Source organism: Stegodyphus dumicola, chromosome 5 (assembly GCF_044657685.1).
Source record: "Stegodyphus dumicola isolate Sdum_Otavi_A_Nest chromosome 5, ASM4465768v1".
Classification (NCBI taxonomy): Eukaryota; Metazoa; Arthropoda; class Arachnida; order Araneae; family Eresidae; genus Stegodyphus; species Stegodyphus dumicola.
Genome location: NC_140772.1, coordinates 147,733,334 through 147,845,452, shown reverse-complemented (window position 1 = coordinate 147,845,452; position 112,119 = coordinate 147,733,334). Strand labels below are relative to the sequence as shown.

General features: G+C 33.1%; 1 protein-coding gene across 2 annotated transcripts; it reads left to right on the top strand.

The window, feature by feature from the left end:
* The first annotated feature begins 5,222 nt into the window (after positions 1-5,222).
* Positions 5,223-78,176, top strand: LOC118180749 (uncharacterized). 2 transcript variants are annotated; one of them, XM_085816362.1, is made up of 8 exons: positions 5,223-5,382; positions 43,516-43,574; positions 43,862-43,921; positions 48,175-48,204; positions 49,187-49,327; positions 57,944-57,979; positions 62,464-62,768; positions 78,045-78,176. In XM_085816362.1, the coding sequence occupies exons 1-8, from the start codon at positions 5,313-5,315 to the stop codon at positions 78,046-78,048; spliced, it is 705 nt and encodes a 234-aa protein (XP_085672488.1). In that variant the 5' UTR covers positions 5,223-5,312; the 3' UTR covers positions 78,049-78,176. The 2 variants fall into 2 exon arrangements, with proteins under 2 accessions (XP_085672488.1, XP_085672487.1); XM_085816361.1 differs by having other exon boundaries at positions 5,224-5,382; positions 62,464-62,777.
* The last annotated feature ends 33,943 nt before the right edge of the window (positions 78,177-112,119 follow it).

Sequence of the window (112,119 nt, the reverse complement as noted above, 5' to 3'; positions counted from 1 at the left end):
ATTTACTTGGTTCTATCCAGTGAAATCACCAACTACGCAATAAGTTATTTCAAAATTGAAGCAACAACAGACTGTATTTGGGAATCCAGCCAGAATCATATCAGATCGAGGTAGTGCCTTTACATCGAAAGAATTCTCAGCGTATTGTACTGAAGAAGGTATAGAACATGTCAAAATTACTACCGGTATTCCACGAGGGAACGGACAGATTGAGCGAATTCATAGAATTTTGATGCCTGTTTTGTCAAAATCATCACATGAAGATTCAACGAAATGGTTTAAGTATGTTCCAGATGTTCAGAGAATCATCAACAGTACAACTACGAGAACGTTTGAGCTTCTCATAGGCACGAAAATTAAGAATAAAGAAGATCTGAGAATTAGTGAGATATTGAATGAAGAATATTTAAAGCAATTGATGCAAGAACGTGATGAAATGAGATAAGATGCTAAAAACAACATTTTGAAGATACAAGAAGAAAATCGAAAACAATTCAACAAGAAACGTAAGAAACCGAAACTATATAAGATTGGCGACTTGGTAGACATTCAGAGAACTTAATATGGGACTGGCTTGAAACTACGACCAAAGTTTCATGGACCATATAAAATCATAGCTGTAAGATCAAACGACAGATATGAAGAAAAAGTAGGATGACATGAAGGACCGAATTTGACATCTACTGCGGCTGACCATATGAAGCCATGGTCAAATTGATTTGATGTTTGTATCAGCTCAAAACCTAAGGACCTGATACTCTTTTTCTTTTTTTTTATTCTCTTTGCAGGTACATGATAGTGATGTCCATTCAACAGACATCGAGGACGATGCCTCTTCAGGCTGGCCGAAGCTGTGGGAATCATCAACGCCCAATGCTGAATTAGAATTGCCAGCAATGACGTCATCGCAGTACAGCGCAGCGCGAAGCATTCCAGACAGCAGTAGATAGCCTCCAGACTTGGTCGAGAGTGGAGGGTAGAAGCGAGCAGACGGCTCGTATGCCTTCAAGAGTTGAAGAAGACAGACGGTCTTAGATCTTATTTTGGGAGTTTTGATTCTTCTTTTGATGTTTCGCCTTTAGCTGTGATGAATTTAGATGATCATGCTATTTAAAACTAGCTGTGTACTAATGTATTCTATCAACGCCGGAGGAACTCTGTGTGAAAGGACTGTGATTGTGCATCATTCTGTTAATCCTGCATACTGTTAACTTCATCTTTACTTAATTAATCTTTATTATTCTTTATTTCTTATCGTTAAATAAAAGCATATTTAAAATGCCACGATGCTGCTCTGCTACTCTGATTTAAAAGAGAACCCCACATAAATATATTTATATACGTTTGGTGCGGTCGATTGCAACCAAAATACGAGAGGTGCACATCCACATGTATTAGCAGTCCTATATACAAAATTTCAATGTTCTGAGGCTACTAGTTTTTGAGTTATGCGTGATACGTAGGTACGTACGCACGTACATACGTTCGTATAGACGCCACGAAAAATTCTCTTCAGAATTCATTTTAAAGCAGTTTTGTAATTTTTTTGGAGGAAAAGAGTCTTTTATTCTGTCCTTACGTACAGATATCACTCAAAAACATCGTTAAATTTCATTCGATAGATGTCAAAATGGATATTTTCGCTGAGATATGCTGCCTGAAACTTTTTGCGATTACAATACTTCCTTTTTACTTCGTACAAAGAAGTAAAAAACAGTCGCCCTTTAAAAGGGGGAGTATATAAGGTATTTCTCCTGCCTTCCTAGCGTGCCTTAGTGGTGTAGTGGTTCTGCACACTGTGCCGGAATGCCAGAAGTCCGTGGTTTGATTCCCCACGAAGGCGATTGCCCATTTTTTATCTCTCCTGCTTTTCCAATTAACCTACTGTCTCTACAAAACTACGAAGGCATGCTAAGAGGGCGGGAATTATAATGTATATTACCTTATAATATAATATTAGCTACGTAACAACCTTGCGCTTGGAGTAGATCTGCACTAAACAAAAGATTGCTACTAATTCAGAAGTCAAACAACAAAAATCAGCATTATATTTTCAAAATTTTCACAGGACTAGTTTCGATGGTTTTACCGAACCACCCTCCTCAGCTGCAAAACCGCAAATGAACAAGATAGGAAATAAGGATTAGATAAAATAAGAAAGCCTGGACAATAATAAGCAAGTGGCGCTATTGAAACCAGAACTATAACAAAATTTCTTTAAAGGCCGAAGGCAAAGATGGATTGGAATTAGGATCGTTAACTAGAACAGAAAGATTTTTTTGAATGTGAAATGCCTCTAGAAAATCCAGTTCTCCAATGGAAGATGTTTTTTGAATAATTTTAGCAGCAGAAAAATTGAAAGTGTGATTTTCGGACCAACAAGATTGAGCAACAGAAGACTTCTGTGCTTCCTTTTTTCTAGCATATGCCTCATGTTCCTTGACGCGAAATTTTAAGGATGTCTTAGTTTGGCCAATGTAAATTAAACAACACTGGCAAGGAATCCTATAAATACCCCAGGAATTCATATCCGGAATGGGGTCCTTGAGTATGGAACTTGGAATTTTATTGATGGGAGAATAAACGACCCGAAAGTTAAATTTCTGTAAAATATGTGCAACTTTATAGCTAACTGATGGAAAGAAGGGAATGACAACAGAAGTTTTTTTGTAATCTCCTAAAACAAGAGTGTGTCATTTAGTGTGTTGAGATAAGAATTTTTTAACTGCTTGATTAATAATGTTGGGTAAAAAGCCCCTGTCAATAGCTATTGCTTTTAAATAATTTAGTTCTTCATCAAGGGCTAGTTTGGAGGAGCAAACATGAAGAGCACGGAAAACATAGGAATAAAATAAAGCTAACTTTTGTTTAGTCGGATGACATTATTTAAAGTGTGGTGAAAGGCAAACCGATAAAGGTTTACGGTAAACCGTAGTACCGAAGTTGATTGTGTTACGTGTGACCAGAATGTCGAGAAACGGAAGAGAATTGCAAGTCTCAAGTTCAAAAGTGAACTGAATAGCAGGATCAATAGAATTCATTGTTGAAAGAACTTTATTTAAATCATCTTTATTACCTTCAAACAGAGTAAAAATATCGTCTACGTAGCGGAACCATGCCGGGAAGTTTAAAGTTTCAAACAATTTTGATTCATAATAATGCATGTAGATATCAGCCAGGATGGGACTGAGGGTCTTTCCATGGCTAATCCCTCAGTTTGCTTGTAATATTTATTTTGAAAAACAAGACGTGTTTGTTTCAAACAGAGTGAGAGAAATTAGCTCATCAATTTCGATGCAAGAGAAATGAAATTCGAGAATTCTGGTTTCTAGACATCTTAATGCACCTCCACTGGAACACTGGTGAATAATGATTTTACATCAAAAGAAACCATGAGTAAATTTCTAGGAGAAATGTTTTTAACCTTTTTTACAAACTCTATTGAATTTTTATGATGTAAATGTTTTTGTCTAATAGAGTTGAAAATCTAGAAACTAAATATTTAGCTAATGGATACGAGGCAGTACCTACATTTGATATAATACAGCGGAAAGGAATACCACTTTTATGAATTTTGGGAAGAGCATATAATCTGGCACAATTCGCAACAGATGGGATAAGCGAATGTTTTAAGTTGCTTGAAATGATTTGTGAAGATTTGATCGCAGTTTTTATTTTTGACAAGTCCGAAGGTGAAGGATCTTTAGGGATCGGATTATATGGTCCTTCGTTTAAGAGTTTAGTGACACCATCGATGAAAGTGTTCTTATCCATGACGACTATCTGGCCACCTTTGTCGGCCTTTGAAATGATAATATCCGGGTTAGAATGAATTTTGTGCATTGTAGCTCTTTCTCTTGCAGTTAGATTTGGTTTCAAAGGTTTATTATTGAATTTCATATTATGAGCGATAAAATGCCTAACCACTTGCTGATTCTTGTCCAGGCTTTCCCACTTGCTTATTCTTGTCCAAGCTTTCTTATCTTATCTAATCATTATTTCCTATCTTGTCCATTTGCGGTTTTACAGCTGAGGATGGTGGTTCGGTGAAACCATCGAAACTTGTCCTGTGAAAATTTTGAAAATATAACGCTGATTTTTGTTGTTTAACTTCTGAATTAGTATTTATTCGGCGTGTTATTGTGTCTTAAAAGATTGCTACTTTGCTAATTTTATGCTTTACTTTGGCCGTTTTTTTTCTGTCTTTATAATGTTATATTGCAGTAACACTGTTTGACAATAATGTTCGCTTAAACTTTACCAGTTTCAATCATATATACTGAAACAATGAATTATTTTAATATAGCACATAGTTCACCTACACTTTTTCTACTAGATTTTGAAATTTGACAGACAGTTAAATTTATAGCCTAATAATTAAGGCTATTTCCGATCTCGAACCTGCACCATGATGAAGTTTTTCAAGCAGAAAACTATCGTACTGCTTTTTCCTCTATAAATACATGAGGCAAAAATCTCATAAACGCAAACAGCACTTAATGAAGTTTAAAAAAATGGTTTTATTTACGGTAAAAACTGTCCTACAGGTTTTCTTTTTTTGTCGTCATAACCTGATTTAAGCTCATTAAAATCTTCCATTTCAGTATCATTCAGACATTGCATTCAATAGTAATAATTGTATCAATCTTTATTTCATTTTGATTTATAACACACGTTACAGTTTATTATAATGCAACGAAATGAAGTTTTCATGTTGCATTCTCAAATCATGAATTCTCTTTGATTATGAATAGACATGATTTGTTATTTTTTCTGCTAAAGTGTTCATCAACTTGCATTCAAAACATCAAAAAATAAACATTGCAGTATATTTTTCCAGGAATAAGTGCTGTCATATGCTGTTGCGCAGTTCATTAACAGGAAGCCTTTTTTGAAAATTCCCATCAATTCATCAGTTTGCTAATGTTTGGGAACAACTAAGTAAACTACTTAACCGAACATTCTAGGATTTGGCTATTTTGTCTAATGGAACTAATGAAACAAAGAGGGTATTTTGTTTGAATTTGTCCACGAGGTTTGTTCTGTTCCAAACAAAAGAATACTGATACAAAACAGTAAGCAAATTACAACGGAAATGGAGGTATCTGTCTCGCTTTAAATAGAGATAAAAAAGAATTCTTTATGTCAAACTCATGGTCAAGTTTAATAAACAACCTATTCATCGTAATATTTTGCTATAAATAGGGAAACGTATCTAATGCCTAATTTACTGCATGGGATGTCAAAAGCTGAAGAAAGAAAGGCATACTAAACGCATTTCTTATTAAGACTGATATTAACTTTAGATAGCCATGTCGTGGGAATTTCGTATTTTTACATCGGTTACTTTATTAGTTCTTCTCCATACGCCAGAAATACCAGGTCAGTATTCAATTTTTATTCTCTTGTTGCATTCATATTTTGAGTTGTCGCATTCTCAGGAATAAATAAAGCACTTCTGACTTTGGTTAGAAATTTGCGATAATCAACGACCGAACACTGAACCATGAAAGCTCGATTCACTAGAGCTAAATGTTTAAAAAAAAAAAAAGACCAACATGAAACTCTTTTAATTTTGTGTAATGAGTGTTCTAAATCTTGCCTGACAATCTTCTTCGATAAAGCATTTATAAGAAAGATCTTTCTTTTCAGATGCTAAAAAATGTTCTGGTTCTTAAGAAGAGAGCCCTAGAATGCTTTGTCCTAATTATTTATTAGAGCAAGCAATTGAGAGTTCAAAGTTCGTTTGAGGTTCGGATTTTTAGAATAATGTTATATATTTTTATTATATTTGATGATAATTGGGTTTATCAATTTGTCATTTGAACTTTAAAATTTTTGAACATTTTTTGTAAACAAATTACCAGATATTTATTTATAAATCATGTGTTATTATCTTTTAAAGGATTTGCATTTGCGAATTCCTGTACTTGACACTTCATTATTAGCTCTTGCAGTATGTTTTTATGGGGAAGAAAAATTATGCAAATTGTGCACATTATTAATAAATATTTATTTCAAAACTTATGAAAAGGGAGCAGGACAAAATTTAAGAAACAGTAATTTGTCTCTTAGATAAAATGAACTGACGAAGTATTAAATTACACAAAGCTTCTTCTATAAGAGTAGCAGTAGACAAGAGTTATGAAAAATTAGCTGCATGCAAATTCTGATGAAAAGTTAATCTAGTCATTGATGGGTAAAATATTAAGCAAAAGGTTTAAGATATTTGCCATAGTTAAGAAATCTGTTTCGGTTAAATAAAAAATCTGATGTGTACACCGCATGACTTCCTTGTTCCGAATATTAAATTATACGCTCTTTTCGTTGTATTTCATTTAAACTTATTTTCTTAAATTTCATTAGCAATATATTTCTTATTTAATTAATTCTGTTCTCAGGTGTGGCAAGGCAAAAATAAAGAAAACCTCAAAATATCTTCACTAAAAATTGAAAAATGTAGAAAAAAATAGAATACCAAATACAGTTAAGACAATAAAAAAAAATTACAATTAAAATTGTTTCTACTCAAAAACAAGCAATTCCACCAGCGGGCAACAAGGCAGATTTTTCGGTGCACAAAAATGAAAGTTTAGTTTTGGTCCCATACGGCAAAAAGACACTGAAAATGCAGAAACTGAATTCATTATTCTGCTAAATTTCAAATGTAAATAAGTATGGCTTCTATGATAAACAAAAATTAGGTTCAGCCGCACTTTAAAAGCTTTTAAATTGTTGAATTCTACGATTATTGTATGCAGATTAACTAAAAGCATAAAACCCTTAACCGTAAAATAAGAACAACATAGTTCTATCATTTTTAAAGCAAAACATGTGCAATTTATCAACATAAAAGAATAAAAATAATGTTACTCGTCTGAACCGAGTAACAGAGAGGGTATCATATTTATATACTTTTGGTACTGCCGATTGCAGCCAAAAAGGGAGACTCACAACTACATATTATAGCAGTCTTATGTACAAGATTTCAACATTCTGAGGCTGCTAGGTTTTGAGTTAGGCAAGATACATACATTCATACGTACGTACAGAAGACACAAAAAAATCTCTTCTGAAGCCATTTTAAATTAGTTTTATAATTCATTTGGGGGAAAAGGGTCTTTTATTCTGTCCTTACGTATAGATGTCATCCAAAACATCGTTAAATTGCATTCGATAGCGGTCAAAATGCATATTTCCATTAAAATATGATACTCGGAATTTTTCATGATTACAATACTTCCTTTACTTCGTACAAGGAAGTAAAAATAGCAATAAAAATAGTATAAACAGTAACAAAATTTATACGATACATTTTGCAGCAATTTTTAGGTACTTTTGATAAATTAATTTTTATTTTTCTACTAGAAGGAAAGTTATCAATATATTTTTCACAATCTACTTTATTACTCAGTTCTTGTACTGCAGGCAGAATGGGAATATTTAGAACGTTTACTTGATCAAATATATGCCACTTATCTTGCATATTTTTTTACTTCCTTGTTCTAAGTAAAAAGGAAGTATTGTGATCGCAAAGAATTTCGGGTATAATATTCCAACGAAAATATCCATTTTGACTGCTATCGAATGCAATTTAACTATGTTTTTGCTTGATATCTGTACGTAAGGACAGAATAAAAGACTCTTATTCGCTCCAAAAAAGTTAGAATACTGATTTAAAATGGATTCTGAAGAGAATTTTTTCATGGTGTCTGTACGTACCTACGTATGTATGCATCTCGGATAACTCAATAACGAGTAATGTATGCGTCCGGGAAATGTATGCGTTTCTTGCTGGCATGTATGCATGACAGTCTGCGCAAAAGGGTTAAGACTGTGTCAGTCGGGATCTATGAACAATAACTGACATTCATTCTGACAGATTCTAGGCTAAGCCCATGTTGCCATTTGCGTTACACTCGCCGTAGTCATAGACAATTAGCTGGAAGTGTCCGACCATTTCGTTTAACAACAAAAAAAGTTACAATTAGAAGTAACATACGAAAACTTACCTCCAAAAATATTTACGACAACAATCATTTATGACACTAAAAATCAGTAATTACGTCAAACTGTTCTGAGGAGCTTTACAAAGCTTATTTTTAGATTAACTGACAGAAGAATGAAAAACGAAATTTTATACATATTTTCGCACTCTATAAAGTGACGGAATAAGCGGAAAAAACATCCTAAAAATATATACAAACATAGAAAGCAGTGATTCATGGTTAGATCAGCGACCTGCAGGTTGCATATCACCATTCTAATATGCTGATTGGTTGACGAAAATCTTTGAGCTCCACGTGCATGTGATTTTCGACAGTTTCATCGAGTTATTAAATTCTGCAACATATGCTTTTTTAGAAATGCGCTACCCTTAGCATGCAACAATTTTATTTCTTCTCAACATTAATTCTACAAAGAGATACGGTGAGTCTCAAATAGCTTAGTTAAGAGCCGTCTTAACGTACAAGTCCATTAGGTACTACTTGCTCGGAGTCCCTACGAGTGTAGGGAACCCATGTTAATCCATTTATATTTCCTTTTATTGAAGGTTTCGTGGAGTTGACTGCACACTTGCTCAGGGGCCCATATTGCTGTTATGACGGCACTGGGCTATTTCCCAAAAAAGCTTCTCTAAATCCCGCAAGGGAATTGAGAAATAATACACTCATTTATCAACTAACTGGACAAAAACTAATACTGCCTACAAGGAAACTCCTGAAACTACAACCAACTATTCATTTGTATCTTTTAAGGTAACAGCAGATAAAAGACTGTCCCGACTAAGTGACAGGTCGACTATTGTTTATTTGCATGACAAACTGTGAGGTCAGGAGAGCACCGAAAGTATCAGTGCTTGACTTTATGCCCTGAAAATGTTTAACAGAATAGTAATAAAGAGAGCAAATATTTCGGTAGGTTTTGCTGGTTAATATTTGAGCAGGGGAAAAAGAATTGCTTTTGCTCAGGGGGTTGCAAGCGCACTTCCCTGCACTCGTGACGATTGTGGAATAAAATTCTGATAATTCTGTTTGATAAATAATAAATGTATTACTAAAGTCTCAAATCATTATAATGGGTTGTAGTAATGGAGAGAAAATAGGAACTTATAGTGTTAATTAATACTATTAAAAATCTGTGCTCGTCAGTCTGTCTAGTCGTTTGCAACATCATGTCCTCTGAAACGACGAGGAGTTTCGAGAGAGGTAACCTCCGGATTCCAAAAATTCGTGGGAAGCTGTTTCGGCCATTCTCATCTTTGTACAACTTCAGACGAGATATTAATTAAAAACTCTAAAAACACAAATTTTCGCACCCTGCAATTTGCTTCTTTTTTCGCTGAACTTCATTGCTGTTCGCCGTGCTGCGCCGAAGTGCGTACGAGGTGGAATTCTAAAATTGCTATCCGTCTTTTCTAAACAGAAGTACAGTAAAATTTTTTATAGAAGCACGTGGTGCGTTTATTATTATTAAAATATATATAACTTATTTCATTCATACTGAAATGATTTTACACATTTTCTTTTCAGGTGCACATAGAAATTATAAATTTTACTTTGGCCGCAACCCGCTAGTTTATTCTTTACTGACACGTTTCCTAGTTAGATATTTTTTTCAATTGCTTAAATAACTCATGAGATATTTCAAACTGTTTAAGTAGAAATTACGTGTTAAAATGTATACGAACATTTATTATATAATAATACATTAAAATTACTAGATAATGTATACAATAATATTAATACTCCAGAGATGGCAGCACATGCTATGAATATAAAACTGAATAAAGCGTGGGAAAGAAAATGCAGATGGCATTGCGAGTGAATGAAATTCATTAATGCCATAAAGGATTTATAGGGTCGGAGTTGTTGCTATCGCAATGGTCGCTATCGCTGTCATTAATTATTTAAAAAAATAGTGAGCATACAATGTATCTTAAGAAAAATGTGTCTTTATGCAGTGGGCCTCCAAACCAGGTCGAACTATCTCTAATCAGCTGTGTAAACCACTCGATTACTGGCAGAACTTTTTTTTTTTTTTTTTTTACAAATTATGGCTATCAATGATTTTCAGTATCCAAGTCTAATTATGTGTTCAGAAGTGTTGAACGCTTTCTGCAATGGTACTGTGTGGGAAGTTGTCGCAAAGAGAGATGTCACTACATGTTTATTTATAATACGTAAATTAAGCAAAATTAAAATTGAGCAAATGAGAAACATTATTTAATATTAAACTATTATACTAAAATCGAACTGATACAACAATAAAATAGAAATGATTTAACAATTTGTTTTATCTGTGTTCATAGATAAGGTAGGCAGTGGTATAGATCAGTGGTATCCAAGGGGTAAGGGTAGAATAGCGTCTACATCTCAAAACGGCAGCCTATGAGAGAGGCGATTCTATTATTTTCATCGGGGAGTATTGAATTTAGAATGGTTTTCTGAGGAACGCCAGCGGCAGTGCGCGATGTTTGCTTACATTAGGAAGTTCAGAAAATTTCAAAGGTGGATTGCCTTAGTTTCTGCGGTTACTTTCAGGGAAATATTAGGCAGTTTTTTTGGTTTGCTGATAGATGGCAAATAGATAATTTACCTTTATAAATCCGTGTTTATCTATTTAAACTTCAGAAGATTTAAGATCAAGTGAATATATTTAACACAACAGAACCAAGCTTAAGACTTGTAAATCTTTTAAAAAAACAATACATTGATAGTTAAAAATATTATTTATAGTTCATCACTAAAAACTTTTTATAAATGCATAGTTATCATATAATTAACAATTCATCCATGCATTATCTCATTATTTATTATAATTAAAAGAGAAGATAATTTTTACAGTAATGTTTAAAAATTTGCTGTTGTCTTTTAAAAGATTTTCAAGTCTTAAGATTGCGTTCTGTTGTGTTAAATATATTCTCTTCATCTTAAATCTTCTGAAGTTTAAATAGATAAAAGCGGATTATAAAGGAAAATTGTCTACTTGCCCTCTATCAGCAAACCGAAAAAAATTGCCTAATATTTCCCTGTAAGTAACCTTAGAAACTAAGACAATCCACTTTAGCAATTTTTTGAACTTCCAAATGTAAGCAAACATTATAGTCCACTGCCGTTGCATTCCTCAGAAAACCATTCTAACTCTCCTACTCCCCGATGAAAATAATAGAATCGCCTCTCTCATAGGCTGCCGTTTTGGGATGTAGACGCTAGTGGTAAGGGGAGTAATGTACGCGTATCCCAAGGGGTAAGGGAAGTAATACTTGGGCCAACGCCAAAAAAGTAGGCTCACGATTACTTTCGAGTGTATGATCGTATATTACGTCAGTACAAGGTTCTGTCATTGGTCGCTGTGTTTGGTTTCACTACCATCTGGAAAGCTCAACATCATAACTATACTCGCTTTAAAGCGCATCCACTTACATTATGTTATATTTATTTATTTTATATTACACTATACATACGGTTTACAACCTATAATTATTTTCGCAGGATAAATACCTATTCGTGGCCCACGTCTGTAACTCAAACTTCCACACTTGATAATTTTGTATATATTTGAAAATAGTTTGTTTGTATTACATGACAACATCTCCACCTCTTTCCATAATGCTTAACTCTCCTGACCGAATGATGCCGCTCCCCCCTTTGCCACCTCCTATTTACTGTATGTACGTGACGATTGACTTATCGTGATGTCGCCATTGGGGCTAGTTTGATAGAGCCGGATACGCAGTTCACAGGACTGCATTGCCGGCAGTCCTGTAACCTGCCAGTCAGTCAGTCAGTAATTATTTTCGTCTCTTGAGTAGGTTATCAAAAAAGTTAGGAGATCGCTACTTAGGAGATCGTTGTTTCGAAAAGTTAGGAGAAAAAGTTAGGAGATCGTTGTTTCGAATAACGGTAAAACTGGCGGTATTTGTAATATCTTTATTCGAGGAATTCGGAAGCATTTGTTTATAATGGCTTTATCCATTCCTATGATTCTTCCTTTAACTGCGAGAAAATTCATAGAAAATTAATCGCGCTTGCCTTTTTTAGTGCTATTTTACTTTCACCAATAAAATCTTCAAATGCTGTCGCCCTAAATTTTAAGATGAAATTTACAAATTATAGTGTTAATATGGATAACTAACACAGAACAATAAGTAGTCTTTGACTAAGGCTAAAATCTATTTTATTTAAACTGAAATGATAAGTTTTTGATGTAAATGCACGTCTGATTGTTGATTTTGTGTTGAAGACAGAGTGAGAAATTATTCCATTATTTTGCGAGAACTCCTGCATTTGAATTAATTTTTATTTCACCCTTCAAGCTTCCACGCTGATGTAAAAAGGAAGAAAATCTGCCTGAGAGAAAAAGGCTTTCATAAAGGGCTTTCTAGGAGAAATTGATTTGTACACATAGAGAAACATATAACGAAAAAGATGACATCCACGCAGCTACTTAACTCACTAGAATCTGAATACGAATGAAACATCCAGTATTCAGCTATCTTAATTAGTGGGCCATATATTATTCCCTCCAGACGATATTTAGACATCAACTAACATCACTACTGAGAGTTTGGTATACTGTTTATTCATAACATACACTGGTGTGCAAAAATTAAGGACGAGACGGTTTTTTTCAATATAACTTTGTACAAAAGCTTTCCAAATCAACACATTTAATACCGTAAGATCCCCAATACGTAAGGACATGAGTAATGTAAGCAACACTTACTAAAAGAGAAATCAGAGAGATAAAAAGAAGCTTTATTGAAAAAGTAGCATGGAGCGCAATGCGACTGAAGGCCGAAACATCCCTGTGATGGGTGTCCAGCAAGAAACATCCGGTCTTTAATAGGGGATATGATCTTCCCTGACTGCTAGGCAGGTTTCACAGCGTCTGCCCATGCTGAGAATGAGTTGTTGAGGCATTGCTGCCCATTCGTCTTGCAGCGCCAATCGAAGCTACGGAATAGTTACTGGTGGTAAGGTACGAGCTGCCAAGCGTCTGCCTAGAATATCCCATACATGCTCGATGGGATTGAGATCCGGAGATCGTGCCGGCCAATCCATACGTTCAATATCCTCGCTCTCTAAGAGCTGTTCGGCAGCTACTGTGCGATGACACGGTGCATTGTCGTCCATGAAAAGGAACTGTGGACCCATAGCGCCTCTAAAAAGACACACATATGGAAGAAGAATCTCGTTACAATAACGGGTCCCGTTGACTGAACCTGCTTCGAAGATGTGAAGGTCTGTACGACTACCAAGCATGATGCCTCCCCAAACGACAACATCGCCACCTCCATACCTGTCCCTTTCAATGATGTTCGAGTGATGATTGCGGCTTCCCCGCTCTCTCCAGATGAGTATGCGATGTGAATCGCTACTCAGACTGAATCTGCTCTCATCTGTAAAGAGTACTCGTCCCCATTCATTGTCTCTCCAATTCCGGTGTTCCTGGCACCACAGAGAACGCCTTCTCCGATGGGCAGGCGTTAGAGGTACACACCGTACAGGGCGTCGTGCAAACAGACCACCACCGTGCAGTCTTCTGGCCACGGTAAAACGCGATATCGGTCGTCCATTCGCCTGTGTCGTGTGTCTAGCGATTTCTCCCGCTGTCTGCCGCCTGTTTCTTCTGGCCTGTAAGGCAATATACCGGTCATCTGCGGTTGTGGTTCCTCGTGGACGACCACTACTAAACCCCCGGATAGCTGTTCCTGTAGTTTGAAATTGTCTCCAAAGTCGTGAAACGATGCTGTGAGCAATTCCAAACTCTGCAGCCACACTTGTCACACTGCGGCCTTCCTCCAACTTCCCAATGATTCGACCTGAAAGGTAAAAGCATCCAGATGTCGTCTAACAGATTGATTATTCGCCATTTCTCGCTGAGGCAGCAACTCGGTGTGATTTTAACTGCTATACGGCGTGCAATCTCTTTGCCAGAAATACTGATCTTACACCGACAACATGCTTTATACTACTCAGACACTCCCCCATTACGTCTACCTGCATATCTGCGCATGTGCTACCGTACATCACCTTACTTAATCTCCTGATTGGTCTTTCTGTCCGCTCTGCCTCTTCGTTCAGCTGATATGCTAATTTTTCGACTTCGTCCTTAATTTTTGCACACCAGTGTAGAATAATGTATACTTATCGATAAAATATTTATATTTAGTTGACAAAAGTGGACTTTCATTTCCTTTCCCATTCATTACCGTTCACCTCGTGTGTGTTTTCGTCCTTCAATAATAATACCGTACGCAATTCATTTTACATGATCAGCAGCGATAGTAAAAACGAAAGAAGTCAAAATTTTTAGCACGCTTAAAAGTTTAATAGACAAAAGTCTAATACTGTAAGTCCAGACTAAATCTTAGTCAAGGCTTAAATACTTCTCTTTTTGCAGGTTTGTGAGACTTAGATAATATAATAGGGGGACCGGAAAGTAATGTCGCTTTCTTAAATTAAATTCTCACGAATAAATTTTTAACACGTTTTTATTTTTAATCAATAATGTAATCACTCTCGTTATCAACAACCTTTTGCCATCTAGTGTGCAGATTTTCAATCCCCGAACCCATAGAAATCAATTGGTTTTTGAGTAAAATATCTCAAGATGGCATTTTGGACATCATTCAAATTTTCAAATTTTTTGGCACTAAGAACATGTTGTAGGGATCGGAATAAATGGAAATACGAGTGTACGATATCAGGCGAGTATGGTGGGTGATGCAGCACTTCCTATCCCAATTCATTCATTTTTTCCAGTGTCCGTCTTGCACAATGCGGTCTTGCATTGTCGTGTTGCAGAATGATGCCTTTTCTATTGACAATCGCCGGATATTTTTCGATTAAAGATTGGTTCACTCGATCCGACTGTTCACAATGAAGATCTGCATTAACAGTTTGTCCAGGTTTCAGCAATTCAAAATGAACAATTCCCCGAATACTTCACCAAACACACAGAAGCGCCTTTTTGGGATGTAAACCCTTTGTAACCCCCCATTAAAACTGACTTTTGCCTTTTGGATTATCATATAGGACCCATTTTTCGTGTCCAGTAATCAAATGATCAAAAAACGGTTCTGTATGGTGCCGTTGAAGCAATACGTTGCATGTGATGGATCGGTTGGCTTTGTTCTCTTCGGACAGATTAATGGGGGACTGAAACACCTGTTTTGCTTATTTTTCCATTCTGCTTTAAATGTTCTTGGATGGTCGACCAAGGTTGGTTAAGAGTATTTGACATGGATTTGCTTCCACTTCTGCCCTTAGCATGTTGTTGTCGACATGCGCAGAAACGACATTACTTTCCGATCCCCCTATTATAATTATGATAAAAAATAAGTAAATAAGGACAAACAACAAAAAGCTAGAAAAAGTGAAAGAATAAAATTTTGTTTAAGTTCCGAATGGTTACGAATCCATGTAGATTTTATTCTCTTTTTGCAGGTTTGTGAGACTTAGATAATATATAATTATGATAAAATAAGTAAATAAGGACAAACAACACAAAGCAAGAAAAAGTTAAAGAATAAAGTTAACTTCAAAATGGTTAAGAATCCATGTAGGTTTTTAGAACTATTTATAATATAAATAATAGAATAGGAAAATCAATAAAATAATCAGAAGTAATGAATCAAATTTAAATTAATGTAAACTGTTTTGACTTCGGGCTGAAATGATCATGGCACGAATGCTCTTGGGACTTCTATCCGAAAGTAAAAAAAAAAAAAAAAACATGTATATACAAATGTGTTATTGTAACAATAGCATGGTTATTTCTAGAAAATGAGAATTAATGTCATCCACAATATGCGATTGATACCTCTCAACAATATTCTTCATCGACATTCGAACCATAATTATAAAAAAATCACTCATATACAGAAACACCTAAACTGGTTAAATGGACCGTCATACGAAACAAAATGACTCAAAATCGTATGGTTACTATCGAGACAAAATATCGCAAATTTGATGACTGGTACCTTTAGCACGAGCAGCTGAAACCTGGCGGGGACTGAAGAAAATTAATTCAGAAAGGCCACAGACAGAGACTGTGGCGACCAGTTTATTACGCCAACAAATTAAAGGGTTTGATTTTTGAGTCATTTCCAACTCAAATGTTTCTTTTTTTTCTTTCTTTTTTTTTTTTTTTTTTTGTTTAGATTTGTAACAATTTTCCAGCTTTTATTTTCATAAAAGGCAATGGAATGAATAAAACATCCAGAGGCTACTTATGTGAAATACGAAATATGTAGTAAAATTTAGAAGGCGACAGAAAAATATACTATTGAATTATTTGTGTCTTGTTTGAGGTGTTGAATCTCAAAAAATCAAAAACTGTTCGTTGAATAGAATGTTTCGGCTCATTTTTAGCACTGAAAATTTCAGACAGCGTTTAGTTTTCTTATCACCAAGTAACAAATGCACATGAAAAAGGCCTTTCTTAAATTTTCCTCAGATAATTTTTTTTTTTTTTTTTTTTAGATATCAGGTTTCGAAATTTAAGGAATGGAAATCCACAAGCTTATATATATATATATTAGGGCATATCTATTCAAAATTATTTCAAGAAATTATTAAAAAAGCATACTTTACGCAGATGTAGTTATAAAATGCAAGCAGACAGGGCTTAGGAAACGAGTTTTCTCACCGTTAGACTGAAAATATTTGCAAAGATTATAATTTTTTCTCATTGTTAAAGTCAAACTTATTTTAACATTTGTTGTAGTTTTTAGTTTTCAAGAGAATCTAAGTGCGTGTTATAAGTTGGGTAAATAAACCGATAAAATATGTTACTAATCTGAAAGTTATTGGATGAGCTTAGCTTGTGTTAATAAATATTAGCATTTTTAATGGAATACGCTAAGAAGCATTCGCTTTGGAACTTGGGGATATTCATAGATTAAATCAGCCGTACAAATAACTATGCATATAAATTAACTATGTAATTCTCAAAAGCATGATAGTTTATGGTTAAGTTCATGAGGTTAATTCATGAGAATACCAGGATAAGTCATGAGACAGGTTGTTTATGTTAAGTTATTAAATAAAACTTAATAATCAGATTTCATAGTAAAATAAGGTCAGAATTAATGCTCAAATGATCAGCGTCACAGCATAATTTTACAGAGGGAAGTATCTTATAAGCCGAGCTATTGCGTCTTATCATTCCAGTATTTCAGAAAAAGCTAGCTTAGCTTTCTTCTGCTTTTTAGCGAGTAACGCAAACACAGCGGGGAGAAATTTTTTTACGTCCTCAGAACTTCCCAACTCTGAGTACTTTCATTTCCGGCAGGTAATATTGCCCACCGGCTGGCGAAACAGACGGGTTTTTTCTGCCGGAGTAAAAATCCATTTTAATTGCTAACACATCCTGTAAGCACATCCTGTACACCTTGCCCACAGAAGTCCTTATACGGGCTGTATTTTCTCAGTCATTGGACGTAGACATACGCTTGCAAGTACACAAGATGTTTCATATACTATTCATGTTTTGGTATTTTTAAAGGTAAAAAATAAATTTTTACAAAATTACGAAATGTAATATTTTTTATACGGTTACCCGACTTTTTAAGTTACATTTCAGAAAGTTTTATGTTCATTATAAAAAATAAAACAAAAACAGAGTCCCTTTCAACCCAAAACTACGATATATTTAATTTTAAAATTTGAAATTTCTTATCCCAAGTTTTAAATAAAAATTAAATTAAAAATTCATGATCTGCTTAATTCGAGGAGTCAGTTAAAAAATAAATTCGAATAACTCGAGTTTAATTCTTTTCTGTTACATATCATTCAGTGATATTTTGAGATACATTACGTATTACAAAATTCACGTATTTAATTTTGTTGCCTTTGGTATTTCGAAAAAACTTTCAAAGTAATTTTTAAGCAAGTTTAATAAATACTAAAAACTCCGTTGCGTGCATATGGGTTCGTAATAGATTGAATGCTGATAGGTTAATAAAATTAATTTTATTAACAGAAACACTTCAAAATTCTGGAATTTTGATCAGAAATACTCGTACAGGAGTTCACAGTATCATAAAATACAATCCGTAGTTATGACGTAAACTACTAAGAACGTTAAACACAATAGAATGCAAAGAGCCTCTAAAGAAACAGCTAACTCGAGTACCTTAGTTCACGTGGAGCTAACAAATCGCCACAAAAATAACTAAGTAACTGACAGCAGATACACTCTCTCCGGGCTTTTGTAGTTTTCAACCGACTGCCGATATATTTCTAGTACTTTCTGCTTCTGGAAGTAATTGAAAAGCAATATGAGGGTGGAATTATGGTTACAGTTAAGATAGCGAGGAATACATTTATTCAGTTTCAATACATATTACGATGATACTGGGACTGGAGAAAAATGTCGCCAAATGGTCGTCAAATTTGGTGGCAAACTAAGTCGCCAAAACCGTTGTCAGCTTCGTGAGATATCGCCAAATTACCGAAGTACCTATTTACTCAATGTTAAGTGCACTTGCCCTTGCATTCTAAATTTTTCGGCATAGCTTTCTCTTAAAATTTGTCTCGCGGTACATTATATAGAAAAATACAACAATTTACTTATAATTTTGCTAAAATTACCTATTTTCTATGTACAAAATTCGTAACGGTGCCCACTTCCCAAGGACTGCATGACCCGGGCAGCACAATCCCTGGATGGGAAGCCATACTTACAATTAACGCATCAATGCTATAATAAACATTACTATACAATAATAAACAACATAAACAATAATTGCAATAAATAACTTAAAACTAATCAAATACTAAATCAATAAGTGAGTACACAAACTTATAAATTTAGAAAAAAATAGGATCATGATCTTCTGCTGTTTATATTATATACACCACGTACTATGGCTATAATAAAGGACTAATCTGTCGTATTGAATGGCTTTAGGTTTAGAATTCGGTGACTTACGGATCCGAACTACAACATCCTTCAGCCTCTTTAGGACTGTGTAAGGATCATCCCAAGGTGACTGTAATTTCGGTGAGAGTCCTTTTCGTCAAACCGGATTCCACAACCATACCGTCTTCTTCGTTGAATCGATGTCCTGTAGCTCTCGTATCATATCTGGTCTTCATCTCCTCCGTCGCCAAGCTGACTCTCTCTCGTGCAAAACTGTGTATCACTGGGCCTGGAGATTTTGGATGTACTCCTCAGGCGATGAAGGCGATGAATTCATGTCCCAGTCCTGTTGGTATATGGAAACTACCAACGAGAGGTTAATAAGGATGGTTCGATTAAACCTATTTACTATGCCGCCTGACTGGGGATGTAAAGTTGTCGTCTGTGTTTTGTCAATGCCAAGTAGTTTGCAGAGTTCTTTTATTATAGCCGATGCAAAATTTCTTCCTTAATCAGAATATAACTGAAGGGGCACTCCGAACCTGGAAATCCAATGCTGTATCATTACCTCTGCTACCGTGAGAGCCTCTTGATCAGAAATAGGATACGTTTCAGTCCTATTCCTGATTGGTGAAGTAATCTATGACAATGAGGATATATGTATTGTCATCAGTAGTTCGTGTTACACTGTAAAAAAAAAGTTCGCTCTTTACAGGCAAAAGTTTTGTAAAGTTACAGAAATCAAAAAGTTACAGAAGAATTTCCTGTAATGGTAACAGGTTGAAAGCAAACTGTAGCGGCAACAGCTGATTTGCTTGTAACATTACAGATAATGTTTCAGTAGCCGCGCGGAAGAATCACGTGACTGACAGGAAATTAGCCAATCAGGAGAAAAGTGTTTGAAAGTTAGTTGCAGAAAAAAACATGGCTGAATGCATGTTGGTTGTATAGCGCAGGTAAGTAAGAAAATGTTTACAATTACTACTTGAAATATTTTTTGTTCATTTTATGCAGATTATTCTCATGCACTTTGCACTGTTATATGTAGTGAGTAAGTATTTAAACGTTTAAGCTTTGCGATTAATTAATATCAGTGTTCGTAATGTCTAATGAGTTGAAAGAGTGCAAAATATTTATTCCAAATGCAGATCTAATAGTAGTATTTTGTCATTAATAGTATCTAATAGTAGTCATCTAATAGTAGTATTTTATTTATTGTGCATCCGATAAATTACGCCTTAAATTGCCCGTATTATTATTTAAAACTAATTATTCCAAAATTTAATCACTGTTTGTGGTATATAATTGAAATGGTAATGTGGTTGTTGAAAACAAAACTAATCATTTTAGCGTTCTTTTCCAATCGTCTGACCAAAGAACGTTTGACATCTTTTTCCCGGCAGGCCTTGCGAGAAACGTTTATATAAACATTTAGAATTCTGAATGTAATGTATATATTTTTTTGCTTACTAGGTTTAGTTTATTCTTTTTCTAGGATTATCTAATTAGTTATACCTGATTTATAATTCAGTCTAATATGTTTATGTACGAGTGTGTTATGAAGTAAAATTACAAAAACTTGAACAACGCGGTCGAGAATCTCGTTTATTCCTTTAGTGTAATAATATTTTTTTCAGTGGTATTAATTTCTTACGAAAATATTATAACTCCAAAATGAAGTAATTATATTGATTAAAAATATGCCTTATCATACTTTTCGTAATGTTTTGTTTTACTAACTAGATGCAACTTAATTATTCCATATATTTTAATATACCAATATCAACAGGGAAAAAATGGAAATGACCTAAAATATTTTTCTAACAATTCGTTAAACTAATTATAAAACAAAACTAAAATTTTGTGCATTATTTCCAAAAATATCATTTCATTAATATTTTATAAATGACAACATATATTATATTGTATATATAACTACCATTGCATACTTATAAGTTTTTAAACATTTAATGTAGAATTTATGTTGATTTTATTTTGCCCAGTTTTAATACAGTTTTGAAGTATGATAGTCTTGTTACTAGGATAGCATGAATCTGCTAATACAAGTTTAATACATTTCTTGACAAATGTTTCTCTTATTCATGTAATATAATATATAAATCATAAAATAAGTTTTTTTAAAAATAAATTATTATTGTTTATTGGAATTTAAAACAATTCTGTATCTGTATGTTGTATTAAAAATAAAATAATAATGAATTTTTAATGAAGCATTGATTTTAGCATTAACGATGTAAATATATATATATATATATATATACACACACATGAATAAATGGAAATGCAAGCTACTTTTCCTTACAAAACCACCCATGAATATATACTTCCCTTTAGGCTGATAGCCTTTGCATGCTTTGCCATATTCTATCAATCCAAATGATGCAAATATGCAGAAAATTTTACTTTCTTTGAAAGTTAATACCGGAAATAAAATTCAGTACATTTGTAAATTACATTAGTTCTCTTATAGCTTGGCATTTAATTGCCCAATGATTTACTAGTCCAAACTAAGGCAGAATTCAGATATCCTTCAAATAAAAGAAAATTAATAAGGTCTGATTAATGAGTTCTAATTACGAAAGGTCCCATGCTTTAAGGGGTCATTTTTAAAAATACTTAATTAAAAAAAAATTTAACGTAAAACTTCCAAACTTCACACATGTGGAATATTAATTCTATATATTTTATCTCATTCTTATTTTATTAATTAATTTCATAGCATTTTGTGTGACACTAGTAGTAATTATTAATTATATTTTATGCTGTTTCTGATCTATGTTTTGATTTTGTTATTAATTACGTTAGTTTACATAAGATTTAAAATTATGTAAGGTACAAAAACCTTCTGCATCTATTAATATATGCTGAAGTGAATGAAATTATGCCAGTGAAATTTTTTAAAATCAAAAACAAATTTCTGTGGAAAATTAAAGTTATAAATTCTAAATGCAAACAAAGGAGTGAATTTGAAAATTATCAAATAAGCCAAAGTGTTGGTCATTTTTTCAGTTTTGCAGAAGAATTTTTATACTTTGCAGAATGGGAATATGATGTTTGGTTTTGTTAGTATTAATTATTACAACTGAATTATTGCAACTTACATTGCAACACGTAATTTAGCTTAAAATTTTTTTGAACTTAATTTTCTAATTTATTTTTATCATGTATATTTCATGTGTCATAAGTCTTTGAAATGAACTTAATTCTATTTATTTACACAATTTTTTTAAAGAAGAAAAAGTCACATTTGGTTTGCTTAGTTGCACACGAAGATATATATAGAGAGAGAGGGAGAAAGAGGAGTTATGTTTACTTGCAGACTTTTTTCTTCCTTTTTACTAATATTATAGTATGAAAATCAAGGGGGAAATTAAGCAATCAATTTAATTTTGAAGGATGTGATTACAATAAGATCATAACCAATCAAAAATATTCATGAATGAACTACTGGTAACTATCATAGTATTATTATTTAAAAGAAACCTACATTCCAATAAGAACGCTTAGTAACATAACCATTTAAGTTATCTGATAAAAGTAATTTTCATTCCTACTTCCCTATACCTTGAATTTCACTCTTAGTATTGCCCACTGCTACTCCCTAGACCTCAAAGCATTTAATGCATCTGGAACTGCAATTTGTGTCTTCTTCTACAGCATGCAAGTTATCACCGTTTAGTTTGTACTGCCACGAGCAATGATCTTTAGAATTACCGTATTGCGTTGCATATTCCACCCCACCCAGCTTTAGAACCAGATTCTGAAAATTAAAAAAATATTTACATAATTTTCCCCCTTTTAATGCATTCAGAAAATGAATATCCCAAGATTTTAAAATGGATTTATCAACATAATGATTGTTTTCGTCATACTAACAAAGGCAAACTTTTGCACACTTAAGGCCCCCATTGAATCTTTCTCTTCTAACTGTTGAATATTATGTCAGCCTAATACAAACAATGATCTATGATAGTGAAAGCAAATACCAACTGCCATTCACTGTGCAATTTTGCCATATCAGCTGAATGTTCACCCTAGCAAGCATTGGACCACAACCTTCTCTAATTATTTATGTATGATCTGAGGCCTAAGGATTTGCAAGAACAACAATGAGAATGACAGAAGTTCAAATTATAAAGAAGAAATGAGATAACTTATTAGATGTTGCAATTATGTATATTCTTATTGAAATAGAGGTTTCTTTTAAATAAATAATATTGTGATAGTAGTAGTTTATCCATGATTACTTTTCATTTGTTATATTCCTACTGTGACTGTGTCCTTTGGAAATTAAATTATTCGTTTAATTTTTCCCTCTTAATTTTCGGAAGATAAAATTAGTAAAAATAAGTGGGAATATGGCATTAAGAGCATTAGATATCCTCATTTTCTTGAAGCTGTTCACTATTATTATTTCATCTATGATACACCATGCACCCAAAATCCACTAGCAAATCAGTTAGTAAGATGAAAACGACCACTACGCGGACGAAAAATTTAAGGTAACTCGTTTTGTGAGCAGCTTAGAAGACAAACATTACCTGAATCATTAAAACATATTCATAATCCTGTGCTAAAAGAAAGCTAGGGGGAAAATGTTGTCCGAGTCCCAGTGATTCCTTTGGACGAATATGTAATATTGTTTTAGAAATTTAAGGTAATAAATACAATATTTTTCGAATGCTAAAACAGTTCGAGAAATTTATTGAAGTTCTGAATTCTGAATATAAGTATACTGTATATTATATTTAATATCTATGGTGGCTTCATTTATGAAAATATTTGAATATTGGCTGTTTTTGTACAATGAACCTTCTCTAAGCTAGCTATACGTGATTCCTGAAAATTTTGATCTTTAAATGATAGTGGGAATCCTAGAGAAGTTATGTTTACTAATTAGTTATTTTATGAGGAATGCTGGTTAAATTAAAAAAGTGATTGACTGAGATAGCTTGTCGTAATGAGACGGTTCACTGTAATCCAATTTTTTAAAGAATGTAAGCTGTTCTTAATTAATTAAGATATTAAAAAGAAATATGATTAAAAGTGTTATATAAGCACATGTTTAAAACATCTATTAAAATAATTTTTATAAGCTTTTTAAGAGCATGATTATGATTTTAAAAGAAATGTTTTTTTCTTTATTTAGGAGACATGGTTTACAAAGAGGGGAAAAACCATTCATTTTTTCCAAGCAGTCGAAACGAATTTTTATGAAATGCTTATTAAATTATATTATGTTATTTTTTAATTAATTCTTTTTTTCAGGTTTTATGTAAAGTTTATGAATTAAGTAATAAATTATTTTTACTTCTGTATTTTAATTAGCATATTATTTGCTTCGTAGTGTTTCACAATAAAATTATAAATTAAATAATTTTCTTAATTAACATGCTGTAATATTGAGAGGGCATAAAGTTTGTTTTCTGTTGTCACATGTTTATTTCACAATTTTGTATGCGAATCTCGAAATTTATAATAACTAGGAATATTTTTTTAAGTATCACTTTCGAAATGGTAAATATTAAGCTTAGATTTATTACATATTATGTTTGTACAAAATTATAGGTAAAATTAAAATGCATTAAATTTTAAGCTAAACTGAAGTATTAATTTTAGAAATAAATTTCTTAAAGGCATAATTGTATTAAGAATTTTAAGGGAAACAAGGCTTTAAAAATTAAGGTCAGTTGGCAAAATTTTATGCTTATTCAAAAAGCATGACATTATGTTTTTAATGAAAGACTTCTATCTGTTAATTCAAAGGAAATTATTTGAAGGTAAGTAAAAAAGTTATGCATTATTTCAAACAATAGCAGACTGTTGACAAACACTGAGTGCAGATAAGAATAAAAAGATTAGTTAGACGTTGTAATTCAAGCGTATGAACAAAATTCTGAATTCGTTGTAGTAACAAAATGAAGTTCATTGCTATGTTGAATTCTTTAATTTACTGAAAATGTCATTTTTTAGAAGGAGAGAACATATTTTTGAAATATGAAGAACAGCTGTTCTGAGTTCTTCATAGAAATATTTCACAAAATGTCTTTTACTGTAATAATATGATCATATCAACATGCAACACGTTTACTCATATAAGTTAAATCTAAAGCAACATGTGTCTATTTTAGCTAAAATTACTAAAAAGAAAGTTCTAGAACATATCTGACACTAAAACATGCAAATAAAACATACTATTTTTTTCAGCTATTTTACAGGGCAAATATAAGGAGTAACATATCAATTTGAACTTTTAAATTAATCAAAATGATAATATGAAAGGCCTTTCAATAATATCAGACATAAGTTTCTCTTCATAAAACAAAAATACTCTGCAACGGACTAATGTTACTTTTTGAAAAACGAACATTGCTATTGAAAGCACATCTTTTAAATTAATGCTATTCTGAGGTCAAATTGACTAATTTAAAAAGCCAAACTATTATGCTTCACTTGCATATATCTGTATAATGATATACACATGCAGATATTGTTTTACTCAAAACATTTTGATTTCAATATATTTTATTATAATAAGCATCATTTTAGGCAAAAAAATCTATTACTTTTATAGACATATCCTTTAGTATTATCTATGAAAAATATATTCTACACACATAATTACTTAATGGGATATTAGAAGGAAATAATCTGAAATTTTTACAGATACAACCATTGGAATTTTACGTAAGAAAAGTATCTTCTACTCACATAATAACTTGCTATAATAATACAAGAAAATAACCTGTAACGGTTACAGATATATCTGTTGAGATTTTACATGAGAAAAACATGTCCTTTTTACATAATTATTTGCTGTAATATTACACGCAAATAATCTGTAACCATTACAGATATATCGTTTGGGATTTTACATGAGAAAAACATGTTCTTTTTACATAATTATTTGCTGTAATATTACACGCAAATAATCTGTAACCATTACAGATATATCGTTTGGAAATTTACATGAGAAAAATATGTTCTACTTACATAACTATATGCTGTGATATTACAAGAAAAAGATCTGTAACCATTACAGGCAAAACTCTTGTAATGTTACAAAGAAAACACCTGTTTCTGTTACTCAAATAACCCATGGCATCCCAGTTTCCATGAGTTTTCTTAGTAACCTTACAGATTTTTTTTTACAGTGTAGTGGTTCCAGAATGTCAAAGGCGATACGTTCAAAAGGTGCTCCTACATTGTAACGTTGCAGCTCGCCTCGGCTGCCTTTCTTCCCTCCTTTCCGACCCACACATGCATCGCAAGATCGACACCACTCTTGCACGTCCTTCCTTTGCGTTATTTCAGTAGAAGCACTAACTGGAATTCTGTAGGGCTGCTATGTAGTTCTTTAAGGGGGTTTGGGATCCAAAATCTTGGAAGTATCAGCTGCCATGGGAAAGCTTTTCCATCATTGAATCCATTCGAATTTCGGGTACAAGAGGCCATTTCGACTGTCGAGTGAGTTCCAGAGAGCCCATCATTGTTTTGCCATAGGACTATAGATCGAAATTCAGGTTTTCTGTTTGAAGATTCCATTAAGTCAATTATGGGTTTAATGTCGTCGTCTTCCAGCTGGCTTTTCCTGACTTCTTTGTCACTCCATGGTTCTCGATCAGCCGATGCTGATGTTGTAACGTATCATGCAACCGGATTAAGCAGCTCGTATTTCGCTTCGACCCTGGAACAATATCGGCAGCTTTCTGGGCAGGGTCTCCTAGACAGGGGTGTCAGCGTTTTTATGTGATGATTGCTTCCGATGACGGATAGTAATGTCATATTCCTGGAGTCTCTGTATCCATCTGGCTATTTGGCCTTCAAGATGCTTGAAATTTAAATGCCATGTCAATGATGCATGATCCATGCTGACCGGGAATTTTCTACAGTAGAGATAATGATGGAATTGCTCTACGGCTTTACTATGGCAATTCTTTTCTGGTGACAGAATAATTCCTCTCCGGTTTAGATAGGACTTGCCTCCAGTAGGCCACCACACGTTCTTGGAGTTTTATTTCTTGGGACAAAACAGAACCGTCATTGTTCGCATCTGTGTAAAGAATAAATGGTTTGTCGAGCTGAAGATACGCCAGATTGAGAAGATGTTAAAGCTTGTTTCGGGGCTGAATGCTGCAATGCATGTTTTGAGAACACGTATTTGAAAAAATAACATCCATCTCTTCTAGAACAACAAAAGTTCTTGACTAATAATAGCAATAAAATTTCTTTACAATGACTTGATTTTCTGTCTAATGACTTTTGAATGAAAAGTTAATTAAATAATAAACAACAATCTTTTTTATTATTTTCTATATAGGTTGATGTGAAACTAATCTACTGAACCTCCAGAGATTGAATCTTAATTTTTGATTTAAATTCAGTGTTATACAGTATATAATTATAGATTTAGTATTTTACTGTGGCATAACGCTATTTAAAGAAAACTTAGTGTTTGAGTATAGACCTAGATCTCATTATTCATCAGGTATTTTTTCATTTATGTTTAAGAAAACTGATAATAATGTATTATTTTGGTTTAAAATGTGTGTTATCACTACACTTGTTTGAAAACTGGTGTTTATTTGATTACATTTTTGAGTAAATTAATGAAGTAGTAAGTTATATTGTAAGGGATAGAAGAAGAGGAGCATAGTTGGTAAGATCAAAAATTTTTAGCTATCATGCAATGTGACTAGATCTGAATGTCCAATCTGTCGATTTCTAGCTCAGGTGTGAAGATGAACACAGCAGGGAAAGGATGTAAATAGCCCTTTTTATTAAGCGCAATTCCTTAAGAGAAAGGTACAGCGTTTTCATGTGTATACTCGCGGTGAGAACTCAAAGATAATCTAACAATATATTCAAAATGTAAGAAATAATGCTAGACTACACAGTTTTGTTTAATTTAACAGACTTACTTAGCAACCTACACCGACGATAGAATAACTAAATAACCAGAATGCGTAACCGTTACTAAGCTTAACAACTGGAGAGGACAAAAGAGCAAACGTGCGCCGCACTAGCGAAATCACGCTCTGTCTAACCTTCTCGTTTCACCCGTTTAACGTTCACCTACTTAAAATTTGCATTCTGGCGAGAAACTGAGAGAGGGAATAGAGAATTCAGAAAAGATACAAAAATATAACATAACTGGTTAGTGAACTAAGGTTAACTTTTAAGTTAACTTTTAAATAGACACCGGTGCTTAACTTAGTGTCTTTCTTTTATTTAAGAAGTAAACAAAATTCTGAGATGAGTGAAAACTAGTACAATTTTCGAAGTTTACCGGGATATTTAAACTTGTTGGTAAAATTAATTTAAATTGCAATGTTGGGAATATTCACGTAACTGTGGATTTCTTTAATACAGAGAGGATTAGAAATTCGCATAAAATTAAATGTTTAGTAAAATACGTGTAGTCTCAATTATACAAAAGCAATTTCTGCAGAACAATAAGGAAATTAGATGCAAATGTAATATTAAAATAAAAGAAATTGTTTACTCATCGTTCTCACTTAGATGCATACCAATAAGTCTGCGCTCTAAATTTGAGAAGGCCCTGAAATAGTTGCAAGAGCAAGGGTTTAGGTGTAATGCTGAAAATTCTAAAGGCTGGGTTAGAAATCTTGGTATTAGTTTAAAAGACAGAAGGCTCTCTTAGGTTTTGTTTGGACTTACAAGATCTTAAGAAAATTTACAATGGATCACATTCTAGTACTCAAAATTCAGAAACTTCTTAAATTATGTAATAAAATTGTCTTTACTGTTTGCGATCTTAATGATGGATTTTTCAAAATAAACTAGATAAAAAGAGCAGTGATTTGGGCATGTGTAAAAGCCAAGTGGGGTGCTACATAGACACAAATGCCCTTTAAAACTCCCAATGAGATTATCATGTGCATCAGAAATTCCCCCCCCCCAAAAAAAAATGACGCAAATTTTAGGAACGTTCAAAGTATTTTAGTAGCGTTTTTTGGCTGGGAAAGCATTTAACGATCATGGCGCGATTTTTAGTTAAAGTAGTTAAAAGAATTAAAGAAATTAATGTGGCATTAAAAAAGCATTAAAATTCAGAATAAACTACCAGAACCTGGGTTTAAACTGGTGTTTGTTTTACGGAGATGAAACCTGTTCCTATTATGACAAAGCTATTGGTGAAATGCTAAAATCAACTAATATAACTGAAATGCAAAAGGATGCATGTTTAATTATCTTAGGAAATCTATACCCCAAGCATCAACTATATCAGCTTCTTTAAGGGAACTTATGAAGCAAATTGTAATATTGTAATAGTAAACCTATATATATTCAGAATCTGTTTAAATTAAAAAAAAAAAATAAGATTGCTAGTGCACCAGTTTTGGGTGTTTTCGATAGCTCAAATCAAACTATAAGCTTGTAGAAGTTGTTTGTATGCTGCTTGATGGTAGGCTAGTTTATTTGCTCCTAGAAGTTTAACTGAAGGAAAAAAGGACTGTACGCTAATTGAAAATGAATGTTTGTTATTTCTAAATTCCATTATTTTATTTATGAGTGATTAAAGTATTAAATGATCAAAAACAATGAGTACTTATAGTGGATGAAATATAGCAACTGTAATATCATCTAGAACGCAATGATACGAAACTAAAATTGTTTAAATACTACTTACGTTTTTCATGACTAATATATGTATATTGAGGCTGATTATTTTGATTAAATATACCAACATGGATTTAGTATACTAATAGGGTTAATAACTCTTTCCCTAACTTTATACTCAATTACTTCTCCCACTGAGCGAGTCATTGACGAAATGAGGCATATAGGAAAGATGCTAAGGCTGTTGGTATAACATGAGTATTTCGAAGTAAAAGTAACGGTATTAATAAAGGCCTCTTAGCAGATAAAGGATATAAAAAAGAAGTAGATACTCAACTTTATGCATCTACAGCAAAATTATCTACAGTGGAAATGATGACTCCTCTGTCCTTGCAAAAGATCTTGTAAATTTAAAATGTAGAATTAAACATGGACATGGGAAACATGGTTAAATGGAACATTAAAGTATGCTGTATATTTCAAACCATCTGACGGTGTGTCTTAGATAATGGAAATGTATTAAAGTTGAAACGATCTCTGTATGGTTTTAAGCCGTCACCACGTTGCTGGAATAATAGATTTAATAAGTTATTAAAAGAAAAAAAATTTAAAGATGCAAAAATGATTCTTGTATATATATATTGAGGAAGATGGAATTTGTTGTTATTAACACTGATGATACTATCCTTATTGGAGAAAAAGTGGAATTAATGGCATAATTAATCTGCTAAAGAAGATATTTAAGACAAAATGGCTTGGAGAACTAAGCCGTTATTTAGGAACAGAAATAAACAGAATTACAAACGGAATAGAAATAAAACAACATAAAATAATAAAGATAATTTAAAAAGAGTTAACATGCCGAACTACAAAAGAACAGAAACATCTCCAGATTCTAGTTTCATGGCAAATTTAACTGAGGAAATTATTTATTATTTCGTCAATGACTCGCTCAGTCGGCGGATGTCCTGTTCTCGAACACAAGCCGAAAGCTATATAAACCCTGCTGGTCCGCAGTCAGAGTGAGTGTGCCTCGTCTAGCGAGTTGATAGTCAGTCATTGAGCAAGTGTCTCGAAGTCTAGCGCCGAGTCGGTCGTCGAGTGCATCGTTGAGAGAGCGTGTTGAGCTCTGGGAACGACTGAATCGATGAGTCGAAAGTCGTGCTCTGTGTGTCGTCGAGTGCATCGCGAGTTGTAGCGTGGAGAGTCTCGAGAGTACGTGGAGTTCCAAGAACGACCGAGCAGAGTCGGGAGCTGTACTTTGGGGCTTTGCAGTGAAGCTGTCTCCACCGTTATAGCCTGATAACCTGAAGGCTGTGTCGCTGATTGTGTCAGCGTGTTCATAGTAGTTCTTCGACGAATTTTGGAGCTGTTCTGATTAGTACTGGTTAAATAAAGTATGTTTAGATACTTCATCAAGTGTAATCGCTATTCACTCCAAATCTACACGAGCCCCGTTTTAGAGCTTTCCACTTAAATTAAAAGCTTTTGTTGCCTGCCCTATATATTTTCACCAATTTTTCTCCATTCTTTTCTCTCGGTCTTGATTTAACTGCACCATACATTTCATAATGAAATTGGCAATGAGAAATGTTTCTGATGCTCTTTTCCTCTGAGCCCCTAAGCACCTTTCTACGGTGCCTTTTTTCCTTGGTGCCGTATACTTATTTTGCTTAATGGTTAATCCAGCTATGATGATAACTCTGTTGATTTGGTAAACCGTATCTCGTATTCATCTCCAGTAAGAAGATATAAAGAATTAAAAGCCCTTGTGTTATGTGTCCTTGCAGTACTATTAAGGAAATTCAAATATAAGACAAAAAAATCAATAATGCGTTAGTCCTGAGGGAGCTGTTATCCGATTGGGCATTGTCTCGTAGAGTTGGCGGATGTCCTCCTGCTAGATTACTTTACATACACATCCCAATTAGGAAATTAGATCGGCAGGATCCAGGGACAGTCAGATATGCCTGTTCTTCAAAATCCCACGTGCTCTATTGGAGAGAAATCTGGCGGCCAGAGAAGTGTTGAAGAAACAAGAAGGCAAACAGAAAGACGTGTCATGAGCAAATGGGCTATTGAAATGTAAGCTCAGGAGTCAATGAAAAGAAAGGCAACACAATGAGGAGTGCAATCTAGTTGACTCACCGCCTTACTATAAAGGCGCTATAGATGGCCGCCAAAGGGGTTCGGCTATAAAAAAAAATGACATCCCATACGATAAATAATGACAATCTGGCTGCACTGTAAAAAAAAAAAACCTCGAAGTTTACAGACAAAAGTCTTGTATAGTTACAGAAATGCGAGCAATTACGAAGGAAATACCTGTAACGCAACCAAAGAACCAAACCAAACTGTAAACTCTACAGGAATTTTTCAAGAAGTTTTGCTTTGATTTTGTCCGTAGCGTGTGATCACGTGGCTTAAAACGGCTGAGAGAGAAGAACCAATCAGGAAGAAGGTGGAAAAAGCGTTTTAGCGGGAGAGTTCAACGATACGATAGTCGCCATATTAGCCATTATTTTTGCTGTGGTCGAGGTAAGTTCGAAATCAGTGTTTGACGTGTAATTTTATGTAATGTATTTGTTATGTTCTTTACACTATCTATAATTAAATTCTTTTAATGTTTAGCTTATAATTATAATGCTCCTAAATAAACCTGTGTTGAATTATTGTTAGAGTTCAAATCACAGAGCTTGTGTTCCATTTAGTAAAATAACAACTTTTATTCGTTACATCTGCAGGTGTCTGCAGTTAAACTGCTCATATTTATAAACAGAAACAAATTTGTTAATATGTTAGTTTAAAAACAAATAAGCTTAATATTAATGTTCTATCTATAGTGTAATAATTCCTCATGTTAAATATTTATGTATCTTTTAAAATTTATCGCGTTAGAATATTCATATTTTTCATTTTGTGGACAGATGTAACATTATTATTCCATACATGTTATCATTAATTCCAGCGGGAACTGTTTTAGAATATTTTTCAGAGCATTATGTTATTATTAATCTCAACAAAAAAGAAAAAATAAATGTAATATATTTAAAAAATTCGACGGAACAGCTTTAGTATAGCCCACCTTTAAAGTTTGGCGAATTTGGTTTGGCGCCAAAGCACATGAAATACGTTGTTTTGAAAAATGGTTGCCATCCAGATTTTCGACGAAACTCCGTGTTTCAAAAAATGGCGGCCATCTTGATTTCACCAGAAATCGTGGATAATAGAAATAAGTTTACGATTATTATACACGATTTTAAGAGAAAGAAATATTAAGAAATGATTAATAAAAATGATTAAAGTTAAAAGGATGTAATTTTAAAAACAATACCGGAAACCTTTAGCTATTTCACCTTTAATAAATAATTTGGTGTGACGTCACAATGTATTCTCCATGCTACGCGTAATTTCTATTTTCTCTTTAAAAAATAATGAATTGTTTATTATTGTAAATTAACATCAAATTCTTTAAATTTACATTTCTGAGCTTAGGCGTAACTGAAAATAAGTATAATAAATTGTTTATATTTAAAATTATCATGATACACTAAGCGAATTCTACCAGTTATTACAACGATAAAGAACGTCGCAGTCTCTCATACTTGTATTTCATACAGCGTCAGTATTTCCAAATATTTTTAAGCTTTAGCATTTATACAAATAAAAAAAGTTTTTTTTTAATTATTACTCTGGAACATATCAATTTTATCATATTTACAAATTAACGTTTTGCTACGTAACAACATAATCCCTTATATACCAGTAAGTAGACAATTTTCATTATTTTCTAAAAATTTTAAACTTCACATTAATGAAAAGCAGGTTCTTAAATTCCTAAATCACATTATATTCTCTGTAGGCAGGCATACTAGAATTCTACACATAAATAAATAAAAAATTTAATTTCTCGCAATGAAAGAAAATATTATAAGAAAATAAATACTACAAATTAGGAACACTAAACAATGCTTCACATACACACACACATACAGTGTCTCACAAAAGTGATGGGACACTTGTGCTTTACAAAAGGAAACTGTAGTAAAATAAATTTTAAAAAAAAAACATGTAAAAATTTTTTGTGGGTGTGTTTCATACTTAAATTTAGTAACAATTACTACATAACACACATTTTCTACAAATATTAAAATATCAATTTAATAAAAATACAATTGTTTAAAACGGAGCAAAAAATGGCTCACATAAGTGATGGGACACTTACTTTTCCATCAAATATTTATCCAAAAATTTTACTTTATAAAAGGTTTTAATATTTTGTTGGATTTCCTTTTACTTTTAAAACATGATTTAATCTTCTTGGGATGGATTCGACTAATTTTTTTGCGATTTCTGGAGTGATTTTACCCCATTCTTTTTGAAGCAAGCACCGATTTTAATTGTTGTTTTGAAGAAATGGTGTGTTTGCGAAATTCTTCCCTGGGTTTTCTCCACCAAGATTCTACCGTCAGAATCAAATATATTAAATTTACTCTCATCAGCAAATATAACTTCATTCCAGTAATCAGAATTCTTATTTATGTTGGATTTTGCGAAAGCCAGTTTCTATTCTTTTCACTCACGAAGAATGTTTTCCCGGCTGCTCCACCGTGATATCCAGCAGATCGAATTACTCTTCTAATAGTCTCAGGATTAACAATTACTCCATATAATGCTTGTAAATCAGCAGCAACTTTAGGAGCACTCAATCTTGGATTTTTTTTTTTAATATTTCGAACGATAATTCACTTTATTCCATTGGATAGCTTTGATGGTCGGCCAGGTCTTCTTTTATCCTGAATCATATGATTCTTTTTATATCGTTTACTGATATTGAAAACTGTTGAATGACTCAGGTTAACTGTTTCAGCAGTTTCTCTAATAGAATTTCCACGCTCAATATGCAAATTAATAACTAATTTTCGAATTTCAGGCAAAGTTTCTTTTCGTTAGCATTCATGGCTGCACAGAGATAAAAAACACAAAAATTCCAAAACAAACCGGAGAGAAATACTGCAGACGATTTTATAAATTATTGCCAATTGCTTTTGAGTAAAAATAAAAACCCCCAAAAATATTTTTATTGCTTCAGACGATTTTTGTTGCATAGAACGTAGTAGTATCTAATGGTGTCCCATCACTTATGTGAACCATTTTTTGCTCCGTTCTAAACAAATGTATTTTTATTAAATTAATATTTTGAGAAGATGTACGTGATGTAATAATTGTTACTAAATTTAAGTATGAAACACACCCACAAAAAATTTTTACATGTTTTTTTAATTTATTTCATTACAGTTTCCTTTTGTAAAGCACAAATGTCCATCACTTATAATGAGGTAAAAGTTACTTATAGGGTCAAAGTTTATAGTTCTGCTACTGTTGAGTAGATCGTCGGGCTATCCATATATATCGTAACTCGGAAAGCGTTATAAACATATCAAAAACAAAAAATTAAAAATACAATTTAAATGAAAAATGATGTCTTAAATATAATTCACAATTAAAACAACAATACAAATTTAAAATACACAAACGATATGTTAAACATTGCATATAAATACGTTACATTGCAGCTTGTCATCACACATTAACTCGTTTTCCTTTATACACAACAATCCGTATTTGCTCGAAAAACATCAAAGCTCGGTGTCCATGTACACATCCATCTATTTCCACCTTAAAAATATCAGAGAATTGCACAACCCCGGCATTGAGCACTACATTGGCTTTGCCCATGTACACATCGATCTATTTTCACTTAAAAAAAATCCTAGAATTGCACAACCTCGGCATTGCGCACTACATTGGCTCTGCCCATGTACACATTGATCGATTTTCACTTAAAAAAACATCCTAGAATTGCACAAAGTAGGCACCGCGCACAACCTCGGCATTGCGCACTACATTGGCTTTGCCCATGTACACATCGATCTATTTTCACTTAAAAAAATCCTAGAATTGCACAAACTAGGCATTGCGCACTACATTGGCTTTGCCGATGTACGCATCGGTCTATTTTCACTTAAAACAACATCCTAGAATTGCACAAACTAGGTACCGCGCACAACCTCGGCATTGCGCACTACATTGGCTCTGCCCATGTACACATTGATCGATTTTCACTTAAAATAACATCCTAGAATTGTACAAACTAGGCACCGCGCACAACCTCGGCATTGCGCACTGCATTGGCTTTGCCCATGTACACATCGATCTCTTTTCACTTAAAAATCAGAAATTTAATAAACTCTGCATTGCGCATATACTAAGAAATCTGCTTTCACATAAAAGAAATCGGAGAATTGCAGAAATTCGCGCATAAGCAACTCCATTGATTCGCGTTGTAAAAAAAAAAAAAAAAAAAAAAAAACGTTTCTAGAAAAATTGAGCTTACTACAGGCGAATCAAGATCCTAGCCTAATTGATTTCTCAGCCGTACATTTCTTGCAAATTCGATGACTTTTTCTGACTAACTAACCAGCATGGTATCTTAACTTTTCACAGAAAACGTTATCCTTCAATAATCGACAATCCATCAAATATCCTCTAAAAAGTTCATACTTTATTGTTAATTCATGCATAAAATATCTGTTCCCAAAATTTTACGCTTGTTTGAAAACTCCCACCTTAAATTTTCCTTTATAATCTCCTGATACTTAATTACAACATCACTAACAGCAGTTTTAGAGCAAGCAATAACTAAACGCAAAAATATCACCTCAAGTAGCCAAAAAATTATATACAAAATAGTATTCACGGTATCTGAGCTTTGTGTTACGAATAACAGTGTTACGAATTTAGGTATTAATTTTAGTAGAATTCTAATTTAAAATCTTGTATTTCCTCCTGCAAAGCAGCGCGAGACAAATTTTAAGAGAAATCTACAAAAGTAAGAATACAGGGCACGTGCATTAAACTTTGAGTAAACGGATAAATCGGTAATTTGTATTGAAATTGAATAAATGTAACTGACTACTAAATTAGCTGTAACCGTAATTCCATCCTCTTGTTTACATTGCGTTTGGCGAATAGTATGGGTTACCAGATCATATCATTTATCGCCGCTCTTGGCAATATTTTTTTTGTTTAAAATTCCGGGTGGGCTATACTAAAGCTGTGCGAATTCGACAAAATAACTTAACATACATTAAAAATGGAATATTACTTCATTAATACATGCGATAAGTTCTCCTTAAAAGATTATATAGTCGGATGGCAATTACATATTTGTAAAAGTATTCAATGTATATTATTTTTTGTGTTAAGATAGTTTTAATCCAGGACAGTCTTTACCAACTTATAAAGCATCTATTAAGTTACATTACAACCAACATTTACAAAAGATAATAATCGAAATGCCATGACTTTGACATATTTTTAACTATGATGTAACATACTAGGAACATTAGAGAAAAAAATTCTATTTTTTCCTTTATGCTTGTTGAAAAGTAAAATATTAATAAAATGGTACAACATTCATTCTAGTACTTATAATGTAAATGTACATATAAATTTACTATAAATTTTGGTGCAAAGTTCATTATAAAATTCATTTGCTAATATTTAATAGTTATAGCATTCAATATGAAATCATGGAAATTTAAGTAATGATACGTCAGTTGCATATATTAATTTCAATATTCAGCTCAATGCCAAATTTCTTCTATATCTGAGATAACATGTATTTTTTGAGAATAATTCTTTTGTGTCATCTTTTCATTTAAAAATCTCTTTCAGATATATTTTAATGTGAATTATTTTCAAAATTATCCTCATTAAAATGAATGTTGTTCTCTTTATTATGTTTGAAACTGCCGTTACGCTAAAAAATATATTCAGAAAACTATTTATTGCTGAATGTTTAAAATAAGTTCTACCACTCCTTTTTGACAAAGAGTATCCATTTGAATTGCAGTTGGTTTTAATTAATCGTTGGTTGTATTTTAAAGAACTACTTGATAAAATTCAACAAATTAGTTCAATCTATGAGTTCATCTGAAAAACTTGCCCACCAGTGGCCGAGCGGTAAAATCGCTGAACACTGGTAGTTCGGTCCGAGGTTCGAATCCCGCGAACGGGCTGGCTGCATGGGCGTTTTCGTGGTTTTCCCCATGTGTAACGTGTATACGAGCCAGTTTCCCTTAGAAAGTCCTCCACGAAAGGCATCCCTCCCCTTAGGCAGATAGCCCTAGTGTGCTTTGCCGTATTCTCAATACACACACACACACACACACACATCTGAAAAACTTGAAATTTTTATTCCAATTCTGTCATGTGTATATATTTCAAGAATGAAAAAGAATTACAAATTCACTATCCAACAATACTGAGTAATATAAGTTGTTGATATAGCCAAACTTAAAATGACCCATTTTAAAACCAGATTAAATAAATCATCGCGTATTTTCGGTCATCGAATTTCTTTGGCGTTAAAAGTGTCATAGATTTAATAAATCCAAGGGTCAAGGTAAGCTCAGAGATTTTTTTTTCATAGTTCATATTTGCTAAGTTATAAATTTTGCTGATGCAAAAGTTATGTAACTTATGCAAACATATGCTTAGAGTATTTGAACTAGTTTTGAAAAATCACTGGAATTTAAAATGTAATTGACAGTATGCCTCAAAGCCTGTTTCGGTAAAAGCACATTTATGGGGGCCCCTTGGCAAAAATTGGCGATTTTTGGCAGTACATGGATACCGAGTTTGTGCAATTCTTTGACCATGTTATTTTGGCTTGTGTAGCGACGATTTGTGTGCCCAAAACCGCCGCTACACAAAGACAAGAGATTGCACTACTCGGTATCCATGTACACATCGACCTATTTTCACTTAAAAAAATCTGCGAATTGTACAAACTTGGCATCGCGCACTCCCTTGACTTTATCCATGTACACATCGACCTATTTTCACTTAAGAAAACATCAGAGAATTGCACAAACTTGCGCTCCCTTGATAATACAGGGGGCATGCTTCAATATACTCTAACTGCTGGTTTTCATAAATTGAAACATTTTAGGCATTTCAGATATCTTCCTGTAAGTTAAAACTAAATGAATGACTCTTAAGCATAAAAATATCAAATTTTTATGCTTAAAAGTAGAAGGAGTTATACACTTTTTAAATAACAGTGTCAGAAAAATATACTTTTTAAAATATGTAAACCATTGTTTGAAGTGCAGAAAAACCTTCTTCAGCAACTATACCTCTTTAAGTGACTATGTCAAGTATTCTGGTGATACAAACATTGATATTAATTATCACTGAGAATCATGCTTTGTGAAGTAACCACCTCCATTAAATATCAAAATTGTACAAAATTATGGAAGGTTATAGAGAGGTTTTACTGTATACTTAAAGTATATCATATCACTGTTAGATGTTGATGATGTAAAAGATATTATCTAATCATAAATATTTCAAGCATTAAATAGCTTAGTAAGTCAATAAGTTTTCAGATTCTGACTTTGTACCCTGTCTTTCACTATGTAATATTTTTCTAGCAACTGTGTTAAGTACCAGTAAGTAAGTTTCTGTCTTAAATACCACTTAATGTAATCAGGTATCATCTGTTCTGTCTGTAAAACTTAATCGTAATTAGTGAACAGATGAATATCTGTAAAACTAAAGATGACACTCTATGTAAAACATACAAGTATTAAAATGTCTATGAGAGGAACATTTAAAATATTAAATCCACGATCAATTTTTGCGACATCTAAGATAGAAAATACCCGAACTGACTAGTTAATTCAGAGGATGAATGCATGTAACATCATTGTTCATGTGTTTGTTAATTGTGTAAGTTTTGAAGTTCATGCATTAATTGATGTTCATTGATAACTATATTATTGGTCTTATATATATACTTGCATTTCAAAATTTTGTATACTTTGCCAGTGAGCTAAGTATTAAATGCTGTTACGTATACCTTCATATTATGTGGAAAAGTAGTTTTTGATTTAACACTTTTTTAATGTTTATCATCAAACTTAAAGCATACGGCTGAAATTACCAGTATTAACCATAATTTAATTAATTCTCCTGTTTCAGCGTTTCTCAAACTTTTTTCGAATAGAGATTATGTGAATTATCATAATTTGTGAATCACCTTGCTGCTGTTCCCTTCGAAACAATTTTTTAGCATATATTACTACTAGTACACTTATATTTTTAATATATAATTAAAATCCGTTATATTTTATAATTAAGTACATTGAAGAAAAGTTATATTTCTAATATTTCAAGGTTATTAATGAGAAGGATGAGTTGTAATTCTTGCATGGCTCTTCTATATTTGGATATGTGATGGTAAGACCACAGTCATAGTGGATATATGGTGGTAAGTACCACAGTTATAGTGCTTTAAATCCATCTTTTACTGCTAAGACTGAGTGGGAAGTCTGTAGGTAGGGTAACCAATAATAAATTTCATAAAATGTCTATCTTACGAGAAAAGGTGATAGATGATTGTCATATGTAACTTTTAAACTCAGATTTTTCAACTAAATTTTTTTGTCTCCTTTGGAAACTTCGGAGGACCACGAGGGCAAGCTGTATGATCCACAGATTAAGAAATGCTACTTTAATGCATTTCAATTTCTAGAGAAATTAATCTTAAAAAAAATCTGATCATTATTAAAACTACTTTACAGATTTATTTTATATTACAAATAAATATAGTAAATACGAGGGCTATCCAGAAAGTAGATTACGTTTTGGAATAAAAAAATAAACAAAGTATAGGAAACAAATTTTATTATATACAGATGAAAGCCACACTCAAATACTACTTTTCTACATAGTCACCATACAAATTAAGGCATTTATCGTAGCGATGTACGAGCTTGGAAATTCCTTCGTCGAAAAATTCGGCCGCCTGCGCCTTCAACCACTTCGTTACCTCTTCTTGCCTTCCATCTTGCACAAAACTTGTGGTAACCAAGCTTTTCGCTGATGATTTCGTGCAACAAACTTCGCGAAATTTGTGGAAAACTCAAAGAAAGTTCCGTTATTGTGAAATTTCGATTTTCACGGACTTTAGCATCGACTTTTTCGAGAAGTTCGGCGGTCACTATGCTGGGTCTCCCACTTCGATCTTCGTCGTGAACATTGGTTCGGCCATTTTGAAATCTTATGACCCACTGACGCACTCCACCTTCAGTGATAATGTTGTCCCCATACACTTCACGAAGCTGCCGATAGATTTCTATCGGTTTACAGTTTTTTGCAGTCAGAAACCTTATTACTGAGCGCACCTCGCAGCTCGCGGGATTTTCAATTAACGCAGACATTTCAAACCGTCGCAGTATCTGAACGGAGCACAGCACGAACCTCTCACTAGCACGGCTAGATGCAGACTGAGCTGCGCAACGCTCTGACCCCAAGATGGCCGCGCTAGCCCCGCCCCTAGCGGACACAGACGGAAACGTAATCTACTTCCTGGATGGCCCTCGTATCTAATAAACCTCAAATTATTTTCTGCAAAATGAATTATTTAAATTTGTACTGCTTTTGCTTCAAAATTGGATAATACATGCAATTTATGATTTCATGAAAGGACCAAAAGGAATCTTGTTTGCAATTTAATTATTTAATTTAAAAAAAAGATTTAAATCATTTGGAATATGTGCAAGTGCATGTAATTATTATGAAGAGACTCTGAATTAAAATGTCACATAACAAATTTAGAATATGTTATGTACTTCTAACGAATGTGATTTTTTCTTTATTTAGGAGCCATGCTTTGAATCCTAAGAAGAAGAGGACTGCTCCTTCACAACTATGATTAATTAAAAATAACAAGAATATATAAATTTTACCTATTTTTTTAATTTGATTTTCCTTTTGGATAGTTTTCAAATAAAAATAAACCTATTTTTGTTTCTATATTCTGGGTATTGGAATAAAGAGTTTTTCCCCCTCCCTAGTGTTCACTGATATGCATGTAAAAGAATTGCGTGCAAAATTAAATAAATTTTTGTTTGTCACATTCATTTTTCACAGTGTGTTCAATTTTCAAGATCTACAATAGAAGATTCATTGTAGCATTTGGATAAGTCTTTTTTTTTTTTTTTTTTTCTGTTTATTTTAAATATAAGATCTGTTTTTGTATATATCAACATTTTCCATACCTTTTTCTTATTTAATTTATAAAAACGTTAAAATATAATAAAATCAAAATAAGTGTATATCTATTTTTCAAGTTGGGTAAGGAGGAGAGGCATGATCTAGCAAAGAAATTCGCAGGACAGTCAGATGAGTATCCCATAAGAGTCCTGGACGTGTCCAAATACGTCTTCGCTGGTCGTTGCCCTCAATTTGAAGCGGAACTCATTGCTGAAAAAAATTCTACTCCAATCTATGAGATACTACAAGTCGAATGCTCCCGGCACCACTGGAAACGTGTCTGATGGCGTACAACTGTGGGGGCAGTAGGCGGTATGACCACCATGACCTCAACTCCCGTTCGCTTAATCGCCTATCAATGGTCATTGCAGCACTAGTGTTCCAGTTACACATCGAGTCGTTGATAAGGATGCATCAGGAGCTGTGAGCGTCAAACGGACGATCACTCTGTCCTTGCGTCCTGGTAGTTGCTTTCGGTCGACTGCTGTCTTCTTGACGCTCTGTACGGTCATGATAATTCCATTCCTACCAACATCGTCGAATGATCGATCATGCGATTTGACTACTCCTTTAGTCCAATTCAACGTCCTCTTTCAAATAGTGACATCTGCCCATACTATTTGCGAAAGTGTCTGCGAGGCATTGATATAGTCCACGTGGATCGATGGAACCACATTTGCATGGAAGTTACGCTTTAGCATTGGAATGTTCTCTGTTTTGTACACCATCCGGTTGCTCCGTTGCAATGAGCTGGAGCTTCAGCTAGTCAGCCATTGGCTGCCAAAAGTTAATCATTGGCATATTCTGTCGTAAGGTATTTGCAAATGCACTTTCTCATACGGATAATTCTGTTTTGGTGCGTCGCTTTTTATATTATGCAGTATATTTAACAGTTTATGTACATGATAAGGTCTTTAACAGTAATGCCAAAAATAATACTATTAACAGATAAAGGTAAATAATATTGCTTTCAATACCCGCTAACTATTTACAGGCGAGAAAAGCCTGTCCTGTCAAGAAAGGATTTCCAATGATAAGACATTTCATTTCTATTACAAATCAGTAATTCCTAGTCTGTGAAACATATGTGTTTCTCGCGGAGCTTATCTTAAAATTTGTTGGTTTCAGTTTCGTAGTTATCTTGGTTCTCAATAATAATGTTCTTTAAACAATTCTTTTATTATATATCTTTTGGCTGTTGATATTCATCAATGCATTGTTGTAATAGATCAACTAAAAATTAATATGGAATCTAATAGAAAATAAAAGTATATACTAAGTATTAAATGATGACCATAAAAGAGTTTCTTTTTCTTGAGCAGGGACAAACAGATGAACCGTTAAATGCTTAATTCAGATCTCCGCAGAAGGAAAGGAATTTTGTTTTCTTCTTAGAAAAAAAAAAAAAAAAAAGCCATTAAAATTTTATATTAATTAGCTATAAAATTAGTAAATAGGAGTTTGAATAAGAAATATAATATTTAGCGTTTTAAGGATTAAGTGTGTGTGTGTGTGTATTGAGAATACGGCAAAGCACACGAGGGCTATCTGCCTAAGGGGAGGGATGCCTTCGTGGAGGACTTTCTAAGGGAAACTGGCTCGTATACACGTTACACATGGGGAAAACCACGAAAACGCCCATGCAGCCAGCCCGTTCGCGGGATTCGAACCTCGGACCGAACTACCAGTGTTCAGCGACTTTACCGCTCGGCCGCTGGTGGGCCTTTTTAAGGATTAAGAGTTACCTCTTAATACTTTGTGATTTATAATGTATAAAAAAATTAACATCATAAAGACAGACTATGTTTCTTTTGAAGCATTTCTCACTTTGTTTAACTAATGTTTTACTATTGCTACTGTTTCCTTTTTCTTCTAATATATACATCCTTTTCTTATATGTAGCCGTTAGTCAAGAATCGTCTTACGTCATCGAATGTATTCGAGATATGATTCCACATCAGGTAAGTGTGAAAATACATGAAAATATTACAATAACTCATTTAAAAAATTTGCAACTAATATAATGTTATGATAAATGGATTCATATTAATAAAACATATTTCATCGCGGATTTAAACAATTTAAGAATATGTATTTGCTAAAGAATATATTCAAATTTTGTATGAAATATTTATAGATTTATAGCATTTTTAAATGATAATCTGATAAAATGATAAAATATGATATCAATGTATATTTCTATCAATGTATATTATTTCTATCTGATGCTATTTGTTTTTATTCACAGATATATAATGAATGTTGTGAAAGAGAAAGTAATTGTAGTGTTTCGCGGCAACAAAACAGGGTGAGCATATTTTTCAATAGTTTTTAACGGAAAATAAAGTATCATGTATAATACAATTAAAATATATAAGTTTTAGGCAAAAGGAAGTGTGCGATTAATTTATCTACCACACGATTTCATATAAATAACTATGCTCGAAACTGAAGTTTACTGTTTTACATACTCCATCGTTTTACAACAATATCTTAAAATTATTACCTTTTCCCTCTCCAATTTAATTTTAACTATTCGCTTTAGAGTTCTCTGTATTTAGAACAAATAAAATCACTTTATATATATATCATTGTAAATTACTATTAGTGCTTAATAAATTTCAATTTCCAGCGATAATTTCTTGAAAATTTTGATGCATTTACTAATCTTATTAGCAAATATCTCGGTTTAAATTCTCAGTTAAATGTTCAGAATGATTCCTTTGCTTAATTGTGCAAGGAAAGGCATCAAAACGGTCAAAATGCAAAATATTATGGCTGATATGAGCCAATTTAAGATATATTATTTTATAGCTTTCGAAATGTTAACAAAATGCACTTTGCATTTCTTTTTTAAGTTCTTGTATTTACTTAAAATGAAACAAGTTAAAAATCGCATGCCTTTTAGGGGGACAAAAAAACAGAAAGAAGAAATGTATTTTCTTCCCGTTAACTAAATTATGTGAGAAAAATGACCTGATTTTGGACCAAAATAGATATTCTTAATTACGAAGATGAAAACCTCTTAATTTTGTATGAAACATGTAAAGTTGAGAAGCGTGTAATTTAAGTGTGATTTTTTGTAGAACCTGTTTGCTTTTGATAATGCCTACCATTCTTTACCAGAGTAAATTAATTCAATAACCGGAGTCAATTGCGTTCTCGGTATAGGGCAGCCATTTTGTTATGTGATGCTATTTATAAAATATACAGAACAATAATTTTAATTGCATTCTCTTTACACATGATAAGAAAATATCACCTTTTTACAGATATGGCTCGTATTTTTATTCTTTTTCCCTGGCAAGAAGACATTTTCCGGACATTTTAGGCCAAAGGGACATCAGCGCAGAAGAACTAGTTCTCGAAATGGCATTTTACATCGAACCACTAAAAGCATTGCATCACTTTGTAATATTCTAGCTGAAATTAAGTCCTTTAACTTCTAGAACCTAGTAGAACTATGTAGCGACAATTCGCTAAGTTCTTGTGCGTAAATAATAACCCTAAAGAAGGGATAAAATTGTAGGGTTTTTTTTATTTTGCATAACAAATTTATTTTAAGTTTCCCTGCTCTCAACTTCTCAAACTTCCCAACACATCCTCTCGCCAGGATGTAAATTTGAAGTTAAGTGAAGTGCTATTTAAACGTGCGACTTTCTCAGTTTATTCAGAATGTGTTTCGCTAGCCTAGCGCACGTTTTGTTGTTATTTCGCGGTCACGCTCGTCAACCGTTTGGCCTTATCAGTTTAGTATCACGCCGGTTAGATTTCTGTGAGTCCATCTCTTAAGAGAAACTTTGAAGTGCGTTTTTGCACTCGTTTATTTTTTCAGATTTGATTTGTATTACAGTCTACGTTTAGTTATCGCCGCAAGTGAACGGTGTTTAGTAACGCACAAAGTCCGTGCTTTTCTGTTAAATTAGTTTGATTTAATAAATAATTATTTTGCACCCTTCTTCTGTGCTGGTAATTAATTCACGCCTGAGCAAGAATTCGCCAGGTTCATTGTAGGATCTAAGTTAGTGTATGTGGACAAGTAGAGATAGATCTTACCAAATATCGATTTATTCTAATCCAATTTATATTTACAGATGGTTCCTCTTGGGTGTACAGGAAAATACTGTTGGTTTGAACTTAAAATAGGAAACTTAAAATTAAACTAAGACTAAATAGGATGAAACAGCCTAAGCTGCGCACAGTTGTTGCCGCGTAGTTGGCTCTTATCTAAAAATTACCGGCGTAGACTAACAGGCACGTAATAAGCATGGCCGTAAATTAGCAAGCCTTAAACACGTAGCAGCAACGTAGCCGAAAGGCAAAATACGCTCTCTCTCTCTCTCACTCTAGTTCTGTCTAATTGATGTACTAAATAAATAAATAAAGAAAGAATTGATAATAAATAAATAAATAAATAATTGATGTAATTCGTACGCAGAAAATGAGGAAGTAAAGGAAATCTGTCTTAACGTAAAAATAACTATTAGAAAAATAAAGTAAAATTTTCAAGTTGTTGCCACCAAATATTATTGCCCTGCATTAAAGAAATTAAATATTGAAAAATCTGCATGAATGTATGTATGTTTCTTGCATGCGAAAACACAACGGTACTCAGAGCCATCAAATTCTGAATAACGTAGTCCTCCATTCGAATATGGGCACCTGGAAGCCTGAATTTTGAACTTAGATTTTTTTTATTATCTATTTCATATTTTGTAAAACTTTAACGAATTTTTTATTAAAACACTCCAACGATTTCAAAGCGAGCAGTGGCAACACTGTACGAAAATAAGCCATTTTTATTTCAAGCGCGCGAGACTGTCTATCGCAAATTTTAATATTTTGATTTTAAATATTTTTAACCCAAAGAAACGTTAGCCCAAATGCTCTCGAAGCGTGCATGTGTGTGTAAATGAAATAACGCCCCTTTGGGGGTAATGTAAAATTTGAAATCTTTCAGATTTTTGTTTTGGTAAGGTATCCAAAACAAAAAAAAAAAAAAAAAAAAAAAAAAAAAAAAAAAAAAAAAATCATCTGAAAAATCGCCAAAGACTATATTTTATTTGAAGCTGTTTAATTATTTTTACTTTATCAACGGAAAGAAAAATAATTTCAAGAAAATCTGAATTTAATATTTGAACATTTCATTCGGTTATTTATTCCATAAAAGATTTATTTAAAATATTATACTTCAGAAGCATTATTTTAGTATTTTATTCACACAACGTTTCATATCAATTGTGGATAACAAGCAATATCAGGTGATTAAATTATTTTCTATAAAATATTTTCAATAACATATAATTTTTCATTCACTCCCTCTGTTTTAAGTAAAATTTCTGTCTGTATAATTTATTTTGGTTACGTTTAAAGTGTAACAACCAATTATTTCGTTAAACTGGACTGTAATGCTTTAAAAATTAGGTGAAGTGCAGTAAAATCTTTTAATGTCGCTGCTCTGGTTTTTGTTCAGTTTGAGGAAAAAGTTACTCGAATGGGAAGAAATTTCAGATCTCAGTTTTCAATTTCATGAAACTAAAATAAAAAGAAATCTTCCTGAATAATATTCACACTTATTTCTTTAAAAAAAGGTGTATATAGTTTTGCACAACTACTGTTATCTGAATATTAGTGAAATATTACATTACGGTCAGGAGTAGTCATTTAACCAGTCACACATTCTGCTGTACGTTTGAAATAAGTTTAGAATATTTTACTGTTTTTCCATTTCTGTCTCATAGTAGGGCAGTAATATTAACAGCTTTTACGTATAGTATGACCCTATTCTTAGACGTTTAAAAAACAAGCGGGATTACTCTATAAAAAAAATTTCAAAATATTAAAAAGATATGATTTATGATGACCATTCTTAAGCTATTTTTCGAGGAAGGCATTTCGTAATTTTAATATTTAAATTATATCTTTGGTTTGCTTTTATCACAGTTTGCTTGTGGATTATAAAATGAGATGAAACAATATTTGGTAGCGGAAAATAGTTTGAGACTAGTTATAAAGCATTTTCTCCCTCCTTTTCACATGCCTTCATGATGTAACTGGAAGCACGCTCGAAGCATATTTATGAGGTTCAGAGTTCAAATCTGCGCGAGAGCATTGCAGAAAGGAAGGAGAAAATATCTTATATATTACCTGCTATCAAATCAATAGAAATACTGAAGAGAAAACTGTCATATGCTTGTTTAAGAACAGTCAATCTGTTACAACTACAGTTGTCATTTTCTCTATAATCGGCAACAAAGCCAAAGATTTTCTAATATATATACATATATATATATATATATAGAGAGAGAGAGAGAGATTAGCTAATCCTTTTTCTTTAATACATGTGTATTTTTGAATTAACACCTATATTTTTAAAGCATTTCTGAATACATTTTAATTTCAGTACTGAATAATTCTTTTACTAATTAAGACACTAATTAAGATGGTGGTTCGGTAAAACCATCGAAACTAGTCCTGTGAAAATTTTGTAAATATAACGCTGAATTTTGTTGTTTGACTTCTGAATTAGTAATTCTTTTACATTATTTATTACCTTTTCAGGGAATAGACTGTATGAGCCGATCCATAATGGTAAGTATTACAATAAAGGTTTTTCAAATGAAAATTTCTTTTTCGCTGCTTTTAATAGGATAAAGATGACAGAATCTCATTGAAATAGACCATATAATAAACAGTTTACGTTTTTCTCTTTAGGGATATTAATACATTGTAATGCTTTCTTTTTAAGCGAGCCAAGCCAAAAAAAAAAAAAAAAAAAAGCCGAGCGACATTATAGAAATAGCATATGAACGTATCATTTAAAGTTAATTTTAGAAGCAATTACTTTTATTGACCGCAGATTTGGTTAACTTAATGTGCTTAAAAATCACGTACCACTTATGAAAGAGTGTATTATATTAGAAACAAATTGATGAAATTTCTTTGAATAATGAAGAAAAATAATATTAAATGAAAGAAAAAGAGCATGTTGTTTTATTATGTAAAAAGCACATTTGAATATTTAAGACACTAAGATTTTAACAGCATGTAATTTTACAGTTGTTAGTTAACTCAGACTCACATATATTAGGCTTTCTAAAACGTGTGTGCTCTATATTACGAGTAATTTTGTCAGTTCTTATTAATGCCAAGAAAGAACTGAGATTGAGACTTTTATTGATTATTATTGATTTAACTGATATTGAGATCATTTTTATTCTGTTTTTAATACTTCTTATTCGATCTCTTATTTTTAATAATGGACAGTAGTTTCTTAACCGTTAATCTTTTAGAGTTAGATGCACTGATATCAAATATTAAAAGGAATACAGAAATATTACATCCCGACTTATTTCAATTTAAAACGTCTAAATAGGTTGGGAAAAATTACACGCTGAAGCAAATCTAAGGTCACATTTGTATTTGGAATTCTTAAAAAAATTCAGAATGCATTAAAATATTAACAGGAACTTCTCTATTTTACGTTAAAATTTATATGCAGTATATATAAATTATGCTTCGAAAGCAGACTTTTACATCATTAACATTTTAAGACAGGCTTTCTGTATTTCAGACAAATTATTCATCAATGTTTTCTGACTCTCGGGAGAGTGGTTCAGGTACCACAGAGATGAGTTTCTCTTATACAAGAAGTCACCAATGGTATGATGTACTGGACACTTTGGCCGAAATATGTCGAAGGCAACCCAGAGCGGTAAGAATTACATTTAATCATTCAAAAGTACATCATAATTTATCTACATATATCCAGGAAACTTTATAGAGTTTCAATCCCACTCTACGTAGAGTGAGGGAATAGAAGGCACAGAATTCTGCGACGGCCGTTCAGTTAGTCTGATAGTAATCAACTGGTTAAGACCGCTGAGCAATGATAGTTCTACCGGGTTTGAAAACACAGGTGAATGGGTTGGCTGCATGAATGTTTTCATGGTTTTCTCCATATGATATGTGGGAATATGAGCTAAACTTCCTTACTAAGTCCTCCATGAAAACGTCTCTCCATGTAGGTAAATAGTTCTCTCATACAGTGCCATAACTGATTAGATAAACAAATGAACACAGGCAATTTCTTTATTCTCGCTCGGTGTTGCCAGAAACTTCTGAAGGAAAGTAGCAAGAGAAGAATCGAAAGCATACATACACTGTTACCATAAGACAGAAGTTTCTAAATCATATGTTGTAAAAAACTAGAGGGACTATACTGAATGGGGAAAAATTAAATACGATGTACGATTATTACTATTTTAACATTTATTTATAATTTCAGCCTTTATCACTTCTCCGTCCCGTTTCCTCAAAAGAAATGTAAATAAGTTGGAGGCCATTTAAGCTGAGGTTTCTGGATTGTAATACAGAGCATGTTTCTGCCTCTCTAGGCACGCTACTAGGTTTCGCTAGCTCTTGTTAGATTGCAATTCTTTGGCTTTGCGTTATAGCTGCCGATATTTAATTGTGTTTCCTCATCTCTAAACTATTATAAGACAATTTATGCTGTCGACATACTAGGATGAATTCCTGTGCAAAATTGAGGCCAAATGTGGAAAAAATTGTCTTTAAGATGTACCTGATAAACCAAGACGGGAAGCAGCAGCTGCTTTTCGACTACGTTTCGACGTGGGCATGATTGCCTGGTTGCTCATCAGTGTCGTATTGGCGTTATTTTCTCACTGAATGCTGCCTGCCTGTTGTTGGACAAAAACGAACTATGACCAACATCCCCGCATATCTGCGGAGCTCTGAATGGAGATACTAATTCATCTAGATATTGGGAGGCTAGAAGGTTCTTAGGGCGATAAGCTTTGGGATATCTCTTGAACACTTTGATGTTGTTTCTACTACTAGTATTTATTCTTTTTTTCCCTTTACTACTCATTTTTATTCTGTTTCTAATACTTGTTCTTTTTCTTGTTCACGTGCATCGCCATTGGAAATAATAATAATAAAAAATGTTAATATGCATAACGCTTCTTAATCTAATTAGAGATTTAATTATTTTGGAAACCTCGATGCATGGTAACCGTTTAATAATTTAATGTAAAAAAATCTGATTTAAATTTAAAAAAAAAACACTGGATTTTTATATTAAAAAAAATCATTTCTGACACCTTGTGCTTAGGTAATGAGATTTTAGATATCAGCTAGTCAATTACAATAATGTGTTATGTGTTACACTTCGATGTTATGTGTAACTGATATTCCCTTGATAATGATACCGTCATTTTCCGAATCACGATTTCACATAGTCTCTTGTTCTGTTAACTTCAAAAAACGATAACTCAGCTTGACTCATCGTTTAATTTCTCAGCTATTAAGCTAAGCTCTTAATTAGTTGATGGATAGCTGGAACTCTAATAACCAACCTTAATTCAAACTGTATTTGACAGGAGTACAACATCATCAATATACAGCGTAAATGTAATTCTTCCGAGACTTTGGATTATATATAACAAATCTTAATATATAAATTTATTTATAATCAAAGCGTTTATTATTTTCACTCTTATTTTTAATATGTAGGATTGCTATAGCTCAACAGTTATTAGACAGCAAAATTTGAGATGAAAAATGTCAGTTGAGGTAGTGTTGTTTAACAGAAAAGTAGCGTAATTCTTTTATGTTATCTCAAAGAATATGCATAATTAAAAATAATATCCTGGAAAATGCATGTAAATGAATTGGCGTAATTCTCACTTAATCAATTGTAGCAAAGATGCTACGGCTACTCCTCTAAGGGTAAGGATGCTTTCGTGGAAGAAATCTTAAGCAAAAATAACTCGAATTTACTCGAAAATATTTTTAAATTTATTAATGAGAATACGAACCAGAGATCTGATTCGCTCAATGCCTTAGTTCCTCAGACTGAAGATATTCCCTCATTGCCTCGAACCCCTAGTGAAAACTTCTTGTTTCCAGGAATTTTATGTAGCAAGTCTCTTCATCCTTCGTTTCTTCTTTCTGGTTAACATTCTCAAAAGTCTTTTTCTCTTCATCTTAATTCATAGCTAGAAGCCTGCCATTCAAATCAATTCTTAAAGAATACATTTCTAGGCAAAGCTGCTTCTTACTTTTCGTGTTCATTAGTGAGATACGGGGTTTTATACAAAGGGAAAACCATGAAAATGCCCATGCAGTCGCCTTTTTATTGTCGTCCGAATTAAGGTCAATCGGTCAAATTTTGGACAAAGGCGTTTTGCTTGCGGAGTACCTTTGCAATCAATTACAATTACCTCCACATCGTCGTTTATAAGAATTGAAATAAATAAGAGAGAGCTTTCGCTAAAGAAAGCTAAGAAGGAAAAAAAGAAGCCATAATAGGCTGGAGAAAGGAGCTAATAACAATGTCGACAGTATAGTTTGGGCAAAAATCCTTTCGATAATTCCCATATCTTTTATTTAATGACTAATAGTAAAAGTGTCCAGTTGCTCTACATTAGAATAATTAATATTACTTTTAATTTATGAAGAACGTATTTGAGTAAAACTTGAAAAATATGCACTTCTATACATGGCAAGTGATAGGCAAAGTTGTTACTTACTTAGTTTTCGGTGTTTATGGAAAAAAATAATTGCAGTGAATGTAAATTTTGAATTTTGAAGGACCGATTCACTTAAAAAAAATCTCAGAAATGTAATAGATCAGCAAAAGTCTCAAAAGCAAAAATAAAATCATTCAAGCACAAGAAAATAACAATAAAACGAGAATTACAGCTACATAGATAAGAAATGAGTTATTCATTAAGAAAATTAACTCTAAGTTCTTTAGTTCATTTATTATTTAATTCATTTAGATTACGATAACTATTATACTTGAAGCTCGCTACGCTGCCAAGAATGTTTTAATCAAAGATCATATTTCTTTTTTTTAAGTTCCCAAAATAGATATCGATCAGAATAACTAAAACTGTCTTTATTGTCAACGAATCTTATTGGAATCAAGAATTCGTGAACACAAAACGCGTAAAAATTTTTAATTTTGATACAATGCCATCAAATAATATATTTATTTTGAAGCTTTTTATTAAATTAACGTTATCGCATGAATATGTAAATTGAAGGTCATAAACTGCCGAACTGTATATCATTAATGAATTCTTGAACATTTGAAGTAAAATTATTCACTCTTGTAAAATAATTTTAAATGGATTACAAATCTGATATGAAAAATCATTTATTATATTTTTAATATCGTTTTGTAAATTATTAGTATGCGGATTACGACATCTATAAAAATAAATTAACATGTTTTCCCTTGTGCATGGAACTGATGTCTTACAGCCATTTCGTGTTACGCATAATCATAAGGAAAGTATTTTCTTATGCAGAGGAAACATGTTATTTTCACAGTTCGGAAGAAATTATGTTGCAAATCACTAGCAAATCATGAGCAGAGTAATTTCATATGTTCAAGAAACTTGTGAGCTTGACACTTCCAAGGAAATTACGTTGCATTGTCCTCCACAATCACGCGACATACTGCTTGTTGTTCCTTGAGCATACATTACAAGAAAGTAGGTTATATTTTGATATCAGTTTTTTGTTTCATTTTGACACACTCCCATAAATCTTATATGAATGCTTGGCCAACGGTATTTAATTACAATCTAAAGATTGTAAGTGAATAAGCTGAATATAACAAAATTTTATTGTCGATTTCCAAATTTAAGTATTCCTGCTCTTTAACACAAGAAACGAAATTTTATCGTAAATTTGTTTCTTTTATACTCTAGAGAAGTTTTCCCAACTTTTCTTTCTTAGGAGCTACTGCAATTATTTTAAAATCAAGAAGCACTTTCTTGAAAGTAATTGTATTTACAAGTTACGTTAAAATTAGTAACATGCACAAAATAATAACATTAAGATTGTTTTGATCAGAATATTATTCATAGATATATTTGGCTTTAAGCAAGGCATTAACCTACAGATTTTGTGTTGTCCTTCCCGAACAAAACTCAGAAATTCTATAGCAAGTCTCTTATTGAGTGACTTTAAAAGTCTTATTCTAGGAGATGTCGCTTAAGATGATGACGGAGAGAATATGCATACTAATGGGGTTCGTTTTTCTTATTTAAACTTATCAATGTCATTTTATACAACTTTATAAGAAAAGAAAATGTATTTAGTTTTGTCTTAAAATTCTGTGGCTAAATTTCTTTCTTTTCTATTATTTTTAAAAAAATCATAAGGTAAAGATAATATACTTCTATTTAGCAGATGAAATAAAAATATGATATAACTTTTTACGAAACCACGTTCTTGAAGTGCATGTTTTACAATCAAGTTCTAGAAGTGCATGTTTTGCAATCAAGTGACCCCGTTCTAGAAGTTATCGCACTATTTTATCACATGTTTTACAATCAAGTGACTTCATATGACCTTTTAGGAATTATCGTTAAATTCCAGTATGGAAGTACTGTAGAAACCAGCTATAAAATTCAGAAAATTACTTACTATGCAATATTTGAAGTATAGACAAGCTAGTGAAATTATAAAACGAGAAATATTTGCTAACCAAAACAAAGCAATTAATGAGGAGAAAAAATTACCTTAAATATTAAATCTTCTGCACTGTAATAACTTGTAAGTATTTATTTAATTTACTTAACAGTTATTTTATGTTTAAGCAGCTTTCCTATCGCTCTTGCTTTCACTCACTCTTTCTTGCCAGAATGCAAACTGACTATCGCGCGTATATTCAAATGATGTAGAAGTTAGTATTTAAGGGAAGGTTTTGAAAGGTGATGTTAGAGCGTGTTCTCCCTGTTTAAAGAACACGTTGATGTCTTTGATTCTCTAGCGATTAGATATCTGTGGCGTTGAGCTATTCTTTTCATTTGGCTTGTTTATGCCGACTTTCGGGTTAGAGCCAGCTTGAGAAATAGTTAACCTGTGGTATAGTTAACCTTCTGAGTTAAGCCAAAAGTGTTGGCTTTATAAGGACGGGTTGGTACTGTCTGTGAGTAATAAACGTTTCTTTACATCCCTCTCCTGACTTTATAGTACTTTAAAGACTTAGTGATTATTCATTAAACAGTCTTCTAATGTCGAGCTCAGTTTATGGTAGCCAAACATACAAGATGTTCTAAACTATTACACATAAGTTTAGAACAGAAGTTTATTAATTTTATTAAGCATAAATAAAGATAGTAAATATATGAATATGGCTTTTTTCTAAGCCCTCGCTTTTCGCACGGCATAAATTATAGAGTCTCTGTTAGGAGCAGAAAAGTCTCTATATTCAAACTCGTTAAAACGAACTTGAAAATATACTTGCAAATATCTGAAAATATAATTGTAAATTGTGGAAAAGACACGGAACAAAAATACAAGGCCAATAGGCTAAATTTTTAAAACTCTTTCGATTACTATATCTCAACAAGTAAGAAACAAATTTCTTATATCTTAGAACTGTAGGACTTACCCTCACAAGTATCCTCACAAGTTCTTTTGCGTTTGGTTAAAACCAAACGCAAAAGAACTGCTGTTTCGATTAACGAAACGCTTAGAACTTATGAATCATAAAATGGCGGAAACATAACTCTGGACTTTTATAATATAGAAAAATCAAAAGTTGCGAGTATTTAATTTTTTTTTTGCTTTTTCCTTCAAATATTATAACGGAATGCTGTCATGTTTAGTTAAATAAACAAGGTGATGTTCGCAAATGTTTCAATCAAATCAAGTAAACTATCAGAATCGGTACCATCTCTCTGAACTCGCACATTAGAGTTTGTATAATTCCATATTCAACCCGCGGATGGTCAAGCGAATTTATACATTAATAAGAAGAAGAAAGGAAGAAGAAAAAAAGGAAATTTTCTCAGTTATTGCAAACAAAGATTTGGGGTCACATCGGCTGTAGTAAAAATCTGAAGTCCTCAAATGTACACTGAAATTCGCGTTTTTCGTGTTTTCAAACTTTAATCTTGTGACATCCTTGTTATAGCTACTAAAATATGGATCGCTGACAAATGCACGATCATATATGTACCACCCGAGCTAATCTTGCAGTATGCGTTGCAAACTTTTAAAATTGTGCAGTTACGTGAATTCGACATTATTTTAATTTTAAGAGTACATTTATAAGATTTTATTAACCATAACGTCAGGAACATCTTCTGAAAGCAAACAAAAATTAGCCATTGAAATAAAATAACGCAAGAAAAGTAGGAAGACACAGTGAATTGTATATTTTGTTGTGATAAATGAACATGATGCAACATAACATAATTGGTTTTGTCGTGAAAGTTCGATACTAAAAAATTAAAAAATGTAACATTAATCATCGTTACATAGCGAAACACAAAACAATTAGGGATACGTGTCCTCGTGGGTCTTTGATAAGATGTAAAAATTAACTTTCTTCAAGAGAATTATATTGATTAGTTTGTGTGCAGATAGATGTCCGTCTTTTTATAGAACTGAAAGCGGATTTATTTTGTTAAAATAAGACTATGAGGTATTTCTTCCGCCTTCCTAGCGTGCCTTCGTAGTGTAGTGGTTCTGCACGTTGGGCCAGTGTTCCAGAGGTCCGTGGTTCGATTCCCGGCGAAAGCGATCGCTCATTTATCATCTTGCCTGCTTCCTCCCCCCCCAAAAAAAATAAATACCTAAGGACTCTACAGTGGCGCCCGAACTAAAAGAGTGTTGGATGATGATTCTCCCCACCCAGGATTTGGCGATTGGGTTCCCTAACATGCCCAGTCGCCATTTAAAAGGGGGAGTTTATAAGGTATTTCTCCCGCCTTCCTGGCGTGACTTCGTGGTGTAGTGATTCTGCAGGCTGAGCCGGTATTCCAGAGGCCCGTGGTTCGATTCCCAATGAAGGCAATTGCTCATTTTCCATCTTGCCTGCTTCCAAAAAAGTACCTAATGTCTCTCTCTACAAGACTACAATGTAAACAAATCTTTTATTACGTCATTGTATCATTCCCTAAGATAACCTAGCAGCACATGTCTATGCCTAAACTAAACTATAATAAATATAGCAAATTTTATCTCTTCATAAGAAATAAAATATACAAAATTTAAAACCTTGTTGGAAGAAATTAATAGTAGTTACAGCAACGTTCTTTTGCATATACCACTGCGCGACGATTAAGCAGGAGTTCAGAGTCAGTCATTTTCATTATACCGAAAAGTTATCTTATTTTACAAGGAAACAATAACTGTATAGAAAACCAGAAAATGATGCGTGGTGGTATCTTTTAGCCTTTCGGTGCGACATCACGGAAAAATTCAATAACTTCAATCACGATTTACCGGGTGAAAATAACACTTCTGACAAATATTGCACATTAATTTAGAAATCGATCAACAAAATAGCGTTATATTTTCAAATTTTCACGGGACTAGTTTTGATAGTTTTACCGAACCATCATCCTCACCTGCCAAAGCGCAAATGAACTCGCAATGAAACGCCCTTGTTCGGCGTGTTTTTGTATGTTAAATACTGCATAGTTTCCCAATCATAATAAAAGCTAAACAAGGTGGCATTCAAATACCTCCAAAAAACTATAGCATAATATTTCTCAAAGAATTTAAGAGCAGTTTCCAGGAATTCGAAACAGTAAGAATTGTCTGTCACTTGTAGAAAATATCTTAAAAATAGAAACAGCAGTTATTGCAAAACTAGCTATATTGAGATACGATTATGTAACGCTCTCTGTGAGCTCTCATCGAGCTCAAAAACGATCATTTTTAGGTTATTTAGAAAAGAGAAAAGACGAAAAGTATGTTGAATTTTAGAAATTAATGCTTAGAATAACAGAAGAGTGTACAAGAGTTTGTACAAAGGTTATTCATGTTTTTCATATCAGCATATCTTTGTGAATCACCCTGTTTCTAATTTGAAATATATGAAGAGTTTATGGTACAGAAATCGACTTACAGACTCTTCCTCTGATGATGTATTAAGAGTAACATTTAGCAACTGTAAAATTGTTTTGCCAAAAATAGTCAAATTTTTATCTTAGTATAAAAATTAACCTTAATTTTTAAATAAGAATTTGGAGGCATTTAAAATTTATTTTCATTTTTATATTATTAAACTACTAGAAGACTTACATTATGTTCCAGGCCCCGTAACATAGTAAACATATAAATGTGGCTTGAAATAAGAAACGCGTAAACGTTTGTTATTTATATAATTATACATTTTAACATGTCTATGTGCGAATTACTTCCATATCACTTAGAGAAATATAACTAAATATTCGTTCTTTGTTTATAAATAATAGTATGTCAAATTATGCTACTTAGAAATAATTCATAATATTTATAATGTCTTACAATTCTCTTTTCCATTGTTTAGAGACTTCAAACTTGCATCAGAAATGAATTAATTAAAGTAAGTTACATACTTTTGAAATAATTTGATATTAAAATAAGATTATCAGAAAAATCTAAGCTAACTTTGATTTGTGTGTGATCAATTTTAACAGTCATCATAAGCAGTCATAAATGCGTTTAAAGTTTATGTTATATTTGCAATATTAAATTTTGAATTTTGTTTCAATTTTTCGTTTGCAGTTTCACAACTTTTTCTTAAAAATGCTAGCAAAATGTTTCCTACCGAATGATAAAAAATTAAAGAAAAAAAAATTGTGTGCTTTTTTTAAGACAAACAGAATTATTGCTCAAAAATGGTAGATCGTTTGCTAATGCAAGTCTTTATAAAAATTAGTCCAGATTTTGCAATGAATTTAGAAACAGCGTTTTTTAGAAATGTCATTTGAATTTGTATCTGCATCACGAACTCTGACAGGAAAATAAAAATTTACTGTTTTGCGTTTGAAGGAAAATGAATGAGAATTTTACTTTGAAAGATCTTATATAATACGTTTCACCAATGAAAGAATCGTTGTCTTAGTATTCTTAGTGTTAAAACTTTCGAGAAATCAAACATAAAATAGTGTTTGAAACTTTTCTATACTCTAACGCAGGAAACTTTTGCCGAATTATTAATTTTGACAGTAAGCTATCAGAAGATGATACCTGGTCACACTTTTCGAGAACTCATCTTTATAATTTGGTAAATACCATTCCGTTGGCATGGCAGTAAATGGACAGCTATCTTGTTCTCTGAACTGGACTCGAAATCCGAAAATGGCTTTGGTGTTTGTAAGGATATGGCGTCATGGATAAAAGTATAGCAGCATGGGGGCACTTAAATTTCTGTCGAGCTGAAAGTCTTTCTGACCTCAAACTCTTTCCCTGAGATATTATTCAAACCGAAAATTAGGTTGGTGCTTCCTCTTTCTCGAAGGTGTATTTTGGTCCGCTTTTGTGTTGCACCCTGTGCAACGCGGCAGTCATCCGGCTACATAACTGATACTTCGGTCTTTTCCGACGAATGGTTAATTTGATAATCATAATAAAAGCTAAACAAGGTGGCATTCAAATATCTCCAAAAAACTATAGCATAATATTTCTCAAAGAATTTAAGAGCAGTTTCCAGGAATTCGAAACAGTAAGAATTGTCTGTCACTTGTAGAAAATATCTTAAAAATAGAAACAGCAGTTATTGCAAAACTAGCTATATTGAGATACGATTATGTAACGCTCTCTGTGAGCTCTCATCGAGCTCAAAAACGATCATTTTTAGGTTATTTAGAAAAGAGAAAAGACGAAAAGTATGTTGAATTTTAGAAATTAATGCTTAGAATAACAGAAGAGTGTACAAGAGTTTGTACAAAGGTTATTCATGTTTTTCATATCAGCATATCTTTGTGAATCACCCTGTTTCTAATTTGAAATATATGAAGAGTTTATGGTACAGAAATCGACTTACAGACTCTTCCTCTGATGATGTATTAAGAGTAACATTTAGCAACTGTAAAATTGTTTTGCCAAAAATAGTCAAATTTTTATCTTAGTATAAAAATTAACCTTAATTTTTAAATAAGAATTTGGAGGCATTTAAAATTTATTTTCATTTTTATATTATTAAACTACTAGAAGACTTACATTATGTTCCAGGCCCCGTAACATAGTAAACATATAAATGTGGCTTGAAATAAGAAACGCGTAAACGTTTGTTATTTATATAATTTATTTTTACAAATTATATAATTTATTTTACGTTTGTTATTTATACAAAGTGTCTGGTTGTAGGAAGGAAAAAAAAATAGGTAAGTAAAAGGATGTAATAGCGCGGATGAACACCACTGAAAAATGCTTCGATTAAAAAAAAGTGAGTATATATCCAATGATATCCTATTTGTGATTTATTAACCAAAGGCAACTGAACAATAAGATTATCAGGTTCAGTGTTCCTCCTTACTTGCTTTGGGAACATTAAATGACCTGACTCGGAACAGGGAGCTGACTAAAGCTACGTTCAATAAATGTGGGAAGTAGACAATACACACAAGAAGGGTATACGAAACCCTTTATTTTTCTCTTTTTACAATGATTTCGGGACTTCGGAATACAGAGACCAACCACTTGTGGTCTGAACGTAAGAATATAAAAATATTAACTAAACTCTAACTAAACTAACTTTGGATTAATAAACAAGTGCCTACTTGAAGATTGGCCGTATATTAACAGAAAGGCCGTATGTAGTACAGAGAACTGTTAACACTACGATACGTTTAAAATTATCAAGAGGATTAAACCTCTGGCCTTGAAGGCAACCAGCAACCGAGTAAAACTGCTATGGCAAGCGGCCTGCTTCTACTAACTCCTACCTCTCTCTTGCTTGGCAAAAAGCCGCAACTTAAGTACTTGGCGTTCGCAAGACAAATTTGCATAAAGAAGTTAAAGCTTTTAATTCTGGCCGGAAGTAGAAAATAAGAAGTGATAGTAAAGATTTAAAATAAAATAAACGTTAGTAAAACTTAAGATCCTTATAAGATTATCTTTAATTTTCGAGAAGGGATATGGAAAATTAGATTTGTTCACGTTTCTTAACTGAAATATAGATAGATATAGGTAGATTTTATCAAAAACTGTTGAGAAGGTAAATTTAAGTTAATATGTTTCTAGGAATAAAAATGTATTGATTTTCAATCTTTACTTTATCACGTACTGAAAAATACTGATATGATTTTACAAGATAGATAACATTTAACAATTTTCAAAATATTATTATTTTTCATTTGCGAAATATTGTTTTCATTTCTTCAAGTAAAGTAAGTCAAGTTCTAAAAAATTAAGAATTTAAACAATTTTTTATGTTGAGAAAGAGAGTAACAATACTAAATATTTTCAGTTCTATGTCTAAATATTTCCAGTGTTCTTAGGGTTTAAAATCAGAATTTGACTAAATTTTTAGATAAAAATATGAAAATAATTTAAGCAAATTTGGAATGGGCTTCAAAATGTTTTTTAGAAATGAAATTTCAAAATTGAAAGGTATTTCAGATTTTGAGACTTTGTTAGTCTTTTGGAGGAGACAACGTTTAGAAAAGCCTAATCAACTATTTAGCTAGCTCCCTAATTTAGCTTTATAATATTACGATGATGTTTCTTCTTGAATATTGCTTGTTCGGAAAATATATTAAAGGCGTATTGTGATATGCGCCAAAACGCTATCAATTGTCTTACACATCTGAATCTCGTATCCTCTGTTCCTAAGAATATCACGTGTTTCGGGTTGGAATGACATCTAAGGAATTTATAAATCATGATAGTCCCTGAAACTTTTGTTTTTGAAATAAGCAATCCAGGCACACTGATATGGTGCATTATCCTACAGAAAGCGGTTTCAGAGCGAAACGTAATTGCCTTGAACGAATGCATCTGGTTTTCAATGGTATTTAAGTAGGGGTCGAGTTCTTCATGTGAAAGATTGAACTTGTAGTTTTCCTGTCGAACATCGTCCAGTACTTTATCAGCCAGCTTATTTTTGTTTTCCCAATCATACAAGGTAAGTTTTTGATTTGGCCACATGAATATTGTTTAGTACTTTCAATGCTGAACCGAAGTTCGTTTATGCCACTTTATTTTCATCCAGATTCTCAGCAATGGCTGTCTTGACTATCTTAGCAGCGCGTTATTCTGCCACATCATGCTTTTTCTTTGCTTAAATAAGCATGATGACGGTGTGGTTATAACATTTTGAGTCTTTAGCGTATTATTTTAAAACTGAGGTTCTTTGCCCAGTCATTGCTATTGTTAGGCGCAGGTTGGAATCATGTACGTTGAAGATGCTATTTTCTTGTTCAAGTCTGTACGAAATGGGCCCACCAGCGGCCGAGCGGTAAAGTCGCTGAACGCTGGTAGTTCGGACCGAGATTCGAATCTCGCGAACGGCCTGGCTGCATGGGCGTTTTCGTGGTTTTCTCCATGTGTAACGTGTATACGAGCCAGTTTCCCTTAGAAAGTCCTCCACGAAGGCATCCTTCCCCCTTAGGCAGATAGCCCTAGTGTGCTTTGCCGTAATTTCAATAAACCAAACCAAAACTGTACGAAATGTCATAATCCGTTAAAAATTACGAGGCGGTTTTCTTACAGTTCTAGTATTTCTTTTTGACATCAAGGCATACACATGAGGCACATTTCAAACTTCGCTAGTTTATTAAATAATTTGTTTAGCTAACATAGAATTAAGTTATTTGTTAATTTTGCAAACTAAGCTAAAATATAATCTTAGAGCGAAATGAATTTTAAACAAAAAGTTTAAGGTTTCTGCGTTTACAAATAGCAGCTAGACGGCGGTTATATTTTCTTAAAAGCTTCATCTCAACTAAAATGGGTTTGATTTCTTGTCCACGACTACCTAATTCTTTAGAATCTGAAATCTGAATGTTCGGTCTTATGTTACGTGCAGTTGTTTCAGGAGAGTTCAGAAGAAAATAAAAGTCTTTTTTTTTCCCCGCATTGCAGAGGTGTCGCTTTAGTATGCTTCAGGATCGGTTTACAAGTGCACCAGGACGATGGGTCAACCAGCGACACTTAGACCGAGGATCTCCATACAATGTGAACTACGGCAGTCGAATAGATCCTCATAAGCGAATACAGTTTTACGGAGCAGGACGAGGAGGAAATCCCGAGGGTGCTTTGATTGTGATGGGAAGACCAATGAATTTTGGTTCCAATTCTGAGTCTAAATATTTTTCCAGAGGTGGTTATAGCGATGATATGGATGATGAGGAATTTGGGTACTCGGACAGTGAGTCTATGAGATACAAGTAAGAAAGGTAACTTTAAAAGTATTATGCATTTTTTAAAATGTTGAAAATAATAACCATTTAGTTAAAATCAAATAATATTAGAAAAATAATCAAATGTATATTAGAAAACTAAAGAGGATCACTAAATTCGTACGAAATGATATTTTTTGATAAAGAAGTATTTAATTAACAGGCTACAAAAGCTAACTTTTATAAATTTTATTTGATGTGCAAAGTTGTATTTATGTAACTAAACGCGCTGCACATTAGTTAGTTAACTAATCTGTTATCTGCCGCACGGATCGATCCTATCAGCTGCTTTGCATTTTGGAATATTAAGATAGCAAACAGTATAACTTTTTAAAAGCTATAATAACTCTGAAAGAATTGCTATTGCTTCTTGGTATGCAAGGTTTTCGATACCTGTCCCAAATTTATATGGTTAACTTTTTGATACAATCACTTAGGTTAACCTGCTTGCTTAAACCAGAAGTAGTTACAGATAACCATTAATTAACAAAAGAATGGAATAATTTGGTATTGAATAACCCATATTAATTCAATGGAAATTATATTTCCACCAGAATTAGAGTATTAATAATAGAAAATTTCAGCATTTTATCTCTTGATGATATTAACAAAACCTGTAGTACAAGAATTTACGTTATCTAACAACGGATGTTTTTTAAATTCTTTAATTTAAATTAACAATTATGTCTGACTTAATAATTCTAATTCAGAAGTCAAACAACAAAAATCAGCATTATATTTTCAAATTTTCACAGGACTAGTTTCGATGGTTTTACCGAACCACCATCCTCAGCTGCAAAAACGCAAATGAACGAGATAGGATATAATGATCAGATAAGATAATCACTCATTAATTTGAACGAAGAGTTACGGAGCTACGGAAGTGAAATGCAGGCACGATAAATGCTCGTGAATCACTCGTTAAGACTGACAGAAGTATCTCTGTCATAGAGGATAGAAAATGGGACTACTAACTCAGAAATCATGAGCCTTACAACAAAGTGTAAAATTGGAAAGTTACAGAATACCACCAAATTCGTAATTTATATAACTTTAGCTTAACGTAAAAACGTTTAACATGTACAGCATTTGTCACAATTCCCGTTTGTATGCTGAGAAATAAAATTAAAGTTCGCAGTGTCATGTGTATCACACTAGCAAAGGCAACAACAATTTGACTTGATTTTGGACAATCATTATTTCGACTGCATGGGCATTAAGAGCTTAATGGGTGGGTAGAAATTCATAGCAGTTAGGTTGAGTAAATGTAGAGGATGCTAGTATAAGTGACTGTTATAACTAATTTTTGCCTCGAAAGTTTTGAGCTGAGAAAGTTTCTCTATTCCTGGCTGCACATTTGTCATATTGGAAGCATAATGTTTGTAAGTCGTTCGGAGAAATATAATTTAATCAGTCTGCTAATTTATTATTATTATGAAATAACCTTAAGTGCCTTCTGTCAATTAATGCTAATACATACATCAAATCACAGAAATAAATGAAATGGGCTGCAGTAAAAATTCTTAAAATAGGCAGCCGTACTTACATTCAGTTTCAAAGCGATTCGTTTTATTGACCTCACAATTCTTTACTTTCGAATAATCTTTCATTGTATTTTGATGGTGGTATTCACACTTATAATAGAAATATCTGATAATGAACGACAATTCGCCGTTTCGGTGACTTAATATTTCCAAGAGAAGTTTATAGTTTTTACATATCCGGATGAGAGAAATCAGATTTCGGAAGTCTAGAATTTAAATCTTCTACTTGTTCCACAGATTTCTACAAAATGTCATATTCTACTAAATTGATAGTGCTTTACAAACTTTCACATTTTTCCTAATTCATGAAACTCTGTTCTTAATTTCTAAATTTTATCTCTAGGAAATGCTGTCTTCAGCTTCAAATGGCAGGGCATTACCACTTTACAATAGCAATACCGGATTCCTTTAATTTGAGATTTATCCTGAACTAAACGGATTTTAGGCGACTTTACTGTAAGCTTTGTAAATAAAAATGTTTTAAAATTAAATTTTTAGTCCACCAGTACTTTTGTAGAGCCATTATGTTTGTGGAAAATTAAACAACAACAACAACAGAAAAAAAAAAAAAAAAAAAAAAAAAAAATCAGTCAGAAAAAATAGCTCTCGTAAGGATTTGAACCACAATATTTTATTGCTAGCCGGATGTATTTCCAATTAATACCACAAAAGGTAATGGAGGAGGTAAATACTAATGGTAAGGAAAGAGTGAATACCTTAGAGTATAAATTAACCAAAAATTGCTTTATATTATTGAATGACTGCAATCTATTTGATAATATCCTCCCAAAATATTTGCTCTCAGAAGTGATGAAAACACAGGATATACGGACAAATGTTTAGAATACAGCTCGGATTTTATATTTATTAGAATAAAGCATTTTCACTATTAAAGTCACTGTAATAATCCATTATTAATAGGAACGTCGTATGCGGGCGTTATATGATTTCCTTTCCCAATATCGACATCTGAGAGTCGATAGCACATTTTTGAACGCCTGTCCTGTATTAAGAGAACGTGAAGAAAAATGCTCTTGACTTTCTTTATTACGTTTTAGCTGTGCTAACGGTAAAAAGTTGAAAACAGCTGTAAACATAAATGCAAATACATAAAATGCTTTTATAGAGTGGTATAAAATTCAGGGGACTTACTCTAAGGGTTTTTTGAATATAAATCTTCGAAATACTTAGAAGTCTTTAGAAATAAAGTTTATCATGCACAGTTTATAAATTTTAAAGAGGAAGAATCTTTCTTCAAGTAATGTGCGAACTTGGCCTATTCCTTTTTTATAATTCCTTTGCAATCAAAATATTATAGGCAGTGGCTGCAATGCTTCAATTAGTAGTACTAGTGTAAAATGCAATGTGCAAAGCACCAATGCAAAAAGAAGATAAGTTATATATAAAATAAGGCTAAATAAAATTGATGGAAATATATGGATAGAAAAAGCTATGAACTAAAATATATGGATAGAAAAGATCATATAAAAATGTTAATAAGAATCTGATATAAGGTAATGCTATGACAAAACTGATTTACAGCAGTTTCAGAGTTTCCAATATGAAAAGAAATGGGATTAAGTACGTACATTGCTCAAAAAAAAAAAAAAAAAAAAAAAAAAAAAAAAAAAAAATGGGACAGTCCTATATCTCCCGATCTACTGGGCCGATTGACAAAATTAAAATTGCATTCTTCATGTATCGAAAGCGCGACTTAGGATATATATTAGATTTATATGTAGCACTATTCTAACATAGGTATTTTGACGCAAAATCGGACTTTTTCTGAAATAACATACCAATTTTTTTACATATTTCGATTCTACAACTGAAATTACGCCTAAATATGAAATTTTGTAAAATTTGGAACGAAATTTACGGAGAAATTCACAAATTTATCTTGGCACATTTTTTTTCAGTTTGCGCCAAGAATAGTTCACTTGGCGAACTTCTTAATACATGGCAACCTAGTTTCCTTTCCCGTGAGAGGAAAAATATTAGTTTAAGTATTTTTTTCTTTTTCGAATTTCATTTTAATTGTTTAAGTTGCATGTTTTTTTTTTCGAATAACTGTTTTAAAAATTTCTATTTACCTATTCGAACTGCGTAAATAAAGGTGCAGCTTTTATTTATTTTTTTTTCAAATAGTTTTCTTTATATATATTTTTTGTCATAGTTATCATTTTAGGTAATTTTTAAATTTTTATACTTTTATTTTTTTATTTTAATTGTTTGTGTTGCATTGTCTCTTCAGATAATTGTTTTAAAATTTTCTATTTATTCCTTCGAACTTAGCATTTTAAATATATTCATTAATATAAATTTTCCAGAATTTGCTTTTATTTATTTGTTCGTAACCCAGACTACGATGCATTTGAAAACTGAATATATTAAAAGAGAAAATACAGTATAGCACAGTTAACACGCTTTTCAATGTTCCTGTCAGAAAAGATATATATAAATAAGAGAGATGTATAACCGACATTTTAACTTAGGATAACTTGCATACACTGCTTTAAACAGTTTTATCATTGTGCCCATTGCTTTACACAATTTTATCCTACATTTGGTTTCTTAAAATGTTATTCATATTTTAGTCAAATATTTTATTTTTGAAATCGCAAGAATCAAATATCATAAGATTAAAAGGTTTTAAAGTAAAAAATATACTAATACTAAATTTTACGCCAAAATTTATTTTTTCTTCTCTTTTTCTTCAGGCATTCTACTTTATTCTTGCTCTTTTTCTTTAGGCATTCTGCAAGTATATTAAAAAGTATCCAACTTTTCGAAATATCTTGATATTTCTGACAATCATTTTAAATAAAGTTATCGCCTTCCATTTCATAAAGGCCCACAAACGGCCGAGCGCTCACCATCGCTGAACACTGGTAGTTCACTCCGGGGTTCGAATCCCGGTAAACGGGCTGGTTGCATGGGCGTTTTCGTGGATTTTCTCATGTGTACCGTGTATGACAGCTGGTTTCCCTTAGAAAGTCTTCACGAAGTATTTCGTCAGAGCCTTTATCAGTCTTTATAGGCTAAACATTTTGAAGGTATGAGATGAAAGGAAAGACTGGTTTCATCAAGAGGTTTTGGTTTATTTAATTATGACAAAGCACACTAGGGCTATCTGCCTAAGGGGAGGGATGCCTTCGTGGAGGACTTTCTAAAGGAAACTGTCTCGCATACACGTTACACATGGAGAAAACCACGAAAAAGCCCATGCAGCTAGCCCGTTCGAGGGATTCCAACCTCGGACCAAACTACCAGCGTTCAGCGACTTTACCGCTCGGCCGCTGTTTCATCAGGAAGAAAAAAAACGCCTTTAGGTGACATCCACATACAATACTTTATAAACTCCTGAATCTTCTAATAATTCGACTGAGAAAATCATGGGATTCTCCATTTATGATACGATATGATGTTCTATAACGTAACTTAAATTTATACAACCATATAGTCTAAAACCCGTCGCTCTTCACTTTAATCTGCAATGATAACATTTTTGTCTTTTCTGCTAACACAAGCTCAATTGATGGTATTTGCTGGTGTACATGTCCAAGTGTTTTCTCTTTGAACGCCTAAAATCTTTGAAGTATCCTGAAAGTGTATTCAAAAGCGTCCAACTTTTTTAAACATCTTAATATGTCTGACAGCCAAATTTCCCTGCAAATGTTTGCTTACTTTTCTCCCTAATTTTCTTCTTTCCTTCTACAGTTATTTTCAGTGCTCACACGAGAAAATTAAGATGTTTCGATTGCTAGACTTACATAAATTTTGCATAATTATAAAAATTATCAATACAATATTGCATAATATAATATTAATATTAGTATTAATTAATGTTATTATATATTAATATTAATATAATATTGCATAATTATAAAAAAAATTTTTTTGAGCATTTGCATAATTTTTTATTTTGTGGCATAATTAATTCTTGTCAATTTTTTAAAATATCAATTACATGAATTGCGTTTCAGCTGAAGACAGCTTTTCATTTTAGTCATCTTAACTATAAATAAAGTTTAAAGCGAAGTCCAAAGGATAAATATTTTAATGAAAAGATTTTTGCTAAATGACATAGAAAAAAAAAAAAAAAAAAAAAAAAAAAAAACAGTCCAGCAGGGTTTATTCTGTACCACCGAGTAACCCTATGGTCAACTGCTGCCAATAGCCATCTGAAGAAAATCCAAGTATTCCAGAGCGTCACGCTTCGTATCCTGACAAATGCTCATTATTTCGTCCGTAATGAAGTGCTTCATAACGATCTCAAAATTCTTCCCCTTGACGCCTTTTTCAGGCAAAATTCGGCCAAATTCTTTAATAGATTAACACAGATCGAAAACCCAGTCTTGCATTCACTTCCTGCTTATGATCCAGCTGAGCCCAGCTCAGCTAAGCGACCTAGGAGCGTTCTTGATAGAACTTATAACATCTTTCCTAGGAAGCCAAAGCGGAGGTGTCTGCTTGACTAGGACTTCTTTCTAAAAATTTTTTAAATTAACAAGCACTTCACGGGCCTAACCCGGCGACCCTTAGCTATTTCTATACTTCCACATGCCCGCCGGACCTAATTCGGCCTCGTTTCTCGGTTTTATATCCGTCCTGCTATAGGTAACATGCTCCTCCACTTGCCAAGACCTCATCTTTTCCTAAAACACGGTCCAGACAATTAAAAGTCAGAATCACAATAGATTTAACGTTTCTATATTATTTTATCATTCAACTTATGATACTTAATTATTTAAATTTAAATTAAAATCCCAATCTTTAAAATCTAGCTCCCTCATATGCTACTCAAAACACTCTTACTATATGAATTTTTGTTCCAGCAATCTGCATATATACAAGCTTGCATATCTTCAGACATCATCTGCAATCAGGTAATTTTGTTTAATCCTGTCCCTATTTTTATTTCTTTCCCTTTTTTAATCCACCTCTCCTCTTCAATTTAAAACACTTTTCCTCGCCTGCCTTCCTTTAACTATCCTAAAACTTCTCCGTCTTTTTTACAGTTAACATTCTTCACGGTTCTTTCCGCTTCAATAGTTGCTCCTATTCTTCCTTCGCCACGGGCGGTAGGAGAACTTTTTCGCCTCTTGAACTCTTTCCCCCCTTCTTTTCGTCCCTCCATCCCCTGCTCCGAGCTTTAGTCGCAAGACGCTCTCCCCCCCAGCCCATCCCCAAGGCATTAGCAATTACTGCGGTTTTCCGTATTACCTAATACACCTTTCCCAAGCCCTGGAAAATTATGTTTCCCGGCTGATTGTCTTTCAATCTTTCCGATTCCATTAATGCAATGCATTCAGGAATTCGCCTTTAATCATCTCCTCTCTCTCTTTCAATCTGGTAAAACAGGTTGAAAGCAGAAAGAATTTTTTCGTCCTTAGTGTGGACTCCTAATTCACTTCTTTCCCCGTAAACCCTTAATGGTCTCCTTCATTACCCTTTAGCCAGTGCTTTTTCTTAATCACTTCAGTTTTCTTAACGAAGTTGTGGAGGTAATTGCATTAAGTTGCAAAGGTACTCCGGAAAATATCGCCTTGGGCCTTGGGCCGAGTAACCGGATTCTTATATCGGCTGAAACAATCTAAATCATATTAAAGGTCATGTTTTTTTATACAATCTATAACGCGAGAGAAAACTTAGATTCTTAAAACATTCTTTCTAAGAGGATTAATGTAAAAGATTATATTTATATATATATTTTTAAAGCTGTGACTTGAACCAAACTGTCAAACTTTTAAAGTTTAATTTACATGGTGGTTATAATTAAAGTTTCAATTTGAAATGGTCATAAGGAAAACTACCGGACCAAATGTTATCGCACTTGGGAATCGTGTAAAGGAGGTTATGGGAATTTATTTTCCGCGGAAAAAAAAAAAAATAAATAAATAAAATAAAAGAGTTCAAAAACTCACCACCAGGGGAAAAATGGCGCTGTATACAATACTGTTAAATGAAATAAGACACGAAAACATCTGTTTAAAATGTGTTTAATATTTTCCGAAACGTGTTACAAAGCATATTCAATGTAGCGTCCAGCATTTTCCGAAAGCAAGTTAAATCCTGTTACTGCATTCTCAACAGCAGCTCTTAGCATATCAGGAAGAATGTCACGGACATTTCAGTGTATCACATTTTTCATTTCTGCCAAATAGTTTAGATTATCACCATAAACAGTGCTTTTGAGATGACCCCATAGCCAAAAGTCACAGAGGTTGAGGTCTGGTGGGAAGAGGGGAAGTGTCGGCCTATAAGACGTTCATTCGTGAAATGTTGCCTAAGTAACCGTGCGACACACGTGAGGTGCCCTGCATAAAAATCGTAGTATCTAAAATGCCACGTTACTGCAGTTCATGTATCACGAAACATTTTAACATTGATTCTAAGTGAGCTGCAATCACTCACGGATGGCGCACTCGACTTTTATCGAATTTAACTCTTTTAAATGGTAATTTGCCTACTTCAAAGTTTCTTAAGGGTATACAACATATTAAACCCGTGTAACAAAAGGTTAAGTTAGATTCCGACCCATATTTCGTTTAACAATATTGCATACAGCGCCATTTCCCCCCTGGTGATGAGGTTGCGAACTTCCGTTTTTTTGCGGAAAATAAATTCCCATGACCTCCTTTACACGATTACCAAGTTTGATAACATTTGATTCAGTAGTTTTCCTTTTATGACCGTTTCAATGTGGAACTTTAATTATAACCACCCTGTATATTATTAAATTTTAATTTGAAGCTATGCGTTATATGTATATCATGCGTAAATTTTTCGCTTTTATCGAAAAATAAAGAATCGAAGCAAATATACTTAGGATAATGGACCAAAACTGAAAAAATTTCCCTCCCTCCAAAAATAAAATATTGAAACTTCGACCTTGAATTTATTTTGTTATCGAAATATTTAATTTGTCTTATCTTCTAAGTCCTAGTTCCGACAACAATTCCGTCAAAAATTACGAATTACTTAAGCTGAAGTTAAAGATTTAGTGTATATTCACTGTGTATTAATAAAGTAATCAGAGAGTAATAAAAATAGATTATAGAATTTACGCTGATGCAACTTTTTGTCTGACTGCACAACATGTAATGGAAGAGAAGGCTTGTAGAGATCTGTTTTTGACATGCCTCTAAAAGTAGATGTCATACTCCTTTTGTCTCTTCAATGTCAAAAAAATTTCCTTTGAGAGGCAACTTTAGTTTGTAGTATGGTGTGGCCCCAACTTGTCAGCAACTGTGGTAGTGACTGCTATGAACTGTAAATTTACACAAACATGTAAGAAGGGTTTAAATCCCTTTTTATTCCACTTTAAAAATAACAGCTGCGTCCACTTGACGCTCACAAACTACGCCGACCCGGCGGTTTAACAAAAGAGAAATGTGAAACTAAAAATTAATGACAGGATGAATAAACAACTAGATCACTACCTACGAGGCTCTGAAATCGTAATTAACCTAACCGCGTTCTAAAATACAGCTGAGATTCAGCGAGCTTACTGATTAAGCAGTTGAAAGATTCAACGAACTGCCGAGATAGGCACACGGGCCGAAACGCTCTGTTCTTAAATTTCTACCTAGCAACCTTCACGTTCACGATTCAAGAAGCATATTTACAATCTGGTTTTCCTTCTATTTAAACTCAACTTATTTCTGCTAAATTTGAATATACTGCCCGCTCTACTACAATTTACATACTCTAGTATTGGTAATTCTAGGGGAAAGTAAAGGCTTGACAGGAAAGATAGCTTAAAATAAATATTAGTTAAAATAAATATAAACCCTACAAGTTTTTGGGAAAGAAAAAAAAATCACAAGATCACAAATTTGAAGAACATTCAGGACGATTTAGTACACATACTTATTTTCGGAACACAAGCGGTTCTCCGACTGGTTATTGAATAATGAAAAGATGCATTGTCATGCAATACAAAACATTTGGAATGCGTTTTCTGATTGAAAACGTAAGATTAAAAGTCATCTGCTTAATTCACAGCCATTTACAAGTCAACTACTCGGGCAATTGCAGAATCGTTTTGATCCTGAGCTTGTAAGACAAACCTAATATCACTGGATTTAAACACTTCTTTAATCTTCCGAGAACTTTCTTTCTTTAGCTCATATTCCAAGAATATTAAGTGAATACAATTATTGCAAAAGAAATTGAATATTCGTTTGCACTACGACTTGGTAGTTTACTAACGAGTTAACAAAACTTAAATTCTGCTTTTTGTGTCTAAGAATACAACAATATTTTAAATATTTACAAATAAAATATTAAATTGGAGATTTAATTGGAGCCTCACCAGTTGCCTAGCATTTGAAGATTGTTAAATACTAATTGTTTGTTGCGAAGTCTAACCCAGTTGGTTTTCGTAGTTTTTTAGGTTCTCTTTACAAAGGTTCTCTATGAAAACATCTAAATCAAATAGCTCCCATGTTCTTTCTATGTTCAAGGCCCACCAGCGGCTGAGCGGTAAAGACGCTGAACACTAGTAGTTCGGTCCGAGGTTCAAATCCCACGAACGAGCTGGCTGCATGGGCGTTTTCGTGGTTTTCCTCATGTGTAACGTGTATACGAGCCAGTTTCCCTTAGAAAATCCTCCACGAAAGCATACCTCCCTTTAGGCAGATAGTCCTAGTGTGTTTTGCCATAATTGAATAATCCAATCCTAATCCTAATCCTTTCTATGTTCAAATAACCAACTAACCTAGTTTAAGCGCGATTTCCAAGTGAAGTTACTAGCAAAACCCGAATACTCATTAAAAATCATGTAGCCTGCCAATCGGAAGTAACATGAAAGATACGGCGCCAATAATTGAATTACTGTTACGGTACGCTATTTCTAAACTTAGATGGTTATTCCTTAATTAAATAGCCCACCAGCGGCCGAGCGGTAAAGACGCTGAATCCTGGTAGTTCGGTCCAATTTTCGAATCCCGCGAACGGACTGGCCGTATGGTCGTTTTCGTAGTTTTCCCCATGTGTAACGTGTGTACGAGCCAGTTTACCTTAGAAAGTCCTCCACGAAGGCATCCCCCCTTTAAGCAGATAGCCCTCGTGTGCTTTGCCATAATTAAATAATCCAATCCAATCCAATCCTTAATTAAATATACAGTGTCTCAAAAAAGTGATGGGACACTTGTGCTTTACAAAAGGAAACTGCAATAAAATAAATTAAAAAAACATGTAAAATATTTTGTGGGTGTGTTTCATACTTAAATTTAGTAACAATTATTACATAACATACATTTTCTCAAAATATTAAAATATTAATTTAATAAAAATACAATTGTTTAGAACGGAGCAGAAAATGGCTCACTTAAGTGATGGGACACTTACTTTTCCATCAAATATTTATCCAAAAATTTTACTTTTTAAAAGGTTTTAATATTTTGTTGGATTTCCTTTTACTTTTAAAACATGATTTTATCTTTTTGGGATGGATTCGACTAATTTTTTTGTGATTTCTGGAGTGATTTTACCCCATTCTTCTTGAAGCACCGATTTTAATTGTTTTTTTTTGAAGAAATGGTGTGTTTGCGAATTCTTGATTCCAATTCTTGCCAAATATTCTCTATGGTATTTAATTGTGGAGATTGTGGGGGTGTTTTTATTATTTCAGGACAGTTATACAGCAGCCAGAGTCTAACGTTCAAAGCACTGTGCTTGGGGTCATTGTCCTGGTAGAATTAAAAATCGTTATGAAGGTTCAATTTTCGTGCTGAAGATTTCAAATTTTGATTTAAAATTTCAATATACTTGTACTGATCCATTATACTGTCAATAAAAACAAGATTACCAACTCCAGCGGACGACATACACCCCCATACCATAACTCCTCCTCCACCATGTTTTACTGTTGGCACCAAGTTCTGTTTGCGAAATTCTTCCCTGGGTTTTCTCCACACCAAGATTCTACCGTCAGAACCAAATATATTAAATTTACTCTCATCAGCAAATATAACTTCATTCCAGTAATCAGAATTCTTATTTATGTTGGATTTTGCGAAAGCCAGTCTGAGTTTTCTATTCTTTTCACTTACGAAGAATTTTTTCCTGGCTGCTCTACCGTGATATCCAGTAGATCGAATTACTCTTCTAATAGTCTCAGAATTAACAATTACTCCATATAATGCTTTTAAATCAGCAGCAACTTTAGGAGCACTCATTCTTGGATTTTTTTTAAATATTTCGAACGATAATTCGCTTTATTCCATTGGATAGCTTTGATGGTCGGCCAGGTCTTCTTTTATCCTGAATCATATGATTCTTTTTATATCGTTTAATGATATTGAAAACTGTTGTATGACTGAAGTTAACTATTTCAGTAGTTTCTCTAATAGATATTTCACGTTCAATATGCAAATTAATAACTAATTTTCGAATTCCAGGCAAAGTTTCTTTTCATTTAGCATTCATGACTGCACAGAGCTAAAAAACACAAAAATTCCAAAACAAACAGGAGAGAAATACTGCAGACGATTTTATAAATTATTGGCAATTGCTTTTGAGTAAAAATAAATTCCCCAAAAGATATTTTATTGCTTACTTCAGACGATTTTTGTTGCATAGTACGTAGTGTCCCATCACTTAAGTGAGCCATTTTCTGCTCCGTTCTAAACAATTGTATTTTTATTAAATTAATATTTTAATATTTTGAGAAAATGTGTGTTATGTAATAATTGTTACTAAATTTAAGTATGAAACACACCCACAAAAATTTTACATGTTTTTTAAATTTATTTTATTGCAGTTTCCTTTTGTAAAGCACAAGTGTCCCATCACTTTTTTGAGACACTGTAATTGATTTGTAACTTCTACTAGAACTGACGGTAAAAATAAATAATATCGTGTGCAATCTTGATTAATATAAAATTAAAAATATTTGCATAGAAAAATATTTGCATTCAGACAGAAAGTTTTTTGAAATATTTGCAATTACTTTATAAGAAGGATTTATTAATAACCGTAATAATTACTTATTATATTACTGATGATTAGGATTCAGTTCTTGACAATTACATTCTAAACTGGAATTTTAAGGATATAATGAAAATACGCTACGCACAAAAATACATTTTAGGATAAAAAAATGAGTTGATTTTTGATGTTTTAAAATTTCTTAAATTCATTTAATAAACATCGTATCCTCGTTGTTAATTGAATCCAGAATGTTGGGTGTCGTTTATATAATTATTCTTACTTGTCCACAGAATCTGCTGACTTATCCAGCCATTAAGTATCTGCAGATCATTTCTACATAACCATTGAACTTCCATTAATTCAGTCTCTAGAGGGTTGTATGTTTATATCATAATTTGACTTTTATAAAAATGATTATTCTAAATCTTATGTTTCTATAAAAATGCACTGTGCTTTAAAAATGTGGATGATAGCATCAACCGCTCTTTCAGCCACTTCAAAAGCAACAGTTTGTTTAGAAATAAATTATTCAGTTAATGTCATAAAATTGAAATAAATATCAAACGAAAATTCTCAGTTTTAGACAATTCAATTTAAACGAAGTAAAGTAGCAGAGGATAAAACGCCGAAGGTAAAAATTTACTCTTACAAAAATTTATTCTTATGTTTTTTTTATAAAAAAAAAAAAAAAAAAGATAGAGAGAAATTTAAAAAAATAGTTAAAAATTTGAATAATATCGTCTATAATTAAAAAAAATAGCTTTTCATATAGTATTAATAAATAGTTATTACGCATCATTGAAGGAAAAAATGTCATATAATTAATTCTCCGTAAAATTTTACTTGAAATTTAAGGTGAAAATTAGCTGTGGCAATTCACTGTAACAAAAATCCATAGACCACATTTGGCGTTATTATCGCTCAAAAAAAAGATGCCAAATTTCAAAACGCGAAAATATGTAAATTCGTGTATATCTTAGAAAATTTTGAATAAAAAAGTCTAATTTTTTGCAGATATGCTTAAAAATACATCTACTTTAAGATGATGGTAAAAATCTTATAGGTTATAATTCAAAATTTTTTTCGAAAAATTTATAAAAATTATTTAAAAATAGAAATTTAAAACATAAAACACAAAAAATGGGTAAATTTTATTTGGAATGAACCTAAATTTCAAAATGTGAGAGAAAAAATCAAAAAAGTTATTGAAAAAAAAGAGATATTAATAAATATTTGCCAAATTCAATTAACATTGAGGAACTAAAATTTTGAGAGCTAATATTTTAAAACCTACGCTTACGATTTTTACAAAACTTGGTATTCTGGCATAATTTGAGTCGTAGAATCGAAATATGTAAAAACATTGGTATGTTATTTCAGAAAAAGTCCGATTTTGTGTCAAAATACCTATGTTAAAATAGTGCTATATATAAATCTAATATATATCCCAAGTCGCGCTTTCGAGACATGAAGAACGCAATTTGAATTTCGTGAATCGCCCCAGTAGAACGGGAGATATAGCACTGTCCCATTTTTTTTTTTAGCAGTGTACTTGTTTATATTGAAGCCTTATATTACCAGACTCATGGAAGTCAAAAATTGAAAAAGTCTATAGATGGAATAAATGACTATTGTAGCTTCATAAAACACTATTTTACACAGCACAATTTAGACGTAAGTTTCCAGTAACTATATAGCGTGAACTTATTAAGTTAAGAAAATGTTACTGTTTATGTACGCACTAATGTACACTATTCGAATCACGAATGTCGCTGCCTACGCATCTAACTATGAATCTAATGACGTATCTAAATGCCACATCTAAATTTCTGCAAGCGGTGGTTCAGCTATAATTCTATGATCAAATACTCAATCTAGTTTTAAAAGGATTTATTAAAATACTAAAATTAATCTAATCTAGAATCTAGAATCGAATCTAATGTTACATCTCATGAGCAGCGTTCTAGCTGCGTCATAACAAATCCAAAGTCAAGTTCTCACTGTTGCCATTCTGAGGCAGAGAAAAGTTTGTTTCTAATAAAACCGGAACATCGGCATAGTGAAAGTTTCTAGTCAAACCGGAACAGTTACCCGTTTCGAAACTGAAAACCATATTATTCAATTTAGAAAATCCTAGGTGTTTTGCTACATATATATATATCCTGAGCATCTGAAATTACTGAGGAGGGTGAAAAACGATCTTTAAAAGTTTGAAATAAAAATATATTAAAAACATAAAATGGATCTTGAAAATATTAAGCTTAAGAAAAATAAAGTCAGAGATTTTAGAGTAAAATGAGAACTGATTTAGCCCATGAAAATACTGCGCACAACTTTTACATTATACCAAATCTCATAGTTAAGTTCTTTTATAGTATTTAATGAGAATAGTTCAAGCGATATCAACATCTGCCGAAGGGAAAAGATAAAAAAAATAGATATTTAAAGCTAACGGATAATGTGGATTAAAATTAAAAGTGTTGATAAAAAATATGGACTCTTACGAATGCGATAAATTTTAAGGAAGTATAATTAATCAAAAGTAAGCAATTGAAAATGTCTGGGATAAAATTCATACAGGAAAAATTACTTCACGAGAATTTTGTAATAGTCAAAAGAAGATGATTAAGAAAAATATTTGTGAAAGCTTTAGGTCTTTTATGCACTTTATAGAGATATACAGAAAGCGGGTACACTTTAAATTCGATGATGATGACTATCATTCTAATGATAACGTAATACTATTCTAAAGAAATAAATTTTGCTCTTTATTTTACAGATGAAAGAGATAATAAGACTAGTTTCAGACGTCACAGATTTGAACCTGGCATAATGCACCTATTTAGTACACACTGGAACAGCTTTTTTACTCCCACATTGTAGTTTTAATAAAGCTTAATACTTAAACTAGTTTATGTGTTATTTCTCTTAACTACATTAGCTGATATCAGCCCCGAATCAACTAACAGATGGGGAAGAGCCTCAGCGTTTTTTTTTTTTTTTTTTTTTTTTGTGTGTCACACTTTGTATTTCTGAATTTAACAATTCTTTTAATTGAATGTATTATTTTTATTCCATAAAGTAAACTCTATCACTAAAGTCTTCATTTCGCAATTCGATTCGGCTTTTGTGTATTCTCCTTTGGCAAAGAGTAAATCACAGCACAAAAACGATACTGTTTCAAGAAAGTGACATGGCAGTATTAGGCACTATATGTGTTATATGTGAAATTTTGATGTGTCCTTCATCGTACAGTGGTACGCAAAACTTAAAAAATAAGTTTTAGTTCACAAGTTTGTTCTGGAATGGCCCGGATATGATCTGGATTGAAACCCTGCATATGTTAGGGAAAAATTTAAGTGCTGCAGACAACAGCTAGTAACAGATATATGACGCAGAAAAATGCTTTATTCAAAGGGGTTAACACTACACCGTTCGGTATGGGGGACGACATCGCCTTTGCAGTTTCTTATTATGGGTGTGAGATAGTCTGTGAGAAATATAAGTTAAATGTTATTGACTTTGCTTTAAAATGGATAAAAAGATCTCTAAAATTCGAGAATACAATCAATATGTTATATATACCCACAGTTTATCAAATTTGCCCACTCCAGACAAACGAACTGATATTAAATATAAAAGAGCTTTATTCTTTTTTTTTGTTAATTTAACTTATTACTTAATATAAAAGAACCTTATTTTGAATTCCTGAGGAAGCATATAATTAATCTGAACTGGTTAAAAGCATATCCGCGTTTCGTTAGAAATAAGAGGGTGGACGCATTGACTAATGAGGCTGTTACACAAAATGACATTGAAATCATTGAGCTACGGAGGTCGATGAGGAACCCCATGACACTTATGGAGAATTATTTATACCTAAAAATTATGTAAAGAAAAATGGGAAATGTGCGATAAAAATAAAAACTATATGAGAATGGTAACAATAGAAAAAAAATAATAGTGACATAGACTTAAATGAAGTTTTAAAGGGTCATGTCCATTTTCCTACGAACTTAAAAATATTTTATCTTTAAAACATCGAACACTGCAGCTGTTTGAACGAAGTTGAAGATGCAAAACACTTAGTGGGAACCTACCCACTTTTAAAAGGTATAAGGCTAGATTTTCTCATTAATGTAATTTTTAACGTGGAATGGATTTTACCAAATTTTGACAAGGCAAGAAGTCTATCAAGGAAGATTATGAACTACATCAATAATAATCGATCAACTGTCAGAATTCTATTTTAGTGTGTTTGTGCCTATAACTGGGGCAGCCTAATTAAGATATGGGACTTATTGTAGGTGGGTGGGCTGCTCCCCACAAACAAACAAATAAATTCTCTTTACTATGTTATAGATGAACTACTGTTCACAAATTAAATGGAAAGAAGAGGGGAACTTTAATAAGAATTTAAAGCAAACGGTAATGCATGTGTATAAATCAAATGATACTATTAGTCTGTTATTGCACCAGAATTTATTGTTGGCTCTTTTTAGTCATTGGATAGTTGTCAGTGGGTGTGGGAGTGTAGTAAAACTTTTAATCGTGTGAGCATTCTAGCGCCTGATGTCTTTAGTGCGTTTAGTTTAAGAGACGGAACAGATAAATTTCTTCAAATCAAAGATATCAATTTCAGCGACACATCAACAGCCGCAGTGTGATCTGATGTAGTATAATATCCAATAAGGTAAATTCTGGGCCAATGGGTACTTTGGAACAGAAGCATGTATGATAGATACTATCTTATTGGAGTGTTATTCATCGGTTATAATATAAGCTTCTATTTTTAACTGCTGGTTAGGTTTTATCCAGTATAATGTTTCCCCAGACGAGAACACTTTGAACGCCATATCGTTATTTTTCAGAAATGTTTACGGAGGGATACCGTACGAGAATCTTTAATTGACTTGAAGAATCGTTGATTGAAACTGCTGGTTGAAGAAATGATTCTTCAAATCTTCTCTCATCTGTAAAATGTATTTTACCCCATTGTCCTTTGATCACTTTTTATGGTATTTGCGAACCGAAGCGACGCTGAAGATAGGTGAACTGGCCACAGGGTAAAGAGTCTAATTTATGGAATAGACGCGCCATTTTATACCCCTTTATATTTGGCTACCCATTTGCATTTTAAAGTAACTCACTGTTTAGTATCCATATCGCTGTCAGACTTGTAGAAGTGTAAAACGTTCATTACCAGTCGTCACTATCTAGACGTTACCAGTCCTCGAAATAAATTTATCTGTTATTATGAAATCCACTCATGTTGGCGACATAATTTTAGGAGCATTATTGAACTCTTGGACATACTTCTAATATTACAAACATTCTTCCTGCTGTTTAGAATGTTTTTAATTTTGCTGTTTGTAAGTATGGTTCTAGCTATTCTGACTGGAAAAATTGTTATTTTGGACTTCATTATTCGTCTTAAAACCGTGTCAACCTGCACTGATGCAGATGTAAATGATTGTGGCATAGCATGTCAGAGCAATTTGAAGAGTTTGACATTATTCGTTTTAAAACCGTGTCAACCTGCACTGATGCAGATGTAAATGATTGTGGCATAGCATGTCAGAGCAATTTGAAGAGTTTGACTGATTTATAGATTTGTTAAAATTCTAGTATATGCAGACGTACGGCTTTGGCGTGATTTTGAAAATTGTCGCCAACACCAAAATGGTACGCTTGAACCCATCCGATTTGACCTCCACGGGGCATCCCTCTCTTTTCGTGTAGTGCCTAAGGGCGAAGCACGTAATAAGTAAAAAAAAAAAAAAAAAAAAAAAAAAAACCATCCGATTTATCAGCACGTGGTGCAAATTCCACATTTCCCCGCATTTGGGGCAGCGGAATGCCTTCGGTAATAAGCCAAGCATCTATTATCCACTGAAGCACACCCACGTTATTTTTCTAGCTCCAACATCCAAAAACATTTCGTGTTTAAATATTGTTCATTCATTAAACTTCTAATAACAATATAAAAATAATGCTATCAAGACTGAAAATATCAGTATAAATCACTAAAACTAAAATCACTCACGCTCATGAATGTAAAATTGCACAATGGCGATGGAATCAACAACTCAAAGAAAAAAAAAAAAAAAAAAAAAAAACAGGAATAATGCATTAAACTTCACCAAAACCGTTGATAATCGCCTTCCGAATGTAGGCAAACATTCGAATGTAGGAAAACATTCAAATCCTGTGTGTACCTTATATTTACTAGGATTGTAGATTTCAGTAGTTCTCTGTAAAGTTAGCACAGGTCCCTTAAACAGATGCTCACAAAATACATCCTCTTTTAAACTTGCGAACATGAGAACAGTAAATGATTTAGGCGCAGAAAGTTAAGAGCAATTATTTATTTAAAATATTTTACTAAAAATGAGAACATACAGCAGCAGCAACATGCATGAAGAAAAATGTAAAAAGTGTAATTCTTCATACTGCTAAACTCTGAGGGAAACACCAGTTAGAATTTTTCTCAGTTCACCGCTCCTTACCATCTTTTGCATTCCTCATCAAAATAAAAAGCAAAAAACATTTTGTTTCCAACAATATCTTTCCTATTAAACTCCTGATCTGATTATTACTTAAAAGCCATCTTCTGATCCATCCACGTCTCATTTGATCTTAATTGGTCAAATCACTCACCCCATAATTTTGTCGAACCAGTTTTAGCCTCGCAGCAATTAAATTTATGCATCACACATTTTTTCGTATCTCCCCCCAAGGAAAGTGACTGGCGTATTTTGCTCATCTTCACGCCCCGATAAAACGTCTTGTAAGAAATTAATTAGTAGACAGTCTGCATCATTTTATCTCCTTTAGAGTTCAAAGACCATTCAAACAATAAAATCGCGCTATGCTTCTTTAAGTCACATCTTTTTTCAAAGCTACCAGAATCATTGCCTTCTAAAACGAATTTTTCTACTATATTTTCTACTTTCCCTGAATTTTAGTTTCTGCGACTATTTTGGCAACCAAAAGTAAAGAAATCTTCTTTCAAAACAATATCCTTCCTCAAACAATCCCCCGTTCCTCGGTTTGCTCTTTAAGGCAACAAAAGGTCTTCTCTCTCTCTTGCAAAAGACAGAGAGGGTGAAAGAAGCCTTTATTCACATTCTAATTGTTTAATTATTACTGGAACCTGCCTCTTAACACTCATATCACTATTTGCCGACTTTGCTCTCAAGTAATTGAGCTGCTAGATTTAACACTGAAGCCTACAAAACTCTACGTAACACGCTTATAGCAAGCTGATGCAGATAAGTTGTCTTGTCCCCCTCCGACGTTTAGTTCAATTGACAAAAAAATTGAAATGTTTCAGATTTTAAATTACGTCCAAAGGGACGTTTTTTAAACATTTTGTGGGTTAAATTTATTTATTAAATATCACGTTTCTTAGAATTTCCGATACAGAGACTAAAGCGCTGGAGATAAAAATGTTTTTTCTGTACAAAGTTGCCATTGCTCGCTTTGAAATTCTTGAGTTTGTTAATAAAAAATTCGTTAAAAGTTTACAAAATAGGAAATAGATAATAAAACAAATACCAAATTTCAAATTTGGTCTTCCACATGCCCATATTCGTAGGAGAATTACGTCATTGAAAATTCTATGGCTCTATGTACCGCTGTTTTATCAGAATGCGAGAAATATACATACATTTATGCAGATTTTTCATTATTTAATTTCTTTAAATATAACACAGGGCGATAATACTTTGTGGCAACAGTTTGAAAAGTGATTCGCCGTTTGTAGTGAATCGACGCAAAATCGCAAAACGAAAACAATAGTCCATCAGGGACAAAGCCCCTTTGGATTAAAAAGGACATTTTTTATGGGATGACTTAATAGAATATTCTGCAAAGCGGCTTTTCACCTGTAGCTACTTTTAATTACTACAAAAGGAGTAGATAAAATGGAAGTAAAATTAGAAAAAGTAAACCAAGATTTGTATCCTTCCTAACTACTTTGACAACTACTTTTGCTTCGCAATCGCTTTGCGTTGGTTAAGACATTTCAGCAAAGGCAACAGTTTCCATTTTCTCAATAAAAGGTTTCTCCAATTATCTAAAGTGGCAATTATTAAGTATCTTAGAAGAACAATCTAGAATTTTATGAAGCTGCAAATAAATTTAAAATCTAATAAATAATTAAATAATTATTTAACAAATAAGATGCAATTGCATGTTTAATCATAATATAATTTAATTAGTGATTCTGCTTTCTTCTAATTTTCAAACTCCTTAAAATTCTAATTCTTTTAAAAATAAGAATTTTAAGAAACTTTTTTCCAAAATGCAATAAATAAGATAAATAATTTTAGTTAATTTGGTCAAACCATTTAGTTCAGTTACCTTTATTTCAATAAAAAATATGAGATACTCTTTCTTTACTTACGACAAATCCTAAGTTAAAATTAAAATTTTGCTGTTTATTAAAACTGAAGTGAATCTGTCCCAAAAATGAATTATTTTTATGTTTGTGAAAAACAGTTTTTTTATGTGTAAACCAGTATTAATAGAAATTTAAACTTTTGGAGGTCATTGAAATACAAGTTGATGAAAGTAATCGATCACCACTTCTAAAATGAAATATGGCCGATACTCGGATACGATCATTTGACGAAGAAAACTGGGCTTTATTTTTTAAGAAAGGTTATCGATGGTATTAGATACAATAACAATATTTACGGCCAATTCGTAAGCCTAGATAATGTACCAGCAGCTATATTTGGTCTCTACATCACACATGCGGTTAAAATCTAAAAGAAAATTCTTACTTGTCATTGAAAAGTAGACCAAAGGAATTAGAAGCAATAGACTACTTGAGAATCTCCCATGAGCCTTTCAGCGTATTTATTTATTAAAGTATGCTTTTGCAAGTTTCCTATTTTAATTAATGTGATTCTTCAAATTTCTGGAAACTATAATCTTTTTAGTACAATACCTCGTCCGGATTTACTTGTACTTCGGAATGAAAGAATAATAAAATTTCTAGGAAATGTTATAAGTAGTTGACTCTTTTCTTGTTATTTCTCGGAACAACAATACCTCTTTGAAGTTGCGTGAAGATGGCGTGCAAAATGTGCCACAGTTTCTCCAAGAGCACAGAAAAAGTGGAATAGTTGCCTCTTTTCGAAAGAAAGAATCAATGAGAATTCGGAAGCTATTAAGCATTGCGTGACCAGTTGCTCTTTAGAAACTTCCAGTGGCAATCTTTGTCACGCGATCTCCTTTTTTATATGTTGGGAGGTAATAACGATAATAAATATGGAGAAAGTGTATCCACGCCTCCTTTCCGGGTGAATAAACTCGAATATTGTGAGAGGAGTTGTCATTGGAAAAAGCTACTTCGTCATCCTAGCTTTTATATTTGCTGCCCACCATTAACGTGCACATTTAATATAATATGTAAAAATAGATTCTGGCCGCTTGCCTTAACCTAAATGCTCTCTTATGAGTAACGTCTTCCTTTAGCAGGTCTTAGATTTCAACAAAGGAGCTTTTGTCAATGATAAGACGATTGCAACTGATTAAGAACCGAATGGCAAGGAACAAAGTGATACCCAAATTTCTTTCCCAGAGTAAGGACTAGAGAGAGACAAGCGAGGCACTTTCTTCAAGTAAATGGCTAGAAAGGACACCAAATTAAACATGATAATTAGAAATGCCCTTTGAAAATGAAATTATGATTTTCAGCTTTCAACCTTGTAAACGCATCGAGAAGCACCTTTTAAAATGTCATACCTTATACTATACAAAGCGAGCTAAATTCTTGAAACTGCTAATTTTGATGGTATAAGGCTAACGATCTGATTTCTGCAAATAATTTTCCTAGTTATCAGGTTATTGTATTTCAGTATATGTTTGTCTCACTGTTAAAATAATAAACTAACAAAATTAATTATGTAAGAATTAAGTGATTTGCGTTATTATCTTCACTTATACGACTTACAAACAGAGAAGTGCAAAAGCAAAATATACCTTACCATTAGTTTATTACTTGATTTTTTCTGAAAACGTTTCGAAATTTAATTTTTACTTTCGTATTGTGCAGCTGATTACATTTATAATTATTTTTAAAACTTATATAACCATAGCTGAATATTAAGCAAATCGCACCTTAGTTATATTTTCTATGCGTAAAAGCAAAAGATGGTTTCTCTTTTTCTGAATGATTCAGTAAAATAAAATATTTAGTGTCAAGGAAATAAAAAACAGGATTTGAAATCTGTCCCACTACAATACGATAAATGCTACCGCTAACTGTAAGATAATTGATAATTAAAGAACTTATTTGAAATTCTCATTTCAGTTTTACAAATTATATGGTAATTTAAAAATAATTGATAAAATTATAGGGTAACTGACAAAAAGTAACTGATAAAAAGTATAGGGTAACTGATAAATTTTAAAATTTCGTTCAGCTGCTTCTAAGGTAACTTAATTTTAAAAAAAAACTTTAAAGGGGGGAAAAATCTGATTTTACTAAAGATAGTTCAGAATGACAAGTTCAGAAATATAATTACGGGAAGAAGGAGGAAATATGTGAATGTAGATATATGTTGTTGCAACTAACGTTTTGAATAAGAAATTTTCCATAGTCTACCTATCAAATTCACAAAATTCAATACGCTAAAGTTGAGCGTGGTAACTGATGACGGGTGCCCATTACAGAAATGAAATATAAAATAACATCAAGTCATATTAAGAATAAAAAATCTGACGTGTACACCACATGACTTCCTTGTACGGAATATTAAAGTATACGCATTTTTTCTTGCATTTCATTTAAACTTATTGGATTGAATTAAATCTACTTCGCCGACAGCGCATAAACCACAATAGAATAAATGCATTCTTTAAAATTCACTCTAGTATTTGTTTACCATAGCGACACTCAGGCGCTAGCTTCACTTAACAGTATTATATTTCGTTTCTATTATAACTCATAATGCACAAAATTTATATCATTTAAAGAATAGAATTATCTAATCGTTGCCACATGTTCTATTCAAATACTATAATAAAGCTAGAATGATGTATAAAAGAAATTAAGCAAATAAAACAAAAAAGAAACAGTTTTTCACAGACGATTGAGTATTTCTCATTCAATTAATTCAGTTCTCACTTCGAGAGAAGGCAAAAATATATAAAAACTCAAAATATCTATATTAAAAATTACGAAGTAAATCTTAAACACTTATTTCCTCGAAAAAAATTCCAGAAAGGATTAAGCATGATTTAAATAATAAATGAAGTCGTTATCTTTGTTGTTGCGAAGCTAAGTTTCTTTATATCGGCAACAAATCCACTATCCTGCTGTTTCAAATGTAAACAAGAGCAATGGCCGCCATCAAAAACGTTATTAGGCTTAGTGACCCTTAAACAATTTTAAAATTGTTGATAATTCTAAAAATATTGCATACAAATTTACTAGAGGCATAAAAACTTTAACCGGAAGATAAGAACAACATAATTCAGTCATTTTTAAAGCAAAAAATGTACAATTTACAAACATATGAGAGTAAAGAAACTGAGATCACTGAGCCGGGTAACAGAGTGGATATATATATAAATATATTTATATACGTTTGGTGCGACCGATTGCAACCAAAATACGAGGTGCACATCTACATGTTATAGCAGTCTTATATACAAAATTTCAACGTTCTGAGGCTACTCGTTTTTGAGTTATGCGAGATACGTACATACGTTCGTACAGACGCCACGAAAAATTTTCTTCAGAATTAATTTTAAAGCAGTTTTATAATTTTTTTGGAGGAAACCAGTCTTTTATTCTCTCCTTATGTACAGATATCAATCAAAAACATCGTTAAATTGCATTCGATAGCGGTTAAAATGGATATTTTCGTTGAAATATGCTGCCTGAAACTTTTCGCGATTACAATACTTCCTTTTTACTTCGTACAAGAAAGTAAAAAGGGTTTTAAAAAATTATCTGAAATCTTCGATTGACCGAAAATTATTTCGGAATCAACTCTTTCAAAGAGTGTATGACTTTCGACGAAAAATTAACTCCTATTCAGTTTAAACGCTGGTATAATGTAAGGTTCACCACCGCTGACGTATTTCTGGTTTGGCATTAATCAGAAGGCTTCTTAATTGGATATAAAACTTTATTCATTGTACTAAATCCAGCATATGCGGTTTTTACAGTTCGACAAATATTCCGTAGAATAATGTAGAATAATAATCATTACTCTAACTAATTCCCATTGAATCTCATTACCAGTGTTCCGTCACATGTCCGAAGCGTTTACTTTCTTCCAGTGTTCTCTTCCAATAATACTGAAAGTGCGGCAGATGATGAAATCTTGCCTGTCTCTAAACATTCCCCACAAAACTGGAAATATATTATATATAAATTAATCGCCCGTTTGGCTATATTTAGCTACAAAATTGGCGATATGATATAGACGGAGCGAGAACATTCTAGAACGCATTCTTAGCTGCTCTTTCGAGAATATTCTCGAAGGTAGTTTAAAGCTATACACACGAAGCCTGTACGGGGAGAACGAGTATCTTGAGTTCAGAGATTAGCTCGAGAGCGATCGATCGAGTCGGGAGCTGTATTTTAGTGCTTTGTCTTGAAGCTGTCTTCACCGTTATAGCCTGAAAACTGTATTGTTGATTGTTTCAGCTCGTTTATCGTAGTTTATCGACGATTTTAAACGCATCTTTGGAATTATCCTGTGTAATACTGGTGAATAAATTGTGTTTTAATTCTTCATCAAGTGTTATCATCAATTACTCCAAATCCACGAAACGGTAAAAAGCAATTATACGTAATATTTAAAATATATTCTTCCATGTTATACTATATGAATATCAAGAACTTAAGCATATAAAAATGTAATTATTAATAACATCAGAAATAAACTCAGATGATTAATTTAAAACTATTAAATCAATCGAATTAACTTATTTAATCAAATATCTAAATCGGTTAAATGAATTAGCTCAGTGTATTTAAGACTTATTTTCATTATTTAATTTCTTTAAGAAAGGGAAATTAAAAAAAGAAAATGACTTTATTGAAAGTCAATTTTAGGAACAGTTTATAATGGCAGTTTTTAATCTGGAACAACTTTTAGCGAAAACTGTCTAAATCAGGAACATCAGTTCCGTCACGAAATATCCAGTCTGACCGGGGATATCATAATTTTGAAAAGCTAAGGATCATCTCTGAAACTTCGATGATGGTGGAGCATTCTTTGTGATAAATATTAAAGGGTTATGATTAGTTATTAATTCGATTTTGGAACCAAAGGAATAAGTTTTGAAGTTCTTTAAACTCCATACGACTGCGTAGGTCTGTCTCTCAAATGAATGTTGTTTTGTCAATTTCTGGCTCTCATTTGGCTCATCTGGCTAATTGTTGTTTTGCCAATTTCTGGCTTACAAAGAAAGAAAGGAAAAAAAAAAAAAAAAGACAGAAAAAAGAGTTTCCTCTTTTTATCTTGCTAGTAGCTACTAAAGCCGAGAAGATTTTTGAGTAGTTTCTTAGTTTTGAGAGGATTTGAATTTTGGATCGTTTTGACCTTATTGGGCCGGTTTCATGCTTCCCTGATCCAACAATGTGACCTAAGTATTTTATTTGTGGTTCTACAAATAAACATTTCTCTAAGCGAATGGTGAAACTCAGTTCTTTCATTTTTGAAAATATGGTGCCTGGACGAGTAAGTGTATGTTTCAGTCATCTGAAAATACAAGAAAGCCTATGAAATTTTCGATAATAAAAATTTGAGTATAGCCTTTAAGAATGCCCGGAATTCTGTCAAACACGTGTATTCTATCTATAGACCATGAATTAAATAACCAAATAAATTTTGAAAAAATTATTGACGATTTTTCTACAATAAAAGCAAGAAAATTAAATTTTAAAATAAAGGCTTAAAAATTAGTACAATATCTTTCTATCAATTAGTCTGCTATTTATTATTTTAACCGTTATTTATTTAGCTTGAATGATAACAAATTTATTAACTTTTTTATTCACTTTAAAACTGTAAATATTTGTGCTATTTTCTGTACATAAAAAATATGATTTAAGATAACTATAAGTTACAGTATTATGATTTAAAACAGTTACAATTGAACACAAAAGTGTAACTTGCACTGTATGTAGGGGGGCGTATTTACCATTTTGCCTCAAGTAAAAAAATATTTAATCATATCTCTGTTTCCTCATTAGTGTATAACGTATGATCACTAGCACCCGTAGTGCTCAGAAGCAAGCAGAACGTACCCTGTTTATCTGTGAAATTACCAGCGATACATCTGAAAATTTAATTTATTTTAGGCTTCATCGGTACACTGCTGTATGATTTTAGGAAAACTTTAATGATATATTTTATAGTGAATAAGCTAACATTTTACAGTTTAGACGTCCAGTACATTTTATTTTAATCTGTTTCTCTTTAGCACTATGTACTCAATTAAAAATATTTTAATTTACGTAATTAAGTACAAATTTAAAGCAAAATTGTTATTTTGAGAAAAAAACATATCATATAAAAAGTCAGTAAAATATTTCACCTTCTGTCTATTTCAGTTTTGTACCCGTGCACTTAACATCGCATTTATTATTCATAGTTTTTAATAGAGTTGTTAGTAATAATGTACACAGCTCCAAGAAATAATTTATTCGTGTCTTGTTTTGAAATGTTAAAGATCAAGTTGGAACACTTGCCTTTAATCATATTTCTCTATGCGAAATTTCTGTATTTCCTGCTCTTCAGGAATTAATATTTGAAGACATTGCTAATTAATTATGTATTTAAAATAAACAAGGCTCTTGATGTTTAATAAACGACTTCGATGAATGTGGCAGAGATAAAGTAAAAATTCTTTCCTTATTTCAATAATAACGGATATCGAACCTTGTAGGAAGAACAAAGCTAAATTTTCAGAATGAACAAAATACTTTTATTTGAATTTTAGAACAGAACCAAAAAAAATAAAATGCTGCAGCTCTTAACTATTAAAATTTTAAACTCTTAACTACTACAGTTAAAACTCTTACAACTATAAAAAAAAAAATCTTCCGAATTCTCTTCTTGTTGCCACACCGTAAAATGCAAGTTCTTGTCCTATTATTTATATTTCATGTTCTCTTTAAGTCAAGATCTTTACAAGTCATGATCTTTACAAGTCACGATCTTTACAAGTCCCCACACAAGAAGCACATTCGTCACCGTAGAGACAATGCTGCTCAGAGTTCATTGAGAGAGAAAGTGTTAACTGCTAACCTTGACAAAGCATCAGCATTCCCATGTGAACTTCTTTTGCAGTATGTCACAGTCATGTTATACCGTTGTAACGCTAAGGCCCAACGAGACAGTTTAGCACCATGAGGGGCGCTTTGGGTCAAGTAAGTGAGGGGATTGTGATCAGACACAATTTGCACTTTGGCACCGAAAATCCATGTGTCAAATTTTTTCAAGGCTTCGATGACACAAAATGCTTCTTGTTCGATGGTTGACCATCGTTGTTGACAGGGCGTTAGTTTCTTGCTGAAAAATGCTATGGGCATTTCTTTTGTAAATGGCTTATCTTCATTATCATTCTCACCTATGGTAGGCAATCCTAGTAGCTGTTGTTCCTGATCATCTTTCTTCTCTTCTATCTTTCCAATGGCTTTGTGAAGTAGCTCATACCATTCATCAATTGTTTCAGCTTTATCAATTTCTTCAAATATGGGATTTCTGTGCTTGGTGAAAGTCCTATAAACTAAAACAATCTCAGCAATTTTTTCTTCTGCTTTTTCTAATAATTCTTCATCAACATGATGTAGATCGTCTACCTCGGACTCGGGCTCTTCCATTAATTCAGCAATTCCTTCCGTTTCTTTCTCGTCTTCCAGTTCTTCGCTGTCATCCGAATAACTTTCTGTTCAATCTTCCATGTTTTCACCCTTGAACTTGAAAGGTTTCTGTGGTTTTCAGTTTCATTGTGGATGACATTTTCCTTTTCAGTTTCAACTTTTGTTGTATAATCTACACTTTCTTTTTCATCTCCCAGTTCAACAGTATCTATGCTGTCCTTATTGTACTTTTTGTTTCTATTATCATCCAGAATTTCTTTTTCAGTAAATTGTAATAGTTCACTGTTATCTGCAAGTTTATTTTCAGTTTCAAGATCTGCTGTTTCTGTGTGATTTACATTTTCATTTTCAGTTACTAAGTCAGCTTTCACACTTTCCTTATGGATTATTAAGTCATTCTTTTTATCATCTACTTTTTCCTTCTCGTTTCCAATTTTAGCAATATAGTCTTTCTCTTCTATGTTCTCATCATCAAGATTTACTTGAGTATTATTGTCATCTGCAATTATTTCTTTTTCAGCTGCAGTTTCAGCATCATCTGTATTTTCTGTTTTGGTTACGGGCTTCACTTGAGTTTCACTTTCATTGACAGTTTCTTTTTCAACTGGGATTTCAGTCTCACCCATTAATTCGTTTTTACTTTCAGGTGGAATAATTTCTACATCTGTTATTTTGCTGTCAATTAACTTTTCCTCTTTGAGTTCATCTTATGTTTCTACCCTCTTAGTTTCTTCAGTTATAATTTCTTCCTTCTGTGCTTTCTGTTCAACAATTTTATCTTCTATCATTTCTGTTTTCTCTATTTCTGTAAAGGGCAGTTTTTTACAACTTTCACAGAATTTTTTAACATCTTGCTTAATAGTAGGCCAAAAGAATGAGTACTTGATTCGTTGAATTGCCTTTTTCTCACCGAGGTGGCCGGCAAGAGGGATTTCATGTGCCATTCTTAGGACTTTCATTCTTTTTTCTAAAGGTAACACAACTTGCTTAATGTTTTCACCACAGATATATTCGGAATGAAGTTATAACGTTGCGCGCCTCCAACTTGCACGCAACCAAAAGGTGACTGTGAAAACTTGTATAAAAGATAGAGCCTTGTGAAGGGGTTAAGACCCTTTTTATTCAACGTAATAAAATTACAATTGCGTGCTCTTGACGCTCACAGACTGTGCCAACTTGGCAGTCAAATAAAAATAATAACCTGAAAAGAAAGTAAAGACAAGATTCTAACTACGAGGTTCTCTAAAATAACTAACTCACCGCGTTTTACAATACCGCTGCTAATTCAGCAGACTTCAAGCTCACTGGAACGATTAACACTACTTCCCGCCAAGCACATAGGCCGAAACGCGGGGTTCTTCAATTCTCGCTAACTACCTCCACGCTCGTGCAGTAAGAATATCACACACCGAACTTGTTTCCTCTCTATTTAAATCATACTACTTCCGCTGATAATTTGAATCCTTGCGCGTTCTACTAAAATTTACATATTCTGGCATTGGCAGTTCCAGGGGAAAGTAAGGCTTGACAGGAAAGATAGTTTAAACTTAAAATAAATGTTAGTTAAAATAAATATAAACCCTACATTTGAATGATCTGCCAGAATTTAGAAAACTTGGAAGCAGGTCCTACAAACGACCTGTTGTAAGTTTCTCTAATTCTGAACTAACTGGCAAGAACCTCGTTTACACACACACAAAAAAAAAAAAAAAAAAAAAAATATTATGTAACAATTATATACTAAAATTCTGTTGCTCGTTACAAAGCTTTCTTCTTACAGCAACTTTTCCTGGACTTCATCAATCAATCTTGGTCTTTCCTTCCAGCATCTGGAAGGAATAAGTATCAGTATCTTTCTAAATACATTATAATTTACACTTTCTTGACACAATAAATTTTTGTTTTTAAACTATTCGTTTTTCTTAGTTATTGCTTACTTCACATTCATTCAATTTTTCAAGCTTTAATTTAACTTTACCCTAGCTCTCCACCGTGTGTGGTGTCAAACGGGAATATTCGTGTTTTAGTCTTACAACACTTCCCCTAACCACCATGATTTGTTAGAATTCAACGACCAAATACACACACCTTACTCGACATTCTACAACTCAATGAGCTACTTTAATATTCTTAAAAATTCAAATGTAGGTGGAGAACCCTACAAAACACATTCATTCTAACTTCCCCCTCATTCATCTTTAAACATGCAGGCTTTCGCTCTAAAGCATGACTTTATCTACAATTTACTACTTAAATTTTGACTTCATTGCTTTTAAGCATTCACTTTTAGCATCTACAATTTTATGCTTCTAGACTAAATTCTACTTTTACATAACCTTCAAGGATTTACGTACATTTACAAAATTTTAATACATATGCTTTTTACAATTTACCATAAAATGAATAAGAGAAAATAAATTTTTACTTTACTCATTCTTCGCCAAGCTGGCGGCACTGAAACTAAAATTCTTATTAATACAAGAATACGAAGTTATTTTTATCTTCGGCCAAATTTTGGCTTTAACATAACAGAATTAGTCTTTCGACCAACAGAAAATGCTTGTTTTTAGCTTTTACACTTAAAAAAATTATACTTTTGCCTTAGCTAAATAAAGTAAAACAAAACTAAGTCTCAACCGAGACATATTGACTTTCGTCAAAACATAGAACTTCGTACTTATGCATAACATTTCGGAACAAAGGGAAAAAAAAATTATAGAAGGTTTTAACTTATCTTTGAGTTTTCGATGCTTGAAACTCCGTCATACGTTTTTGGCAAAATTGATCCCAAGTTAGAGGTTTCATGGATGTCAATCTTCTCCTTATTGATCTCCGAGTGTCGTCCACGTTGCTTTTTCTTTTGCGTCCTCTACATGCTGGCCTCTTGGCGGAGTAATCGTCTGGTTGTTGTCCTTTCCGTTTCTCGCTGGGACGGCTGGTCTTGACGTCCTCCGGTCTGGAGTCCTTCTTGAATTTCTTCTGTTCCTCGTATTTTTGTGCCTCCTGTTGGCGTTTCAGTTTCCGGAACGGCGGCCTTGCTGGCACCTGACTCTGTGGCCGTGTGCGCGTTCTCCTTGATGTGTAATTTCTCCTGCTATCCTTTGTAGGTGGTGTTTTTCTCTTTACCACGGTTTCTTTACCCGGTGCATCTGTATTTTTGTTTTTCTTAAACGCCGGAGTTTGAAAATTATTTTTTCTTTTTGATACCGACGTCCGGGTTGTAGAAGTGCTAGGTCTCTCTTCAGTTCTCTGTTTCTTGGGTGGTGGAATAGTTGTTGTAGTCTCTGGACCTTCTATATCGTTTAGACTTGAGTCCTGCAAGAAACTTTTAAGGATTTCAAAATCATTTGGATTATAGTATTTTTTTCACCTGGTCTGGACTTGCTTTACAGATTTCCCCTCTCTCGTTCTTAAGATATAAGACTACTCCTTTGATTTCCTGAATTACATAGGGGCCTTCAAACTTTGGAGCTAGCTTTGCCATAGAATTGTCTGGGGCACTTGATAAAGAAAATTTCCGCTTCAATACTTTATCCCCAACTTTAAAATCTGCTTCACGGCGTTTTCTATCGTAATATAGTTTCTGCCTATTTCTTGCCGTATCCGAGGTTTTAAGCGCCTGATCAATCAACTTTTGCACATCTTTTTGTTTAAACTCCTGCTCTCTTTGTTGCACAAAGAATAATTTATCTAAAGGGGTAATTAATTTTCGGCCTAAGAATAATTCTGCTGGAGTTTTTCCCGTAGTATCATGATGTGGCGTTCTTAAAGCATAAGCTAATTCATTTATGTAGCCTACCCAGCGCTTCTGATGTGTGCTCACGTAACTGCGAATTATTTTTACTATGTTTTTATTAACTCTTTCTGCTATGTTAGCCTGTGGTCTATACGGAACCATTTTGATATGGCGTATGCCAAGTCCATTGCATATGTTTTCAAATATTTGACTAATGAATTGTTTTCCGTTATCGCTAATGACTTTTATCGGTGCACCGTATTTTAAAATGTATCTGTGTAAGAATGCATCTGCGACTGTTTTGGCTGACGCGCGTTTAAGAGGAACAATTTCTATCCATTTTGAAAAATGATCCACTATTACTAAAAGAAAACGATTTTTATTTAACTCGCTCTGGGGGAAGGGACCAAGAAGATCTATGCCTAAAATTTCATTCGGAAATGTAGCGCGAATGCTATTTAAGTACCCGGCCGGGCTGTTATTAATATCATTTATTAACTGACATTGATTGCAGGACCTGACATACGCCGTTACTATTTTGTATAATTGCGGGAAATATACCGCTTCGCGTACCCTTTTTATAGTCTTTCTGACCCCGAGGTGGGCCGCTGTTTTTTCTTCGTGCAACTCCTTCAAAATGCTTAATCGAAGCGAGGCTGGGATGACTGGTTTATACTCAAGATTTTCGTTTGTTGTTTTCGTATAGAATAATAAATTATCTATTATTTCATAGTTTTTTGCTCTATTTCTTATCGCATCGATATCTGTATGCTCAAAGCTTTCGGGGTCTTTCAAATAAGCATAGATATTTCCAAATTCAGGATCAGCTTTCAGTTCAGTAATAACCGTATCTCTAGAGTCTAAAATTTTTGAAGTCAACACAGCGCATTTAAGTTCATTTCCTTCATCGTCCAGTTTTATACGAGAAAGTGCGTCAGCTACATTGTTTTCCTTACCCGGTTTATATTTTATTGTGATATTATATTCTTTGAGTTTTAAAGCCCATCTTATTAACCTGGGCGTTAGGTTTTTTCCCGAGTAAAGTCTACCAACAGCCGCATGATCCGAAAAGACTGTTACTGGCGATTTGCCGAAATAAACTCGAAATTTGTGTACAGCCATTAATACGGCTAATGTTTCTCTTTCTGTAGCTGTATAATTCCTTTGTGTCTGATTCAATGTTTTACTAAAAAATGCCAGTGGATGGTTATTTTGCATAAGAACCGCCCCACCGCATAGTCTGACGCATCTGCTGCAATTTCCAGGTTTTCGTCCCCCTCCGGGAATTTTAAAACAGGGGCATTAATAAGCGCTTCTTTTAATCTTTCAAAAGCTGTGTTAGCTTCCGCTGTCCACGTAAATTTACCCCTTTTTCTTTTGATTACTAAGAGTGGTTCAACAATATTAGCGAAATCTTTTATGAAAGATCGATAGTAAGAACATAATCCAAGGAACGAAGAAAGTTTCTTGGCGGTGTTTGGCGGTGGGAAATTCTTAATAGCTTTTATTTTTGAATCTTGCGTTTCTATACCCTTTTGCGAAATTTTATAACCGAGATATTTAAGTTGTTTAGTTGCGAACTTGCATTTTGAGGCGTTAATTGTAAGACCGGCCTCTTTTAATAATTTAAAATCTTGTTCGAGGTCATTAATGTGTTGTTCCAACGTACTACTCGTTATAATTATATCATCTAGATAAATTAAAGTTGATTTTCCTAGGACAGGCTTTAGAACAATGTCCATAGCTCTCTGGAATGTTGATGGGGCCCCACATAACCCAAAGGGCATGCGTAAAATTGCATACGTGCCCGATTTTGTTATAAACGCGGTTTTATGTATATCTTCGGGTCTCATAGCTATTTGATAGTAGCCAGACGTTAAGTCCAAAGTAGACATATATCTTGTCGATTTGATCTGTCTAATGATCTCGTCTATAACCGGCAAAGGGTAAACTGGAAATTTGGTAATACTATTTAGTTTTCTGTAATCGATAGCAAACCTCCAAGCCCTTTTATCCGAAGGAGGAAACTCGTTCTTTTTCCTACATAGTACGACTGGACTCGCGTACTCACTATTTATGGGCGTTATTATTTTATTCTTTAACATCTCCTGAATATGTTCTTCGATGATTAGGTCTTTTTGTTTATCATAACGATACGGTTTAGTCCTACAAGGTTTTTCGGCATTTAATTGAATCTTGTGAGTTACTATCTGGCAGTTTCCTGGTTTTTCTGAAAACAAATGAGAAAAATTACTCACCACTTGCTGTTATGCTTTACTTTTATGGTCATTCAGATGGCTAAGGTCCACTTCAGGTGTCTCCACAGGTTCCACCACCCTCTGGTCCATCTCCAACACCACGGAACTATCCTGAAAATCCAATTTGGCCCTCGCGGCCCTTAAAAAGTCCATACCTAAAATAAGAGAGTGTTGTAGGTCTTTCACCACAAAAATTAATACTTTGAGATTTTCCTCTTTTACCTGTAAGTTTAATGATAATTTCCCGATGCAGTGACATGTTTTTCCTTGCTCCGCTATAATTTCCGTATTTTTGGTTTTAAATAGTCGTATCCTATAAAAATTCTTTTTGAAGAACTTTTCACTCATAAAATTTCTTTCTGCTCCTGTATCGATGAGGGCTTCTACTGGTACATCGCCAACCAGGACTTGTATAATTGGTAGCTGTGAGTTTTTTACGATGACCGTGTTTAAATGTCTATTTGAGGGTTTTTTTCAAACTTCCAGGGTCTGGACCCTCCCTTTCACAGGCCCCTCTACTCGTTTAAAGCTTTCTTTTTAATCTGTGTCTTCTGGGTACGCGGATGTTTATTTTCAAATTTTCTTTTTGGGCCTTGACCTTCGAGTTTCGATGCGTTAGCTTGATAGTTCTTTCCCCCATACGAGCGATTTCCATTTCTGGTTTCCTCCTTCCTCCGGGTACTTTGAGAATATGTTTCCCCTCTCCCTCTTTCCGCTATTCTGCGATTTTGAAACTTCACCGCCAATTCGAAAAGTTCCTGCAATATGCTTGGGTTTTTATTTCAAAGTAGTCTTGAACAGCGGGTAACAATCTTGGTAATATTATTTCAATTATCTCCGCATCGGGTTTCTTCCCATACAGCATATCCGTTAGCTTGATTTTTCGTAGAATAAAGTCCGTCAATTCTGCTGTATCCCGTTGAGAGAAACTATATAGTTCGGCTTCCAGCCGTGCGCGATCTTTTACTATGGGGAAGGCCTTTACTAACGATTTTTTGAAATTTTCAAATGTATATGTCGGGCTTCCAAATTCCCCTAATAGAAATTTGCCTATGTTCTTCCACCATAGCGCGGCCTGTCCTCTTAGTGCTGATGTGGCGATGGCAACTTTTTGTCTTTCAGGCACCGGGTAGAGCTGAAAGTGGTTTTCTAGACCTTCTAAAAATACGGACACCGAATTTTTTCCGTCGAAATAGACGTTTGGCTGGATTGACGCTCTCAAAATCTGGACCAGGTATCCAAATCCTTCTAACTGACTTGTCATTTCTTGGTGTTGTCCAGCGGCTTCCATCCAGTTTTCGGCCATTTCAGTTCGATAATTGTTCGGGCGCCAATATAACGTTGCGCGCCTCCAACTTGCACGCAACCAAGAGGTGACTGTGAAAACTTGTATAAAAGATAGATCCTTGTGAAGGGGTTAAGTCCCTTTTTATTTAACGTAATAAAATTACAATTGCGTGCTCTTGACGCTCACAGACTGTGCCAACTTGGCAGTCAAATAAAAATAACAACCTGAAAAGAAAGTAAAGACAAGATTCTAACTACGAGGTTCTCTAAAATAACTAACTCACCGCGTTTTACAACACCGCTGCTAATTCAGCAGACTTGAAGCTCACTGGAACGATTAACACTACTTCCCGCCAAGCACATAGGCCGAAACGCGGGGTTCTTCAATTCTCGCTAACTACCTCCACGCTCGTGCAGTAAGAATATCACACACCGAATTTGTTTCCTCTCTGTTTAAATCATACTACTTCCGCTGATAATTTGAATCCTTGCGCGTTCTACTAAAATTTACATATTCTGGCATTGGCAGTTCCAGGGGAAAGTAAGGCTTGACAGGAAAGATAGTTTAAACTTAAAATAAATGTTAGTTAAAATAAATATGAACCCTACAAAGTAATATGCCATCATCGAAAGTATATGAATTTTTATTTTTATTTGCCCATCCAAAGCATTTTTTTCAGAGTTTCGTCTTGTTCTTGATGTGTCTTGAACTCTAGTTTTACTCTGTTCGTTGTTTTCAGAGACTCTATGTTTTCTTGGGAAATCTGATTAACAACAGCCAAATTTGTAGTATTGTCTTCAACTGGTGAGGGTTGATCATCTGTCTCTTCGTGCTCTAAGGGGGATGCATCCCAATGACGATCACTGTTCCACAGTTCGATATTTCCACAGAGTGTTTCATAAGCTGAAGAACTCAATAGCAAGTCGGTAACTAGCTTTTTTGAAACAGCACACGTAATTGACACTCTACAGTGAAAATCATCGTCAATTTTCATCTGGAAAATCTTTAGTGGAGTAATTTCGTTTTCACCAAAAGCAGAAGATATCTCTATTTTACTTTCTCCTTCGCAAGGTATGTTGTCAACCAATTTCTCACGGACTACTGAAATTTGTGCTCCCGTGTCTACGATTCCATTTAAAATAATATCTCCACATTTAACTTTGACAAGTTTTAATTCATCTATGTTTCTAGACACGTCCACTGATTTTGAGACAGGAATAGAGATCTTGGCAGTTAACACTTCTGGTTTTTCTTTTTCTGCAAGGGGTGCTTGCGTTTGTATTAAGTTGTTTTGTGCTGTTGCAGAAGCACTTCTTGGTATCTGATTTTTGGTACATAAGTTAGATGTATGACCTTCTTTTCCACAATTATAGCAAATTAGTTTGAAACTAGGCTTTTATGGTTCGTCACTTACGGTATGGGTACACTCTTGGCGTGTTTTCAGCGGACAGCGATTTATTTCTGAAAGCTCTTTCTGGAAGTGGAGAACGAGGTTGCCATTTTTTATTAGTTCTGTCTGTTGATGGATTACCACTAGTCCGTTTTGAGATATTACGAACACTATCATATTCGTCAAGTTTATCAGCTAATTTGGTTGGAGAAACGAACTTCGCCCAGTCGTCAAGAAGATGGTCTCTTACTTCATAGGGTACTCTTTTCTTAATTTGGTCAGTAATAATCAAGTCTTTTAACGCGGCAAAATTTGTGATTTCAAGACCATTGATCCATTCTTCAAAATAACTTGTAATTTCGTAGCAAAAATCTCTCCATGATTTTTCAGCGGTCTTTTGGTGCATAACAATTTTTTTTCTAAAGCTTTCAGGATTTAATTTAAATCTCTTCAATAAAATGGGCTTAATGTACTCATAATCTTCAAAATTTTCTTCAGATTCCCTACCAATTAATTGAATGATTTCAGATGGCATTTAAGTCAATAAACATGAAATCCAATCTTTAGGATCAATCTTTGTCCTTTTAGCTTGTCTTTCAAATAAGGATAAATAAATCACAATATCATCGTGTCTTAAATTGAATTTGGGAATAAGCTTAATTAAATCAAAATTATGATGTCCATTTTCATTTGTTGGTGGAGTTTGTGTTAGTCGAACACGAGATTCAATTTCGAGTTTCGTCAATTCAAACTCCATTTGCTCTCTTTTCTGTTGTGCTTCTAATTCTTCTTTCTCCTTTCTTCGCTCTTCCTCAATCTCTTCTTTCCTTCGCCTTTCCTCAAGCTCTTCTTTCTCCTTTCTTCGCTGTTCCTCAATCTCTTCTTTTTCCTTTCTTCGCTTTTCCTCAATCTCTTCTTTCTCCTTTCTTCGCTGTTCTTCTTCTTTTCTTTTCCTCTCTTCAATAATCGTTAAAAACACTTCTTTAGCAAATGCTTCATCATATGTATCACTTTGAATTATTTCATTTTTTATCGCCACGATTTTCATACTTGGATCTACTTGAATTTCTAATTCAGCAGCTAAAACTAGCAAATCCTCTTTTTTCCCACGTCCCATAAAAGCCATGTCTCGATTTTATTCAGCCAATAGACTCTTAGTTTTTAAAAAAAAGAACAATTTTTTTCTCTTTTATTTTCTATTTAAATATAATTCACAATGAATTTAATTTTATTCGGCACGAAAATCAATCAGTGGAATCAATACTTAATGTGTTGTTCACTTACTCTGGCGAGTCAAACGAAATTACATTTGAACACTGGCGTATTCATTACTTTGACAAGTAAATAAACTAATATTCCATGACGGAAACAATAATTAACTTTTCATAATCTTAATTAATTATTTTACGTTAACAAGGTAAATTGAGCTCTCACCTGAGTTATTTTGGTTCGTAATTATATGCGGGGAAATCCCGATCCTACCGGCTGCGCCAGTAAAACTCCTTTCCTTATTTCAATATAACGGATATTGAACCTTGTAGGAAGAACAAAGCTAAATTTTCAGAATGAACAAAATACTTTTATTTGAATTTTAGAACAGAACCAAAAAAAATAAAATACTGCAGCTCTTAACTATTAAAATTTTAAACTCTTAACTACTACAGTTAAAACTCTTACAACTATAAAAAAAATCTTCCGAATTCTCTTCTTGTTGCCACACCGTAAAATGCAAGTTTTTGTCCTATTATTTATATTTCACGTTCTCTTTAAGTCACGATCTTTACAAGTCATGATCTTTACAAGTCACGGTCTTTACAGATAACCATACTCACTTGACAAAGGAATGTGTAACAATAAAGTAATAGGCTAGCGGTGAAATTAAGTATCTATGTTAAGACTTTTTTTCTTTATTTTCGTCATTTCACAACTAACAATGGAGGGAATTCATATAGCCTCTCGCGTAAAAATTATTCAGGCCGGAGATTTGCTAAAATTTAAGAAAAGATGCTAATAAAATAGAAATAGGCTTGTAGAGACATTAGGATTTTTTTGGAAGCAGGCAAGATGAAAAATTAACAACCCCCTTTGCCGGGAATCGAACCACGGACCTCTGAAATACCGGCCCAGCGTACAGAACCACTACACCACAAAGGTACGCTAGGAAAGTGGGAGAAATACCTTATATACTCTCCTTTTTAAAGGGCGACTGGGGTTTTAGGGAAAATTGTTGAAATTAAGCTATTTCTTGTGAAACGAAAGCTATATTTTTTCAGCCAGAATCACGAATTAGCATCCATTATTGAGGCTAAGCACGAGTGGAATTCGGTAATAAATCACTTCTGAGAAGTTAACGGTTAGTTAATGCATACTGACGCTCCTAGAAATGAATTAGAAGGATTTATTAGTAGATACCTTTTTAAAAAAGACACAAATATCATATATGGTTTAAAAATTATATAATTTAAGCTAAATCAGAAAAAGGGGAAATTAACTCTTCAAAAGAATTTATATGTAATTCCCAGATAAATCTTCGAATAAATTCTGAAAAAAAGTATTTCACAAATGTATTTATTAATGCATTATGCTGTACACACTGGAATTCAAACTAAAAGAAAAACAAGAAGTTATGGTAAAATGTACAAAATATATTTTTGAAATTTAGTATAAGAATATTTACGAGACTGGGCAATCATAAAGTGATTTTTTCATGAAAAACAAGGAAATAGTTGCAGTGTAAATAATACAAAGCTTTGTAACTTTATTTATAGTATACATAAATTACGATTTAAAAATAACAACTACAAATAACAAAGAATATTGTCGTAGCAATATCTGCAACAATTTTAAACTGAAGATTTTATTACTAGTTTCATGACCCAAGTAAAAGCCGAGTCCACCATTTTAACCCAGAAATAAAATAACGATTCGAACAATGCTCAAAACTGAAGCATAATCTTATTTATTTTAATTCTAACCTTATTTTAGCAAAGTGTTGTAGAACAAAATGAATACTTTCAAAGTTGAGGAGTGTTACAGATGACAGACGAATGGGAAACTTGCGTTGTATTTCAAGGAAATAACTTTACACATTAGTTATCCAGTGGCATCTTCTTGATAGGTAGGCTCACTAATTATCATCTCGCCCTTGAATTTTATGAATCTGATAAATAAAAACAATCAACCCAGTTCTTTATACCCAGTTTAAAATAAAAGCAATGTTTAAAATAAAAATACAAACAATATGTAAAAAATTTAAAATAAAAGCAATGTTTAAAATAAATACAAACAATCAACCCAGTTCTTTATGAATAATGATATATCAAGATCGTAAAAGTACGTTAAAAATAGCACCTGAACGTTTTGAAGTTAGCTGAATCGTTAGCAAAGAGTATGGTCACTTCTAACTCCTAAGAGAGCTTAGAGTTTGAGAAGTTCTAGACGTCCAGATATTTCGCCCACCAAATGGAACTCTTTTGGAAAGCCTTAAATAAAACTCTCTTGTCTAATTTCTATAACTCAGAAGAATATTGGAAAGTATTGAAAACATTGTTAATTATGTGTAACTCCACGTCAGTCCATCATGTGAATCTTTAAGGAAAATAGTTTTTGAATGCAATTTGTATATATTCTTTCTTGGATGTAGGTTCAGTTTTTAAAGATTTTATTTTAAACCTTTTCTTTAATTTTCAAAATAACATTTAGCAGAATAGTGAATGACTGCTAATTTTTACGAACTTTTCCAAAATTTTATTATTTACATACATATTAATCCAATTGATAAATCTCCAACTGAATAAAGGAATGCAAGATTTTACCATTACCTCACGCAGCAGTCGAAAGATTCTAGGTGACAGAAAAAGCCCAGATTCAAAAATGGTTGAAAATCTCGGAGGTATAAAATTATTATAATTTGTTTTGTCTGATTTTTTAAAGGGAAAACTGCGTACTAAGAATATGTTTTTAACCATTTCCCATGAAATCGAATTTTTGAATAAATAAATAAATAAATATTTCAAAATTTTGGGTTGATTAAGTTTTAATTTCAACTACATGAAACTACCGAAACATGTTAACGTTTACCATTCTAAAATACGATCACTTTTCCTAAAAATAGTATTTTTATTATCATAATGAAACTTTATAGAAGTATTTAATAACTTTTTCTAGTACTCTAAGTAAAAAGCAATGTATATGCTAAATAACATTTTAAATAATGAAAATCAACTTCGCAAGCAGAAACATGGTCTAAATGTCGTTCATTTTGCGTTATTACAGGTGGAGCTCCCTAAAATTTCGTGACGGTCATCATGATAATCTTAACTAACTGCCCTGAAGGAAGCGGAAATTTCACTTCCTTTGTTCCATTTACTACTCCATACATCAAAATTCATGCATCTCTAAAATGCAGCCTCAGCAGTAGAGGAACTTTCTCATTTTGAACGCAAAAATTGGGGCACGCAATTTATATCTGTTATTTCTTTAATCGTGTCAGCGGGTATTTACGTGTAAGAATCTCATTGAAACCAAGTTTTTGGGTGGAGTTCGAAGCAAAATTGTGTCAGTCAAGACCACGAATCTTGCGCTTGGTAATCGATGTTCATTTTAGTCGAGACATGTAGATAATTCGTGTATGAATAAACGTTATTTCTGCCTTTTCTGTGAAAGACAGGGACCAATATGTTCTTTAACTGAATAAATAGTTTTCAAAATTTGTTTTATGGCGTATGTTATACGGATATTTCTTCATTTTCATTTTTAACCCGTTTATTAAATAAGCTTAAAAATCGCAAGTTTTGCATACGAAGAATTAATTACATGCAAACTAATTTACTCAAATGATATTAACTACTATTTTCGACCGTTTGACTATATTTACAATTTTCCTTTAGTAAATAAAAGTTTCGAACAGAACTTTAATTCATCTTAAACTCATTCGTTTTACAGTCTAAGAATTTAACGTTTCCTTCATTTTATAACGTAAGTTCTTCATTATTTTCTGAAAGAAAGACGGATCACGAAAGGCTTCGAAAAGATGGATATGGTGAGTTTAGCTGGAATATCAATGTGCTTAAGGAAATGAAACCAGACTATCAAGAAACAAGTTTAAAGCAAAACCTCGATTTTTCGGCTTATTTCTAGAAACCTATTTTAAAAATGTTTAAACGTTATTATGTTCCTGATATTCAGTTAATTCTCCCATGTTTAGAATTTTTAAATGTATAAGTAAGGTTAAATTAGAAATTAAAAAGGCTAACCTCGAAAAACACTGATTATACATAAAAACTATATTACATTTCGAGCCCATCTCATATAACATTATAAATTTGAAGCAATCATTCTAGCTCTATAGCAGCAGAAGAAAACAAGATTAAAAAAATTGCAAGATAAGGCTTTTCGTCTAAAATATCGGCATTGAAATTAAAAGTATTAATAAACGATAGCTTATTTTGATGAACGTGAAAGGCTTCAAGGAAACCTATTTCATAAATTGAGCAAAGCGTTTGGAACAATTTTAGAGGAATTCGTTACTAAAGCTAAGATTAAAAAAGTTTGAAAAGCCAGTAATAATTAATGATGAGAGAATTATCAACTTCACTATTTCTAGCAGAAGATCCGCTTTTTTAGTAAAACGTTCTAATGCTGTATTAGTTTTGAAGAAATATATGTTAAAAGACTCAGAAAAAGAATATTTAAAATCTCTAAGTATTTAAATCTAAAACAGTTAAACTTTTTTAATGAGTAAACAACGAATTTTATTAGAGCTTCTCTTTTAGAATTAGGAGGAGGAATTAAATGTATACGCCCATCCCGTTATTAGCTTTCGTGATGACATAGATAGTCCTTTCCTTGGATGCTTGCAGTTAGAGGGTGACATTTGGAGTTGCAGAACCAGGTTTTTTCTTCTTTTTAAACTCATTATCTACTTCTCTCATTTCTCGTCTTCATTCCCTTAGTCGCTGTGTTGATTCTTCATCTAGAGATCCAATGAACATGTTTTAAATAAGCCGTGCAGTTTTCCTCAATAAAAGTAGGAGTATCTAGCAATCACTCGGAGAGTAGGTTACGGCAGAGGAAGATGACGACCAAAAATCATTTTTGATGAAGAACTTCTAGTGTTTCTATCATTACCACATGCTAGCAGGAATAAGACATTTTTCGATTTCAATTGTTGTTAGATTAAATTCCTCCACCATGCCGTCTGACTTTGGATGTAAAGGAATTTTTTTTCCTATATTGAGAATTCTATACACTCTTTTAAATATGGCAGATGTGAAACTTATTTCATGGTCAAAGTGAAAAGATACTCCAGATTCACAAATCTACTTCTGTAATGAAACTGCAATGGTTGAAGTTTCTTGATGAGAGATGGCATATGCTTCTGGTCGCAGTAGCTCATTATAATTCAGATATTTTATTACCTTTTCTTATATGAGATAAGGGTTCGAAATATCCAGAACCATCCTTTCAAACGGTGCTCTTATATTATAACCTTGTAATCTGCCTCGTGTACGAGATTACGGAATGTTTCGAGTTCCACAGACATCAGAAGATTTGAGCGTGTTTCCCATATCGGCTTTGGCTTTGTGCGAGAAGACATGTACAAGAAATTTATAAAGTGCCTTCGTTGCACCAAACTGAACTCCAATATAGCTATTGTGGAACTAACGGAACACTAGGGCTTCGAGAACTTAATTATGCTGAATTCAGAAATGAAACTCTTCAGATTTCCCATTTGTGGTAGAGAAATCCATCTCACAGTTAAAGAGAAATCCATAGCGTCCAGTACATTTTGTTGTCCAAATAAAGGATACAATTTCCTAGCAACTGATGTTTTCACTTACGTTTTCTATTAATTTCATTATTAATCTCAATTCAATAGCTTCAGTTTTAGGTGTTTATCTTTTGTTCGTAATTTCAGGATTAGTCTATGATGTTATAAAATTTGTGTCAGCTTGTCTGACCCTCGAAGCTTCTAACTCACATTTTTCCAGGGCTTTTCAATCTGTGTTTGCACTTTTCATTACAAGACCTTCTTAAAAGGGCATCAACATTTCAGTGTGAAGATCTTTTGCGATGTCATATTTTCATGTCGTACTATCATAGTCTTTACATCCATCTGGTACTTGATTCTTTTGAATATTTTAAAATTAAATTGCCAACTTATTGTGGCATAACCATTGCACAGTGGACTTTGTGGCCAAGGAGATAATGATAGAAATGCTTTATTCCTTCTATTGTAACTAATAATTTTTTTCTGGTGACGTAGTAAATTCATTTCAGATTTGAGAGGCAGTTACTGAAATATGCAACAAAATGCACATGATCGGCAATTTTTTAGAAAAGAATAGCTCCAATGCTTTCATTGCTGGTGTCTGCATTGAGAATAAAATTATATTCGGCTTAGAGATAAGCTAATATACAGGCTGATGTCAAGTAGTTCTCTAGGTCTTTAAATATTTCTTCACACTTGAGCCCATGAAAATTTTTGTTTTGTTTCTGTTAATGAATGTAAAGGCATTGCAAACTTAGAAAAATCTTTAGGAAATCTTCGGTAGTAACTACAGACATGAAGCTTGTAGAGTCATTAGGTTATTGAAGCAGAAGTGAAAAATGTGCAGTACCCTCGACTGGACTCGAATATGAAACTCAACCATACGCACCGAGTGTGCTATGAGTGTATACTATGAAGATGGAGAAAATACCTTATATACTCACCCTTTTAAATGGCTACTGGAAATTAGAGGATTTAATCGCCAGATCCTGGGTTGACGAAATGTTGTCCACCACCTTTTAGTTCGGGCGTCACTGTAGAGTCATTAGGTTATTTTGAAGCAGGAGAAGTGAAAAATGTACAGTGCCCTCGCTCGGACTCGAACATGGATCTCTCAAATAAGAGAAGAGTGTGCTACCGTTACCCCATGAAGGTATGTTGGAAGGAGGAAGAAAATACGTTATAAGTTTAACTGATGAGCGCCATAAGAACAGTACCACTTACCAACAGCTTTGATTTTCTGAGGATTTATGCGGAGATGATGTTAACATAACGAAATAATTTGTATTTCTAACCATTCAACCTATAAATTAGTTTTTATCTCTTTCTGCAGCACTTTTCTGACAATTCTCAACTGTTCTTCAAAAGTGAAGCAAACTGTAATAGAATCATCAAGATACACAAGACAGGCTTTATATCATAAATGATTCCAAACTGTTTCCATTAGACTTTCGAAAGTCGCTGGATCATGCCGCCCAGCTGGTACAGTAGTTAATGACGTAAATGCCACCAGGGGTGATCATTGACCTTAACATTTTCAAGAAATGTTTAACAGAGTAATATCATTCTGGCAGATGAAGTAGCGGGTAGCTCTTTAATGGAAAAACTGTACATTTGGTGGTTGGTGTAACATTATTAGGATGGACTTAAATGGGGAAGACAGACTATCCAGAAATTGGCGTTAATTCTACGATTGTAGTGATAAATATACCGGGTGACCCAAAAATCCTTCAACGTTTGAAAATTCAATAATTTACGGAATAATGTAGCTAGAGAGGTAAAAATTTACACACATGCTTGAAATGACATGACGTTTTATTGAAAGGAAAAAAAATAAAAAGAGACTAACATATGGCTCTGGGCAGCAAAATGTTAGTGACGTCGCATGAGAATCGTGTATGAAATGAACTGCAGTGAGAGAGAAATCAGTCCCTTCATGACTTTGTCGCTTTTCTATCCTCGCCTCAGAGTTTTGGTCACAGTGTGATGTGGATTTATCATATCAATCGTGATCGGACCCTTTTTCTTCGAGGAAAGGCGTGGTTCTGCTATTCAAACTGTTACTGTGACGGGTGCGAGGTACACTGATATGTTACAGAATCGCATCATCCTTAGTCTTGTCGATAAACACCTATTGGAAGTAAGAATTTTATGTAGGATGGCTCTCCACCTAATACTGCTACACATGTGAAAGATCTCTTGCACACATCATTTGGTGAGGATCGCGTGCTGAGTTGTCACTTAGGTCATACTTGGCCTGTCAGGTCCCCAGATCTCAATCCGTGCGATTATTGGTTGTGGGGTTACCTGAAATCTCAAGTCTACCACGATCATCCGACCTCATCAGTGATGCTAAAAGACAACATTCCACGACAGTTTCTTACCATACCTACAGATATTCTGTACAGTGCTGTTCACAAATTTTGTCTCTCAGGTATTTTTCATGAATGCCGGCTGACATGTTGAACATTTATTTTAAAGAACACAGGCTTTTCTAAAAATCAATTGATTGGTTTTGTTACCATATGAAACTCTATTTGTTGGCCGTTTTAAACACTTTGTTTTGCTTTCAATAAAACCCCATCACATTTCAAGCATGTGTGCCAGTTTTTACCTACATCATTCAGTGAATTATTGAATTTTCAAATGTTAACGGACTTTTGGGTCACCCGGTACTTGTTGATGATGACACTCTCCTAGAACTGTGGAGACCAGATGCTATCGGAATAACAGACCTGGGCCACAAAGAAGACAAGAGAGGAAAGAGATTTATAAACTAAAAGGCAGTTTCATAATTCTGTATTATTTCTCTGGGCCGACACTCAAATACCGATACTCACCAATAAGGATTTAGCTTTGAAGCGTTTAGAATGTATCTACTAGAATCTTATTTCCCAAATTTACTTTCCTCACATAGGTTTTAATAACTAGGGTAATTTAGGGGTAATCGAAGAAGTTAAAGAATCCTTAACTATTGATCACAGACACTATTTGCCGCATAGATCTGCGATTAAAAAAATAGCCCAAAGGCCACTGATGCGTCTAGCGAACAAATTTGTCTCATTTTCTAAATCGTTTGGAGTGCGGTCCAGATTTGATGGGATCCTTCTCTTCAGTTGAGATTTTGAAGAGGCAAGTTTGCTACTATAGCAGACATTAAGAAAGATTTTAACAGCTCAGTGCAAAGCCTCGCATCGATGATTTTGGTGGAATGAAGTCGAAGAAAAGTAAATAAAAATATTTCGTTATACTAGAGTAATGTTTGGGGTCAAAAGAAGTTATTTCCTTTTGGCAACCGTTATATAATTCCATCTACAAAAGTATATGAAAGATTTTCATTATGATATAGAGATGATAGCTAAAGTCATATATAGCTTCTAAATAAATAACGTTGCAGCCAGTTTCTATAATGTATCCGAGATGATTTAGTTCATCGAAAAATTTCGAGAAATAACGTTTGAAGAAAAATTTCATCTTCGGTGCTGGTTACTTACCAGACATAACTTAAAAGAAAAACTGTTTTACCGGTATTGGGGCTGTCAGAAACTTTCCATACGCACTGGAACTGTCAGAAATACAGTTTAACTTTGAACTGACTTGACGATTTCAAAATGAATGGAATGACGGGGAGAGCAAATCTTGGTGTAACAGGCAAAGTATTTTATCCTGCTGGACCTTTATCTTGTTTATATCAAGATAAAAGGACTGTGTGTCCTTTTATCTAGTATCCTAAAATATTATTGCAGAGTTTATGGAAAGCGGATACTGAACTCGATGGGACTACAGAACAAAATTTTCAGAATTAATATAAAGACCTTTTTCTCTTAACGATGGATGCATCCCAGGAAAGATAATAAAAGGCTCTCTAGCATTCATTCTTTCTGTGATGTCGTAATAATGCCTGTGCTGCAACAGTATTTTTGCGAACTGATGCCTGTTGAGTTGAAGTTCATGTGTTGACATCGAAGTCTAGAGTAGCTCTTGTTATGTTTATCACGAATTATCATCTGAAAATAATAGCTTCTACGACAGAAGCTAGACTGTGCTCTTCCGTTTTAGATGGTAAAATATTGAAATGCATTTTTGAAAGCTTCTAAATAGGTTTGATATGGATTCAAAAGTAAGAGATCTACACTGTCTTTGAGGAAAATAGAGTTACGAAAATTAGAAAATTGACATATCTGAAAGCATGAAAACATATTTCTGTAATAAATTAACCAGCTGACTTTCTATCAAGAGGTTGCATCTTCGTATCAGTAAGAATTTTGATAGTTGGGTGGTGGGAGAGCCCGGATTGGCTGAAGAAAAATAAAATGAATGGCCGAAATCAAAATTGCTCTATAATAATGAAGACATAACGCAAGAAATAAGAAAAAAGGTGTAAGGAAAACTCATATAAATGTAGGAATTGAAGAAATATTCCATAGAATTTTATCGTGCGGAAAACTGATTTTTGAATAGTTGCTTGAAATTTTAGATTTTATTTTAATCTGAAATCTAAACCGTCATCATGCTCTAATAAAACATCTGCGAAAAAAAATCAGGTAAGCTGAACTTATTGTCTTAAAAACTGTCCGACGAGAGGAATTTCCTGATTGAATAAAGAATCAGCGAATAACACATTGCCGTCCACCACTTGACCAAGAATGATTAATGAGGGTACGAAAACAGATCTTCAATAGAAAAATAAGAAAGAACTTTCGATTACCAATAATATTACCATTGAAGCTTTCTTTTGGAGGGATAAGATGTTTGGGCTTCTATAATACTTAGCGGCTAGAGGATGTGTAGACAGAGCAGGTTATGTTGGCTTGGGTATGGCAAGAACAAGAATATATTGTAGGCGTCTTCCTATAATTCAGTAGCAAGACACTGTAACACACAGTACTAATCTAGGGTCTAACTTTTAATTCACTGCACTAATTACTTATTCCAGCCTAACATTGCGCACTTAATATTTCAGTATGTACTTGTCTTCTGTAATCTAATGATAATGCTTCAAAAGATCATAGTGTACTCAACATATGAGTACACACGTTATGTATAAATGCTATCGTATCCATGCTTTTGCATACACCTTGTAACATGGCAATGTATTATCCAGTGTCTAACATTAATTAGCTTTAACGCCACTGTATGAAGTACCAAATTTGTATGTATGTTTATATATTAATATATTAGCACAATGAACACGTATGGTTATCTAGATAAAGGTGGACGTGGCGCTATACCGATTAACCGTTATGGTAGAGGGGTGGTGCCCACGTCCTCCGTCGCATGTCGCATGTAGGCGTCTGCCGCGTCATAGAGACAGCTCATATCAGATATCTGTGAATGCCCGTAGAAACGTGGAGAGTTAATTTTCATGCTATAGCTCTATTAGTAACTTAAATTTATTACAATAATATCAAAATATTCATTTTTTGCATCATTAATTTTAAATTACACTATATTAAAAATTTTAAAATAATTGATTGAAAAATCATATTTGCCAAATCACATTAAAGAATATCACATATTTTCTCTGTTCATTTTATAGAGAAAATAT

Excerpts from the sequence above, each read along its gene's own strand:
- LOC118180749 (XM_085816362.1), top strand. The coding sequence starts at position 5,313 with ATGTCGTGGGAATTTCGTATTTTTACATCGGTTACTTTATTAGTTCTT. Across the intron at positions 48,205-49,186 it reads GTATGAGCCGATCCATAATG|ACAAATTATTCATCAATGTT; the intron begins GTAAGTATTACA and ends TCTGTATTTCAG. Across the intron at positions 57,980-62,463 it reads TCAGAAATGAATTAATTAAA|AGGTGTCGCTTTAGTATGCT; the intron begins GTAAGTTACATA and ends CCCGCATTGCAG.